We start from the raw sequence: 144,179 nt of genomic DNA, 5'->3' as shown, positions 1-144,179 counted from the left end.
GGGTTAGATCATGGGGTATTTTTATAGAGCAGATTCTGCGGCGATACTTAATATGTCTACTTTTTTAAAATTTATTTAGGTTTTACACTATATTATCCTATTATAAAAAAAAAACATTTTAGTATCTCCATAGTCTGAGTCAGTTTTCTTTTTTAGTTTTTAGCCGATTATCTTAAGAAGGGGCTCATTTTTTGCGGGATGAGAGGACGGTTTTATTGGCACTATTTTGGGGGGCATATGACTTTTTGATCGCTTGCTATTACACTATTTGTGAAGTAAGGTGACAAAAAAATACCTTTTTTTTGAACCATTTTTTTTTTTTTACCGTGTTTATCTGAGGGGTTAGGTCATGGGGTATTTTTATAGAGCAGATTATTACAGACGCAGCGATACCTAATATGTTTACCTTTTTAAATTTATTTTACTTTTACAAAATAATATTTACCTTTTTTTTTTTTTTTTGTTGTTTTTGTTTTAGTGTCTCAAGTCTGAGAACCATATTATTTTTTTTTATGATTGTCAGTGGCTAAATTGGGGAAGGGGAATATAAATTTAGTACTCCATGGAAGTGTGGTACTCCCTGAAGCAACCAATAATGCAGAGGCCCGAATGATCGGGGCACGTGTCACACTGAGTAGTGGTGTCCTTCCGTATCCCCCTCCTTTGACACACTCTGCACTTTTTTGGGGTCCGTCCCTTCTTTCCAGTATGGGGGACCATACTCCAGTTCCCGAGGTAATCCGGCCTGCTCTTTCCCGGTCAGAAAAGATCAGGTCCTTAAGGACTGCCTCATAGAACTGAAGGAATTTCCCTGTGTTTCCAGCGCTCCGGGACAGCACAAAAGAGTTGTACAAGGCAACCTGCACCAAGTAGACCGCAACTTTTTTGTACCATGCCCGAGTTTGCGCATGGCATTATATGGCTTGAGGACTTGATCAGAGAGATCAACTCCTCCCATATACCGATTGTAGTCGACAATACAATCGGGCTTGAGGACCGTTGCCGCGGTACCTCGCACAGGGACAGGGGTGATGCCGTTACTATGAATTGTGGACAGTACAAGGACATTCCTCTTGTCCTTATATCTGACCAGCAACAGGTTTCCACTGGTAAGGGCACGGGTCTCACCCCTGGGAATAGGTACCTGGAGGGGGTGGGTAGGGAGGCCGGGTTGATTTTTCCGCACGGTCCCACAAGCGGACGTGGATCTGGCGGCGAGAGACTGGAACAAGGGGATACTAGTATAAAAGTTATCCACAGACAGGTGGTAACCCTTATCTAGCAGTGGGTGCATAAGGTCCCACACAAGTTTCCCGCTAACACCCAGTGTGGGGGGACATTCTGGGGGTTGAATACGGAAATCTTGCCCCTCGTACACACGAGCTTTGTACAGCTTCACACCATACCTCGCCCGCTTAGAGGGAACATACTGGCGGAAAAGGAGTCTCCCCTTGAAAGCAATGAGAGACTCGTCAACCGTAACCTCCCCAAATTTGGTCCCAAAGTGATCGATGACCGACCTGATTTTGTACAAGCGGTCATAAGCAGGATCACCTTGGGGGGGACATGCTGCATTATCTGCATAATGCAGGCATTTCCGGATGGCCTCAAACCGGGAGCGTGTCATGGCCGTACTGTAAAGTGGGGTCTGGTAGAGGACGTCCCCACTCCAGTAATGCCTGACACTAGGTTTTTTGACTAGGCCCATGTGCAGCACGAGGCCCCAAAACGTCCTCATCTCAGCTGCACTGACCGGAGTCCAGCCATCGGCCCTAGCCAAAATGGAGCACGTGTGTTGAGCAACGAACTGTTGGGTGTACAGGTTAGTTTGCTCCACCATCATATTTACAAAGTGGTCACTGAAAAAAAGACTAAAGTAGTCGTATTCAGTGAAGCCCACTGTGGAAATTTGGATTCCTGGTTGGCCTACAAAATCAGGAATTGCGGGCTCAAAATGCTCTGGGGTACACCATGCAAGTTCACCGGTAGGGGGCTCCGGTGGACTTAACTGTTGGGCTGGAAAACTAGTACGAGCCCCAGTGCTGCTCGTACTAGTGTGGGCCACAGGGTCCCTAGCATGGCGGTCCCCTTGCTCCGCCTGGTGGCGTCTCCACCGCCTTGGGGGCTCATCATCATCGCTAGATGATGAGGAGGATGCAGATGCCAAAAGGAAAGTGGTGTCATCCTCGTCCTCACTGGGACTCTCGGAGGCAAGCTGGGCGTATGCCTCCTCGGCTGAGAACTACCGGCGGGCCATAGGGGAGTGTGTGTGTGTGCGTGCGTGGAAAACTTAATTTGGTGTGTGTGGGGGCACGGGTGTTCGCAGACTTACCCTAAACCTAACGGACAAAAAAACATATATAAATACATTTTAAAAAAGGCCAAGAAATTAGAAAAATAAAAATTCGAACTCGCTGATCAACCATCCGAAGTTGATCAGCGGTGGGGTGTACGATGCTCTAACAGTGGCCGGACGCTAAGAGTGCCGGCCACAGTCAGCGTACGCAGAAAAAAAATAAAAAATAATGCTTTCGCCCCAAAAAAAGTTGTGGTGGGGGGGCAAGCTGCAGCACCCCTGGGGGGGGTCTAGGGTCACAGGGTTGTTGTTTATTTCACTAACTTTCTCTGAATATTCCTGCCTAACCTAACCTGTCCCTAACCTTTCCCTAAATACCTTGGTGAAGGTGAAGGGGGTGCTGGCTCTGATGATCCGTGCAGCGCTCCTTTCTCCTCTACCGCACACAAAAGGAGCAGGAGAGGAGCGCTGCAATAATTTGAATGGCCCGCCCGCCCCTGCAACCAATCAGAGCCGATCCTGAGACGTACCGGTACGTCATGTGTAGTTCCGATCACCGCCGCGAGCAGGCACCCAGGGTGCCTGCTCGCGGCGGTGATCGGAACTACACATAACGTACCCAGGGTGCCTGCTCGCGGCGGTGATCGGAACTACACATGACGTACCGGTACGTCTCAGGATCGACTCTGATTGGTTGCAGGGGCGGGGTGCCTGCTCGCGGCGGTGATGATCGGAACTACACATGACGTACCGGTACGTCATGTGTCCTTAAGTACCGGGACATCATGCCGTACCGGTACGTCATGTGTCCTCAACAGGTTAAAGAGGAGCTGTCACCGGTGACATGTCTCTTTTAGCATCTACTTGCCTCCCCAATGTAATCATTCTGGAGCGTCTATTCTTATGACTGTTTTGCCATTCCTTAATTATTCCTTCTAGAAGTCAATGAAGGTCCAGATGGATGTTACCAGTTAGGGGGAGCTTGTCTCTGCACAGTCTACCATTGGCAGCACTGATTGAATAGTGGCAGCACTGACTGGGCTGGGGGGTGTGGCCAGCAATGGAGAGCAGAGGAGCTTATGTGCACAGAGAGTCTAGGCCCCACCCCTCGGTGCACTGAACCCCTCACATAAAGAATAAATGACTTTTTTTTTCATGGACGCGGCAACGGATTTTGACAAGACAGGTAGCATTTTATTTACCAGATGGCAGCATGTGTGGTTTACAAGGGTTGATCCTGCTGACAGATGCTCTTTAATTTTGAAATCTACAGTGAAAGTAGGTATAATCTATGGCAAACTGATTGTACATCAGTAAGTATTATTAACCTTCAATTAAATCCAGTACCTATCAAACCCCATTATTTACTGATGATGAAATGACAGAACATTTAAAGGGTTAGTTCCTTCTGAAAAACTTTTGTCCAAAAACCCCATTACAGCAAATCAATGTAATAAAGGGGAGTCAGGACGGCCCAGTATTGAGATCATGTGCAAAAAGAAATAAAAAAGGGTCTCCTTGTACCGCGTAGTGGTTGTGCCTGGTTACTGCAGTGCTTTCTGATAATGCATACATATATATAGAGCTGGATAAGAGATATTGATAGACCGTAAAATAGAGAGAGATAGAGAGGACATGGACAGATAAATTAGATAGGAAATAGACAGATATGAGATATTGATAGATACAGTGGGGGAAATAATTATTTGACCCCTCACTGATTTTGTAAGTTTGTCCAATGACAAAGAAATGAAAAGTCTCAGAACAGTATCATTTCAATGGTAGGTTTATTGTAACAGTGGCAGATAGCACATCAAAAGGAAAATCGAAAAAATAACTTTAAATAAAAGATAGCAACTGATTTGCATTTCATTGAGTGAAATAAGTATTTGAACCCCTACCAACCATTAAGAGTTCTGGCTCCCACAGAGTGGTTAGACACTTCTACTCAATTAGTCACCCTCATTAAGGACACCTGTCTTAACTAGTCACCTGTATAAAAGACACCTGTCCACAGAATCAATCAATCAAGCAGACTCCAAACTCTCCAACATGGGAAAGACCAAAGAGCTGTCCAAGGATGTCAGAGACAAAATTGTAGACCTGCACAAGGCTGGAATGGGCTACAAAACCATTAGCAAGAAGCTGGGAGAGAAGGTGACAACTGTTGGTGCGATTGTTCGAAAATGGAAGGAGCACAAAATGACCATCAATCGACCTCGCTCTGGGGCTCCACGCAAGATCTCACCTCGTGGGGTGTCAATGGTTCTGAGAAAGGTAAAAAAGCATCCTAGAACTACACGGGAGGAGTTAGTTAATGACCTCAAATTAGCAGGGACCACAGTCACCAAGAAAACCATTGGAAACACATTACACCGCAATGGATTAAAATCCTGCAGGGCTCGCAAGGTCCCCCTGCTCAGGAAGGCACATGTGCAGGCCCGTCTGTAGTTTGCCAATGAACACCTGAATGATTCAGAGAGTGACTGGGAGAAGGTGCTGTGGTCTGATGAGACCAAAATAGAGCTCTTTGGCATTAACTCAACTCGCTGTGTTTGGAGGAAGAAAAATGCTGCCTATGACCCCCAAAACACCGTCCCCACCGTCAAGCATGGGGGTGGAAACATTTTGCTTTGGGGGTGTTTTTCTGCTAAGGGCACAGGACAACTTATTCGCATAAACGGGAAAATGGACGGAGCCATGTATCGTGAAATCCTGAGCGACAACCTCCTTCCCTCTGCCAGGAAACTGAAAATGGGTCGTGGATGGGTGTTCCAGCACGACAATGACCCAAAACATACAGCAAAGGCAACAAAGGAGTGGCTCAAGAAGAAGCACATTAAGGTCATGGAGTGGCCTAGTCAGTCTCCGGACCTTAATCCAATCGAAAACCTATGGAGGGAGCTCAAGCTCAGAGTTGCACAGAGACAGCCTCGAAACCTTAGGGATTTAGAGATGATCTGCAAAGAGGAGTGGACCAACATTCCTCCTAAAATGTGCGCAAACTTGGTCATCAATTACAAGAAACGTTTGACCTCTGTGCTTGCAAACAAGGGTTTTTCCACCAAGTATTAAGTCTTTTTTTGTTAGAGGGTTCAAATACTTATTTCACTCAATGAAATGCAAATCAGTTGCTATCTTTTATTTAAAGTAATTTTTTCGATTTTCCTTTTGATGTGCTATCTGCCACTGTTACAATAAACCTACCATTGAAATGATACTGTTCTGAGACTTTTCATTTCTTTGTCATTGGACAAACTTACAAAATCAGTGAGGGGTCAAATAATTATTTCCCCCACTGTAAATGGATAGCTATGAGACAGATATGAAATGGATAGATATGAGTGATATATACTAGATAGATATTACAAGATACAAGATAGATTGATATGAAACACAGATGAGATATTGATAGATATGAGACAGATATGAAATGGATAGATATGAGAGAGACATATATTAGATAGACGAGATAGATATGAAATAGTGTACTCTTAATAACTGTATCTAGTTATTTTACAGGTCTCTTTCTTTTCCATACTACAAAAAACATCTATTACCCAGGACACCTGCGTCCTTTGAAGGTTATATGAAAGCCACGCCAGGTGAGGAAATCTGTTGGCTCAGTGCCAACCAAACAAATATACCTATATTGTTGGTAAATGATACTTTAAAGGTTGCAGGTTTGTTGAAACTTGTTTTGGCTAAGCAAGGTCATCATTATGTGAAGTTCTGTGAACGCCTCTTACTGTTCCTCACATGCACATCAGACAGGTTATAAATGTTCTGAAGCCGTGAACAGGACAAGAAGGTGAGCGAGGAGCAGGCTTCAGCAATGAGACATGCAAAGGATTGCTCCGTGCCATCACACAAGTGCCGTGACTTATCTGTCCTTCACACGCAGCGGTTTTCTGTCCGTCATATGCTCTACTACATTTTTAAACGAAACAGACAATAGTGGTGATTTAAAAAACAGGTCACTTACAATACACCCTCATTACAAGTTGTATCCAGGTCCCCACTGCGTCCGTCTGGTAATAGCAGTTGGCAACGAGCAGACAATGTCACATCCGCAGTCAGTCATGTAACTAAGTTATCATAGTATCTTACAGCTCCTGTATTTGGCAAATTGGGACTATAAACTGACAAACATGTGACAAATATGTCCATTTAGCTGTATGTGCTTTAAAAACTCATCATCTGCAGAGAGAATTTTTTTAATTACATCTGTACTAATATTGCAGCCACACATTCAGCAACATTGTACAGAGACTGCCATCAAACACACAGGGGCCAATTCACCTATGAGTGGCTCTTTGCTACCAATACAACAAATTGGGAGACATTTATTAAGACCCTACCCCAGTTTTTGGTCACACAGTCCATTATGCATTATGCTCACACCAATGAGCCTAAATCCATTGAGACTGGGGAGTGGCAGGAATGGGGTCATCAGCCCTAGCAAATTCACTAACATTTACAGCAGGAAACTGGTGTAAACATGAGTGAAATCTACTCCAGTCAGGGGCTGGAGTAGATTTAATCTAGGCATCCGGACTGGCTGAGGATGCGCCTAATTTATGACGAACCCCTGCTCCTCTTTATAAATTAGGCACATCCTCTGGCAGTGCAGGGGTAAAATGCTAGTCTTTGATAAATGACCCCCATAAACTTTAGTCTAGTGCACCTCAAAGAGATAAACAGGACAAAAAGGTGTTGGAAACTAAGTTACATAATGGGTTTAGCTATGAAAGTTTTAAGGGGGTTGTCTTACCTCATGAAGTAGCATTTATGATAATATTATGAGCCACTTCTTAATATATTATTTTTGTCAAAATTGCCTCTGTTTTTTTATTTAACCTATTTTTAGCATCCCTTGGTTTTTTATGGGTTATGGCCACCGCTGCGATCCATCAGCGGTGGCCGTGTTTACGCACAGTCGGATACAGCTCCGGCCCCATTGGTAGCGCGAGCGTAGGCACACATGCGCAGTAGCTCCCTTTCCCGGTCACCTTTATCTTTGCTCCAGAGTATGCGCGTTTTTACGCTGCTAGGGAACCTCCAAACCATGGGAGGAAAGTTTGGCGTGAGGGATCTACGCCAGCGCTGAAAATGGCAGGTGAGACAACCCCTTTAACGGTGCATCAAGAGAAAAGAAGTATTCAGCCAGCACTTCACAGTACAGTACGTAAAGAGTTATATGTAAAAGCACTCGCCTTTATTCCTAAATGAAATCATCCGATTTACAGTAAGTGGCCGATTGTTACTGACCTCTGTCAAAATGTCATCATCTAATTTAGTAAATACTTGAGGTAAAGAAATAATCAAAGCACATTTCAGCTAATAATTGGCTGTAAAAAAAAATCTCAAGTGCCTAAGAGGTAGAAAAATGAGGCTGTCATATCTGATTAAAAAACATTTCTGTTGGGGGTTGATCGATGGGAAGGGAGACTGCAGTTCTCTGCTGCTCCTCAGGCTCTTCGCTCCTGCCTCTTTGTACTGAATGTTTCATTATATTGTCACAGTGGATACAGCTCAGCTTTTTAGTTTTGAACTTAAATTGAAAATCAGAAGGTTAAACCAAACTGTTAACTGTGTCTCTTCAGAACTGACACTTAATACAGGATATAAATCACTGTGGGGGCCTGTTATTCTTTCAGGAATGCAATTACATAGGTTCAAATAAAACATGAAAGAAAGCTACAAGTTTTAAAATGTACTACGTTCTCGAAAGCAGGCAAGAAGGAATGTGAAGCAGTTAAAATATGCTAACATCCACATGTGGTACATGAGAGGATTAGAAGAGCAGGTTTCTGTTATTTACTGACCAGGTACTGAAGTCTCTAAAGGCCCACATACACTTTAGGCTATTGCTGGCCAAACCCGTCAGAACCGGCCGACAGTCTAATGTGTATGGGGAGCCACTGACTGTCCCCGAAAGATGATGTCAGCGGAGAGAAGGATGGGGCACTTAATATTTCAATGCCCACTATTTTGTATTCCCAGGAGATGAGCCACAGTCAGACGTGTCTGACAGAGGCTTTCTCCTCACTCCTCATTGAAAACACATGCATGCTCGGCTGAACTGAGCGTCTATATATAGATAGATGTTGAAGATTGATGTAGTATATATAGATGTTGAAATGCGGAGTTGATTTTCCATAGTAAAAAGGCTGGTACTTAGGGTGGGTTCACACTAGCGTTAGAGATTCCGTTATGGCTTTCCATTATAACGGAATCCATAAGGCGGAAGGACGGATCCGTTCTTCTGCCTATAGACTTGTATTATGATGGAATGCAAGACGGAAGCCTTTAAAAGGCATTCAGTTTGCTTTTTTCCGTCCTAATAGAAGTCTATGGGAATCAAAACCGATCCGTCTGGGTCCCGTTATGCATGACGGAAAACCAAGTCCTGTCGACAGTACTTTGTTTTCCGTCTTGCATAACGGGACCCAGACGGATCCGTTATGCTCTCCCATAGACTTCTATTAGGACGGAAAGCAAACGGAATGCCTTTAAAAGGCTTCTGTTTTGCATTCTGTCTGGGTATTCCGTTATAACCATGTTAAAACAGAAAGCCACAATGGAATCCCTAACGCTAGTGTGAACCCACCCTTACCCCCATGACACAGGACACTTATAATAAAGTTATCTCTGAGTGGGTAGGGTGTCACATTTGGATGTTTCAGTTACAAGGTGTTACAGCCCGACTAAGTTGCACTTGAAGATTGCAATGGTTCAGCGATTTACTGTCTAAACAGATCTCTGGTTTCACAAAATCAATAATGTAAAGCAGTGAATTATTGAAGAACAAAGCAGCATCGCACAATGTATTCTGTACAGGAGTAAATAGCCCCTACGCCACATGAAGTAAATGAACACAAGCACATTGCTTCATCATCTACATCTGTCCACTCTGTCAAACGCGAGCCCAAGCATAGCCAATCCAGAGCCTGCTCGCACCCTTCTGTAGCACGCCGCCAGTTTGTATGAAATGTCGTACAAATGACTCACTAAATGAGAGATTACAAATCAAGTTTATCTAAAATTAAAGAAAGATGTGATTCAGGGCACCGTATAAACCCCCATCATACAGAGCACTGCAGAAGCCGCCATCACACATAGCACTGCAGAAAGAACCATCTTACAAAGCACTGCAGAAAGCACCATCTTACAAAGCACTGCAGAAACTTCCGTCATACAGAGCACTGCAAAAACAGTCATCATACAGAGCACTGCAGAAACCGCCATCATACAGAGCACTGCAGAAACCGCCATCATACAGAGCACTGCAGAAACCGCCATCATACAGAGCACTGCAGAAACCGCCATCATACAGAGCACTGCAGAAACCACTGTCATATGGAGCACTGCAGAAACGGGTATCATACAGAGCACTGCAGAAACCACTGTCATATGGAGCACTGCAGAAACGGGTATCATACAGAGCACTGCAGAAACCACTGTCATATGGAGCACTGCAGAAACCACTGTCATATGGAGCACTGCAGAAACGGCTATCATACAGAGCACTGCAGAAACTGCCATCATACAAAGAACTGCAGAAACCACCATCCTACGGAGCACTGCAGAAACCACCATCCTACGGAGCACTGCAGAAACCAGAATTGGTATATGGTGTGTTAGTAGCATTAGGTTACATTCAGACAGAACTGATATGCACATTTGTGACTTTAGCTGGAGTTTAAAAGCTGGATACAGAGGATGCGATCTGACAGTATGGTTAGGGTAGGACTATAGATATACACCTGCAATGCTGGGACTATCACAGCATGTCAAAAATTTACTTGATTAAGTCAGTTTTTCCATTTCTCATAAGAAACTAAAAAAGCTAGCCAGGGGCGGAATGGGAATGTAAGGTGCCCTTGGAAAAAAACTAAGTGGCCCCATATTGTAGGCGGGTCCAAACTGACAGAAGGCAGGGCAACACAATTAGACGAGGCCAGCAATACAATATTGTGGCAAAATAATGCTCCAATAGCACAAAATACCTTAGCAGAATCTGTCCCTCCGTGGTGGCCAGCGCCAGTGGCCACGTTCCATCCTTCTACTCTAGTTGCCTCAGGATGACAACACAGTTGAATAAAAAAAATAATAATCAGGAGGGTATCTGATTAATGGATCGTCAGATTATTACATACCTGGCACGCGGCTTTAAGTGGGGCCTAGGCCCAGGCATGTTACAGATAATACAAACAGATCCGTTCATGACGGATGCATGCGGTTGTATTATTGTAACGGATCCATTTTTGCAGATCCATGACGGATCCGTCCAAAACGCAAGTGTGAAAGTAGCCTTATTTGTTTTACTGTAAAGCACCCCCCAATGACACAAAAAAGTCAACTTCATAAGTACAAAATACGTTTTGTTCCCAGTTCTAACTAAAGTTGTAGCCTCAGTACCACCTGGTCCACCTCAGTAACTGCACAGTAATTTCCTGTGTGTCAAGACGGAGTAGGAAGCAGAGACGGACAGGGACCCAGTAAGCACAGGAATGGGATCAGCAGCAGACCAGTGAGGGGAGGACACCTTTTATTTTATTGTTCTGCCACTGCGACCCTTTCAAAAAATAAAATAATTATCGACTGGACAAACCATTTCTAATTCTTTATTCAGCTCAGGGGGAGTTGATAAAGATCTACTACGTGGATCATGGGCCAATTATCAAGCAAATTATCAGGGATGACCTTTGTATAAACGCTCGTTCATGATAATCTGCCTTTTTAAAAGGTCCTGGCAATCACCGGATGAACAAGCAAACACTCGTTCATCAGGTGATCGCATCGTTCGCCAGGCACTGAAAATCATCGTTCCTGTGCAGCAGATTATATTGTCTAAACAACGTTCTGTTGCGCTGGACAAATGACTTTCTATGGAGACAAGCGATCGCGATATTGATCACTTTTCCCCATACGGCGGAGGCTATTGCTGCCCTCATCTCCACTGATGATCTGACATATCGGGAGTGTTTATTTAGTTCCTGATAATCTACCAGGACCCTAACTCACTGATTTCCGGCATGGCTGGGAGTTTATAGTGTCTCATGGACTATTGCCTTAGGCTTGAAGAACTTCATAAGATCTATTGATCTCTGAGCATAAAATGTGTGAAGTATGTTAGGACAAGCCTCCGGCGTTTTATTGTTTGATGCATTTGTGCACATAATTACAATTATCTAGGGTGTGTTCACACAATTTTCACAGTGCTTTAAAGTTCCCAAGCCTTAGTTCCTTTTTTTGTACTGCTACTTTCCCTTAATTCCAGTTTTACTGAAATGGTTTTTATCCTCTTTGAAATATTCTTCAGCCTCTACCTTGTTGTACTGAGGTAAGCATATGTCTTTATATGCCTTCCTATAGTCCACAACTGAAAAGCCAGAGGTAGAACATAACTTTTACAGCATCTAACAGCACCTCTGTAGGCCGCTTTGTGTCCTCAGCAATCTGCAAACAGATTTCTGCTGGCAATGGTGAGAGGTCACAAGCAGCACCTGCTATGACATCCAAAAAAATGTATCTACAGTGGTAGATGCCTATACAGCCTCACATAGCATGGAAACACTGCCCTTGACAATGTCAATGGTAATTGGGTCCATCCTTATACAGTCATGGCCAAAAGTTTTGAGAATTACATAAGTATTGGAAATTGGAAAAGTTGCTGCTTAAGTTTTTATAATAGCAATTTGCATATACTACAGAATGTTATGAAGAGTGATCAGATGAATTGCATAGTCCTTCTTTGCCATGAAAATTAACTTAATCCCCAAAAAAACTTTCCACTGCATTTCATTGCTGTCATTAACCCCTTAAGGACTCAGCCCTATTTCACCTTAAGGACTTGGCCATTTTTTGCAAATCTGACCAGTGTCACTTTAAGTGCTCATAACTTTAAAACGCTTTGACTTACCCAGGCCGTTCTGAGATTGTTTTTTCGTCACATATTGTACTTCATGACACTGCTAAAATTGGGTCAAAAAAGTTAATTTTTTTGCATAAAAAAATACAATTTTTACCGAAAATTTTGAAAAATTAGCAAATTTCAAAGTTTCAGTTTCTCTACCTCTGTAATACATAGTAATACCCCCAAAAATTGTGATGACTTTACATTCCCCATATGTCTACTTCATGTTTGTAGCATTTTGGGAATGATATTTTATTTTTTGGGGATGTTACAAGGCTTAGAAGTTTAGAAGCAAATTTTGAAATTTTCAGAAATCTTCAAAATCCCACTTTTTATGGACCAGTTCAGGTTTGAAGTCATATTGTGAGGCTTAGATAATAGAAACCTCCAAAAAATGACCCCATTCTAGAAACTACACCCCTCAAGGTATTCAAAACTGTTTTTTCAAACTTTATTAACCCTTTAGGTCTTCCACAAGAGTTAATGGCAGATGGAGAAACAATTTTGAAATTTCTATTTTTTGGAAAATTTTCCAATATAATAAATTTTTTCCAGGAGTAAAACAAGGGTTAACTGCCAAACAAAACTCAAAATGGGTTGCCCCAATTCTGTAGTTTGCAGAAACACCCCATATGTGGTCGTAAACTACTGTTTGGCCGAACGGGAGCACATAGAAGGAGGGGAACACCATATGGGTTTTGGAAGGCAGATTTTGCAGGACTGGTTTTGTTTATACCATGTCCCATTTGAAGCCCCCTGTTGCACCCCTAGAATAGAAATTTCAAAAAAGTGACTCCATCTAAGAAAGTACACCCCTCAAGGTATTCAAAACTGGGTTTACAAACTTTGTTAACCCTTTAGGTGTTCCACAAGAGTTGATGGCAGATGGAGAAACAATTTTGAAATTTCTATTTTTTGGAAAATTTTACAATATAATCAATTTTTTCCAGGAGTAAAACAAGGGTTAACTGCCAAACAAAACTCAAAATGGGTTGCCCCAATTCTGTAGTTTGCAGAAACACCCCATATGTGGTCGTAAACTACTATTTGGCTAAACGGCAGGACATAGAAGAAGGGGAACGTCATATGGTTTTTGGAAGGCAGATTTTGCTGGACTGGTTTATTTACACCATGTACCCTTTCAAGCCCCCTGATGCACCCCTAGAGTAGAAACTCCACAAAAGTGACCCCATCTAGGAAACTACGGGATCAGGTGGTTGTTGTTTTGGGACTATTTTAGGGGTAAATATGATTTTTGGTTGCTCTATATTACTCTTTTTTGAGGCAATGTAACAAAAAAAAAATCTAAAATTGTTACTACATTCGCTATTTAGTTTTGTGGAACACCTAAAGGGTTAACATAGTTTGTAAAGTAACTTTTGAATACCTTGAGGGGTGTAGTTTCTTAGATGGGGTCACTTTTTTGGAGTTTCTAGTCTAGGCTACATCAGGGGGGGCTTCTAATGGGACATGGTGTCAAAAAAAAAACTGTCCATCAAAATCTGCCTTCCAGAAACCATATGTCGTTCTATGCCCTGCCGTGCGGCTATATAGCCATTTACGACCACATATGGGGTGTTTCTGCAAACTACAGCATCAGGGCCATAAATATTGAGTTTTGTTTGGCTGTTAACCCTTGCTTTATTACCGGCAAAAAGGATTCAAATGGAAATTTTGCCCAAAAATGGGTGTTTTGGCACCGTTTTTATTTTATATTTTTAACACCGTTCATCCGAGGCGTTTGGGCAAAAGTTATTTTTATAGCGACGACTTTTACGCACGCGACGATGCCCAATATGTATGGCTCTCAGACTTTGGAGACACTAAGCAGGCATCCTAAAAACTGCGGCCCTCCAGATGTTGTAAAACTACAATTCCCACCATGCCCTGCTGATGGCTGTAGGTTGTCTGGGCATGCTGGGAGTTATAGTTTTACAACATCTGGAGGGCCGCAGTTTGAGGATGCCTGCACTAAAACTAATATTTTTTTGGGGAAAAAAAAAATGTTTCCGTGTCTCCAAAGTCTGAGAGCCATAGTTTTTTATGTTCTCTAGTGGACTGTTGGGGATTATAAAAATTTAGTACTCCATGGAAGTGTGATACTCCCTGAAGCAATCGATAACGCAGAGGCCCGGATGATCGGGGCAAGTGTCGCACTGAGTGGTGGTGTCCTTCCGTATCCCCCTCCTGCAAAAGAGTTGTACATGGCAACCTGCACCAAGTAGACCGCAACTTTTTTGTACCATGCCCGGGTTTTGCGCATGGCGTTATATGGCTTGAGGACTTGATCCGAGAGATCAACTCCTCCCATATACCGATTGTAGGCGACGATACAATCGGGCTTGAGAACCGTTGCCGCGGTACCTCGCACAGGGACAGGGGTGATGCCGTTACCATGAATTGTGGACAGCATAAGGACATCCCTCTTGTCCTTATACCTGACCAGCAACAGGTTTCCAGTGGTAAGGGCACGGGTCTCACCCCTGGGGATAGGTACCTGGAGGGGGTAGGCAGGGAGGCCGCGTTGATTTTTCCGCACGGTCCCACAAGCGAACGTGGATCTGGCGGCAAGGGACCTGAACAAGGGAATGCTGGTATAAAAGTTGTCCACGTACAAGTGGTAACCCTTATCCAGCAGTGGGTACATAAGGTCCCACACGAGTTTCCCGGTAACACCCAGAGTGGGGGGACATTCTGGGGGTTGAATCCGGGAATCTCGCCCCTCGTACACACGAAATTTGTAAGTGTACCCTGAGGTACTCTCACAAATTTTGTATAGCTTCACGCCATACCTCGCCCGCTTTGTGGGAATATATTGGCGGAAACTGAGTCTCCCCTTGAACGCAACGAGAGACTCATCAACCGCGACCTCCCTTCCAGGTACGTAGGCCTGCTGAAATGTGGCCCCAAAGTGATCGATGACCGGCCGTATCTTATACAGCCGGTCATAGGCAGGATCACCTTGGGGTGGACATGCTGCATTATCGGAATAATGCAGACATTTCCGGATGGCCTCAAACCGGGGACGTGTCATGACCATACTGTACAGTGGGGTCTGGTATAGGACGTCCCCACTCCAGTATTGCCTGACACTGGGTTTTTGGACTAGACCCATATGCAGCACGAGGCCCCAAAATGTCCTCATCTCGGCTGCACTGACCGGCGTCCAGCCACCGGGTCTAGCCAAAAATGAGCCTGGGTTTTGAGCGACGAACTGTTGGGCGTACAGATTTGTCTGCTCCACCATCAGATTCACCAGTGGGTTACTGAAAAAAAAGCTAAAATAGTCTATTTCAGTAAACCCCACTGTGGGAATCTGGATTCCAGGATTGCCAGCAAAATCCGGAATCTCAGGCTCAAAGTCCACTGGGGGACACCAGCTAAGTTCATCGGCAGGGGGCTCCGGTGGACTTATTTGGTGGGCCGGGAAACCAGTACGAACCCCAGGGCGGCTCGTACTAGGGTGGGCCACAGGATCCCTAGCATGTGGGGCCCCTGGCTCCGCCTGGCGGCGTCTCCGCCGCCTTGGCGGCTCATCGTCATCAGATGATGATGAGGAGGATGCGGATGATAAAAGGAACGTGGGGTCATCCTCATCCTCACTGGGGCTCTCAGAGTTGGAGGCAATCTGGGCCATGGGTGTGTGTGCGTGTAGGTGTGCGTGTGTGTAAACCTTTATTATATGTGCGTGTGTGTGGGGGCAACGGGTGTTCGAGTACTAAAAAAGGCAAAAAAAGAAAGGGCAAGTGTTAGGAAAAAAAAAAGTTCAAACTTGCTGATCAGCGGTACAACGCTGATCAGCGGTCGGTGGGGTGCGATGCGCTAACAGTGGACGGACGCTAAAAAGTGACGGCCAGTCAGCGCACGCAGAAAATAAAAAAAAAGTGGTGGTAAGAGGGGTGGTGGTCAGGGGAGGGGGGGGCTGGTGGTGGGGAAGGGGGGTGGGGTGGGGGTCTGGTGGGGGGGGGGAAGTGGCAGGGGGGGATCTGGGGTCTGATGGATAGATCAAAGAAAGTTTGGAAATAAAAGTTTTTTTTTTTTTTTTTTCCTAACTAACTTTCCCCTTCTTTCCCTGCCTAACGGTGCCTCTCCCTCAATGACCCTAACCTACCTGGGTGGCGATGGGTGCAGGAGGGTGATGGATGCCGATTAGGGGGACACAGGAGCTGGTTCTGGACGGTGCTGCACGGTCAGGGTGCTGGACAGGAAGAGGAGGGGAGAGAGGAGCGCAGGAAGTTTGAATCTCGCGCCTCTCTCCCCTGCACCAATCAGCACCCTGGACAGCAGGCATCAGCACCAGGGCCAGCACCGCCTCTTCAAATCCTCGGACTGCGATAGGTGGTGTATAATTACGCCACCGATCGCAGTCTTTTTCCGGTTCATCGGGTCACAGGACACCCGAATGGACCGGAAACGCAGAAAACCGCAGGTCTGAATTGACCTGCGGTTTTCTGCGATCGTCGATGCGGGGGGGTCAAATGACCCCCCCCTGCATTGTTACGGGATGCCGGCTGAATGATTTCAGCCGAAATCCCGTTCCGATTAACCCCTGAGGCGCCGGAATGCCGATTTCAAGTTAGGACGTACCGGTACGCCCTGAGTCCTTAAGGACTCGGGAAATAGGGCGTACCGATACGCCCTGCGTCCTTAAGGGGTTAAAGGACCTGCTAAGATCATTTCAGTAATCGTCTTGTTAACTCAGGTGAGAATGTTGACGAGCACAAGGCTGGAGATCATTATGTCAGGCTGATTGAGTTAAAATGGCAGACTTGACGTGTTAAAAGGAGGGTGATGCTTGAAATCATTGTTCTTCCATTGTTAACCATGGTGACCTGCAAAGAAACGCGTGCAGCCATCATTGCGTTGCATAAAAATGGCTTCACAGGCAAGGATATTGTGGCTACTAAGATTGCCCCTCAATCAACAATTTATAGGATCATCAAGAACTTCAAGGAAAGAGGTTCAATTCTTGTTAAGAAGGCTTCATGGCGTCCAAGAAAGTCCAGCAAGCGCCAGGATCGTCTCCTAAAGAGGATTCAGCTGCGGGATCGGAGTGCCACCAGTGCAGAGCTTGCTCAGGAATGGCAGCAGGCAGGTGTGAGCGCATCTGCACGCACAGTGAGGCAAAGACTTTTGGAAGATGGCCTGGTGTCAAGAAGGGCAGCAAAGAAGCCACTTCTCACCAAAAAAAACTATCAGGGATAGATTGATCTTCTGCAGAAAGTATAGTGAATGGACTGCTGAGGACTGGGGCAAAGTCATATTCTCCGATGAAGCCTCTTTACGAATGTTTGGGGCATCTGGAAAAAGGCTTGTCCGGAGAAGAAAAGGTGAGCGCTACCATCAGTCCTGTGCAGTCCTGTGTCATGCCAGCAGTAAAGCATCCTGAGACCATTCATGTGTGGGGTTGCTTCTCATCCAAGGGAGTGGGCTCACTCACAATTTTGCCCAAAAACACAGCCATGAATAAAGAATGGTACCAAAACACCCTTCAACAGCAACTTCTTCCAACAATCCAACAACAGTTTGGTGAAGAACAATGCATTTTCAAGCACGATGGAGCACCGTGCCATAAGGCAAAAGTGATAACCAAGTGGCTCGGGGACCAAAACATTGACATTTTGGGTCCATGGCCTGGAAACTCCCCAGATCTTAATCCCATTGAGAACTTGTGCTCAATCCTCAAGAGGCGGGTGGACAAACAAAAATCGCCTAATTCTGACACACTCCAAGAAGTGATTATGAAAGAATGGGTTGCTATCAGTCAGGAATTGGCCCAGAAGTTGATTGAGAGCATGCCCAGTCGAATTGCAGAGGTCCTGAAAAAGAAGGGCCAACACTGCAAATACTGACTCTTTGCATAAATGTCATGTAATTGTCGATAAAAGCCTTTGAAACGTATGAAGTGCGTGTAATTATATTTCACTACATCACAGAAACAACTAAAACAAAGATCTAAAAGCAAACTTTGTGAAAACTAATATTTGTGTCATTCTCAAAACTTTTGGCCACGACTGTACACTACTCACAAAAAATTAGGGATATTTGGCTTTCGGGTGAAAATTATGGAAAACATAAAAATTTCCTGCTCCAGTGTATTATATCAGGGAAGTCACGCATTTAAAGGGTTTCTATCACTTCGTATGACATAATTAGCTGTCAGACACTAGCGATCTGCTAGTGTCTGCTCTGGCCAACCATCCTACTATAATCGCTTGTGGGGCAGCAGTTTTGCTAAAAAATGAACTTTTATAAATATGCTAATGAGCCTCTAGGTGCTATGTGGGCGTCATTAGCACCTAGAGGCTCCGTCTACCTTCATAAACAGCCGCCGCCCAGCGCGTCCCTCCAGCCCGCCCATGTCCTCCTCCGTGTGACGCAGCAGACGAATTCTCGCGCATGCGCCGTGCGCGGCTGTATTCGGCGCATGCGCATTGAATGTCTGACAGCTCCCAGCTCAGACATCTCAAATGCGCCGAATACAGCCGCGCACGGCGCATGCGCGAGAATTCGTCCGCTGCGTCACACGGAGGAGGACGTGGGCGGGCTGAAGGGACGCGCTGGGCGGCGGCTGTTTATGAAGGTAGACGGAGCCTCTAGGTGCTAATGACGCCCACATAGCACCTAGAGGCTCATTAGCATATTTATAAAAGTTCGTTTTTTAGCAAAACCGCTGCCCCACAAGCGATTATAGAAGGATGGTTGGCCAGAGCAGACACTAGCAGATCGCTAGTGTCTGACAGCTAATTATGTCATACGAAGTGATAGAAACCCTTTAAGTATAAGCAGTAATGGTGGTTTCCTCATCTCAAACAATTTATTGAAACCAGAGCCAACACCAGTGGTGGGTGCACTGCCACAAAATGTCAGTGTCTTAATAACTTGTAATTGTGGCTCAAGGCCACGTGACAGCTTGACAATGATGTCTCCTACTGTTCAGAAGTCGACTTATTGTCTGCTGAGGCATGGCATCCCACTCTTCTTGAAGGGCAGCCCTCAGGTCATTGAGGTTCTGAGGTACAGAGTTACGAGCCTCTTCATGGCGACTCAACTGATCCCATAGGTTTTCAATGGGATTCAGGTCTGGAGAAAGTTCAGGCCACTCCATCTGAGGTCCTCCGGTCTCTAGCAGCTGTTCCCTAATGATGCCACCTCGATGAGCTGGCGCATTGTCGTCCATGAAGATGAAATTAGGCCTGTGCTGTTCATGCAGAGGCACAATCACTGGATTAATGATGTTCTTATAGTAGTATGCTCTTGTCACTGTACCATTCACACAGTGTAGGAAAGTTCTGTACTGAGTAGACACACCTGCCCACACTGTAACACTACCACCACCAAAGGCTCATCTGGTGACAACAGTGATGCATAGCGCTCTCCTTGACGTCTCCAACATCGTTGGCAAGCATCATTTCTGCTTAGATCGACTTTCATCAGTGAACAGCACTGAGGCCCACTGGTCCAGCGTACATGCTCCCTAGCCCAAGCAAGAGGATGGCACCTGTGCCTGGTGTGGTCAGGTACCCCTGCAGGTCGTCTAGCACACAGATGTAAATGGTTTCGAATGGTCTGACGTGACACTTGGGTGCCTCTCACCTCCCTTAAATGTGCTTGGAGTTGTGTGGCATTCATCATCAGTTTCCGCAGGGCATTATTCACAAATAAGCGGTCATCAGTATGGGATGTGACCAAAGGACATCCACTTCTCTGCCTTTCTGTGACTCCTCTAGTCTCTTTGTATCTCTGATTCAATCTGCTGGTGACACTCTGTGAAACTCTAAGCCCAGTGGCCACTTCCGTCTGAAAACATCTGGCTTGAAGCCTCACAATTGCGAGGTACTGTTGATCAATTGTTAGGTGTTGTCTTGGTCTCATGATGTCAAAATTTGAACAGCATGATGAGGAGCACTGTTTAAATACTAATTTAAACAGGACATTTATTTGGCAAACACCTGTTGTAAATTTTGCCGTTAAGCTCCTTGTTAGAGAACATCAAGTTGTGCAAAAAGAACTCAAACAATGACATGCAAAAGTTTAGAGAAAGTCACTTTAAGTTTCACCTGTAAAGGCTCGAGTGCATTTTAGGTTCATCATGAAATTTCACCCACAAGCCAAATATCCCTAAGTTTTTGTGAGTAGTGTATATGCATGTTTATACACAGTATATATGTGTGTATATATATACACTGCTCAAAAAAATAAAGAGAACACTTAAACAACACAATGTAACTCCAAGTCAATCACACTTCTGTGAAATCAAACTGTCCACTTAGGAAGCAACACTGAGTGACAATCAATTTCACATGCTGTTGTGCAAATGGGATAAACAACAGGTGGAAATTATAGGCAATTAGCAAGACACCCCCAATAAAGGAGTGGTTCTGCAGGTGGTGACCACAGACCACATCTCAGTTCCTATGCTTTCTGGCTGATGTTTTGGTCACTTTTGAATGCTGGCGGTGCTTTCACTCTAGTGGTAGCATGAGACGGAGTCTACAACCCACACAAGTGGCTCAGGTAGTGCAGCTTATCCAGGATGGCACATCAATGCGAGCTGTGGCAAGAAGGTTTGCTGTGTCTGTCAGCGTAGTGTCCAGAGCATGGAGGCACTACCAGGAGACAGGCCAGTACATCAGGAGACGTGGAGGAGGCCGTAGGAGGGCAACAACCCAGCAGCAGGACTGCTACCTCCGCCTTTGTGCAAGGAGAAACAGGAGGAGCACTGCCAGAGCCCTGCAAAATGACCTCCAGCAGGCCACAAATGTGCATGTGTCTGCTCAAACGGTCAGAAACAGACTCCATGAGGGTGATATGAGGGCCCGACGTCCACAGGTGGGGGTTGTGCTTACAGCCCAACACCGTGCAGGTCGTTTGGCATTTGCCAGAGAACACCAAGATTGGAAAATTCGCCACTGGCGCCCTGTGCTCTTCACAGATGAAAGCAGGTTCACACTGAGCACATGTGACAGACGTGACAGAGTCTGGAGACGCCGTGGAGAACGTTCTGCTGCCTGCAACATCCTCCAGCATGACCGGTTTGGCATTGGGTCAGTAATGCTGTGGGTTGGCATTTCTTTGGAGGGCCGCACAGCCCTCCATGTGCTCGCCAGAGGTAGCCTGACTGCCATTAGGTACCGAGATGAGATCCTCAGACCCCTTGTGAGACCATATGCTGGTGCGGTTGGCCCTGGGTTCCTCCTAATGCAAGACAATGCAAGACAATGCTAGACCTCATGTGGCTGGAGTGTGTCAGCAGTTCCTGCAAGACGAAGGCTTGATGCTATGGACTGGCCCGCCCGTTCCCCAGACCTGAATCCAATTGAGCACATCTGGGACATCATGTCTCGCTCTATCCACCAACGTCACGTTGCACCACAGACTGTCCAGGAGTTGGCAGATGCTTTAGTCCAGGTCTGGGAGGAGATCCCTCAGGAGACCGTCCGCCACCTCATCAGGAGCATGCACAGGCGTTGTAGGGAGGTCATACAGGCACGTGGAGGCCACACACACTACTGAGCCTCATTTTGACTTGTTTTAAGGACATTACATCAAAGTTGGATCAGCCTGTAGTGTGTTTTTCCACTTTAATTTTGAGTGTGACTCCAAATCCAGACCTCCATGGGTTGAAAAATTTGATTTCCATTTTTTTATTTTTGTGTGATTTTGTTGTCAGCACATTCAACTATGTAAAGAACAAAGTATTTCAGAAGAATATTTAATAAATTCAGATCTAGGATGTGTTTTTTTTGTGTTCCCTTTATTTTTTTGAGCAGTGTATATAATTCCACATGTGTTAATTCATAATTTTGATGCCTTCAGTGTGAATCTACAATTTTCATAGTGTCACGGGGTTCCGAAGGTGCACTCGGTCCCCCATTGCCCGCAGAACTGTTGCTTAGCTTTTGGAATGAGGTTCTGTGTTTGACCTCATTCCCAGGGCGGCTTTACTAGCTGGGTGGCTCCCTGCTCCTAGTCTGCCTTGAGCGCCGAGCTGATCACTCGGTGCTCGACTGGTTGGTCTGTCGGTCATGTGACGCTGGCCACGTCACATGACCCTCACTCCCCACTATAAATACAGGCAGCCTGCTGGCTACAGGTTGCCTGTTAATTTCTAGGTTCCTGGCTTTTGTTGGACTACTGAATATTTACCTGATCCTGTTCCCTGACGATCCTCTGCCTGCTCCTCCTGTACTGCGCATACATCCTGGTATTGTGACCTCGGCTCCCACCTGACTACTCTCTTAGGACTCCTCTTGTACTTCGCTACTCTCCTGGTATTTGACCCCGGCTTCTCCTGACCATTCTTTGCTTAATCCGTTGTACTGCGTAGCTCTCTTGGTTCTCACCCGGTCCGTTCATGTTCCGTATTTTGTCTTGTCTGTCTTCCCTGCACATATCCTAAGTTAGGGACTGCCGTCCAGTTGTCCCCTGTCATCAGGACTCGTGAGGCAAGTAGGCAGGGCCAGGGGTGAGGGTGGAGCGCAGTGGTCACTACCCTTCCCCCTGTGTGTGTGTGGACGTGACCGTTACAGATTAACAGGCCCAATAACCACTGTATCATGAATCCTCTTACTACCCTGACTGACCATGTCTCTAACTTGACACAGAGGGTGCAGGAGCTAGGAGAGAAACTCCGTTCTTGTGAGTTAGGGCAAGGTTCTTCCACTCCTCTGTCCTCCAGTCCATATTTTGAACCCCAGATCAAGCTCCCAGAACCCTTTTCTGGAGACCGGAAGAGGTTTCTCTCCTTTAAGGAGAATTGCAAACTCTACTTCCGTTTGCGCCCCGTGTCCTCCGGTCCCGAGAGCCAACGCGTGGGGATTATCATTTCTCTACTACAGGGTGATCCCCAGGACTGGGCATTTTCGTTACCTCCTGGGGCCAGTTGTCTAACTTCTGTGGAGGGGTTTTTTCAGGCCCTGGGTACCCTCTATGACGAACCAGACAGGGCCCTGGTAGCCGAGACAGCACTTAGGGCACTGGTTCAGGGCCATCTCCCTGCGGAGGAGTATTGCACCCAATTCAGATGGTGGTGTGTCCCCTCAGGATGGAATGAACCAGCCCTGAAGAGTCAGTTTAGGTCTGGTCTATCTGATAATTTAAAAGATCTATTAGTCAATTACCAAATTCCTGAGACCTTAGAGGAGATGATGACCCTAGTTGTCCGACTTGACAGACGAGTTAGAGAGAGACGACAAGAACGACAGTTCTGTTCTCAGATGGTGGTCCAGCCAGAGGCCTTTTCCAGGGACAACACTGAGGTCTCCACCGAGGACCCCATGCAGGTTGGCATGACCCGGGGTAATCTTCGTCGCAGACGCGGAGAGTGCTTCTACTGTGGAGATCCTGGCCATTGGATCAACAAGTGTCCTAAGAGGGACCTCTCTGACAAGTCTTCTAAGGCAAGACAATCTAAAGACCAGGTACACCCTGATTTTACTAAAGGTAAGCTTTTGGTACCCATAATAATTTCTCTGGGGGTTAATAAGTGGCCGGGTAAGGCCTTTATTGACTCCGGTTCAGCGGCCAGCTTTATTGACTTTGAGTTTGCTTGTAAATTGGGTATTCCAATGTTTGCTTTACCTACACCTATCCATGTCATGGCTATTGATGCTACTCCCCTGATTGGTGGTACGGTGAGGTCATGTACCTCTGAAATTTCTCTGTCCGTGGGTGTGTGCCACTCTGAGAGATGTTCTCTTCTAGTCCTGGAGAACCTACCGGTTGAGGTGGTACTAGGGTTGCCTTGGCTCCGTTTACATAACCCCACAATTGATTGGTCCAAAGGAGAGTTGGTGAAATGGGGACCTAAGTGTGACTCATGCTTGTCCGTGGTCCAGGCTGGGGTTTCAGTAAGGTCTAATACATTACCCTCTGTTATTAAGGATGTGATGTGTTCTCGTCCCTTACTCCAGAGGTTCTACCCCCCCCATAGACCTTATGATTGCGCCATAGAGCTAATTGAGGGTGCCGAATTTCCTAAAGGTCGAATTTATAATCTTTCAGGGCCCGAACGCAAGGCTATGGAAGATTATATTAAGGAGAGCCTTGCTAAAGGGCATATTAGACCTTCAGTCTCTCCTATGGGAGCAGGGTTTTTCTTTGTTAAAAAGAAGGATGGTGGTCTTAGGCCTTGTATTGATTACCGGAGATTAAATAAAATCAATGTCCAAAATAGATTCTCCCATTGATTCCGGATTTATTTAACCAGGTTTTGGGGGCAACCTGGTTTTCCAAGATTGACCTGAAAGGGGCATACAATCTAATCCGAATCAAGGAGGGAGACGAATGAAAGACAGCGTTCAATACTCCGATAGGACACTTTGAATATCAGGTGATGCCTTTTGGACTCAGCAATGCCCCAGCTGTGTTCCAAAACTTAATGAACGATATTCTTAGGGAGTTCTTAGGTAAATTTATTATTGTCTATCTTGACGACATTTTGATATTCTCTCCTGATTTCGAATCTCATGTGTCCCATGTGAAACAAGTATTAGAGGTGTTGAGGGAGAACCAGCTATCCGCTAAGCAAGAGAAATGTGTCTTTGGTGTACAGGAGATACTGTTTCTAGGGCATGTTTTGACTCCTCACGCCTTTAAGATGGATCCTGGTAAGGTTTTAGCAATTAAGGAATGGGTAAGGCCTTCATCCTTAAAGGCTTTACAACGGTTTTTGGGTTTCGCTAATTACTACCGTAAATTTATCATGAATTTTTCTGTAATTGCTAAGCCATTGACCGACCTTACTAAGAAAGGGGCGGATTTGGAGAATTGGTCTACCAAGGCCATTTCTTCATTTGAAACATTAAAAAAGGCATTTAGTAGCGCTCCCATTCTGATCCAGCCTGATCAGGAGAGACCCTTTATCGTGGAGGTGGATGCGTCCGAGGACGGCGCAGGAGCAGTCCTTTCACAAGGTCCTGCTAGCCTCACTAACCTGAGACCGTGTGCCTTCTTCTCTACGAAATTCTCTCCCACGGAGAGAAACTACGACATAGGGAATAGGGAGCTGTTGGCCATTAAATGGGCATTTGAGGAGTGGAGACATTTTTTGGAGGGGGCAAGGCATCGAGTAACTGTTGTCACTGACCATAAAAACCTAATGTTTCTCGAGTCCGCTAAGAGGTTGAATCCCCGACAAGCCCGATGGGCTCTGTTTTTTACCCGTTTTGATTTCTCCATTACGTTCAGGCCGGGAAGTAAAAATGTGAAGGCAGACGCATTATCTCGGAGCTTCCATGCTTTTCAACCCACTGAGACGCCGCCTGAACCCATCCTACCAGCAAACATCTTCTTAGCGGCTCTAACCCAGGATATCTCGGCTCGCATTAAGGCTGAACAACATCTGGCACCGGCATCCACCCCAACAGATAAGTTGTTTGTTCCCGTACAATTTCGTCTCCAGCTGTTGGGTGAGTGTCACGATTCTGCCTTTTGTGGACATCCGGGTATTGAGGGCACTAAGGATCTGGTTTCTAGATCTTATTGGTGGCCCACTCTGACCAGGGATGTCAAGTCCTACGTGTCAGCCTGTGAGGTTTGTGCCAGGGCTAAGACACCTAGGACTCGCCCTGCTGGTAACCTACGACCCCTACCCATTCCCAGTAGACCCTGGTCCCATATCTCGATGGACTTTATAACTGACCTACCGCTGGCGGAGGGTAAGACTGTGGTTTGGGTAGTGGTCGATAGGTTTAGCAAGATGGTTCATTTCATTCCCCTGTCTAAACTTCCAAATGCTAAAACCCTGGCGTCTATTTTTGTGAGAGAGATTGTTCGTTTACATGGCATCCCGGAAAATATTGTTTCGGACAGGGGTGTGCAGTTTGTGTCCAAATTCTGGAGGGCCTTCTGTCAAAGATGTAAAATTTCGTTGTCTTTTTCTTCCGCCTACCATCCTGAGAGTAATGGGCAGACTGAACGCCTTAATCAGTCTGTGGAACAATTCCTGAGGTTGTATGTTGCTGATGACCAGCAATTATGGGTCAAATTCCTTCCGTTGGCTGAATTTGCTCTGAATAACCGTGTCAATTCTTCTGCTGGGGTCTCCCCTTTCTTTTGTAACCATGGTTTTCATCCCCGTTTTCCTTCTGGGTCGTCCGTCTCCTCATCTAACCCTGAAGCTGATAAACTCTCCTCCGAACTGTGCACAGTTTGGGCCCGGGTTCAATCGAACCTAGAAAAGGCTCAAAGTTCTCAAAAACTCAAGGCCGATAGGAGACGTTCAAGGGGGGTGAACTTTCAGGTTGGGGAAAAAGTATGGTTGTCCTCCAAGAATCTCTCAAGGTAGCTTCTAGAAAATTTGCTCCTCGTTTTATTGGTCCATATAAGATCACGGAGGTGATTAACCCGGTATCATTTAGGTTGGAGCTGCCCGAGTCATTCCACATTCATAATGTGTTCCATAAATCTCTACTTAAAAAATATTTTGAACCGGTAGTACCATCGAAAGCCTCGCCTCCGCCGGTTCTTGTTAATGATGCTGTCGAGTATGTCGTGTCTAAAATAGTGGATGTCAGGAAGGTGCGTAACTCCTTGCAGTATCTGATTCACTGGAAGGGGTATGGACCTGAAGAGAGATCTTGGGTACCTGCCAGGGAGGTTCATGCTCCTAGACTGGTTCGTAAATTTCATTTAGAACACCCTGAAAAGCCATCGCCTGAAGTCTTGGGTCCGGTGGCCCCTCGTAAAAGGGGGGGTACTGTCACGGGGTTCCGAAGGTGCACTCGGTCCCCCATTGCCCGCAGAACTGTTGCTTAGCTTTTGGAATGAGGTTCTGTGTTTGACCTCATTCCCAGGGCAGCTTTACTAGCTGGGTGGCTCCCTGCTCCTAGTCTGCCTTGAGCGCCGAGCTGATCACTCGGTGCTCGACTGGTTGGTCTGTCGGTCATGTGACGCTGGCCACGTCACATGACCCTCACTCCCCACTATAAATACAGGCAGCCTGCTGGCTACAGGTTGCCTGTTAATTTCTAGGTTCCTGGCTTTTGTTGGACTACTGAATATTTACCTGATCCTGTTCCCTGACGATCCTCTGCCTGCTCCTCCTGTACTGCGCATACATCCTGGTATTGTGACCTCGGCTCCCACCTGACTACTCTCTTAGGACTCCTCTTGTACTTCGCTACTCTCCTGGTATTTGACCCCGGCTTCTCCTGACCATTATTTGCTTAATCCGTTGTACTGCGTAGCTCTCTTGGTTCTCACCCGGTCCGTTCATGTTCCGTATTTTGTCTTGTCTGTCTTCCCTGCACATATCCTAAGTTAGGGACTGCCGTCCAGTTGTCCCCTGTCATCAGGACTCGTGAGGCAAGTAGGCAGAGCGCAGTGGTCACTACCCTTCCCCCTGTGTGTGTGTGGACGTGACCGTTACACATAGTCATGAAAATAAAGAAAACTCTTTGAATGAGAAGGTGTGTCCAAACTTTTGATCTGTACTGTATATATTGTAGTAAAGCGCAAGGGGCTGTCATTGACGGAAGATATGTGTCACCGAGGTTCCTGGCCTCGGTGAGGTAAGAGCCGGCAATTTTAAGTGTCAGCGGCAGCTAGTGCTGACTGACACTATTGGTTATTTACTGTGGCTGTTCCCCACGTTTCAGGCCGGGTTTCGGTTAGGGATATAAAACCCAGCCAGCAGTCTCAGCTGGGTGTGGATTATCCTCCATTAGACAGTGGAGCCTTGCCAGTCTATGTGTTTGAGCCCGAGAGTTTGGCCAGGATTAAGGCCTGCTATCGTGTTTGAATGAAAGCACATGGATTTCTGTTTCACCCAAGGACTTATGTGTTGCTGCCTGGTGTGAACAAACACCAGACTTAAGGTGACAGTTTTTTTTCTTGAAACTGACTTTTTGTTGTCACTTTACTTATGTGTGAATAAAACACTGAACTGTTTAAGTTAAAGACGTTGTCGTTGCTTCTGTACTGCGTCCGCAAACCTGTCTACTAGAGCAAATCCCCACAATTGGTGGAGGATGCGCGCAATCGCAGTGAGGCAGGCCTGAAGGCCGAAAATTATTTGTTTTTCCCCGACACAAGTGCATGTCCTACATTTAGCCGGCAAGGTTAGGACCCGTGTCCCCTGACAAAATGGAGGCGGTCGTGAAAGCCCTCGTGGAGGCCAACTTGCAGCAGCGGGAGCCTAATGAGCAGCAACAAGAAACTAACCAGCTGGTATTGCAACATGTAATGGCAGGAGCGTCCCAGAACGTCCACGATGCCCGGAAAGCTGTCCGCACGGCGATTCCTAAGATGACCCCCCTCGGATGACGTCGAGACCTATCTGGCGGTCTTCGAAAAGGTGGCAGTGAGGGAAAAGTTACCCCGAGACCAGTGGGCTGAGGTCGTCGCTCCGTTCCTGGAGTCTGGTCCCCAGCAAGTATTTTTTGATCTCCCCGATGATCAAGCGGCTGACTACCCAACAGTAAAAGGTGAGATCCTGGCGAGACTCGGGGTGAATGTATTGGACTCCCACTGCTATGTTGGATCAGCTGTTGGTGGATGTGTTTTGGTGGGCTTTGCCATATCCTCTCCAGCACTGGATCGGCCAGGTGTCTCCGGATAATGCCTTGGAGATGGTCGACCTGGTTGTCACGGAACCATGAACCAGACGTACAACAAGAGATAAGTGAAAATAAGAAGGCTTTATTGAAAATAAAGCTGTAAAGCGAAAGTCCAAACGGATGGTGAAACCGAGCAGAGTCTTTGCGAAGCCAGAGGTCAGGAACCAGAAGGGTAGTCAGACGAAGCCAGGATCAGGAACCAGCAGGGTAGTCAGACGAAGCCAGGATCAGGAACCAGCAGGGTAGTCAGACGAAGCCAGGATCAGGAACCAGCAGGGTAGTCAGACGAAGCCAGGATCAGGAACCAGAAGCAGCAGCAGTCTTAGAAGCATGTGAACACAAGAGGACCAAGCAAGGAACTGAAGCCACAGACCTCCTATATATATGAGCTAGGCATCCAGCTCCTCCCAGGGGAAGGAGGAGCCGCAGGGTGGAAGGCTACAAGAAACCCAGAAACCAAGATGGCCGCCAGCACATGTCAAACGAAGGAGAGCAGCAAGCAGGTAAGACCATGACAGTACCTCCCCCTCAAGGGCCCCTCCTCCGCGGAGCACAAAACGGTTTCTGAGGGAAGCGTGCGTGGAAGGCTCGGAGCAAGGCAGGAGCATGGACATCTGCGGAGGGAACCCAGGAACGCTCCTTTGGACCATAACCACGCCAATGGACCAAAAACTGCAACCGACCGCGGACCAGGCGTGAGTCCAGGATATTGCTCACCTCATATTCCTCACGATTGCCCACTTGGACCGGACGAGGCCGAGGAACCGAGGAAGTGAAACGATTACACACCAGTGGCTTCAACAGGGAGACATGAAACACGTTGGAGATCCGCATGCCAGGAGGAAGCGCAAGGGCATAGGCTACCGGGTTTACCCTGCGAAGCACTCGGAAGGGACCAACAAAGCGAGGCGCCAGCTTGGGAGTGGGCACTCGAAGGTTGAGGTTGTGGGTGGACAACCATACACGGTCTCCGACCTGGTAGGAAGGAGCAGGCGCTCGTCTGCGATCAGCCTGGAGTCTCTGGCGCTGCGCAGAGACCTCAAGGGACTTCTGGATCTGTACCCAAGAAGCACGTAGGACGGAAAGGTGATCCTCCACAGCCGGAATATCCTGGGGAGAGAATACCTCCGGTAACACGGCAGGTTGGAACCCAAAATTGGCCATGAAGGGAGACGTCCCAGAGGAAGAGTTCACCGCCGTGTTCCTGGCAAACTCAGCCCAAGGCAGGAGGTCAACCCAATTGTCTTGGTGATCGGAGACATAGCAACGAAGGAATTGCTCCAAGGCCTGATTGGATCGTTCTGCGGCCCCATTGGACTGAGGGTGGTAGGCCGAGGAGAAGGAGAGATGAATCCCCAACTGGGAGCAAAAGGCGCGCCAGAACCTGGACACAAACTGACTCCCCCGATCCGACACAATCTCCTTAGGCAAACCGTGCAACCGGAAGACCTCCCTGGCAAAAATCGTGGCCAACTCTTGTGCAGAGGGTAACTTCTTGAGAGGAACACAGTGGCACATTTTGGAAAACCGATCCACAATCATGAGAATGACCGTATGGCCTCGGGATGCAGGGAGGTCCACAATGAAATCCATCCCCAGGTGTGACCATGGGCGCTCCCCGGTGGCTATGGGTTGCAGAAGGCCCAACGGAAGGTGCCGAGGGGACTTACTCTGGGCACAAACGGAGCATGCCGCTACATATGCGGCGATGTCGGAACGTAGGGAAGGCCACCAGAACAGACGTGAAACAGCCCAGGACAGCTGATTCTTTCCAGGATGCCCCGCGGTCTTGGAGTTATGGTAGGTTCGCAACAACCGAGTGCGCAACTCCTCAGGCACAAAACATCTGCCGTTGGGTCTCCCAGAGGGAGCACCAGATTGAGCCGCCAAAATCTGCTCACCCAGGGGAGAGGTCAGGCTGGTGCGAATGGCGGCCAGGATCTGATTCGGAGGTATGACCGAAGTCGGAATCGACTCCTCCCTGGACAGCTCGGAGTACTGCCGTGATAAGGCATCCGCCCTGATGTTCTTGGAACCGGGTAGGTAGGAGACCACGTAATTAAAACGTGACAAGAACAGAGCCCATCTGGCCTGACGTGGTGTCAATCTCTTGGCCTCAGAAAGGTAGGTCAGATTCTTGTGGTCCGTCAGGATGAGAACCGGAACCACCGAACCCTCGAGCAAGTGCCTCCATTCTTTAAGGGCCTGCACGATGGCCAATAACTCCCTGTCACCAATCTGATAGTTGCACTCCGCGGAAGACAGTTTCCGGGAGTAAAACCCACAAGGAAGCAGAGGACCCTCTGGTGTTCTACGCTGAGACAGAAGGGCACCTACTCCCGTCTCAGACGCGTCCACCTCGAGGACAAAGGGCAACCCAGGGTTGGGATGCGACAGAATCGGAGCCGACACAAAGGCGGACTTTAGGGCCTCAAAAGCTCGGATGGCCTCGAGCGGCCAGACCTGGGAATTACTGCCCTTCCTGGTCAGATCCGTGAGAGGCTTGGCCAGCATGGAAAAGTCCCTGATGAACTTCCGATAATAATTGGCGAAGCCCAAAAAGCGCTGCAGGGAACGAAGACCACTGGGCTGGGGCCACTGTAAGACAGCCGAAACCTTCTCAGGATCCATGGAGAACCCCTCAGCGGAAATGATGTAACCTAAGAAGGTTACCTGGGATCGGTGAAATTCGCATTTCTCAAACTTACCGAACAGCTTGTTCTCTCGTAACCGTTGCAACACTCGTCTGACATCCAGAATGTGGGCCTCCATGGATTCCGAATATACCAAGATGTCATCCAAATAGACTACCACACACTGCTGCAACAGGTCACGGAAAACATCGTTGATGAATTCCTGAAAGACTGCGGGCGCATTGCACAACCCAAAGGGCATAACCAAGGATTCGTAATGACCGGTCCTGGTGTTAAACGCGGTCTTCCACTCATCGCCCGCCTTGATCCTTACCAGGTTATATGCCGCCCTCAGGTCGAGTTTGGTAAAGACCGTGGCCCCTTTAAGGCGATCGAACAGCTCGGAAATCAAGGGTATCGGGTAAGCGTTCTTGATCGTGATGCGATTGAGACCCCTGTAATCGATGCAAGGCCTCAACTCACCGCCCTTCTTTTTCACAAAGAAAAATCCAGCCCCTGCCGGGGACGAAGATTTGCGAATGTGTCCGCGTGAAAGCGCCTCCCTCACGTACTCCTCCATGGCCTCATTCTCCGCTACCGACAGTGGATAGACTTTGCCACGAGGAGGAACGGCACCAGATTGTAACTCTATGGCACAATCGTATGGGCGGTGCGGAGGTAGGGCAACCGCGCGCACCTTATCGAATACATCCCGGTACTCCTCGTATTCAGGAGGCAACAGAGAGTCCGAGGAAGTACACAGCAACTTGACAGACCCATGGATGCAACTAGCCCCACACTGCGGTGACCACGAGAGGATCTCGACCGATCTCCAATCGAAAGTCGGATTATGCTTCTGGAGCCAGGGGTACCCCAAGACCACCGAGTAGTGTGGAGATGAAATAACCTGGAGGCAGACCGACTCTCTGTGAACGGCACCAATGGCTATCCCCACTGGAAGGGTCTCATGAGTCACGTGTGGCGGCAGAAGGGGTCTGCCGTCTATCGCCTCAAGAGCCAGTGGGGAACCTCGAGCCTGCAGAGGAATGGAATTGGCGGCAGCGAACACACTATCAATGAACAAACCACCAGCACCAGAGTCCACCAACGCCTGGGTCGTCACCGAGCCCCCGACCCAGGAGAGGACAACAGTGATCAGTGGTTTGTCAACACGGGAAACCGGGGACGAGGAGACTCCACCCAAGATCTGCCCCCGACAGGATCTCAGGGTACGAGCGTTTCCCGGACGGTTCGGACATGCCAACCGAAAATGCCCACCGAGACCACAGTACATGCATCGGCCCTCGCGTCTCCGGAGTGCCCTCTCCCCCTCGGACAGGCGAGCAAACCCCAGCTGCATGGGTTCACCCCCAGACAAGTCATCCCCAGGAGGCGTGGGAGGAGAGGGAGGCACGGGTGGGACAGCAAACGTAGGCACCAATCTGTTAGAAGACCTCCGCAGGTTCTCCTTAAAAGAAGGTCTCTCCCTGAGTCTGGTGTCAATCAAAATCAGGAAAGAAATAAGAGACTCGAGCTCAACTGGTAGGTCCTTAGCTGCAACCTCATCCTTCAAGGCATCCGAGAGACCATGAGAGAAAGCAGCGACCAGAGCCTCATTATTCCAGCCCACCTCTGCTGCCAGGGTACGAAACTCAATGGCGTATTCAGCTACGGATCGTGAACCCTGTCTGATGGACATAAGGAGCTTCGCAGCAGAGGCAGCACGAGCCGGCACATCGAATACCTTCCGAAGAGAAGCAACAAAACCGGAAAACTCGGCAACCACCGGATTGTTGTTCTCCCATAAAGGGCTGGCCCAGGCCAAGGCCTTGTCCGAGAGCAGCGAGATCAAGAAGCCCACCTTTGATCTCTCAGTAGGAAAGGCATGTGGCAGCAACTCAAAATAAATGCCCACCTGGTTAAGGAAACCTCGGCACTGAGTTGGCTCTCCCCCAAAGCGCTGTGGAAGAGGGGCAGAACCGGTCATACCCCGAAACACCGCAGGCGCAACAACAGGTGTCGGGGTAGACTCTGGCGCAACAACCGGAGCGGCAGTAGGAGCGAGCCCAGGAGCGACAACCGACCCATCGGCAACGGGAGCGAAATGAGCCGTGCGTTCAAGCAGGGTTTGCAACGCCACAGCGAACCGACCCAACAGGTGATCCTGCTGATCAAGTCTGGCAACCAGCGTGGGTAGCGAGGATGGCCCTGTACCGTCAGAATTCATGGCTTGGTCCTAATGTCACGGAACCATGAACCAGACGTACAACAAGAGATAAGTGAAAATAAGAAGGCTTTATTGAAAATAAAGCTGTAAAGCAAAAGTCCAAACGGATGGTGAAACCGAGCAGAGTCTTTGCGAAGCCAGAGGTCAGGAACCAGAAGGGTAGTCAGACGAAGCCAGGATCAGGAACCAGCAGGGTAGTCAGACGAAGCCAGGATCAGGAACCAGCAGGGTAGTCAGACGAAGCCAGGATCAGGAACCAGCAGGGTAGTCAGACGAAGCCAGGATCAGGAACCAGAAGCAGCAGCAGTCTTAGAAGCATGTGAACACAAGAGGACCAAGCAAGGAACTGAAGCCACAGACCTCCTATATATATGAGCTAGGCATCCAGCTCCTCCCAGGGGAAGGAGGAGCCGCAGGGTGGAAGGCTACAAGAAACCCAGAAACCAAGATGGCCGCCAGCACATGTCAAACGAAGGAGAGCAGCAAGCAGGTAAGACCATGACACTGGTGGAGCGCTATGAGGCCACCAGAAATCTGCAGGGGGGATCTTTTGGGAGGGGGTCAGTTAAACCCTGGAAATCTCCACCCCAAAACAAGCGGCTGGTGCCAGCCAAACCCGCCTGGGACGTATCCCCTGCAGACCCAGCCATGGTGGTCTGCTGGCGGTGTCATGAGCCTGGACATATAAGAGCCGACTGTCCCCATCAGGGTGAACCCATGGATATCAACTATGGCTACCGCCACTCATTGTATGCCAGGAAGCTGTGCGCCATAGGTACCTCCGAGACTGTAGGCAATAGTCACCTGTGCCAGGTGGAAGTAGAGGACACTCTGGCGATAGCACTGCTGGATTCAGGGAGCCTGGTGTCCCTGGTAAGAGCTGCCCTGGTGCGGCCCACCGAGTATACTGGCTGAAAAGTCGCCGTTGTCTGCATTCATGGGGACTTAAAGGACTATCCCACCGCCCTGGTCTCTCCGTCAACGGTGGCCAGCAGGTGGACGCATGAGGTGGCCGTCACCACAAAGTTATCGTATCAGTTAATAATTGGGAGAGACTTCCCCGGTTTCCCAGCACTATGGCCGGATTCGAAAGTTACCGATACCCGGGAGACATGGCCCGGCTCGGGGGGATGCCAGAACCCTGAGTCAGAAGGGCCAGCAGTAGGGGTGACCGCCACTTCAGAGGAAGAGGGGGGGGACAACCCCACTAAGTGTGATGGTGGGCCCTGAGAGTGGTAGATAAATTTCTCTACTTAGGGATATATATCAATAGGGACCCTAGACAGTTCTGTCAATTGAACTTGAGGCCCACCATGGAATACATCACGCGCAAGCTGGAAGCCTGGGAGAATCTTCCGCTGACCTTGGTGGGGAGAATTAATATTATCAAGATGGTGCTACTACCCAAACTTCTGTATATTTATAGAGCAGCCCCAGTGAGGATCCCTAAGTCACATTTTGATATTTTAGATAGATCCTTTTCCCGTTTCTTGTGGCTCCATCGGTCCCCCAGACTAGCGAGAAAGACGCTGAAGGCCTCCTACACTCAGGGGGGCTTGCAGCTACCAGATATGTATATTTATTATATAGCCACGCGCCTAATGTATGCATCTTGGTGGATTAGGGCGGATGCCAATAACCCTGCGGTGGTACTAGAGGCGGCGCTGGCTGGTTCATATGAAGCGCTAACTAATCTGGTATACAGGGGGGGGAAACCCGTAGGACTGGGGATGTACACGGACTCTATGGCAACAGTTAGCGAGGCCTGGGTGAGGTTGTGGAGACACATACGGAAAGCCTGGAGGGTGGCACTTGGTCCCCTTATATCCCACTATGGCGCAACAGGCTTCTCCCAGAGCTCTTGCATCTTCCTGACTTTGAGTTCTGGCCTAGGAAGGGTCTTAAATATCTAACACAACTGTTTCAGGAAGGAACCTTCCGCTCCTTTGAGAGCCTGCGAGCTGAGTTCCAGTTACCCCAGACGAGTTTTTATCGCTTCCTCCAACTGAGACATGCCTGCGAGAAACAATTTAGAGCCCTATCCCTAAATTTAGAATGCGGCCCATTAGAGTCAATAGCGAGGAGGAAAATCCCTTGCAAACCTATCTCCTCCTTTTATGTTGAAATTGTTAAAATGCAAGAATCTCCTATTAAGCGTTCCTTTGCTAAATGGGCTGAGGATATTCCAGAATTGGAGGATTCTCATTTGGAGGAATGGCGTCTGAGATGGAGGTCGTCGGTTATAAGTGCGAGAGATCAGCTCATCCAAGTGAAGTGGATGCACAGAGTGTACTTGACCCCACTGCGTCTCTATCAGATGCGACAATTACCGAATCCGGGTTGTGATAGATGTGGAGAGGCGAGGGGCTCTTTCTTCCATATGGTGTGGTTATGCCCGGTGATAAAGACATACTGGAAGGGAATTTGTAATTTTATCAATGCTAGGTTAGGGCTCCCAGGGATTTGTAATCCTGTAATATGCCTACTAGGGTTGGTTTCTGAAGCCACCCCTTCTAAATACAATAGAATACTGTTAAGACTGTTGATGTTTTATGGGAGGAAAAATATACTTTTGAACTGGAAACCGCCCAAGTGTCCCACAGTGGCCCAATGGGTACTCCTTATAAATAACGACCTGCAAATGTATAAATTGACATATGAGGCGAGGGGATTGTCTGACCGATTTGATGATATTTGGGGCCTTTGGGTCCAAGCTGAAGGCACGACTTGAGTCATTAACGGTGGCAAATGTATCACCCACTGTATGTATGTGTGAGTGTATGGGTGGAGCAAGTTCTAGAAGCCTCTTAGAGACAACAGTGACACTTTGTATTATAGCCATTTATATGTCTTTTATGGTCAAGATATACGTGAATAACGGACTTGCTGATGTGAGTGTTGTATCATGGAAGTTTGTTCTCTCCCTTGTTCTCCCCTCGGGAGTGTTGTATTTTTTATGCAAAATGTTAAATAAACACTATTAAAAAAAAAAAAAAAAAGTGTGATGGTGGGAGACGTGGAGGACTTCCCGCCGGGTCCTGAGCTGGCAGACCTCAATGTCTCTGGGGATAATTTTGGTACAGCACAGCACCAAGACCCGACTCTGTCTTGAGCCTGGGAAAATGTGGTAATAGTTGCGGGTGAGCCGCAACAACCGGGGCTGAGTCTATGTTCCCCCGTTTGTGGTTCAACAGGAGATATTGTACCGGATAAATCAACTACCAACATGTTCTTGGGGGACACCTGGGCCAGCAGAATACGCAGGACCGGATTCAACAGCGGTTCTACTGGCCCAGTTTGTTCAGAGAAGTGGAAGAGTATTGCAAGTCTTGCCCAACCTGCCAGATAACCAGCCACATTTCTGTAGTCCCCTGGTCCCTCTCCCGATTATTGAGATTCCATTCGAGTGGATCGCTATGGATCTCATAGGCCCAGTACCGAAGTCCGCTAGAGGGCACCAACACATCTTGGTCATCATTGACTACGCCACTCGGTACCCGGAGGCGGTGCCACTGCGTCATACAACTCATAGCTAAGGAGTTAATGGAGATGTTTTTCCGAGTGGGTCTGCCTAAAGAGGTTCTGACTGACCAAGGGACCCCTTTTATGTCCAAGGTCATGAGAGAACTCTGTAAGTTGCTCCACATAAAACAGTTGCGGATGTCCGTCTATCACCCGCAAATGGACGGCCTGGTAGAGAGGTTTAATCAAACATTAAAAAATATGTTAAAAAGAGTGGTGTCTAAGGATGGGAGGGACTGGGATCTTCTTCTGCCCTATCTCATGTTCGCAGTGCGAGAGGTGCCCCAGGCCTCTACTGGGTTCTCACCCTTCGAACTGCCATACGGCAGACACCCTCGGTCTGTTGGACGTGGCCAAAAAGGCGTGGGAACAACAACTCACACCGCACAAAAGTGTTGTTTAGTATGTCACCCAGATGCAAGGACGGATGGAAACAGTGTTACCTCTCGTTAGGGAGCATATGAGGGCAGAGCAGCGAGCCCAGAGTAGGGTCTATAATCGGCAGGCTCAGGTCCGGAACTTTAACCCGGGTGATCGGGTATTGGTGCTGGTACCAACCGTAGATAGTAAATTCCTAGCTAGGTGGCAGGGGCCCTACGAGGTACTTGAAAAAATTGGAGAGGTAGATTACAAGGTACATCAGCCAGGGAGGCGAAAGCCGGAGCAGATGTACCATGTGAATCTGCTCAAACCCTGGAAAGATAGGGAAACCTGTACGGAATACAGCCCACGTCTAGGGTTTCTAGGGGAAGCAGATTCAGTCCCTTTGTCTGAAGCAAGGGAAGCAGCTGCCACAGTGAAAATTGCTGACAGCCTTTTCTCTAAACAGGCTCAGGAAGCCATAGAGTTCGTTAGTCGGAACGCGGATGTGTTCTCGGACCTTCCTGGACGCACTTCCATTATCCGACATGACATTATCACTGAGCCTCAGGCAAAAGTCCGGTTAAAACCATACCGTGTACCCGAGGCTCGGCAACAAGCCATTGCGGAGGAAGTGCAGCTAATGCTACAGCTAGGTGTCATTGAGGAGTCAAAAAGTGAATGGGCCAGTCCGATAGTCCTAATACCCAACCCGGATGGGACATTGTGCTTCTGTAACGACTTCCGCAAACTGAATGAGGTGTCCAAGTTTGACGCATATCCCATGCCCGAGTAGATAAGCTTATTCAGAAGTTAGGCCAAGCCCGGTATTTTTCTGTGTTTGACCTCACCAAAGGGTATTGGCAGGTACCCTTGACGGAGGATGCCAAGGAAAAAACGGCTTTCATCACGCCAGAGGGGCTATATCAGTACGAGGTATTACCCTTTGGTCTACATGGCGCTCGCTTTGCGAGTACAGCAGCCCTGTTAACAGACCTTACTAAGGGAAGTAAGTCTGTCATGGTCCAATGGAGTGCCGAGGCTGAAAAGGTGTTCCAAGAATGAAAAGTGGCTCTATGTAAACAGCCGGTCCTAGTCACACCAGACTTCAGAAAGCAGTTTGTCGTCCAGACTGATGCATCTAATGTAGGGCTAGGTGCAGTCCTGTCACATGAGATTGGCGGTGAGGAGCATCCTGTGACATATCTGAGCAGGAAGCTTACTCCCGCTGAGAAAAATTACAGCATTGTCAAACGGGAGTCCTTAGCAATTAAGTGGGCCTTGGTATCTCTTAAGTACTACCTGTTGGGGCGCCACTTTAGGTTGGTCACTGACCACTCTCCACTTACGTGGATATGCCAGCAAAAAGAGAGAAATGCACGAGTGACAAGGTGGCTTCTCACGTTACAAATTTTTTTATTATTCCGTTGAGCACAGAGCAGGGAAGCTGCAAGGAAATGCAGATGCTCAGTAAAGGACACATTGTCTGATAGCTAAAAGTGTCCGAACCCACAGGTTCGAACAGAGGGGGAGGTTATGTGAGTGTGAGACAGTGACAGGCAGAGTGATTGATGGCAGGTATTTTTTCCCCAGAATCCTGTCATATGCAGCTTAAGCTCCAGGGAATGCCCAGTATGTAGTGGAAAGCCCAAGCTTTCCTGAGGGGGCTTTATAGAAAAGCTGGTATAGGGCCTGGAGTTTGGATTAGGGAAGAGTTGGGCGGGTTCCCCAATCTTCAGTCCACTTCTGGTAAGTGTGCTAGCCTGCTGTCTCTGATTAGCTGCACCTGCAGCACTTGCATAAAGAGAACCCGGGAAGAGAGTCTGGCCCTGAGAGCTGGACTATATTGGAACTGATATGCTGGTGCATGGGAGTAGCTTGCTGTGGTGAACTTCAGTGCTGACAGTACCGTATTTAGAACAGTTAGTAAAACTGATTTGTTTTGTGTTTTTGCCTGAAATGTAGGGGACATTTTTTTTGCCGTTGAAACCACAATAAAGTGGAATTTTGTTTGGACTTAGGATCCATTCACACGTCCGTTATAACACTCAGTTTCTGTTCCGATTTAAATCGGAATGTTTTTTCGGATCCATTAATTTCAATTGCCTCTGCAAAAATGCAGACACCAATCATAGTGCTGTCCGAATCACGGAATCCGTTTTCCTATTTTAGAGTATGCGGATCCTGAAAAAAAATTAAGCTTGTCCTACTTTGTCCGTTTTTCGGGTCCGTTGTCCATTCAAGTCAATGGATCCGCATAAATGCGGATGACATGCACAAAACCATCCGAATGTCATCCGATTTTGCGGATCCGTTGACAGGAAAATTGATGGAAAACCCCCCCCAAAAAAAACGGAATAACGCAAACACGGAACGGATTCGGAAGCACTTTAGTAAAAAAACGGAAGGTTGTACTGAAAAAGGGATCCGCAAAAAAAAGGAACGTTTATCTGGAAAGGTAAAAATACTGACGTGTGAATGGACCCTTACTGTGTGTCACTGTCTCTGACTGTCCGCCAGCCAGCCAATCCTGCCTCTATCAGAGCTAGACAGGTAACTTCGTTACACACTTTAACCTCAGTGCAACATTTTTAACTCAGGACAACCGCTAACAAAGGTGTCCATAGCCTTTAAAGGGGTTGTCTCACTTCAGCAAATGGCATTTATTACTTACTAATGTATTGTGATTGTCTCTATTGCCTCCTTTGCTGGCTTGATTCATTTTTCTATCACATTATACACTGCTCATTTCCATGGTTACGACCACCTTGCAATCCAATGGTGGACGTGCTTGCACACTATAGGAAAAAGTGCTGGACTCTCCAGTGGCCAAGACTGTAGGAGTATGTATACACCCCCATGCGCAGCAGCTCCCGTCCCGACCACCCCTTATATCTGTGCTACAGTAGTGGCTGTAACCCCAGAAAAAGCCATGTATAATGAGATGGAAAAATGTATCAAGCCAGCAAAGGAGGCAATATGGAGAATCACAATACATTAGCGAGTGCCTTGTATTGACATTGCCTACATGATAAATGCCATTTGTTTAAATGAGACAACCTCTTTAAGCCACATCTAGACTATGCAGTAAAGGCACCTTTAGATGCGCTGAGCAGTATGAGGACAAGGGATCGCTATTGCAATCGCTCTTCCTCATACAGCTGCATTATTTCTGGGTAGCAGATCGCTGGTTAGACAGAACGATCTGCTGCCCAGAAATAATTATGTAGGTGCCTGCAGGAACAAAATGATCATCTGAGCATTTTGCTCATTCATCGGGTGATCGGCAGCACCTTTACACGGCCAGACTGTTCGGGAACGTTCGCAGGAACGTTTGTTTCCGATAATCTTTCAGAGAATCTGCCCATGTAAATCCACCTTTACTCCACACAAAAGATTAGGAATGGTTAGTCGTGAATTGATTGGGATACTGGAGTGTTAACACAATTAAAAGCATACTTTTTATTGTGCACAAGAGAATTACTATATTTCAATAAATTTAAATGATAGAGATATGAGATATATATATACACAGACAGATAGATGATAGATAAGATAGATAGAATCTGTAATGGAACACTTTTTACAATAATAGACACAATAATTAAATAAATGAAGAATTGTAGGTAGGTGTTGCTCAGGTATGTTTTTACAGGTCTTAAAGACAAGGTCTGTTACAGTTTTATTAGCCGAGTGTTCCTGGAAGATAGTAGATGCAAAGGAACGGTATAACAATTTTTGCTGAACCCTGCCGGATCCAGTAAAAACCTTTGTGTGAAAGTAGCCTTAGCCAGGGCAGAGAGCTGCTGTAAAGAGCTACTCTCAAGGAGTTGGCTAGGCCAAGAATTACTTGGCTGTGCATTGATTTTAATAGGACGTGTAAAATACTAAAAGCAAGCATCGATCATGTTAGCGTTAGGGGGAATCCACATGACAATGGGTCTTGTAAAAAAACAAAAAATGCTGCATGTCTTCCAAAAAATGCAATTACAAATTCTTGTGCGTGATCACTGGTTTTAGAGGGACAGGCAATCAAAGGTTTTGCACAATACAGGTACACCCTGAGCTGCAGCTGGCTACGTGTTGTTACTTGCTTATTGTCTCTTAAGACAGAAAAACACGTAAATAATTTCCTTGTGCACTTAAAATATTTCACATTCAAAACGTTATCTGAAATTCTAGTTTATTTTCCTTCCTCTTTCCCTAAGTCATGCCTGCCAGGACAGCAACTCATTAGCATGACATATGTCCTTTCGAGAATGCCACGCCGAAACCTCACATGGAAACATGACAGAAACACCATTTAAAAGAAAAATATTCCCTGATTATAAGTGAGGATTTATTTTCCATAAAATGTTGTATGAAACATATGGGTATAGTTTACTAAGTGCCTGCAACATGTGACTGGTAGATAACACCACACAGAGAGGGCCTGGCTCACACATTCATTCACAACATCATTTCAGGTGTAAAATCTACCACAAAGGCCACATCCACATCAGTGTTTAGAATTCCGGTATTCTCTTCTGCGAAGGAACAGAATACTGGAATTGCCGGGCATCGCTGGTGCCCACCAAATTCCATTCTGTAATGGGATCAGTCGGGTTTCTGTCATGGATGCCCGACTTATGCCAGAAAAAAATACACCTGCATTTAACCCTTAAAGGGGTTGTCTCAGTGGCGTAACTACAGGGGAAACAGGGGAAGCAGCTGCTTCGGGGCCCGGGCTGACAAGGGGCCCGGCGCCCAGCAGCGTGAGGCACAAAGTTTCCTAATTATCTAATAGTTTTTCAGGCCAGGTCCCTTCACATACAGTGCAGCTCCAATTGGGGGCCTGGCCTGTCCATCACCAAACACCGCCCCCTGTGTGACCAAATGTGAGCAGCAACAGTCTCCAGCACAGCCCGAAGTGACTCCGCCCACTCATGTGACTGATCACGTGCTCCTGACATCATGAAAGGTCCTTTTGCTCACTATGAACTCGCATCTCCTGAGGTAGGACATGTAATTGAAATAGTATATAGCCAGTTCACAGTGAGTTGGTCCCCACCCCCACACCTCAGTGTACAGTCCCCCCCACATCTTAGTGTACAGTCCCCCCCACATCTCAGTGTACAGTCCCCCTCATACCTCAGTGTACAGTCCCCCTCATACCTCAGTGTACAGTCCCCCTCATACCTCAGTGTACAGTCCCCCCCACATCTTAGTGTACAGTCCCCCCCACACCTCAGTGTACAGTCCACCCACATTTCAGTGTACAGTCCCCCCCATACCTCAATGTACAGTCCCCCCACATCTCAGTGTACAGTCCCCCCCATACCTCAGTGTACAGTCCCCCCATACCTCAATGTACAGTCCCCCCACATCTCAGTGTACAGTCCCCCCCATACCTCAGTGTACAGTCCCCCCCCCCCCCCACATCTCAGCGTACAGTCCCCCCCACATCTCAGTTCAAAATAAGTTACTACTAGTGTTGAGCGAACTTCTGTTTTAAGTTCGGCGTCTAAAGTTCGGCTTCCGGTTAGCGAAGAATCCCGATATGGATTCCGAATTCCGTTGTGGTCTGTGGTAGCGGAATCAATAATGGCCAAATATTGATTCCGCTACCACGGACCACAACGGAATTCGGAATCCATATCGGGATTCTCCGCTAACCGGAAGCCGAACTTTAGACGTCGAACTTAAAACAGAAGTTCGCTCAACACTAGTTACTACATGAGTAGGGCTCGCATACTTCTCCCGCGCTGCTGACACTCGCGAACTCCATGATCCCTGTGAAAAAGCACGTTACTCTCCTGTTTCTGATCCACGTGATCTGGGAGTGCCACGTGATGTTGTGACGTCAGTAGGTCCTTGCCAAGTATAGTATTTAGCCATTGCCGTAGGACATGTGAACGGAGCATTTCCAGCACTGATGTAGATACGGGGGTCGCAGAAAACTAGAGCCCCCGCCTTTCCTGTACTGCTTCTGGGGAACTACAAGTCCCAAAATATTAGTTCTTGCGATAGGTGTAAATTCATTAAAACCTGGCTTCCCTTATGTATGGAGACAGTGAGCTGTGGTTATTAGGGGCTCAGACCATTGGGACAGTCGGTGTCAGCCCTGCAGCAATACATAGAATGGGCACCTATCCTACAGCAGGGGTCATACTGTGCTGTACATACAATGTAGTGTGACGTCATATTCACCTCTTCGGTTATATTACACAGGAAAACACAATTCTGCAGCAACCCCCCCCCCCCCCCTTCCCCCAGCCCTTGTCTATGCTGCCCTGGTCTGTGCCCCACTGGCACCTGAGTTGCGAAGTGCGTGTGATGGGGGGCCCTATACAAAAAATAGCTGTGGGGCCCAGTCACTTCTAGTTACGCCCCTGGGTTGTCTCACTTCAGCAAATAACTTTCTCTACATAATAAATGCTAATACAAGCCACTTACTAATGTATGGTTATTATCCATATTGCTTCCTTTGCTGGCTGGATTTATTTTTCCATCACATTATATACTGCTTGTTTCCATGGTTACGACCACCCTGCAATCCATCAGTGCTGGACGTGCTTGCACACTATAGGAAAAAGCACTGGCCTATGTGCGGTCCCACGGTCACGGCCAACAGAGAGGCCAGTGCTTTTTCCTATAATGTGCAAGCACAGCCACTGCTGCTGGATTTCAGGGTGGCTGTAACCATGGATACGAGCATGCATATTGTGATGGAAAAATGAATCTAGCCAGCAAAGCAAGCAATATGGACAATCACAATACATTAGTAAGTGACTTGTATTAACTTTCTCTATGAGACAACCCCTTTAATGACCTTAAAGAGCACATTTTGTGATTTAGTGCATGAGGTTGTTTAACACTTGTAACTTTTTTTATTTGTTGGACAAACAAAATAATTTACCCACCTTTTTTTACATGATACCTAAGGATTTTTATAAAAAAAATAAAAATTGCACATAATTTAATTTGGGGTAAACGGTGCTAAAAAAAAAAAAAGTGCTGAAAAAAAATATTTTTTTAAATATGCAAACTGTCACCAAAATAAATCATTAACATGAGTTCCATATATTTTTGCCGGTCATTTTAATATATAGTATTTATAGTTTCATATAAACAGAAACATATTGGTGACTGTTTGGGTCTATTTATCGGAGTTTATTATTTTCTTTTATTTGTATACTTTTTTTTATTTCTTTTTTTAGCACATGTCGCACAAGGGTAATTAAAGGACCTCTGGGGGACACTGATACTTTTTATTTTATACAATCTTTCCACTGTAACTCGGGCATCCGGGGCCCAGAATAAAGTGGAAAACTGTACAGATACGTAGCTGATCAGGACTGGTAAGACCCGGCAGCTCTGCTATGCCTCAGACCTGGCGATCACGTCATCACCAGGTCCAATAGAGTACGCGGTATAGCCACTTCCTCCATTCACTCATTGGGCGCTACGCACCAAGGAAAAGAGAAGGCAGTAATAATCCTCTTCTGTCTTCTCCTCGGGTTCCAGGGACCCGATCTGCTCCTGCTAGGTTGCAGGAGCTTTAATCCTAAGCCATACATGTATAGTGCTCTGTACCAAGGGCTCAGTTGTAATAATCTAATACAAATAAAAAAAAAATAAACCAACAAATTTTATTTTATAAAACATATAAGAAACGGACATCCAGTAATGAAATGGTTACAGGGAACTATTTAGGACATTTTCCAGGCTCTTGTAGCCAGCCTTAAAATGTAGCGATCTGGAATAGAAATATAATGAGATGTCAAACATGCAACTCATAAAGATTCTTTTTTTTTTTTTACTATTTAGAACTGCATTTTCAGCTTGGTGAAGAACATATGTTGCGAATTGTGTATTTTATGTTTATGAAGTTATTGCTTTATAATATCAGATGACACATCATGTGTGCTTTATGTGCATATGGCATAGACTGTGCCTAATAAAACAGCAGATTTCCAGCGTTGACTTCTATATGATGATGATTAATTCAATGACTGCAACATTAGGTAATACGAAATGGCTTGATTTATGTCAAACATTTATTAAAGTGGAGGATGAAAAGGCTGCCACAGTTTTCTTGGGTTTGACTCACTTTTCATTCTCAGCTGGATAACAAAGCCTCACGAGCAAAATCTTCTGCTCAAAAACATCATATCCCCATGATTCCAGTGCAGCCCCTCTGCTCAATGTAACATCCCCAGCCAGTTACATAGTTTGGTAGTTTACAAATTTTCATTTTTAAGCTGTAACTCTAAATAATAATATTTTTCATCTCCTGTGAGCCCCTGCATCTAGGAGCTATTAGGGGAATCCTAAAATGTTCAGAGAAGATATTGTGTCCGTCTGCCACCTAGGTCGATGTGGCCTTTCCGTATAACCTGAGAAATAGAAGCTCTTTAAGTCTCACCACCAGTACCAGAATAATACTGGTGGCATGTATAATCCATTTTCATAGATACATGTACATGTTCATGGCCACTTCTTAATCCTCAGTTTTACAAAAGCAGAATCAGAAAGAAACCGTATGCATGTCAATTTTCAGTGACCACAAAGGTCATGCACCCACTCCTTTACCCAAAACTCACTGGGTATAATAGCTAGTTACTATGTGTCCACTAAATTGCACAATGGGATTAATAACCATTAAAATTAAATTTCTACAGTTGAAAGTATATCTGGTAATTGGATGGGACTTAATTCTATATGGTAATTGAGTATAAAGTTTCCATTTGCACTATTTCTAAAATCCGTTCCATGCTGTGTTTGACTTGCTTCTCTATTATATGGAAAGATGCTTATATATTGCCCAGCTGCTAGTAAGGCCTGATTGACATGACCATGCTCGGTCCAGAAAACGCAGCCGTGGCTCCCCTGACCTAAATTGACTGTGTATCATAGTGATTTATTATACAGTCAATCTGATTGTGGGCCTGTTGTACTGTGCGCACATGATAATCTAAGGCTACTTTCACATTAGCATTTTTGCGGATCCGTCATGGATCTGCAAAAACGCTTTCATTACAATAATACAACTGCATGCATCCGTCATGAACGGATCTGGTTGTATTATGTCTTCTATAGACATGACGGATCCGTCTTGAACACCATTGAAAGTCAATGGAGGACGGATCAGCTTTCTATTGTGCCAGATTGTGTCAGGCGGACAGCAAAACGCTGCAGGCGGCCTCCAGAGCAGAATAGAGACTGAACGGAGGCAAACTGATGCATTCTGATCCTTTTCCATTCAGAATGCATTAGGGCAAAACTGATCCGTTTTGGACTGCTTGTGAGAGCCCTGAACGGATCTCACAAACGGAAAGCCAAAACGCCAGTGTGAAAGTAGCCTAAGCACAGTACAACAGACTTGTGACCATATAGCAACTTTCATAAATGAATATGATACAGTCAGTTCAGGTCAGGGGAGCCACAGTCAGTCCAGGAGATGTGGCCGACACATAGGCTGTGCTTCCCAGACCAAGCACTGTTGTGTGAATCAGGCCTAAATATCATAGCTCCTGAGTTTGCCATTTTAGATCAAATTAAGAACAGACATTTAAAAAAAAAAAAAATCTTTATGAAGACAAAAGGTCTTGTTGCTCAAAAGAAAGACCTTAATATATCTCTTGTTTTAAGCTTTAGTGTAGTACGGCAAAGTATACCCAGTACTGTCATTCTCAATCACTCCTTATTAATAGAATGAAAGGGAGTAGGTCATCAATTTTGACCATGGTAACCTGCTGACAGTGCTAGACAGGGGCCGGGACAGAACAAACATACCTTTTGTGGAGCTTTTATCATCAGTAGTGTGAATATGAACTTTTATTCTGCCAGATTCTGCTCCTGCAAGTGACCAAGACACAGGGCTTCACTGTAAGTGCTCTCTTCATTGAGCTGCTTCACAACCCTCTCCTCTGAGTGACAAGTGTAACATCCAACCAAGAGAGCGCTACAGCAGTGGGGAAGGACCATGGGGCTCTAGAAAAGGTCTGTCTTGCTTTCCCTGGCCACTAACTATGACAGACTGTTGTCTTTTAAATAATAGCAGTGTCGATTTGAGTTTCTGGTACACGGAGGGCCAGCAATACGCCCTATTTATTATATTAAGAGACATTTGCACACAAGGGATCAAGGCTGCAGTATGGGAACACCAGTCTTGATAAATCTCCCCCATTGGGATATATTTACTACTGAATATGCACAAAAAACATTTTTACATGCCTTGTACCACATTTATTGTTTTGAACACTTTTTCCGGATTATACGACAAAGGGGCATAGCTTCACTGAACGAAGTCTGGTTTCTCGGGATAGCGCTGTCGCTTAAAATGCGCCAACAATTTGGTACATTTTTTAAAGTAAACTAATCTAACGAAAAGTTGGTGTACTGCGTGAAGATGCACCGGATTTCTCACTCATTATCGGTCACTTTAAGATCATCTGTCTAGAGACGAGCGAATAGATTTGTTCTTGAGCAGTGAGGGGCTGTCTCCGCTGTGAGGAGGTTCCTCTCTCCCACTTGATTGACAGGGCTGGTCCTATCAATCTCATGGCTGCAGCACTCCTTAGGATAGCGATGCAAGCGCAGATGCTCTGCTGCTGCTGCTGACGCAGCGCTGCCACCCAGAAGTGTTCGGCTCCGGAGCCTCTTGCTGCTCACGAACGGTTTGATGAGCGAATCGATTCGCTAATATCTATGGCTAACTAATCCTTCACCTGATGTGAACTGCATCCTGTATATTACTCTTCTATGTGCTTTATAATAAGATTTTTTTCTGACTAAATAAATTAGTATATTCATGATATATGGAGGTGTGGCTCTTTTTTAAGTGTGTTCTTTGTTGGGTTTATTTTTATTTTATTTATTTAATTTTATTTAGCCATGCCACTACTGCTTTTAAACTGCATTAGTATATACTTTGCTAATTTATTGAAAAGGAAAAACTAAAATCCCACAATCACACAAGTATTCAGCCCCTATACTCAGGACTTAGTTGAAGCCCCTTTGGCAGTGATTCCAGCCTCTAGTCTTCTTGGAGATAATGCCACAAGGTTTGCACCTGGATTTGAGGATTTTCTGCCATTCTTTACTGCAGATCCTCTCAAGTTCCGTCAGATTGGATGGGGATGTCGGTGGACAGCCATTTTCAGGTCTCTCCAGAGATGTTCGACTGGGCTCAAGTCAGGGCTCTGGCAGGGCCCCCTCAAGAACATTCATAACGTTGTCTCTAAGCCGCTCTTGTGTTGTCTTGGCTGTCTGCTTAGGATCATTGTCTTGTTAGAAGGTGAACCTTCGGCCCAGTCTGAGATCCAGAGAGCTCTGGATCAGGTTTTGAATAAGAATATTTCTGTAATTTGCTCCATTTAGCTTTCTCTCAACCCTGACCTGTCTCCTCATCTCCCCCAGCATGAGGCTGCCACCACCATGCTTCACTATAGGGATGGTGTTTGGCAGGTGATGGGCAGAGTCTGGTTTCCTCCAGACATGACACTTGGAAAACAAGCCCAAAAAAATCTATCTTGGTTCCATCAGACCAGAGAATCTTGTGGCTCACAGTCTGAGGGTCCTTTAGGTGCTTTCATGTGCTTTTCACTGAGGAGAGGCTTCTTTCTGGCCACTCTGCCATAAAGCCCAGATTGGTGGAGGCTGCAGTGATGGTTGACCTTCTGGAAGTTTCTTCCATCTGCACACAGGATCTTTGGAGCTCATCCACAGTGACCATTGGGTTCTTGGTACCATCACTTACCAAGGTCCTTCTCCCCGATTAGTTTGGTGGGGCAGCCAACCAGAAGATTCAAACTTCTTCCATTTAAGAATTATGGAGACCACTTTGCTCTTAAGAACTTTCAGTGCAGCAGAAATGTTTTTGTCCCTTTCTCCAGATTTGTGCCTCCAAACAATCCCATCTCTGAGCTCTACAGGCAGTTCTTTCCTCCTCATGGCTTGGTTTTTTCTCTGATATGTGTTGTCAGCTGTGTAACTTTATATAGACAGGGCTGTGTCTTTCCAATCAATCACCACAGGGGACTCCAATCAAGGTGTAGAAACATCTCAAAGACGATCAAGAGAAATTGGAGGCCCCAGAGCTAAATATCAAATGTCAGCAAAGGGTCTGAATACTTATGTCCTTGAAAAATTTTAGGGGGACATTTATTGTGCTAAGGAGAACTGCCTTAGCTGCCCATGGCAGTCTATTAGATTAATCCTTTCATTTTCCAAAGGAGCTTTGAAAAATGATGCACGGAATCTGATTGGTTGGTATGGGCATTTAAGCCAATTCTCCTTCACATCGGTTTCGGCAAATGCCCCCTTTGTTTTTGTTTTTTTTATAAATCTGCAAAAATTTCTAAAATTCTGTTTTCACTTTCTCGTTATGGGGTATTGAGTTCAGAATGAAAGGGGGGAACTTTTTTTTTTTATTTAGCACAAGGCCACAACATAACAAAATGTGAAAAAGTGAAAGGGCCTGAAGACTTTTCAAATGCATTGTATGTCACAGTACTATTCGCCAAGGATATCAGTAGTAAATGTGTGTTACATTGAGATGTTTGCCATTTTTATTTATTCTTCCCAGCTTGGGGGGCAATTTCCTCCAGGCTGCTCAGTAGAGGCAAGCTAAAGACACTGGCTTCAGGCATGGGTCTAATGAGCCTCCGTACAGACTATGGACTTGATAAGCAATATTTAGCTGAAGTTGTCATCCTCCTCCTCCTCCTTCACAGCCCTGGATAAGAACAGAAGAATACAGCTGCCACAAAGCATTGTGAGGTCTTTCAACATAAACTCCAGCGATATCCTCCCATCACAAGGTCATAAAACTGATTTATTATAAATACATTTCTCATGTGTTTACAGTGGAAATGTTTTAGTCCTGGGTAATTAGCACATTAGCCATCTCTCACAGTGAGTGCTCTCAGGTGTTGAGAGGAGTGACCAGGCAGTTTAAATTAAATGCAAAGCATTTAAAAGACTAATGGCCTCTTTAAGTTAACCCCTTTGCCCTTCAGACAATTTTTTATAGTGCATCCTGATATATGATGCTTAGTGATTTCATTCCTATTATTCATATACTGTATTTAACATAAGTAGTCTGCATTGTGAGACTAAAGGTGCCCATACACCTTCAATAGCATTCATCTGCAAGCTGTTCTCCCCAACTCCTCCATACACATGCATCCTCAGCACTGGCAGCGGCTCATCTCCCTTGACAAAGGGATCCGGCATTGTATTTCACAGTGGAAAGATGCTCTTGGTAAAGTAAACGCTCACAGAGAGACTTTATAAAGCAGTGTTCTTAACTTCTAATATGCACAGGAAGGTGGTATGCAAATGAGCTCTGTCCCTACTGCTACTGCTTTAAGGCAGCTATCCTATAAGTGAATGTTCGACCTTTTAAATAGGTCTTGAAACATGACTCGGGTATTAAATAAGCCAGCATCTCATCTGCAGACAGCTGTTTCGGGGTGATAGCCCCTCATCAGTGCAGAGCAGAGAGAACTGGCTTCACTGGGTGAGAGGCCTAGGTCAAGATTCGGGGGATACTATATCTCAAATGAGATTTGCCTGGCCTGTAAAACTCCTCATAAGAGCAACTCTCAGCAGCATCTACCCTATTAAACTAGACTGGTGGGGTTGATGCTGCTGATTAAAATGTGAAAATCGGTTGCAGTGTTCCTGCGAAAAATAATTTTATACTTAAAGAGGCTCTGTCAGCACAAAAAAAACCTTATTAAACCAGACATACTGCCTGGTTGCTCATGTTGATTAAAATGATACCTTTCTTTTGTCTGTATGCTAAACAGCTGCAGAGATATGCAGCTGTATTTTATTCACATGCAAATGAGCACATTGGAGCATCAGGGGGTGGGGCTGAATCCTTTGAGGCTTGCTTTGTAACATCCCCTGTGCTCTGCACACTCCCCCCTCTATTGACAGGCCTAGACATCAGCATGGTGAGGGCAGAGCTGTATCCTAGAATGTACATATCATATACACTATTTACTGTAGCCATACCACATTGAGATACCCTTAGAAAGCTAATATACATATTACTGCTTTATTCACAGGTACAAGATATGATTATAAAGACAAAAATAATTCTGCTGTAAGTGGTAACACTACAGCTTAGTGCTAAGTGGTCAGCCTTGCATGTAGAGATCCTAAGTTCAAGTCCCAGGATATACTTATATATGCTATTTTCTGTTGCATTTATCTCTCTCTCATTCAACCCATAATAAAAGCATATACTATAATAAATACCATATTTTCCGCTTTATAATTCGCACTGACGGTACTCGCCTCTCCCTGATCTTCTCTGGGCACCAAACTGCATTGTTGTGACTCCATACTGTGTCATGACGTAGTGCACACGCTTTGACTTGATGCTGCACGCAGTCAGTTCACAGTGCAGTGTGGGCTCAGACAAGATCAGGGAGTGCGACTGTAGGAGAGGCCGCCGGATCTAGAGTAGCAAAGGAATAGGAAAGGTAAATCAATGAATTTATTTAATCTCTGATGGGCATCTGATCTGAGGTCTGACATGGGGTGTCTGAAGGGAGCTTTGATGGAGGTCTGATATAATCTGGGGGTCTGATCTGATATGGGAGTCCGATCTGAGGTCTGACATGGGAAGTCTTATCTGATATGGGGATCTGATCTCAGGTTTGATATGGGGGTCTTATCTGAAGTGTGATGAAGATTAGGGTGTAGTTTGGGGGTCTGATATATATTGAGGGTCTGTTCTGAGGTCTGACTAAAACATATTTTTTTCTTATTTTCCTCCTCTAAAACCTAGGTGCCTCTGATCATAGGTGCGTCTTATAGTGAAGAAGTGAAGAATACGGTAATATATAATAATTATAGGTCTTACTATATTGAGAATAGTGTTTTTATGCTTAGAAACCTAAAACCTATCACTGGATTATTCACAGACACAATATATGATTATAAAGAAATCATAGATACATATTAGCTTTCTAAGGATTAAAAACATTTTCACAATATGATAAGGATATCGATTTTTATTATGGGTTAAATTAGGGAGAGAAAAAAAATCTGAAAGTCTCTCCCAAGATTCAAACCTGGGATCTCTACATGCAAGGCTGACCACTTAGCACTAAGCTATAGTATTACCACATAGAGAAGAATGTTTTTTCTATGCTCAGAAAGCTAACACATATTACCATTGTCTTTATAATCATATATTGAGCGTGTGAATAAAGCAGGAATATGTATATTAGCTTTCTAATCATATCTCATTGTGGTAAGGCTACAGTAAGTAGTGTATATGATATGTAAATTCTAGGACACAGCTCTACCCTTAACATGCTGATGTCAATAGCCCTGTCAATAGAGGGGGGAATGCACAGGGGGTGATTTCAGCAGGGATATTTTATACTACCTGTGGATGCATTTCTGAAAACCTCATCCACATATATTGCAGTAGCGATCGTTCATCCTCATGCAAAGGGGATGATGAAAACGAGCAGCAAAAATGACTGGGCAATTGGCAGGAAGAAACATGTAAATGTGCTCTAAGAAGAACATCAATTTGATTACATTAGATACAGAAGTTAGGTCTTCTGGCTCCATGGCAGACTTTAACAGCCAAGCAGCCAAACACATTAGAAATAAGGATAGGACATATTGAATTTTTATGTGCCCCATCCGTTGTTCTTACAGGAGAAAAGATGTCCTGCCAGAAGTCTCTGGCAGTAGATTACTCCCCTCTCTCCACTAGTTTGTCCAACATGGTGTGCGGCCATTCAGCCAACAGCTACTGCGGGTGCATGGCCAGGGTTACTGACACTTATCGAATGTACATTTACTGCTGTAAAAGTTACAGCAAACAGGGCCGTCTTTACCAAGGGGCAAAAGGGGCAGCTGCCCCGGGCCCAGTTGCTCCTGGGGGGCCCAAGGCAGCTGCCTCTTGAGCCCTGCTACCCACTGCCCCGGGTGTCAAGCTGTCAGCTACACAGGGGTGCTGCCGTGCCTGCCTGCACTGAGTCCAGGCATCATGATCGTACTGTGTTAAAGTTGTGTGTGATCACTTCAGGACCTTAATGACATCATCACCATGTGACCAGTAACCTAGCAATTACTGGTCACATGGCTATGAGGTCATCACAGGTCCTACCAGGAGTGTTGCTGTGGAGCTTTTTTGTGTGAACATTACATAAGAAAAAGGTGACAGGGGCTGTTATGTTAATATACTGTAAACTACTGTATAGTGGTGGGCTGTATACTGTGTGGGGGCCTGTATACTGTGGGTGGCCTGTATATTGTGTGGGGGCCTGTATACTGTGTGGTGGGCTGTATACTGTGTGGTGGGCTGTATATTGTGTGGGGGCCTGTATACTGTGGGGGGGGGGCTCTATACTGTTTGGTGGGCTGTATACTGTGTGGTGGGCTGTATACTCTGTGGGGGGGGCTCTCTATACTGTGTGGTGGGCTGTATACTGTGTGGGGGCCTGTATACTGTGGGGGCTCTGTATATTGTGGGGGGGGGGGGCTGTATACTGTGTGGTGGGCTGTATACTGTGTGGTGGGCTGTATACTGTGTGGGGGCCTGTATACTGTGGGGGGGCCTGTATACTGTGGGGGGCTGTATACTGGGGGGGCTGTATACTGTGTGGGGGGCCTGTATAGTGAGGGGGCTGTATACTGTGTGGGGGCTGTATACTGTGTGGGGGCCTGTATACTGTGGGGGGCCTGTATACTGTGGGGGGGCCTGTATACTGTGGGGGGGGGGCTGTATAGTGTGGGGGGCCTGTATAGTGTGGTTGGGCCTGTATAGTGGGGGGGCCTGTATAGTGTGGGGGGCTATACTGCTGTACTGTATACTGTGGGGGTCTGTATACTATATACTGTGGGTGCGGTATAGTGTGGAGTGCTATACTGCTGTACTGTATAGTGTATAGTTTGGGGTGCTGTATACAGTGAGGTGTTGTATACTGTGAGGTGCTGTATACTGTGGGCTGCTATACTGCTCTAATATATACTGTAGGGTACTGTATAGTGTAGGGTGCTATACTGCATACTGTGGGTTGCTGTATACTATAGGGTGCTATACTGTATACTGTGGGTTGCTGTATACTATAGGGTGCTATACTGCATACTGTGGGGTGCTGGGGTGCACTGTAACACTAGGGTGAGCCGAGCCCTGGTCTCCTTCCTGCAGAGCGGTGCCCACTTCCAGCCTGAGCCCAGCTGCCCAGAGCACTGATCCTGACCCGCTGGAGTCTTCAGAACTGGAAGTATTTACAGTCATTCACTGTACTCTACCAGATGTGTGGATTTTTTGTGTGTGTGTTGTGGTGGAGGGCGTGATTGCCTAAGGTGTGGGAAGGCGGGATCCAGGGGGCCCAAGTAAATTTTTGCCCAGGGTCCAATCAATATTAAAGACGGCCCTGACAGCAAATGTTGAAAACCAAACTATCAAATGGTTGAAGCTAATTATAAATATGCTTGTAGAACTATCCAGGTCGTGTACCCAGGTTATTAGCAAGCTCTTCAACAATTGGCTTCTAGAATGTGTATAACTTGCTGTACTCCACCACACACGTGAATACTATTCTACATTTCCTAAATGATTCTGGCCGTTCATCTTGCATTTACATGTTGAATTTTCTTCTTAAACAAACAGTTGGCTACTCCTAAAGTATGGTCCTAAACCCTATAATTAGTGAAGCAAATGGATCGAGTAACCAATAGGATGTGTGCACATAGTTTATATATATAGTTGTGAGGAATATTGCTCGTTCATTCCTAAAATATGGCTTGGCCAAGGTTCTCTGAGGACAGACATGAGAACTGAAGCTTTACACACCTCGAAAGACTCAGGCCCAAATGGCTCTGTAAAACATCCATCCTCTAACTGAAGTTTATTTTCCAGCATAAGCCTGCTCTACTCTCTGTTTTATAGGCGTATTGTTTTTGGAGACGAAGGGACATTTGCGTGTCAATTGTAATACTCAGATGCAGCCATAAATCCATATTTTACTGCTAACTTGTGTTCCCCCTTGCAATAAATATCAGCCAACAATCAAGTCCTGCAGGGAGAGACAATGGCCCATAAAATTATTTAAGTGCTTCTAAAAACAATGTTTCCTGCTTAAAAGATTTAGCTCTTAATAATTCTTCTTGTGATCATTAAAATAAATTGTCTTTGTTACTTGTGAGACGGATCTCGTTAGACATACGTACAAAGAATATATAAAGCATTTCTGATTTTCAAACAATGGTTCTCTTGAGTTCATGCATTCTAACTCCATGATCGCAATGTGGAAATAATGAAGATTTTTTTATGAAGGATAAAAAAAGAAAAAGTTAATACTGAAGAACAAGGTGAAATAAGGATTTCAATTTGGGATGAATCTTCCTGCAGTAGCACAAAAGCAAATTCAACTGGTCACATCAACAGTGCACACTGTTACTGATGTGCAGTAAAGCACCATTGGTCTCTACAATGTTCCTATGCACATTAGCACAGGCTCAGGAGAAGTAAGTAGTTCGCTTGCCCTGCGAACAAGCAAGTAATTTTACCAAACTGCGGCTCAAAACCCGGGGTAAAAGTAAAGGCTTCTTGGCAACGTTCTTGTCCTAAACTACAAAATAAACATACCTCCCATACCTCTATATTTTCTGAAAATGGACACCTGCAAATTGTTAAAATGCCATTCAGCACTTTATACGCACATTTTCTTTTCTTTCTTTTTTTTAATAAAAAATTGCATAAAAGTAAACATGAAAGCCAAGCAGAAAGTTCAAATATACCACTGAGGACTAGATTTACCTGCACATATAGTCATAAAAATCACCAGAATTGGAAAGAACAAAAATCCAGTTTTAAGCTGGAAATTTTTAAAAAGCAACAACCGATAAAATACAAGGATTACACTCCTTGAAAACTTCTGCTTAGATGTGCAGTTTAGGGTGGGTTCACATCGACGTTATGAATTCCGTTATTGCTTTCCGTTATAACAAAATTCGTAAGACGGAATTCAGAATGGAAACTTTCAGAGGCATTCCGTTTTGATCCGTCATAATAGAGTTCTTTGGGCAAGCATAACGGATCTGTCTGGGTTCTGTCGACAGGACTATCTTTTCCATCCTGCATCAAGGAAACCAGACAGAACCGTTATGCTTGCCCAAAGATCTCTATTAGGGTCCATTCACACGTCCGTTGTTTCTTTCCTGATCTGTTCCGTTTTTTGCTGAACAGATCTGGACCCATTCATTTTCAATGGGTCCTGAAAAAAAATCAGACATTGAGCTGTCTGTTTTTTTTCAGGACCCATTGAAAATGAATGGGTCCAGATCTGGTCCAAATCTGTTCAGCAAAAAACGGAACAGATCAGGAAAGAAACAACGGACGTGTGAATAAGGCCTTATGACGGATCAAAACGGAATGCCTCTAAAAGTTTCTGTTCTGAATTCCATTATAACGGAAAGCAATAACGGAATTCATAACGGTGATGTGAACCCGCACTTAGGGGCAAATGTTTGCTTTTGATTACCCTTCAACTTTGAATATGTGTCTTATTTTAGCAAAGACCAGAAATCAGCAGGATTTAAGTTAAATTTGAGGTCTATGGCAAACATTACTGTACCAGAAGTAAAGGAAATGCTTTGTTTGGAATAGATGAATTTAATAAATGATCTACCATCTCTGGTTTAAATGTTGCATTCACTTTTTTTTACACCTTTGGAGAGAAGGAGCAATAGCTCCATTCAGGACTTTGTTAGGACACTTATTTCATTAGGGGGGGAAATAGCTCAAGTCAAGATGATCATGGATCTAATTGACATGTCAAGTGATGCAATAACAAAAAAAAAGGAGAGATGAAAACAACAGAACACATTCATTGTGACTGCTCACCTTAAAAAGGTCATAAGTGGCTGCCAAGAACGGAGCATGAAGGCACAGTCCCTAATTTGCTTTGAACAAAAATGTCTTCATTAAAAAGCTGCTGTTCATTATGACACTTGTCTGACATATTTACATTTTTACACTAATCCCTTATCTCCTAGAGGGGCGATTAACACTCCATAATAAGCCATGTATATAGGTTTATTGTACTGGAACCTAAGCGTTTCATCAGCAGATTTTTTTTATACTGTATGTAACAAATATGTTCTGCTACTTTTAGAAGATTCGGTAAAAGGCAGCAGATTGGGAGTAAGGAGTGCGACTAATATATACAGTATGTACACACACAGTACTGTGCAAAAGTTTTAGGAAGGTGTGGGAAAAATGCTGCAAAGTAAGAATGTTTTCAGAAATAGAAGGGTTAAGGCCCCTTTCACACGGGCGAGTTTTCAGCACGGGTGCAATGCGTGAGGTGAACGCATTGCACCCGCACTGAATCCGGACCCATTCATTTCTATGGGGCTGTGCACACGAGCGGTGATTTTTTACGCATCACTTGTGCGTTGCGTGAAAATCGCAGCAAACTCTATTTTGTGCGTTTTTCACGCAACGCAGGCCCCATAGAAGTGAATGGGGCTGCGTGAAAATCTTAAGCATCCGCAAGCAAGTTTATAATTAACAAAATGCAAAGTGAATAAACAAAAGACAAATCTAAATCCAATCAGTGGAGTGACTGCCCTTTGCCGTCAGCAGCAGATCTTCTAGATACACTTGTACACAGCAAAAAGCAGCAGCGGCGGTGCAGGGACCAGGAGCGGCGCGCCAGGTAAGTATATTCAATGTGAGGGGCCTGGTATATGGGGGACATTTAATAGTCTTAGATAACCCCTTTAACACTTCTATTTTTTTTTTTTATTATTATTCTTACTTTGCAGCATTTTTTCCTTGCTTGCCAAAAACTTTTGCACACTACTGGATTATATACACCATACTAATACGGTGTTGGACCCCCTTTTGCCTTCAGAACTGCCTTAATTCTATGTGGCATTGATTCCACAAGGTGCTGATAGCATTCTTTAGAAATGTTGGCCCATATTGATAGGATAGCATCTTGCAGTTGATGGAGATTTGAGGGATGCACATCCAGGGCACGAAGCTCCCGTTCCACCACATCCCAAAGATGCTCTATTGGGTTGAGATCTGGTGACTGTGGGGCCATTTTAGTACAGTGAACTCATTGTCATGTTCAAGAAACCAATGTGAAATGATTGGAGCTTTGTGACATGGTGCATTATCCTGCTGGAAGTAGCCATCAGAGGATGGACACATGTTCTCATTCTGTTTACGCCAAATTCGGACTCTACCATTTGAATGTCTCAACAGAAATCGAGACTCATCAGACCAGGCAACATTTTTCCAGTCTTCAACAGTCCAATTTTGGTGAGCTCGTGCAAATTGTAGCCTCTTCTTCCTATTTGTAGTGGAGATGAGTGGTACCCGGTGGGGTCTTCTGCTGTTGTAGCCCATCCGCCTCAAGGTTGTGCGTGTTGTGGCTTCACAAATGCTTTGCTGCATACCTCGGTTGTAACGAGTGGTTATTTCAGCCAACGTTGCTCTTCTATCAGCTTGAATCAGTCGGCCCATTCTCCTCTGACCACTAGCATCCACAAGGCATTTTTGCCCACAGGACTGCCACATACTGGATGTTTTTCCCTTTTCACACCATTCTTTGTAAACCCTAGAAATGGTTGTGCGTGAAAATCCCAGTATCTGAGCAGATTGTGAAATACTCAGACCGGCCCGTCTGGCACCAACAACCATGCCACGCTCAAAATTGCTTAAATCACCTTTCTTTCCCATTCTGACATTCAGTTTGGAGTTCAGGAGATTGTCTTGACCAGGAGCAGCCCCCTAAATGCATTGAAGCAACTGCCATGTGATTGGTTGACTAGATAATTGCATTAATCAGAAATAGAACAGGTGTTCGTAATAATTCTTTAGGTGAGTGTATATATATACAGTACAGACCAAAAGTTTGGACACACCTTCTCATTCAAAGAGTTTTCTTTATTTTCAGGACTATGAAAATTGTAGATTCACACTGAAGGCATCAAAACTATGAATTAACACATGTGGAATTATATACATAACAAACAAGTGTGAAACAACTAAAAATATGTCATATTCTAGATTCTTCAAAGTAGCCACCTTTTGCTTTGATTACCGCTTTGCACACTCTTGGCATTCTCTTGATGAGCTTCAAGAGGTAGTCCCCTGAAATGGTTTTCACTTCACAGGTGTGCCCTGTCAGGTTTAATAAGTGGGATTTCTTGCCTTATAAATGGGGTTGGGACCATCAGTTGCGTTGAGGAGAAGTCAGGTGGATACACAGCTGATAGTCCTACTGAATAGACTGTTAGAATTTGTATTATGGCAAGAAAAAAGCAGCTAAGTAAAGAAAAACGAATGGCCATCATTACTTTAAGAAATGAAGGTCAGTCAGTCAGCCGAAAAATTGGGAAAACTTTGAAAGTAAGGGCTATTTGACCATGAAGGAGAGTGATGGGGTGCTGCGCCAGATGACCTGGCCTCCACAGTCACCGGACCTGAACCCAATCGAGATGGTTTGGGGTGAGCTGGACCGCAGAGTGAAGGCAAAAGGGCCAACAAGTGCTAAGCATCTCTGGGAACTCCTTCAAGACTGTTGGAAGACCATTTCAGGTGACTACCTCTTGAAGCTCATCAAGAGAATGCCAAGAGTGTGCAAAGCAGTAATCAAAGTGAAAGGTGGCTACTTTGAAGAACCTAGAATATGACATATTTTCAGTTGTTTCACACTTGTTTGTTATGTATATAATTCCACATGTGTTAATTCATAGTTTTGATGCATTCATAGTCATGAAAATAAAGAAAACTCTTTGAATGAGAAGGTGTGTCCAAACTTTTGGTCTGTACTGTATATATATATATATATATATATATATATGTTTATTTAAACCATAATAAATGCGCCGCTGCATGTACTTTGTGGCTGCAATACAAAATCAAACACAAGACGCAACAACACTCTGCAAACATGGCCCCACATTCATTCATATAGTGAATATAGCATTAGTACAATTTCTAATCCATACATTCGATGTTTGCAGAGACCTGTTGTATCTTGTTTGCTTTTGAACTGCAAACAAACTGGACTGACAGTCAGCATTTCAGTATACAATATCATTAGATTAATTTATAAAGCAAGTCTCCTGGCAGAGTAAAAAATGGGGTTAACACTATAAGAAATTCTGTACTCCTGCAAATTGACGTACCATTCAGGGTTGCCAACCGTCCAGAATTTTATAGACAGACCGTAAAAATTGGCAATTTTTTTCCTGTGTCCATAAAAATAAATAGATGAGTCCATGTTTTTTTGAGGCTGGTGGTGTTTAATTTGATTATTTTGGTGGTAATTATTAGAGATGAGCGAATTTAATATTTTGACATTCGTTATAACGGAAAAGGGATGGATCCGTTTTGCAGCCCATAGACTTCTATTATGACGGAATGAATAACGGAATGCCTCTAAAGGCATTCCATTATGCATTCCGTCATAGAATTGCGTTATGATCCATGGTAACGGAATCCAAAATGCAATTCACCTTTAACCAACAAAGTGTGAATGAATTTCATAAGCGGAAATTCGCTCATCTCTAGTAATTATCATTTAACAGCTCACAGTAAATGCTGGTAATGAGTTCCGATCAGTATACTGAGCTATAGACATGTATTACTTATAATCTTTAGCATTCATTATGGTTTTCCAATTTGTCTGTAAAAAATGTTGGCTGTCCATAATTTTGGCATAAGTCATCAAGAAAAATGAAACATTCTGGTTGGCAACTGTAGTACCATTATGTTCTTGTTTTGGTCATATAACCTCAGTACGACTTAATAGTATGAAATCTGAACTACACATACACGAGAGCTGTGCCCGTGCCATCAGCAGCAGATGCCAGCTGTACAATACAGCCAACATCCTGCTGCAAAAGCTGGAATCAGAGTTCACCCTGATCCTTACTGTTTACCACTGTAGATGACATTGTCAAATCTAAAGAGTATGACAGAGAGGGCTCAATTTGCAGCCCACCAGCACCCTATGATGCGATGGGATCCCATGGGTGTTTATAGTAGCCGGGAGGTTTTCTGTCCTAGTATCTTAACCCCTTAAGGACTCGGCCCTATTTCACCTTCTGGACTTGACCATTTTTTGCAAATCTGACCAGTGTCACTTTAAGATAACTTTAAAACGCTTTGACTTATCCAGGCCATTCTGAGATTGTTTTTTCGTCACATATTGTACTTCATGACACTGGTAAAATGAAGTAAAAAACAAAAACAAAATTTACCCAATTTCTTTTTAAAAATTGCAAATTTCCAAGTTTCAATTTCTCTACTTCTATAATACATAGTAATACCTCCAAAAATAGTTATTACTTTACATTCCCCATATGTCTACTTCATGTTTGGATCATTTTGGGAATGATATTTTATTTTTTGGGGATGTTACAAGGCTTAGAAGTTTAGAAGCAAATCTTGAAATTTTTCAGAAATTTTCAAAAACCCAATTTTTAGGGACCAGTTCAGGTCTGAAGTCACTTTGCGAGGCTTACATAATAGAAACCACCCAAAAATGACCCCATTCTATGAACTACACCCCTCAAGGTATTCAAAACTGATTTTACAAACTTTGTTAACCCTTTAGGTGTTCCACAAGACTTAATGGAAAATAGAGATACAATTTCAAAATTTCACTTTTTTGGCAGATTTTCCATTTTAATAATTTTTTTCCAGTTACAAAGCAAGGGTTAACAGCCAAACCAAACTCAATATTTATGGCCCTGATTCTGTAGTTTACAGAAACACCCCATATGTGGTCGTAAACTACTGTACGGGCACACGGCAGGGCGAAGAAGGAAAGGAATGCCATACAGTTTTTGGAAGGCAGGTTTTGTTGGACTGTTTTTTTTGACACCATCTCCCATTTGAAGCCCCCCTGATGCACCCCTAGAGTAGAAACTCCATAAAAGTGAACCCATCTAAGAAACTACACCCCTCAAGGTATTCAAAACTGATTTTACAAATGTCGTTAACCCTTTAGGTGTTCCACAAGAGTTATTGGCAAATGGAGATGAAATTTTAGAATTTAAATTTTTGGGCAAATTTTCCATTTTAATCCATTTTTCACAGTAACATAGCAAGGGTTAACCACCAAACAAAACTCAATATTTATGGCCCTGATTCTGTAGTTTACAGAAACACCCCATATGTGGTCGTAAACAACTGTACGGGCACACGGCAGGGCGCAGAAGGAATGCATTGGCTGTATGAGTAATACTGTGTGTATTACTTATACAGCTTCCGGCCTGTGAGATCCAGGGGGCTGGATCTCACAGGCTCGTCACCGGAAGGCAGCGCAGATGCCTCAGGAAGGCATCGCGTGACCCCCCCTGTGTCGGTGATCGCCGCAAACCGCAGGTCAATTCAGACCTGCGGTTTGCGGCTTTTACCTGGTGCGGCGGCGGTGGTGCCATCGGGTCCCTATGGGGCTGTGGGGGGGACCCGATGGAACCACCGCCGCCGCACCAGGTAAAAGCTGCAAACCGCAGGTCTGAATTGACCTGCGGTTTGCGGCGATCACCGACACAGGGGGGGTCATGGGACCCCCCCGCGCATTTAACCGAAGTGCCTGCTCAATGATTTGAGCAGGCACCTTGTTCCGATCACCGCCCGCCGGTGATCGGAACAACACATGACATACCGGTACGTCATGGGTCCTTAAGGACTCGGGAACCATGCTGTACCGATACGTCATGGGTACCTAAGGGGTTAAAGAGTTTGTCTCATCTCAGACAATCGGGGCAACACGATTACGCGGCCACCACTCCCATTCACTTCTATGAGCCCGACAGAAATAGCCGAGCCAGTGCTTGGCTATTTTCGGCGGCCACATAGAAAATGTATGGAGGGCGGCTGTGCATGTGCAGTGCGCCCTCCGCCAATTTCGGCGCTCCATTCTCTATATAGCTGTGGGTACCACCTCCTAGCGATATGCCCCCATTGTCTGAGTTGTGAAAAACCCTTTAAGAAAGGACTTATAATCAAGTTGTGCTGTACTTGGCAACGCTAGTAACTGGGGAGTTTCTACATTTTAAATTGAAAAGCTTTCATGAAGCCATATAAATATACTGGAAAAACGTATTGGAACACACCTTAAGCTACGTTCACATTTTTTCGGGGCCTACGTCACAGAGTTTGTCAAGAATAGTGTAGACTTTTTTTTCTCAGCTAAAAAAAACCTTCTCCCGAACGGAAACCTAACAGATCCCATTATAGTCAATGGCTCCTGTTAGGCTCTGTTCCTGTCAGTTATGTGCCGAATCCGATACTTAAATAGCGCTGAAATAAATAGCGCTGATGTGAAAGCGCCCTTAACAATTGAATTCACACATTTCATTCAGTGCCATTGTGACAGGTGTAAAATCTTTCCCCTAGCTCTGCATTCGCCTTTACAGAAGTTTTTAAAAGAATGGTTCATTCTAAAGACCTCACTGATCCAGCGTGGTCCTGTAATAGGATGCCACCGTTCCAACAAGTTAGTTCCTGAAATTTCTTCCCTCCTAGATATTCCACCATGAACTGTGGTATTATTGCAAAGTGGAAGCATTTAGGAACCACAGTAACTCAGCTACAAAGTGCAGCTCATGTAAAATTACAGAGCGGGGTCACCAAGTGCCGAGGCACATAGCGTATAAAAGTCACCAACGCTCTGCAAAATCCAAACCTCCTCTGGCATTAACATCAGCATAGCAACTGTGCTGTGCCAGGAGCTTCATGATATGGGTTTCCATGGTTGAGCACCTGCATGCAAGCCTTACATCCTAAAGCACAATTTGGTTGGAGTAGTGTAAGACATGCCGCCACCGGAATCTGGAGCAGTGGGAACGGGTTTTGCAGTGTTCTCTATCTGGCAGTCTGATGGACGAGTTTGGGTTTGCTGAATACCAGGAGAATGTTATCTGCCTGACCGTAGGGGTGGGCGATATGGCCTAAAATCTATATTGCGATATCATTTTATATTGCGATATATTGTTTTCTATATTGGGGGGGGGGTGTTTAAACTTTTTTTTTTTTTACTTTTTATTTAATAACTTTTAGCCTTCCTAAGGGCTAGAACCCTTGTCATATTCACCCTAATAGAGCTCTATTAGGGTGAATAGGACTTTACACTCTCCCTGCTGCCCTGTGCTTTGTGCACACAACAGCAGGGAGCTGACCATGGCAGCCAGCCTCTCATATGCCCCCCAGCGTCTCATGTGCCCCTTAGCCTCTGATCCGCTCCCCAGCCTCTGATCCGCGCCACCCTCTTGTGCCCCCCCAGCCTCTCATGTGCCCCCCCCCAGCCTCTGATCCGCCCCCCCAGCCTCTCCCTCTTATCAGCCCCCTCTGGTAACTAAACCCACCCCCCCTCCCTCCCCAGTATTAATCATTGGTGGCAGTGGCCACAGGGTCCCCCTCCTTACCCCCATCATTGGTGGCAGTGGGCAGTTCCGATCGGAGTCCCAGCAGTGTAATGCTGGGGCTCCAATCGGTTACCATGGCAGCCAGGAGTCACGCTACTGAAGTCCTGGCTGCGATGGTATGTTAGTGAGCAGCATTATACTCACGTGCGCCGTGGCCGCCGGTCGCTCCTTCTTCTCATAGGTCTGTGCGGCGCATTGCTAATGCTATAAGCATAGCATTAGCAATGCGCCGCACAGACAGAAGAAGGAGCGACCGGCGGCCACAGCGCACGTGAGTATAAGGCTGTTCACTAACATACCATCGCAGCCAGGACTTCAGTAGCGTGACTCCTGGCTGCCATGGTAACCAATTGGAGCCCCAGCATTACACTGCTGGGACTCCGATCGGAACTGCCCACTGCCACCAATGATGGGGGGGGGGGGACACCCTGTGGGATATGGCCGGCACATTCATTGGTGGCGCAGTGGCCACAGTCCCTCCCCAACTCCTCTGTCCTTATGTCCTTACTGGTGTTCAGCGGCAGCCGCGCACAGTGGGGAGGGAGGGACTCCCTCCTTCTCCACTGTGTCGGCTCAGGAGAAAATGGTGCGCGCATAGAGCGCGATCATATCGCGGTCCGGCAATATGGCGAAAATCCATATCGTGGCCCAAAATCATATTGCATATATCGCCCACCCCTACCTGACCGCACCAACTGTTTGGTGGAGGATGGAGAACGCTATGGGTGTGTTTTTCAGGTCGGCCTAGGCCTCGTAGATCCAATAAGATAAATCTTAATACTTCAGCAAACCACAATTATATGCTTCCAACTTTTGTGTGAACAGTTTGGGGAAAGGGCATTTTCTGTTCCAGTGTGACTGACACACTGCACAAAACGGGTCCAAAAAGGCATGGTTGGGTGAGTTTTCTATGGAAGAACTAGACTGGCTGCACAGAGCCCTGACCTCAACTGCATCAAAACACCTTTGGGATGAACTAGAATGGAGACTGTGAGCCAAGACCTCTCGCCCAACATCAGTATCTGACCTCAGAAATACTCTTCTGGATGAATGGGCAAAAATTCCCACAGACACACTCCAAAATCTTAAAGAAAACCTCCCCAGTAGAGGGGATCAACTTCATATTATTGCCTATAGATTTAGAAAGAGATGTCATAAAAGCTCCTGTAAGTGTCCTTTTTCCCATATAGTGAATTTCTCAAATAATACCAAAAAACTAAGCATATTCCTAAGCACATCCATAATAATTAGAGACACTGTACCAGCCTGGAAGCCAGTGAGGAAATTATGCTATAAACCATTTCTAGTATCTCACTATCTTGTCCCTTGGCAACAGCCGGAGTTCACACCAGGTTCCCTTAATAAGTAATTTGCATGCTGGCGTCAACACGGCATTCATTCTGCAAGGGATTTCTGGAAAGTTCACACACAGAGGTATTACACATTTGGGGAATCATGTGATACCTATACTTTAAGCCCGACAAATTTTTTGGCGTACCACAAGATCATGGAGTTTCTCAAGGCTAGACTGATTAACCTCGCATATGACTTTTCTGTAGATGAGTTGGACACCATTCTCTGAAATCCGCAGGAAAAACGATCACTGTCCCGGTTGTACAGCTTCTTGCATTGAGAGGTATCCAAGAAGAACAAAAAAAAATCTTTTAAAAAAAATGGGAAAAAGAAATGGGGATGTTGGCCTTATCCAAGATAGTTCTGCAGGGATGGAAAGTGATAAATGGGGCAATGTCAAGCGAGATGTGCAATTTAGACTCATGCACAAGGGGATTTATGGCTTTCATTCTGAGAGGTAACAAACAACAGGGGCATATAACTTCTTGCCCCCCAAATGTAATGAACCTAATTCTGATCTCACACATGGGATCTGGACTTGTCTGGTCAAAGAAGTTGTGGGAATCACTGTTAGAGACACTTTGTACCCACTTCCATATCACTATACTGTTGATGGCGGAAATACTTTTTTTTTTTATTATTATTCATTGCAACTAATTCCCATGGCAGTTCAAGTGTTAATCTTAAGGGCTGTATATTAAGGCACTTCTTAAAACTAAAAATACCAACCATCTCTGAGATAGTGGAAGATGCTAAGTTATGTCTGGAGGCCGATAGGTGGGAAGTGGAAAGACAACAACGCTCACATACCAAACGTTTCATTGAGAAATTAGGCGATTTTATTTTATTCTCAGTCGGAAGCGAAATCTACCACACTGAGATACCATGTTTCCTCTACTGCCAAATAACCTTCACATATTATGCCTAAGTTCTCATGGTCATTATCCTAGACATCAACCACTTATCTGCCATTTCATAGACCGAGAAATTAGACTGAAATATAGAGTCGGATAGGGTGAGGAACTGAACATGGGGTGGTTTCATCTCAATCTTATTCTGTCTGATTTATCAAGATGAACTAAATAGTACATTTTATCTTTTTTGTATTGTATTTTCCATTGATGGAATTATTTTGAAAAATCTATAAAAGTTTGTTAAAAAAAAAACTAAGTACAAAATTTAAGTTTTGGATAAGAAAATGTCTGAGCATCATAACATTGTAGACAATCTCCAGATTTTATATCTTGGATAAGGATGTTAAAAGGTAAACATAATAATAGGGAAAAAAAACATTAAAACACTCCTGAATTAATCACTTGCCACTCCATTGTCCTCCAAGAAAAGATCAGAAACTCTGGATTACTTTTTGTTATCTCAATGTAGAATTTAGTGGTTTTAAAAATTAGTTGCAAAGGAGGCTGAAGAGATGAGAGTTATGAAGCTGCCATTTAGGTAAATCAGAAACTTTTAAATAAACAAAAAGGGTTTTGAAGGATGCAGTGCCAAACGGGGCCATAAAACATGTTTCGCTATGTGTTTGGCAGGTTATCTTGAGAAACTAATATTACTACCACAAACCAAGTCGTCCTCGTTTCAGAAGAAAAAAAAAAGTAAGAGTTGACACTTTTGAAAAGGCAAATTTCTGAGGATTAGCAAGTCTAGGCCACGGTCTGTAACTTGAGCGAGGAGCTATGAGGAACAGGAAAATTATAATCATGAGAACACCTGCTGAACATTTCTGGTGGTGTAGATAAGTGTTCACACCAATTCCGCATAAGGCAAGTATGCACAAGGGCAAAGTGGAGGGTGCTGCCGGAGACCACCCAGATCAAGGGTAATTAAAAACTTGTTCTCACAACTCGCTCTGAAAGTCCCACTCTTGTATTCATAAAGGATTGCCCCACTCAGACCTCCCGAAACTAGGTAATGATTTAAAATATCAGTACTGCCAATGCAATGTGTTATTTTATGGCATGGGAATGTGGACTTTTTGGCCTCTGCAAAAGCCGTATTTTATTGCTGAGACCTCCCTGTCATTCTTCCGCACACCCTACGATGTTGGTTAGCTGTCAGTGAAAATGTGTAGCCATCATACATCTTTATTTAGACGCATGTAAGAGGAAACCCTATTTTGAAACCAGTTTTTCTATGAGCTTATCGAACAGCTGGTTGATAGGCTTGATATCATTTTGGTTCATGAACAAAACTAAAAAGTAAAAAATAGTAATAAAACAAAAAAAACCAGGTCAAATATCAATGATCAAAGCTGATACAAGTGATGTCAAGAATTGGTGACGATTTTATATAAGCCACAAATAAACACAATTATAGGGCAAAAGACTGGGTGCACATACAGTGCTGCCTATAATTATTCATACCCCTGGCAAATTTTGACTTAAAGTTACTTTTATTTAAGCAGCAAGTAATTTTTTGACGGGAAATGACATAGGTGTCTCCCAAAAGATAATAAGACGATGTACAAGAGGCATTATTGTGGGAAAAAAACATTTCTCAGCTTTTATTTACATTTGAGCAAAAAATACAAGATGTTCCGCACTGTGGAAAATCTCAGAGGACGTGGTCGGAAGCCAAAAGTGACACCTGTGCTGGCAAGGAGGATAGTTAGAGAGGTGAAAAAGAATCCAAGGATCACCACCAAGGCATCCTGGTGAATCTGGGCTCTGCTGGTGGCAATGTCTCAAGGCAGACAACCCAACGTCACTGCAGACTAAGGAGGACGCCACTTCTCCAGATAAGGCACACAAAAGCTCGCTTGGCCTTTGCAAAAGCTCATCTGGACAAAAAAGAAGACTTCTGGTCTTCTGTGTTATGGTCAGATGAAACAAAAATTTTATTGTTTTGTCACAATGAGGTTTCCTTCATTTGCCGTAAAAAAGGAGAAGCCTTCAACTCAAAGAACACCATCCCCACTGTCAAACATGGTGGTGCGAACCTAATGCTTTGGTGGGGGGGGGGGGGGGGGTTCAGCCAATGGACCAGGGAACCTTATCACAGTAAACGGCACCATGAAAAAAGATCAATACATGAGTATTCTCAACGACAACATCAGGCAGTCTGCAGAGAAACTTGGCCTTGGCACCAGTGGACATTTCAGCATGACAATGACCCAAACACACAGCAAAAGTGGTGAAGAAATGGTTAGCAGACAACAACATTAATGTTCTGGAGGGGCCCAGCCAGAGTCCAGACTGGAATCCAATTGAGAATCTGTGGAGGGAGCTAAAGATCAGGGTGATGGCAAGAAGACCCTCCAACCTGAAAGATTTGGAGCTCATTGCTAAAGATGAATGGGCAAAAATACCTGTGGAGACATGCAAAAAGCTGGTCTGCAATTATAGGAAGCGTTTGATTGCTTTAATAGCCAATAAAGGCTTTTCTATTGATTATTGAGAAGGGTATGAATAATTTTGGACTGGACAGTTTTTGCTCAAATGTAAATAAAAGCTGAGAAATGGTTTTACTTCCACAATAATGCCTCTTGTACATCGTCTTATTATCTTTTGGGAGACACCTATGTCATTTCCCGTAAAAAAAAATTACTTGCTGGTTGAATAAAAGTAACTTTAAGTCAAAATTTGCCAGGGGTATGACAAATTATGGGCAGCACTGTATATTAGTTGAGTACGGACATTTTTTCTTTCTTTGCAGAGCCGGACACAACTGACGTGTATGCGAGAGTCTGGCATCTATAGACAGGAAGCAGGCAGTGTTTTTCTGTTTGGCACTATTTGACATCACTTATTATACACAAGGTGTATATGAGTGACACCATAGAAACAGGCCGAACTGGATGGACAAATGTCTTTTTTTCGCCTTATATACTATGTTACTAAACCTACAGGATCAGTTCTAGCTTCAGTTTTCCTCACCACACCAAATGGAAACTGAGCTGGACTGCCGGATATATGAGAAAGGGCATTGATGAGTTATTTACTAAACCAGATTTAAGGAAAGGTACGTACCTGCATTTGAAATAACAGTCCTGGAAAAAAATTGGTCCAGTTCAACAAGACAGTATTTATAGAGCTCAACAGTTACTAGGCATGATGAGCCGGTGATATGTCGTAATCGGTCTGTAACCCTTTGGTGCTCACCAAAGATATCGGTAAATCAGATGTTGTAAATGTTACTTTGGACATGATACAAGTTGCATTGAAACTATCTCGAATGAGGCACCATGTCAATCAATGAAGATTTTAAAAGTAGAAAATCTGTAAGCAGAAATTTCACTGAATGCTAAAAATCCACTCGGATAGATACAAAAATAATCTTATAAAAGCAGCAATCCAATGAAAACAGACAGGGTCACTGTTATACAACCACGGTAGGCAGGAACAGATTTATACACAGGTCAAAGACATTTCCATTTGACTTTGTGGAACTCAAGGTCCTTAACAGCGCAGAAAGTCTCTGTTACAGACAAAGGGAATACATTGCAATAGAGGGGGCTGCACTTCCACAGCCGTAAATCTGTCTGGGTGGATATTTTATTGCATTTTTATAACTGTATAAGAAATTAATGATGTGACAGCAAAATCTCAACCAGCCCTATTCTGTCAGACGGTTATATATCTTTATTTCTATATGAAATATTACCTGATAAGTAAATTTAGAGGCTTGGATCTAATGTTTCTAAGCAGAAGGCACCCGCGATTAAATCCAAAATAATCCCGTAAAAATGAAAGTGTTATACCTTACAGCTAATACTATATTTTTTTATTATGAATGTAAAAACACAAATATAAAGCTTATAAACAGACCTATGAAAAGGCCATGGTCTGGGAAATTATTTTTCACTTCATGTGGGGGAGAAAGATTGCAAATGATACTAGTGAAGAAATATATAGCGATATAAAACTGTCTACAATATGGTGGTGTGACGAATACCACGCCTCGTGCCTGCTCGACGTCACCTACCTCGAGCTCACGAGACGCAGTATGGTCACAGGTTACCAAAGCGAGACGTTACGGCCTTCAGAGGAGCAGGTAAGGTCAGCTTGGTACCGTTTACACAGACACCACAGAGAGGCAACAAGCTGAGAGAGCCTTTTCACTGCCGCAGTGAAACAGCACGTTCTCAGCCCGGGAAATCTGCCACCAGTTTCTCGTTTGATATAAGCCCAGCTTATAACTAGGCCGAAACACGGACGTGGGGATTCGTGATCGAGATACAAGATAGCACAAGATTAAATTATATATTTAATCGCCTTAAGGGCACACTAGATGACACAATATACACAGAGAATATATACAGTGGTCTGAGGTTACAGATACAGGTGATATAGGTACAACAGGGTTAACTAGAGCAAAAGTCAGTTACCGGGTAGATGAAAATTCCTTTGGGTTATGAGGGTAGAATAGTTCTTGGCTGCAGTCACGTGGGGGCAGTGATGTCAGCTGGATCCTGGTCTCCCTAAACACACTGGCACAATGTGACCCCCTTCAGAAAAGACCCCGCCCGCTGGCTTGCATGGGCTTATGACCTGTAGCCGGCCGCTCCCCTCCCCGCCTATGGGTAGGGTCCACTCCTCCTTCTCTGGTGCTGGCAGAAAATGACCCATAAAACCCCTTAGGGCACATAGCCCCAGACCATTATGTCGCAGGAAGATGGTTCCGGGCCCAATTGATCCGCCTGGGTTCTGGCTACAACTAGAGTCCAAACATGGTACCGTTATTTGGTTTCTGTGGGGAGATATGTATATCTCCCCTCCCGGGCATCCTAGCATCAAGCCAGGACCACATGGATGTTTGGCTTTGCCCCAGGATCGCAAAAAGATAACCAAATTATGCCTGGGATGGACAGACGATTCATAATTCCTTATGAAATGTAGGTGCCAACATGTCTGGGAGATATCATTGATCCTGGGCAAGGGCTGAGACCTCCTGCTGGGGGTTTTCCTGCAGGATTAGCTTGCCTCCAACCTGGCTGTTTGAGGTGTGACTTTATCCACCTGGGGCCTCCTTGAAGCCTGGACCTTCTTCCCTTGCTAGCTGACAGCAGATGGCTGAGGGTAAGAACATATTTTGCATGTACATTGACTGTGTACATGCCAAAAGGTGAATCAAATGACAATCAGGGCAGCCAATAAATGATAATCCATATTCCTCACAGATGGTACAGTTATCTGTGCCATGGGCCTCTAGGTCTGGCTTTGAGCGTTTTCTATATGGTTCAAAATAAGACATTAAAACTAAGCAACAAAACATAATGGGGGACATTTACTAAGCAGGTTGTGCCAGAATTATGGCGTAAAATGCGCCAATAAAATTGTGCTTTAATTTCACCAAATATATAATCTGTTTTCTCCAGAATTTTCACCATAAAGAACGCATCATATCCTCCACTCTAGGATGTACTTATCCGACATCTCTACAGCTATGCCTACTAGGTGATAAACCTACTTGGCTTCGATACTCCAACTTTAAGCTATCACAGTTTATACTATTAGCGGCTAGAATACATATAGCTTATAAATGGAGATCACCTGACCTAAGTTATCAAGCGGTATTAGATAGGGTCAACAGGATCTTATTAAATGAAAGATTATCAGCCATCCGGATGGATACTTTCTCCACCTTCGAAAAATTCTGGGAACCTTGGCTTTCATCCTCTCATTCCTCAGACATACGTTACTGTATTACTTTATGATTGGTAGTGACATGCCGAGATGTAGATCATTAACGCACTGCCTGACTTTGTACCCTGTCTTTATTTTATAAGCTACAGATATTGCACTAACTATGCTAAATTGTGTACTGCAATAGGAATGTCAACATGTACTGTTATTTCATTTGAAGTATATTCAAGTTTAATACCTGAACTATTCTGTATTGAAATGTTATACATTTTTTTTATGCTTTCATCAATAAATACCCCATTGAAACATAAAGAACGCATCATGCCAGAAATTAGTTATAAATGTCAAAGTGGGAGGGGCTATCAAACTGGCGCATATTACGCCTCATTTATCATCCTCTTATCGGCAGAAATGGCTCCAATTGTTGCAGACAATTAAGCCAGCCTATGTGGTGGTGTTTTGTGTAAAAAGTCGCATTTATGGCAGAAAGATGTGACTTTTTGTCAAAAAGTAGCATTTATGGGAACAAATGAAAGGTTGGTATAAAAACCGTACAAGTTTATTTTTATCTAATACAAATGAGCTAAACAACAGGGTTTTGTTAGTAAATTGACATTCAACAAGAAAAAAACAATAACAAAAACGTCCCGAGTCTGAGACAAAAGTCGCAAATTATCAGTAAAAAGTCACAAATATGCTTCAAAAGTCGTAAGTTCGGTCTCTCAGGGTTGGCTGAAATGGCGCATTTCAGTTTAAAAAAAGTCACCTTTTAGTGCTATTGGTGTTAAAACGCAAATTGAGAGAAATAGGCAGATAATCAAGGTTATATTTTAAAAAAGTCACATTTTTCATATACGAGGTGAAACAAATCACCACTTTCGATTTGTAATGTTAGTATTTTTTGGGTGCCAATTACGCCATTATTAATAAATGTCCCTGGTTTGAGAATTTGCAGATTCACTAGTCCATAGTAATGATTAGTGCCACGACTATTTACACTTCCAACAAATTTTCATATTATTCTCACACATTCACTAAAACTGAATCTCAATCCTTTTGCCTCGTGTATCCTAATGACCTGTAAATCCCCAAACAATTTTCAAATAGCAAATTTCAAGTTTGCCCATCTCTAGTATGTTGGTCCCTCTTTTTTTTCTTTTTACTTAACACACCCTATTTACTTACAGTAGAGTCCTGACAATCTGTTATCAAATATTTCATATAAAACTGGCCTTACACATAGACCGCTGTCAGCTGAATGCACTCTCTCTCCGGACCCCTCCATACACAGAGCATGGTTGGCAGAGAGCATGCCCATACCCTGAACCAGGAGAGGGAAGAACAAAAGGATTGAGTATCCCACTGCCCGATCCTTACCACCCACGACATCTGGTGTTGGGGGGGCGCCCACATTTATATAACGTATACGGCCAGCTTTATGGTCTGATCTAGGCAAGTAAAACAATATAGAAGCAGCTCATTTGGTTTACAATATATAATACTCAAAGTGAGCGCAATAAGTAACAGATCAGTCTCAGACATTTTTTAATCGTTCCTTACCGATCGTTTGAGCCTTTATCACCACCACAGCTTCTCTTCTGTAGCTGCAGGACTCACAGAACCAGTGGGAAAACTAAAGTCCGTACAAATGTGAGATCAGTCCTTGAGAAAATATAAACTGCTGAACCATTAGGGAATTGTGTATATTAGTTAAAATCACATAACCAAAAATACTCTACGAATATAATTCAGACGTATTATCTAGTAATAAGATCTATATGGTGAATGGTTTTAACATAGAAAGATAAAAATTCTTCTGTTGTTTCCACCACTTAAAGCGCCTTCGCCTCTTCCTCTGTAATTCCACTTTACTGATGAAATGATAGAACTTATAAACCAATACTGCCCTGAGCAGCCTGCACAAGGTGTCAGAAGGGGAAAAAAAGCCATTTTATTGATGTGTTTTTATGGAGATGACAGAAAGGTCTGCACTAGCTTGTTCCACACCCGATCCCATTGGAGACATCACAACGTGGCGGAAATGAAGACATCTTCAATGCACGGTGAGAGAGCATTGAGTAATGATGTGCAACAGGCTGAGAATATTTCAACATTTTACAGTGTTTTTCCAAACCTACAATTTAAATTGTTACACATAAAGGACACTTAGGGCAACGCTGAGCAGTTGTTTTATTTATTTTCCACTCGTCTTTTACAATTCACACAAACATATTCCATTTGTAGGAAATGTCGCAACTCACTCAGGGATTTGTGGGGGAATAGTCCAAAAACATTCGACCCACACCTACTGCTCCACCTATTTCCTGCCACTGGGGAAGGGGAGGTATAAGCTGTGAGTTATCCACTTACTTGCAAGTTATACGTTTAAAGTGATATTCTGATTGTTACAAAAGAAAACTATTTACAGACTTTTCGGTGCGGTGATCAGGGAGCTGCACTAAAGCTTGCAACGCGCTAGTGTGTGGAAAGGGATTGGCTTAGAAGCTGACAATCAAAATTGTCATAACTGTGCCCAATTAGTAAAAAAAAAAATCACCTGTCTACAGTCCAACTGTTCCTGCTTCACTACTCTCTTCCCAGCTGCTTCTGGTCCCCATGGACTAGAAGTGGCTTGGTCCCATGACTGCTGTAGCCATTCACAACTTCATGGGTCGTACGACCCCTGGAAGAAGCCGTCGGGCGAAATATTCGTCGGGGAGTTGCTGGAGGTCACACTGCACAGCGGTCTGTATTATTTCATGTTTCTATGTTTTATATGTTATACTTATTACCTTTGAGTCTAGCCTTGTGCCTCACCCATCTTATTTTGTGGTTTATATAGCTGGGTTGGTTATCCAACATGCTTTAATATGATATGGCCCTTGGGCCTGCCTGCTTTGTAGGCTGACTAGGGAACTTTTTTCCTAGCTATACAAATCATCCTGACTTTCAGGATTAGTGCACTGATGGATATGGGCCCCTCTGATTAGTGGACTTTTACAGGTGTTCTTTGATACGTATAGATCCCTGTATGCTTTGATGTGTGACTTGCCACATGCTGCTATGTGGTATCAGTTTTTAACCGCATCTCTGTGATTGTATCATTATACCTTTTCTTATATGGAATTGAATAAATATATTTATTTACATTTTCGTAGTGTGGCTTTTTGGGTGTGTTTCCGGTTTGTATGGCCACACACTTGGTTTAGAATCATTGGAGTGTTCTGGTAAGAAAGGAAGTAAAAGCACACTTTTTAATTTATTTAAAACTGTAAAAACACTGCAGTCTACATCCTCCTCCATATGTCTACAGGTGCAGCTCTGGTAGGTCTTAAGGATGAATATAAAGAAGTAGCAGCACACTACACGGGCTCAGGACTGGGCACAGCTCTCTTCTCACACACATTTTTCCCCTATAGAGTATTAGAATGAGTTGCATCGTTGTGGTTTGAAATGAAGTGATACATTACTCTTTACTTGCGACACTCGGCCATTCCCCAGCTAAGCATCGCAGGAATGTTGATGTCAATTAATTCATAAATTGTGGAAAATGAGAGGCAAAAAGAGGGAATCCACCATAACTCACGTCTTCACATCATACAATTTAATGTTCTATCTTCTAATTAAAAAATAGCGGCTGAAGAGACTCAGCTAAAAGGGAATCTATCAGAATTTGAAAAAAAATGATACTTACTGTCCCGAACCCCCTTCATGTTAGCACCGCTGCTCCTATCCTCAATGCCACTGCAGCCATGATGTGCATGTAATACCTCATGTGACCGCTCTAACCAATCACTGGCCTCAGCAGTATACGGCACAAGAGTGCTGTGTTTGGCTTCAACAATCACATGCAGTATATTGGCATGTCGCTGCTGCAGTCAGGAAAACAAAGCCTGGCGGGAAGGATGGCGCAGCGGAGCTGGAATAGAGTGTGAGCATACGTTTTTCTTATTCTTAAGACGGGCAAAAACACCTCATTTACCCATTTACAGCACATGCAATTTTTTTGCTCACAATGTTTTTGTTACAGTAGCATTGTGTCTGAGTGTTTTATCGCTGAAGTTTCATCTCTTCAATAGGTAATAAATAAAAATATTTTAAAGTGAGCTACCGCTATGTGTGTCGAGCATTACTGCTATGAAGGCTGATTTCTTGTTTGCACACTGGAGTTCTGCTAAAGGCACCCATGGAGTGAGGCCAAGTTCACGTCACCATTTTGTTTTCCACTCTTCTGATCAGTCAGAAGAACAGAAAAAGCATCAGTTATGATCAGTTTGTGTCACTCCTGTCAGAGATCCGTTATTTCTTTTGCGGGAGAAAGTACGTTTTGCAGGATTTTTTCTCCCATCTAAAATAACAGAACTGACACAAACTGATTACAACTTATGCTAAATTCACATCTCTGTCAAGGAGATCCGGCAGGCCTTTCCGCCACAGAGCAGTCTGCCGGATTCACCGCTGGATTCTGTGGGGATTCGCTCCGGTAGGCAGGTTAGCGGACGCAGTATAGAGGCAACAACAAAGTCTTTGAATTAAACAGTTCAGTGTTTATTCACACATTAAGGCCTCATGCACACAAACGTTGTTTGTTTCCGTGTCCGTTCCATTTTTCTTGTGGATAGGATGCGGACCCATTCATTTCAACGGGTCCGCAAAAAATGCGGACAGCACACTGTTTTATAGCCCAAAACCAAGACCCGGCCTGGAACGTGGTGAGTAGTCACCCACCCAGCACTTTCACTACTCTCAGTATGAGCCGTCCCGGATCAGCTATTACAGCCATACTAAACAGCAACGTGTCAAACAGCTACTGCCGGCTCTTACTTCATTGAGGCCAGGAACCTCAGTGACACATATCTATCATCCACGATCATCCCTTAAACCCTCCTACAACATTCATCGACTTTAATCAGGTCCCGCAGTGATCCGGCCTCTTTCCGACATAAATGCTGGGTTTCAGCCGGACAAAAGACGCTTCATGTAACGTTTTTTTTTGTCCAGCAGGATCTCCTAGATGGAGATGTGAACGAGGAATTATTTTTAGGGCAAACTGATGCTGAGCACAACTGATGCTCAAAATAACATGTTTTTTTATTTTATTCTGATCTTCTGACAGATCAGAAGAACGGAAAACAAAATGGTGATGTGAACTTGGCCTTACAGAGGCAGAATTAGGTGTCACATTTAACAACTAATTGCCCATCTTTGTACTTTCCCTGTATGATACAGTTTCATATCCGACTTGGGCAGATACATCAGCCCAGATAAAAGGGAATATAGCTGTTCATTGTTCATGACATTTGCCGGCTGTGATCTTGTCTAATAAGACCCACCAGCTATGGTGCATAAATGGGAGCGATTACAACAACTATGGGGGACATTTATCAAGAATGCACAGGGAGATTCCTCAATCTCCCTGTGCAGCTGGAGGATAAGCAAAAGTTATGCTGTGAAGCAGGCCTCGGCATAGATTTAGCATTTTAGAGTAAAATCTATGGCAGCCTCCCAGCTATCTTCCTTCCCGCCAGAAAACAGGCTTGGAAGAAGATAAATGTGCCAGCCCTGATGGCCTCCCCCCTCCCATCCTCGTCATACCCCTTTTTCTCGCAACTTCAGAAAAGTTGCGAGAAGGAAACAATTTTGCAAATTATGCTGCAAAAATGGCATGTGACAAACTGCGACTTTTTAACACCACAATAGTGGTGTAAACAGCATGAGAAATGTCCCCCTATAAATAATAATGAAGCAAACAACATTTACTGCATTATATACATAGTGCATTTCTATATAGCTTATGGAGAAGCAGAAGGGTTTAAAAGCAGCTTTTGCAACCATTTTGTGTGTGTGGGTGGGGGCACACTACAAAAGAATAAATGAACAAGGGAAGCAAGCCTAATGTAGTGCCTTGACAGGTCACTAAGAGGTATAATACACAAAACAACCTGACGTAATATGACAAGTTGATCACAGTCAGAGTGGTTTATAGAAGAAATTACCCCAACCCAAGTACAGCGAGTGCTGAAGCATTGCTAGCCCCACCAGAAAAGAGAATTTGGGTTATTTAAGATCAGATTAAAGTCAAGGGAATGTGCAAGCCAGCGGTGGAATGCTTTATTTGACTTCTCTGGGGCGGTAGAGGACTATCTGGGGCTCAATTAGGATTTACAAAACACTGTGACACTCAAGAAGGTGAAATGTCAAGTGGTGGTATTAAAAAAATGTTCACATTAAAGCACATATTTTAACAAGCAGGTAATGAGTTTCTAAACACAAGACCACCAGGTTCCTGCTCCGGCGGCCAATTCACGGGTCACTGGTACAAAGACTCCATGTGAAAAGGACCAACCTGTATGGCTTACCTTGCTAAGGCCAATGAGAGGGCATCTGCTCCCTAAGGTTGTTCAGATGGCCTTTATTCAGGATCTCGTGCACACACACGCTGGGAGGGCTTTTTGTTATACTACTTATACAATCTAGATGTACAAAGGTGTTTTTCTGCCTCTCCAGTAACATTGGATCGAGCGCCTGTAGTATGAAAATGAGATTAAAAACTTTAGGGATTATATATATTTTTTTAAAATAGCATGTCTCCACTCCACTAAAGCCTGCATAGCACATCTATGCCAGGTTCTAACAGAGTGGAGCTGGCGCAGGCAGCTATGAAGAACTCCTTCCTGAGCTTGCACGGCTCTGCTACAAGCCTTACATACCACACCGATGCAGACTCTAGCCGATTAGAGCTAGCAGGCTCAGGCAGGAGCTCTGTGTAGCACATTGCTGCTCCTGCCTGTGTCCACTATTGCATAGCACATCACCACTGGCCGCAAAAGTGACCTCCTCCCCTTGCGTTATGACAAACAGTCACGTGACACAAGAGGAACAGGTTACTGCTGCAGCCAACAATTGACTGCAGCAGCATCAAACAGGAAGTTTACATCCAAGGAGCTCAGAGGAGCAGCCAAGGCTGGGGAGCGAAGGAGCCAGGGGCGGGAAGCAGGTAATTATGCTTCTCTTTTCAGGACTGCCCAGGAGGAGGGCGGAGGGGGGTTGCCTTTAGGGCTCAATGCAGTGTTTGATGCATTTTTTTTTTTTAGCTACAAGTGGATTCATTCAAAAGGAATGACAAACAGAAAGGAAGGACTACTTCTCCTTCCTCCTGGATCCACCTCTGGCTTTGGCTCAAAAGTGCTGCACCAAAACGGATTCCCCTCTAATGGGAAAAACACAAACTATGAAACAGGCCTAAAACTACTAAGATTCAACAAACGAAGACCACTTTTAAAGTAAAAAACTAAATAAATAATTTTTTTCTACATTTCATGATGGTCCAAACCATGAACAACACATAACAAGGCAAACCATCACTCATACAGTTGATTTTATATTTATAGTTGAATTTATATTCATAGTTGATTTTACATTTATAGTATAGTTTATATTTATAGTTGTCAGGTGGCCTTTAATATATTTTACTTTAGGGGGCATCTGATGAATGACAAGACCTTTCAGGGGAGTCATTGTGTATCCATATCAATATACCTCAACCTGCAGTGTATCTGTAAGATGCTGACGAGCTGCTCTAATGGTCTTGGATATTCCATTGTCTAAGGGCTGCTAATCAGAGAGTTAAGCCAGCAATGACAGTTATAATGCGCGTCTGCACAGTCAATAGATCCGCTGCCGGAGAGAAGAGGTTTAAATGCTTTGTCTCTTGCAGTAGCTGGAGATGTCCCTCCTTTTACCGGTGATGCAGTCTCACACTCTCCCAGCTTCCAGATGGTCAAGTGGTCTTTCGAGCAGGCACTTATTAAAAGATTAAGTTGGGGCTGGTATGCTAAATGAAGGACGAAAGGGTTTTTATCGCTTCGGAAGTAATGCTAGTAGTTATCTAAAGCAGTGCGTATCGTATCATACACTTTATCTCCGAGTGTCTTGTTCCTTCCAGTAGTAGGAACGGATTGTTAATAAACTCAGACAAGCCTTAGCCAACATTTTCTCTCTGCCTGGCCAGGGGCCATTCTCCGGCATAAGCATGTAATCATCCCAAATATGTATAATCTGGGGAAACGTACAAGTATTTTCTTGAAATATTGTTTGTAAAGAGCTAATTTATAATAGCGATTGTTTTTGTTAGGGTCTCTCTGAGTGTATGAATAACAAGAACCTGCTGTTCCGCTGCCAGCATATTTAATCAACAGGGCCTTGTGTGGACCATAACTGATATGTCTCGTCGAACAATGGATGCCTTTTTCCCAGTAACCGTACAGCATGATAGAAGAGCAGCCTGCTATTTAATCTGCCATTGTCCCATTTGACAGATATTGTTACTGTCAATGCACCACATCACAACATACATGATATCGGATTTACAAGCCTGTAATGCTCCTTCTTTACATTTATCTGACAGCAGCAGTTATTGAGGACAATAACACAACTATAGCCTCTTTGTTACTTTGTGAATAAATTCTGGTTACATTTCAATATGTTCTAAATAGGTAGGCAAATATCAAAGACAATATGCCTAGACACATCTGCTGGGTGGGGGAGCTCTGCGGGCTGTAAACTATCCTGAAATTATACTCTCCAATAAAAGGACAGAATTTGTGGCCACTTGACTTTTTTAACGCAATAAGGGTCCTCCAGGCTTCACTGCCTATCTACTACAAGGGCATGGAAACAAGGCACCGGAAGCACAATAAGCCTGGATGAGTCCTCCACATAAGACTCTAATTACAAACTTATGTTACTTAAAGGCTGCAGGGTTCATTTCACTAATTTACTATGGCTTATTTCTTAATCTTAACGGGGTTTGCCGAGTGCTTTATATTGATCACCTACCCTCAGTATAGGTCATCAGTATCTGATCCGACCCCCGCTGATCAGCCGATTGAGGTGGTCACGGCACTCCAGTGAGCACCAGAGCCTTCTTGAAACAAACTAGGCCAGTGATGTCATGTTTATTGGTCATGTGGCCTAGGTGGTGCTCATTCTCATTCAAGTGAATGGGGCTGAGCTGCGATACCAAGCACTGTAGCTATCCATTGTACGACCTCTGCAAACAGTTGATTGTCAGAGGTGCCGGGAGTTAGACCCCCGGCCGATCAGTATAAAATACTTGGAAAACCCCTTTAAACTTTTTTTATTTTTTATATATATATATATTTTTGTATAGATACGATTCTGCAAAAAATAAACAGGAAAACACTGACATCAGCCCAAGAATCTGATAATTCAACATTATTGTGGCCCCAAATGTGCTCAACAATTAGAATTTTGTTAAAAATATTTGTAAAATGTGTGTCCACAAAGTGGATTTTATCTGCTGGTTGAGCGGCATGAAATCTGTGGCAAATCCAGAGAAACTCTGCACAACTCTAATGTGGATTTGTAATGTTTTCTGCTGTATGGACAGGGCCAAGTGAGAGGACTATGCAGGAACCTAACCCTGACAATACAGAAGTAGAGGGAGGGGCTGGCAGAGGAAGCAGACGGAGCAAGGGTGCACAGAGTGGCTTGGGCCCGCCCTTAGTGCACTTAACCGCTCATCTGCATATGGATTTAAAGTACTTTTTCTGCAGAATGAAGCAATGGGTCGCTAAAGGGAAAGGTATCTTTATATTAAGCTAAGCTAGACCTACAAGTCATTGAGCAGGTTTAATAGTGAATTTCTTAGTCACAGACTCCTTTTAAAATATTTTGATATTATTTTCCATGATACCAATTAGAAAGTGAACAAAATTTTAAATATTTATTTCACTGCTGAATCCAAATTTTCGCTTTACTTTGCAGTGTATAACCTCTTAATGAATAATGTCGTACTTGTACAGCATTATGCATCTGGAATTGTATGGAATGGGCTGCTGTGGTGATCCCGCTCCATAGAGCAGGCACGCTGCCGCAATGACTGGCGATCGTGCAACTCATTTTAGAATACAACACAAGAACACAAAATTCTGCTTTTAAATTATTATTCCACTTATTGAAGATAAAGATTTATTTACAACCTGTATAACCAATGTGAAAAAGTAATTGCTCCATAAACCTATCAACTGGTTGTGCCACCCATTAGCAGTAACAAAAAAACTGACTCCCTGGTTGGGCAGTGTAGTTGGTGGGATCATTCGTACTAAGGATCCCATGGACGACAGATCAGCTGCAATGCGGCTGAACATCATCTTAAATGTAGGGGCAACTTTAGCTACCTTGCAACCTTTTCGGGGTAGATTTTCAATGACTCTGTATGTGAATCCCTTTAGAACGTGGCATCAGGTGCTGCTTTTCAGAGACTGCTTCACATTGCCAGATGTGGTTAACTGGTTGATATAGTAGCCAATGGGGCAATTACTTTTTCACATATGACCAGACAGGGCTGAAGAGCAATTTTCCTTCAATAAATGAAATATAAAACAGCATTACGTTTATCTAATATTAACCCTTAATAGAACCATGACGTACAGTTACACGATTGTGCTCTGTAAGGAGTATAGAGCGGGTTCATGCGCTGAGCCTTCTTCATACGCACCTGGGCCAGCTGTGCAACATGCCGATCCTGGTCATTTATCCTCTCAGATGCTATGGTCAATTGTGACCACGGCATCAGAGGCAGGGACCCATAGGAACATAGCAAATCTCCCATAGACTACAAAACTTTCTGTGTGCCATTTTGGCAAGTAGGAGAGCCGTTCTGTCTCCATACAATGCTGCCCTTACATAGAAGACAACATACTCTGCTGATTATTTCCTGAAAGCAAACCAAAGGAAAATGAAGTCCAGATAAAAAATTATAACCTGAGAAATTAGACATTCAAAAGTTAGGCCTATAGTGTGCAAGCACGACCACCGCTACTGGATTGCAGGATAGTTGTAGTGGGATAGAAAATTTTATTAAGCCAGCAAAGGAGGCAATATGGACAATGACAATACATTAGTAAGTGCCTTGATTAGGGAAAAAAAAGGTAGTAGCTGCTCTCACCTGAATCAAAAGTGGATGTACAGGCAGTGCCAGGAATAAGGCACTAGTCCAAAGGAAAAAAGTTGCAAAAAAAAAAAATTCAGCCTTTATTGTTCCATGACTTTAAAATCCAAAGTAGCAAAATGTCTATCCGAAACGCGTAGACTTTTTGCTACTTTGAATTTTAAAGTCATGGAACAATAAAGGCTGAATTTTTATTTTTGGAAGCTGGGCTTTTTTAAGTTTTTTCATTTGGATTAGTAAGTGCCTTGTATTAACCTTATCTACATGATAAATCCCATTTACTGAAGTGACACAACCCCTTTAAGGCTTCAAACAACTTGGAGCTTTTGGACAGTCATTTGTATGCATTAAATGTAAAAGCCATTTAAAAAACTAATCTATAATGCCATGTTTGTACATTGATGCCGACTGCATCCACACATTATTATTCAGTGGAAATAATCTTTAGATGTTTTTTGGAATTTGGAAACCTGGCTAGAAGAAATGCATCACCTATCTCTTTTGGTGTACAACACATACCTCATCTTTAAAAATAACCATAACTTCCTGAGGTATTTTAGGACTGTCTAAGAACGTTCACTTTCTGTGCCACAAACTCAAGTGTGCTTCTATATTAAATATATGAAATGATAACTATGGGGTAAGACAGCCAACAACTGGCAGAAAAACGTAACGAGCTTTAAAAGGCAAGAAATCTTTAGTGCTGCAGCTATTGAAAACAATGAAAGTACATTTCAAATATTTGACACCAACTCAATATCACATCAGTCTATATTATATCGGAATAAGAGCTGCAATATTCACATAAGTCATTTATTGGTCAATTTAAATGTTTACTTGTTTTATTTCCATTTTAAATTTTATTTGGTTAAATTACATTTTATTAAATTCCATTTTTTTTAAAATCAGTAATTGGTACAACTTATAAATGACAAGCAAATGAGAAAATATGTTTAATTATTAATTGATTTACAAACAAAATCACTCTTCTCCATGGGGCGGTGTCTAGTATTGCAGCTCAGCTATTCCAGTGAAACTATTTTTTTTGTCCTAATACATCTTAAATAGTAAAGCAACTTCGTAAATCCTATTTTTCTAGGGCTGGGGTGATACTGCTTAAAATTAAAATCTGGATTTTTCGAATGTTAAGGTTGAGTATAAATTTAGATCTTGATTGTCATTTTTTTTTCTTTCTGTTCTCTGGCAGTTCCATAAAGAATGAATGAAGCGTATTCTGCCACAGATGTATAGTCAGGTCCATAAATATTGGGACATCGACACAATTCTAGCATTTGTGCCTCTATACACCACCACAATGGATTTGAAATGAAACAAACAAGATGTGCTTTAACTGCAGACTGTCAGCTTTAATTAGAGGGCATTTACACCCAAATCAGGTAAACAGTGTAGGAATTACAACAGTTTGCATATGTGCCTTCCACTTGTTAAGGCACCAAAAGTAATGGGACAATTGGCTTCTCAGCTGTTCCATGGCCGGGTGTGTGTTATTCCCTCATTATCCCAATTACAATGAGTAGATAAAAGGTCAGAGGTCATTTCCAGTCTGCTATTTGCATTTGGAATCTGTTGCTGTCAACTCTCATGATGAGATCCAAAGAGCTGTCACTATCAGTGAAGCAAGCCATCATTAGGCTGAAAAAACAAAACAAACCCATCAAAGAGATAGCAAAAACATTAGGCGCGGCCAGAACAACTGTTTGCAACATTCTTAAAAAGAAGGAACGCACCGGAGAGCTCAGCAACCCCAAAAGACCAGGAAGACCACGGAAAACAACTGTGGTGGATGACCGAAGAATTCTTTCCCTGGTGAAGAAAACACCCTTCACAACAGTTGGCCAGATCAAGAACACTCTCCAGGAGGTAGGTGTATGTGTGTCAAAGTCAACAATCAAGAGAAGACTTCACCAGACTAAATACAGAGGGTTCACCACAAGATGTAAACCATTGGTGAGCCTCAAAAACAAGAAGGCCAGATTAGAGTTTGCCAAACAACATCTAAAAAAGCCTTCACAGTTCTGGAACAACATCCTATGGACAGATGAGACCAAGATCAACTTGTACCAGAGTGATGGGAAGAGAAGAGTATGGAGAAGGAAAGGAGCTGCTCATGATCCTAAGCATACCGCCTCATCAGTGAAGCATGGTGGTGGTAGTGTCATGGTGTGGGCATGTATGGCTGCCCATGGAACTGGTTCTCTTGTATTTATTGATGATGTGACTGCTGACAAAAGCAGCAGGATGAATTCTGAAGTGTTTCGGGCAATATTATCTGCTCATATTCAGCCAAATGCTTCAGAACTCATTGGACGGCGCTTCACAGTGCAGATGGACAATGACCCAAAGCATACTGCAAAAGCAACTAAAGAGTTTTTTAAGGGAAAGAAGTGGAATTTTATGCAATGGCCAAGTCAATCACCGGACCTGAATCCGATTGAGCATTTCACTTGCTGTAGACAAAACTGAAGGGAAAATGCCCCAAGAACAAGCAGGAACTGAAGACAGTTGCAGTAGAGGCCTGGCAGAGCATCACCAGGGATGGAACCCAGCATCTGGTGATGTCTATGCGTTCCAGACTTCAGGCTGTAATTGACTGCAAAGGATTTGCAACCAAGTATTAAAAAGTGAAAGTTTGATTTATGATTATTATTCTGTCCCATTACTTTTGGTCCCTTAACAAGTGGGAGGCACAGATGCAAACTGTTGTAATTCCTGCACCGTTCACCTGATTTGGATGTAAATGCCCTCAAATTAAAGCTGACAGTCTGCAGGTAAAGCACATCTTGTCCGTTTGATTTCAAATCCATTGTGGTGGTGTATAGAGCCAAAAATCTTAGAATTGTGTTGATGTCCCAATATTTATGGACCTGACTGTACGTTAGAGAAGTCTCTGACTGGTTGTGAGTGGTAATCTCTGTACAAGCAATGGTAGACAGCTTAACTCACTAATATCCCATTAGGTCGTGGTACCAGTTGCATGTGATAATCCAGTGAGGAGAATACAATGGAGATGCTTTGGTAATTTATTGAATTTACCTTGAGCAAAGACACATGGAGGACAGTAGAGGTCAAAACAAATGTTCTCACCAGCTCTGAGTCTGCTGCAGTATGTGATGAGAGAACAGGATGTGATGACACCAAAAGGGAGGAGTAGACAAAGAGCAAGGCAATGGGAATTATATAATACATTCAGGAAACCTATAACAAGAATGACCACAGGATGGAAGCATCACATAACATGGTAATGATATGATAACACAAATATAGCAATTTATCTTAAATGGAAGAAATAAATGCTGAAACAGCACAGAGCGGGTGTGTGTATGCTCGACCTGCCCCTACGGGATCCCCATTCTCTTGATCAATGGGGAGTCTATCAATCGGACCTCACCATTCAGTTAGTTATCATCTATCCTGTGGACAGGGGTCACTTTAACATGCATATCAAGGGGAGAAAAACAGAACTGGATCACACATCCACAATGCTATGCTTAGATCCAATTGAACTCGCTTCTCAGCGCAATAGTAAAGTGTACAGCCCCCTATACTGCATACTGTACAAGAGGCATTAGTGTACATTTTGATCAAAAGGCATAAGCCCACTCACCACGCTAAGGTCGCCTTTTTGAGTGGGACCTACTCTGACAAAAAAAGGCGGCACCAGGACCCAGGAGTCAAACCGCAACCCTGCTGTCCGACAATGCCACATATGGCCCTGGGTCCCACCAACCCACCAGTACACTGTTCACATGGTGCAGTACTGCGTATGGCCTTTGTTTTTGTGGCGCTGTGCTGGTGGGTTGGTGGGACACAGGGCCATGGGTGGCATTGTCAGACAGCAAGGATGCCGTTTGACTTCTGGGTCCTGCCGCCTACTAGGACAGTGCCGCTTTGTCACCGCAGTGTGCTGCGCCTTTTTTGTCAGAGTAGGTCCCACTCAAAGAGGCAACCTTGGCGTGGTGAGTGGGCTTATGCCTTTTGATCAAAATGTACACCATGCAGTATAGGGGGCTGTACACTTTAATATTGCGCTGAGAAGCGAGTTCAATTAGATCTAAGCATAGCATTGTGGATGTGCGATACAGTTTTGTTTTTCTCCCCTTGATATAGGGGTCACTTTAACGTCTAAAGTACCTGAAGTACTATTTTGGCAAAACCACAGTAATTTATATATATTTTTCATTTCTGCATTGCTGCATTCAGTCAACAATATTTATTTTTATTTTTTTCACTGACATACCCATACTATGGGACAAATTATACTTTTAGTAGTATGTTGTCTGATCCTGCAGTTCCTTCCATCTACCTATTTCCTCTAGGGTCTCCCTGTCACGCCCTGCCCTGTGAGTGATCTGAGAAGATCTGTCAGTCTTACTGCACGTGAATCTGACAGATTGCTTTTTTGTGGCTTTGGGCAGGATCACAGGTTCTGCTCATTAGTTAGTTAGTTAGTTAGTGATGCTATTTATACCTGCCTCTCTCTATAGTCCTTGCGGTTTATAGTTTCTCCTTGAGATCTCTGCTCGTATTTGGTGGATCTCCTGCTCCCAGTTCATCTTCAGTTAAGTCCTCCTTCCTTCCCTTCTGTTGACTGTATTGGCTAGGCCTTAGGTAGACGCTGGTTCCTTCATCTTGTGCAAGGAACTGGTTGTCTTTTCGCCTGCTCCCTAGCTGAGGGTTTGTGTCAGTTGCAGCAGGGCTTAGATTGGTGTGCATGAACACTTCTACCATCGAGATTTGCTCATGTTGGTAGCAGTCAGGGAAAGGCTCAGGGATTGTCAGGAGGTGACCTTTCCCTGTTCCCTAGCTGTGGGGCCTAGTCTGCTGTTTTGTTTAATTTTGTTGTGTTTGGTTTGCTTCCCTTACCTTACCTACTGTGACACTCCCTCACTGTATGTAGTCTGATCCTGCAGTCCTTTCCACCTACCTTTTCTTCTAGGGTCTCCCTCACTGTATATAGTCTGATCCTATACAGTGAGGGAGACCCTACAAGAAAAGGTAAATGGAAGGGACTGCAGGATCATACTACAAACAGTGAGAGAGATCCTAGAAGAAAAGGTAGATGGAAGACAGTGAAAGTTCAGACTATATACAGTGAAGGAGACCCTAGAAGAAAAGGTAGATGGAAGGGACGGAAGGATCAGACCACATATAGTGAGATATACCCATACCAGTGCACTAAACAGTGCACCAGTCCACCAGAGCAGCTCTGTTGTTTAATCTGCTTCTGTTTTAAGGTCCCTTTACACGGGACGATGTACAAGCAGATTGTTGGGAAGGAAGCATTCCTTCCTGACAATCTGCTGATCGCTAACGGAGGAGACTTCTGCATTTACATGGCTAATGCCATCGCTCTTCCCCATACAGACTCGTTTCCCAGCAGCAGATTGTGTTTACACAGCATGATGTGCCCCCGGGAAATGAGGATTTTTGTGCTGCACTGACGATTCAATTACCCGATGATTGGGTAATCGGTGGTATATTTACGCCGCCAGCGTTACTATGAACACTTGTTATCGATGATCATTTCAATTCTCGGCCGTCTAAAAGGCCCTTTAAATATGCCAAGTCAGGCTGGTATTTTCTTTCTGGGATGCTTTTCTAGTAAGGCTACTTTCACACTCGCGTTTTGGGCGGATCCGTCATGGTTACAATAATACAACCGCATACATCCGTCATGAACGGATCCGTTTGTATTATCTGTATTATCTAACACAACCAAGACAGATCAGTCTTGAAAGTCAATGGGAGACGGATCAGTTTTCTATTGTGCCAGATTGCGTCATAGAAAACGGATCCGTCCCCAATGACTTACATTGTGTGCCAGGACGGATCTGTTTGGCTCAGTTTCGTCAGACGGACACCAAAACGCTGAAAGCAGCATTTTGGTGTCCACCTCCAAAGCGGAATGGAGACGGATCGGAGGCAAACTGATGCATTCTGAGCAGATACTTTTCCATTCAGAATGCATTAGGGGAAAACTGATCCGTTTTGGACCGCTTGTGAGAGCCCATGACGGATCTCGCAAACGGAAAGCCAAAACGCGAGTGTGAAAGTAGCATTAAAAATAAAGTGTGGAAAATATTTCTTACGCATGGAACAGAGGGCTTTATAAATATGGAGTTAGGCACAAGTGCTATATTTTTCAGTGTATTTACCTGAGATTTATAATAAAGCCAATCTGCTAAGTTACGTTACTTTATCTTTTAGGTCCCTTGGAGAAAACAAGAAATCAGTTTGCACAAATGTAAATTGCCTTTAATTAAATTCCAGGATCCTTTTAGCACAATCCAAAATTACTGGACACGTAAGCGGGCCACGGATGTGTAGACAGTGTGCAAAAAAGTAATGTCGACTGCCTAATTACGAACAACTGAAAACCCTGTTATCTATTAGGTAGCCCTTATCTAGATAAAAGGACAGAATATGGCATGGTATCCTCTTTTGACATGAACCATATAAACCATAGTAAACAAGTAAATCAGCGTTGGGGTGAATTCACACGACCGTAAAAATTTGCGGGACATGCTCCATATTTTTTGCGGGGCAGCGGAACGGAACCGGAACAACAGATGCGTACAGCACACGGTGTGCTGTCCGCAGCTTTTTGCGGCCCCATTGAAATGAATGGGTCCGCACCTGTTCTGCAAAATTGCGGAACAGATGCGGATCCATTTATATGGTCGTGTGAATGCACCCTAAGATTTTTCAACCTAACCATGTGTTACGTGATAAGAATAACTGGCTCGTGAGTATGTGACGTGTATTTCAAGCCTGACACATATGGGAATATTTTTTGACATTTTTTTGCCTTGATTACAGGCAGAAGAGTAAAAGAAGGGGGATTTGGAGTTCTTTATAAAGCCTAAAAATGCAAAAATGGCTCTAAATTCACATGCTGAGACAGTTATTAAGGGAGGGGGATAGAACATCAAAGCACTTCTCAGAAGAACAGTATCTGTTTTTAACGATTTAATATCTCATGGAAATCTTATCTCCAGTAGGACCATGCCGTAAACACATTTCAAGAACACTTACAGAGCAATTTTTCAAGATGAATGTATTTTACCAAGATATAGTGTCCTGTCCTCAGGTTAACTCGATCAAGATTTATAAATTACCTCAGATGTAAGCTTTTCTTCTATCTCCCTAAATGCACAATGTACGATAGGGACTATTTATGCTGCATTTAGTGTTTGCAGCACATTTAATACTCTGAGCAGATAGGTATAGAGGACACAAAAATGAAAAACTATGCTAGTCTTACATACCACAGCATCAGTTAGCTTTTATTTCCAGCTATAGTCCGTTTAATAAAGTGATTATTAATAATATCTGAGGTCAGAGTGGGAAGCTAGCTCAGGGTAGAACGGAGATTAGTCAGAGGTCAGGTTAGACAGTGAAGGGTCAAATCCAGGAAACAGGCAAAATTCGGTACACGGTCAGATGAACATAGAAAGAGCACACCTTTGCAGGACACTAGCAAACTAGAACCTATTGCTCAGGCACCTTCCCATGGTGGAAGGTGCCTAAAGTATCTCAGCGTAGCCAGCCATTGGCTGGAGGAGAATAGCGCGCATTGGCCTTTGAGAGTTGGAGGGAGCATGCGCCCTATGGGCAGGGACAGGCCTAGCTGGCAAGAAGCAGGCCATAGGCTGCGTGGAGGGACAGAGCTCCTATGGTACCACACGGATGTCTGTTTTTGTTTAGTTTTATTTCTGGTGCGGGATGCGTGCCAAATTCTGCTGTCAGAAAACTCAGCGAAAAGCCCCTTAGGCAGGGCTGTATTTCCAGCTCATGTTGCCCTGACCCTGAGCATAAACACACCCCATTAACTCAATGTATGACACTTGGTCCTTAAAGGCACACTGATTTATTTTATATTTTTCCAATTTACCATCGCAGCGAATTAAAATTTTTCTGCAGACATTGCCATATGAGGGCTTGTTTTTGCCAGGACAAGTTGTATTCTTTAACCACCTCCGGACCGCTGTACGCACAGACGCGTCCTGGAGGTGGTTGTTTCATTCCACCTGGACGCGCCAGCGCGTCCTCTCGCGAGACGCGAGATTTCCTGTGAACGCGCGCACACAGGCGCGCGCGTTCACAGGATCGGAAGGTAAGCGAGTGGATCTCCAGCCTGCCAGCGGCGATCGTTCGCTGGCAGGCTGGAGATGTGATTTTTTTAACCCCTAACAGGTATATTAGACGCTGTTTTGATAACAGCGTCTAATATACCTGCTACCTGGTCCTCTGGTGGTCCCCTTTGTTTGGATCGACCACCAGAGGACACAGATAGCTCAGCAATATGTAGCACCAAGCACCACACTACACCCCCCCCCTGTCACTTATTAACCCCTTATTCGCCCCTGATCACCCCATATAGACTCCCTGATCACCCCCCTGTCATTGATCACCCCCCTGTAAAGCTCCATTCAGATGTCCGCATGATTTTTACGGATCCACTGATAGACTGATCGGATCCGCAAAACGCATACGGACGTCTGAATGGAGCCTTACAGGGGCGTGATCAATGACTGTGGTGATCACCCCATATAGACTCCCTGATCACCCCCCTGTCATTGATTACCCCCCTGTAAAGCTCCATTCAGATGTCCGCATGATTTTTACGGATCCACTGATAGATGGATCGGATCCGCAAAATGCATACGGACGTCTGAATGGAGCCTTACAGGGGCGTGATCAATGACTATGGTGATCACCCCATATAGACTCCCTGATCACCCCCCTGTCATTGATCACCCCCCTGTCATTGATCACCCCCCTGTAAAGCTCCATTCAGATGTCCGCATGATTTTTACGGATCCACGGATACATGGATCGGATCCGCAAAACACATACGGACATCTGAATGGAGCCTTATAGGGGGGTGATCAATGACAGGGGGGTGATCACCCCATATAGACTCCCTGATCACCCCCCTGTCATTGATCACCCCCCTGTCATTGATCACCCCCCTGTAAGGCTGCATTCAGACATTTTTTTGGCCCAAGTTAGCGGAATTTATTTTTTTTTTCTTACAAAGTCTCATATTCCACTAACTTGTGTCAAAAAATAAAATCTCACATGAACTCACCATACCCCTCACGGAATCCAAATGCGTAAAAAATTTTAGACATTTATATTCCAGACTTCTTCTCACGCTTTAGGGCCCCTAGAATGCCAGGGCAGTATAAATACCCCACATGTGACCCCATTTTGGAAAGAAGACACCCCAAGGTATTCAGTGAGGGGCATATTGAGTCCATGAAAGATTGAAATTTTTGTCCCAAGTTAGCGGAAAGGGAGACTTTGTGAGAAAAAAATAAATAAAATCAATTTCCGCTAACTTGTGCCAAAAAAAAAAAAATTCTATGAACTCGCCATGCCCCTCATTGAATACCTTGGGGTGTCTTCTTTCCAAAATGGGGTCACATGTGGGGTATTTATACTGCCCTGGCATTTTAGGGGCCCTAAAGCGTGAGAAGAAGTCTGGGATCCAAATGTCTAAAAATGTCCTCATAAAAGGAATGTGGGCCCCTTTGCCCACCTAGGCTGCAAAAAAGTGTCACACATCTGGTATCGCCGTATTCAGGAGAAGTTGGGCAATGTGTTTTGGGGGTGTCATTTTACATATACCCATGCTGGGTGAGAGAAATATATTGGCAAAAGACAACTTTTCCCATTTTTTTATACAAAGTTGGCATTTGACCAAGATATTTATCTCACCCAGCATTGGTATATGTAAAATGACACCCCAAAACACATTCCCCAACTTCTCCTGAGTACGGCGATACCACATGTGTGGCACTTTTTTACAGCCTAGGTGGGCAAAGGGGCCCACATTCCAAAGAGCACCTTTCGGATTTCACAGGTCATTTACCTACTTACCACACATTAGGACCCCTGGAAAATGCCAGGGCAGTATAACTACCCCACAAGTGACCCCATTTTGGAAAGAAGACACCCCAAGGTATTCCGTGAGGGGCATGGCGAGTTCCTAGAATTTTTTATTTTTTGTCACAAGTTAGTGGAAAATAATGATTTTTTTTTTCCTTACAAAGTCTCATATTCCACTAACTTGTGAGAAAAAATAAAAACTTCCATGAACTCACTATGCCCATCAGCGAATACCTTGGGGTGTCTTATTTCCAAAATGGGGTCACTTGTGGTGTAGTTATACTGCCCTGGCATTCTAGGGGCCCAAATGTGTGGTAAGGAGTTTGAAATCAAATTCTGTAAAAAATGGCTGGTGAAATCCGAAAGGTGCTCTTTGGAATATGGGCCCCGTTGCCCACCTAGGCTGCAAAAAAGTGTTACACATCTGGTATCCCCGTATTCAGGAGAAGTTGGGGAATGTGTTTTGGGGTGTCATTTTACATATACCCATGCTGGGTGAGAGAAATATCTTGGCAAAAGACAACTTTTCCCATTTTTTTATACAAAGTTGGCATTTGACCAAGATATTTATCTCACCCAGCATGGGTATATGTAAAATGACACCCCAAAACACATTCCCCAACTTCTCCTGAATACGGAGATACCAGATGTGTGACACTTTTTTGCAGCCTAGGTGGGCAAAGGGGCCCACATTCCAAAGAGCACCTTTCGGATTTCACAGGCCATTTTTTACAGAATTTGATTTCAAACTCCTTACCACACATTTGGGCCCCTAGAATGCCAGGGCAGTATAACTACCCAACAAGTGACCCCATTTTGGAAAGAAGACACCCCAAGGTATTCACTGATGGGCATAGTGAGTTCATAGAACTTTTTATTTTTTGTCACAAGTTAGTGGAATATGAGACTTTGTAAGAAAAAAAAAAAAAAATCATCATTTTCCGCTAACTTGTGACAAAAAATAAAAAGTTCTATGAACTCACTATGCCCATCAGCGAATACCTTAGGGTGTCTACTTTCCGAAATGGGGTCATTTGTGGGGTGTTTGTACTGTCTGGGCATTGTAGAACCTCAGGAAACATGACAGGTGCTCAGAAAGTCAGAGCTGCTTCAAAAAGCGGAAATTCACATTTTTGTACCATAGTTTGTAAACGCTATAACTTTTACCCAAACCATTTTTTTTTTTTACCCAAACATTTTTTTTTTAACAAAGACATGTATAACAATAAATTTTGAGCAAAATTTATATATGGATGTCGTTTTTTTTTGCAAAATTTTACAACTGAAAGTGAAAAATGTAATTTTTTTGCAAAAAAATCAGTAAATTTCGATTAATAACAAAAAAAGTAAAAATGTCAGCAGCAATGAAATACCACCAAATGAAAGCTCTATTAGTGAGAAGAAAAGGAGGTAAAATTCATTTGGGTTGTAAGTTGTATGACCGAGCAATAAACGGTGAAAGTAGTGTAGGTCAGAAGTGTAAAAAGTGGCCTGGTCTTTCAGGGTGTTTAAGCACTGGGGGCTGAGGTGGTTAATAGTACCATTATTTTATTTTCGGTTTTTTGGGAGGTTGCAGAATATAAAAAAAAAAAAAAAAGAAGAGCAATTGATGGCGAGTGTGAATGACATTTTTATTTCTTTCTGCTGATTCATTACAGTAATCCCAATAGTTTTTTGGTTTTCTACTATTGGTGCCTCTGGAATTGAGCAATCCAAGTGTCATTTAAAGGGGTTGTCAGGACTCTAGATATTGATGGCCTATTCCTAGGACAAGTTACCAACTGTTTTCAGCAGCCACCAGCCGGATGCAGACAGCTCCGTCAACTGTGTAATGCCGGGCAGTGACAGGTTTCTGCAGCTCAGCTCCCAGGATAGGTCAATATCTAAAACCTGGAAAACCCTTTTAAAACCCCTGTATGAAATGCATTATGCTGGTAATTGGAAACATTTCAAATAGATTTTGAGAAACAAAGGGCATTTATAAGCCATGAAGATGAATTACTGAATGGACATCTAGTGGTTGCATAAGTAGGAACCTAGGGTAAAGTCTGATGGTGTGAAAAACTTTACACTGGTATTGGGATAAATGTATTGATTTTCCATTGATTATATAGCACCAACATTTTCTGTAATGCTGTACAAACCTTTATGACTCACATCAGCTCCTCTCCCCTATGGGGACTACAATGTAACAACGCCATCACAAACGCTAACTGGCCAATGTTGCTGGGAGCCGATTAAACTATCAGCATGTTTTTAGTGTGACAGAAGAGGATGAAGAACCAGAAATAAACCCACAAAAGGCTATTTTTATATCTGCGTTTTTGCTGGATCCGTCATTGATCAGCAAAAAAGTTTCCGTAATGATAATACAACCGTCTGTATCCGTTATGAATGGATCGGGTTGTATTATCTTTAACATAGCCATGACGGATCCACCTCTAAAACCGCTGTAAGTCAATGGGTGACGGATCCGTTTTTTTTGTGTTAGCAAGATGGATCCGTCATGACTCATGATGTAGGTCAATGGAGACAGATCAGTCTTGCTCCACATACCAGGACGCACTCAAAAACGCTGCTTGCAGCACTTTTGTGTGTGTCATGGTAATGCATCTGACAATGAATGGGGACAAAACTGAAGCTTTTTCTCCCGCTATTGAAATCCTATGATGGATCTCAATAGCGGAAAGGGAAAGTGCAGATGTGAAAGTAGCCTAAGAATGGGGTGAATCAAAAGACTTCACTGGGCCTGTCTAGACTAAAGAATGGGTAATCTGCATTGAAGGCACGAAAATATAGCTAAAGGACAATGTAATACAAAAATTAGTTTTGTAATTAGAAATACATAAAAGGGGTTGTCCAAGTTATATTTATTGATGACCTATCCTCAGGATAGGTCATCAATATCAGATTGGTTGGGGTCCGACACCCGGCACCCCGGCCGATCAGCTGTATGAAGAGAAGGCGCGCGCCGTGCTAGCGCCACCTCCTCTTCACTGTTTACCGTCTCGCCATTGCATCTGCAGCGGTGAGCAGGTGTAATTACACATAACCGTCCCATTAATTTTAATGGGACAGCTCGTTCCCATACACTTGTATAGGAGCGATCCGTCCCATTGAAATGAATGGGACGGCTTGGGTGTAATTACACCTGCTCACCGCTGCAGATGCAACGGCGAGACGGTAAACAGTGAAGAGGAAGCGGCGCTAGCACGACGCACGCCTTCTCTTCAAACAGCTGATCGGCGGGGGTGCCGGGTGTCGAACCCCAACCAATCTGATATTGATGACCTATCCTGAGGATAGGTCATCAATAAATATAACTTGGACAACCCCTTTAAAGTTCATTAAATGTAAAAAAATATATATAAAATTAAAATAAATTACAAAAAGAAAAAAATCCATATTAAGTAGAAACTGCAAGAATATCCAATGTAATTACTCAGCACTGGATTCTCTTCACGCCGAGAAGGACATGTACCCAATCAACAGGGAAGAGATTAATTAGTAAACTAACTTGGTGATGAATTGTAATGTCCTAACAAACGTCCACTGTTACAAAACACTGATGATTCCACAAACAATAAGAGCCTAAGCGCAGCCCGCCGATGACTGAGAAGGGAAAACCAACTAGAAAATAGAAACTTTGATTTTCTTTTTTTTTTTCTTTTTTCCCCGTCGGTCCCAAATACACAATGCATGCCGCTTCCTTCCACATTAACAAGGAGTTGTCTTCCAGATGAAAAATGCCCTTGTAATGATGCACTTAACACTCAACTGTTGTTTGACCTGTCCTGCTAATGTGTTTGTGGAAGAGGTTAATTAACAGTAGATAGCTGGGTCCTTCAAGTTAATTTTTCCAACCAGTTTGCTCATAAAAGGAAAATGTGAGCTATATTGAAGGAAACAATTAGGCTGCACAAATAGTGATCTCATCGAACCACAGCTGACTTTTATCATGTCAAAGAACAACTAAACACAGGAGTAATAAAGAAACAATGTACCAGTGGCCACCACTGAGCCGACTGGCAATAAAGATGAATAACTTCCTACTTGAAGATTACAGATTAAATCTCCTTAATACCAAGGTTGGCTAGGTAAAGACAGCACGAGGGCAATGCCTCAAAAAAAAACATGCTCCATCTGTTTGGACAGAGTTTTATAGACCATTGAGAATGACGTTTAATGTGACACTGGTTAAGCCTGCTATTCTGAATTAGTATAGTTAAAAGCTGGCTTCTTGGTCAGAAACAAAGAACAGAAATAGAAATAACCAAAACAGGTCAGGAAGATTTATATATACAATACATGCAATGCTTGCCTAAAATACAGTACAATACCTACTTCTTTTTACGTGCTGCACTGGCTTATAATAATAATATTTATTTATATAGCGCCACCATATTCCGCAGACAAATTTATAGGGTTCATGTACAAAACAAAAGTAACTGGCTAATATACAACACTAGGAGTCAGGGCCCTGCTCGCAAGAGCTTACAATCTATGAGGAGTTGGGGGTGACACATAAGGTAGTTGATTGTGATAAGTAGGATTTGAGCCATTATTGAACTGACAGGAGTGGTGCCGGCCGATCTGCTCCGGGTTTGGGACTACTAGAGGATCGAGTTTAGGCCAGAAGAGTTGGTTGGGGAGAGGTTTAGTCAGGGAATAGTCAGTTTAGTGTTTTTAAGACTCGTTTGAAGGTGGAGAAGTTGTGAATTGACCTAATATTCCGGGGTAGAGTATTCCAGAGAGTAGGTGCAGCTTGAGAAAAGTCTTTAAGAGGTAAGAATTATGGGGGTTATTAATCTTAGGTCGCTAACAGAACGTAGAGCATGAGTAGGGTGGTAGATGGAGATGAGGGAGCAGATGTATGGAGGTGCAGCACTGTGGAGAGCTTTGTGGGTGAGGGTGAGAAGTTTGAACTGTATTATGTTGTGGATGGGCAACCAGTGAAGTGACTGGCACAGACTAGTAGCATCAGTGTAGCGGTTGGATGGATAGATGAGCCTGGCTGCAGCATTTAGGACAGACTAAAGGGGGAGAGTTTAGTGAGAGGGAGACCGATTAGTAATGCATTGCAGTAGTCAAGACGAGAATGACAACACATGATCGAATAATTACAATTCCTCACAGACATTTCTATTCATATTCTGTATGTAGATACAGATTTTTTTTTTTGTTTCACATTGGTTGATTCATCCACAGACACACAAAGTGGATTTTGCCTTCAGGATAAACTGTGGTTTTAACAGTAAAAAGGTGAACTTGATGGACTTTATTCAACCCACTATCTTTCTAACAAAGATTTAATTTCTACATGGAAGGCAACTTCAGACCCCACTAGATGCCTTCTTAACAACTTCCCGACTGCCACATGACCATATATGCGAAGAAAAAAAATATATATGTCAGAAGTAGGGTCTTTAAATAAGGCGACCACAGCCACCGGGTGGCACCCAGAACCACACAGTCTGTGTTTGGCAATAACGCCAACCTCAGACATTTTAACCCTCAAATGCTGTGCTCAATTATGTCCATGACCCCTGAGAGACATTCCCCTCTGATATTCCCAGGGCTCGAACAGCTCCCCTGCGCAGTGATTGGGGGAGCTGTTCTCTATGGTAGCCTCGGTTCCACTGAATGACTACCACAGCAATAGTTCCACGGAGCCCTGCCTGTGACAGGGCTCAACAGGAACATAGTGAATCTCTCAGACAGCAATGGTAATTAATTGCAGTCTATGGGAGAAGCGTTCTGTCTGATGATTGCATGTTTAAGTCCCCTAGGTGGACTTTAAAACAAGTGGGGGAAAAGTCAAACATTTTCAAAAAAAATAAAATATACAGTTGCAAGAAAAAGTCTGTGAACCCTTTGGAATTATATGGATTTCTGCACAAATTGGTCATAAAATGTGATCTGATCTTCATCTAAGTCACACCAATAGACAATCACAGTCTGCTTAAACTAATAACACACAAAGAATTATATGTTACCATGTTTTTATTGAACCCACCATGTAAACATTCACAGTGCAGGTGGAAAAAGTATGTGAACCCTTGGATTTAATAACTGGTTGAACCTCCTTTGGCAGCAATAGCTTCAACCAAACGTTTCCTGTAGTTGCAGATCAGACGTGCACAACTTCAGAATATGGTGATGCAAATTTTCATTTATATTCTATCAGTTTTTTATAAAGTATTAAAACAGAAGAAAAACTATGAAAATATAGTATCGCTGTAATCATATTGAACCGCAGAATGGAGTGAACATAATAGTTTTACCGCATAGGGAACAGCATAAAAATGAAATCCATAAAACAGTAGCAGAATTGTTATTTTTTTTTGCAATTTCACCCCATTTGGATTTTTTTTTTCTAGCTTCCCATTACATTGTATGCAATATTAAAAAGTGCCATTACAAACTACAACTTGTCCAACAAAAAAAACAAAAACATATGTCTATGTAAATGAAAAAAGAAAGCTCCGGGAAGGAGGGGAGTAAAAAAACAAAAAAAAAAAAAAAAAACTAAATCGGAAAATCATTCGGTAATAAAGTGGTTAGGAACACTGGGTGTCGTTTAATGAATGTAAAAGTCTTTGGAAAACACATTTATACCTTCTGAAATCTTTAAAGCTGTCAACCAGTTACTTATTCTCTGTGTGAAGAATACTGAACTGCAGATTAATATAGGGATTGGAGAATGTGTAAATCTACAGTGAAGTCGTCTTCTTCAGTGAGCAAATGGGCATGGTTACCCCGTCATGCCCTTCAGCACCAACATATGCAAATACAATGGGTTTCACGGCTGACTCAGAAAAGGTAAAACATACAACTCAAGCCAATCTAAAGGGACAGAACATCAACTCCATTCAATGGAATGTCACATGCAGATGACATAGACATGCAAGATAAAGACACGCATAAGAACATGGGTAACATGGCTGCAATATCGAGCCACACTTCTCTCCAAGAAGGTCACTGGTACTTTGAGTATTAAGATGTCTATTACAGCATTAGTGGTTCCTTCTGCTCTGTGTCTCTTACTTACATTAATAGCAGTCATTCCTGTACATGTCCATTTCAAGAGGATGCCTGTATTCGGTGGAGCCTGGCCATGGGATCCCTATGCAGAAGATTACCACTAATTGCTGGGCCACACCTGTACTTACTATCTGAAACTATAGAAAGTACTGGTGTGGTCCGGCAATTAGACATAATCCGCATGTGGATCTACCTATGTATGGGCAGCCTCACAAGTTGAGGGACACTCAGTTTAGTCACACACCCGATAGTAAGAGACCACCTCCCATATCCCCAAAAGTGTTGAGTGGTGTACGGACAGAATCCGCTTACTCCCACCTGTGAGACGCAATACCATCATCTAGAGAGCAGACCCTTTTACAAGAGGGTCAAGCACCAAACAGACCTAATTAAAAGCTAATTAGAAGAGACCCTCCATTAGCAGGCCATGTTTCATGCAAATCCATTATCACCTAAGTTCTGTCTCTTCGGAAGCTTTAAATTCCTCGTCATTGCCTCCAGGGAGTGAAAAACATGGTGCTAATTTGTTGTTCCAAGTATCAGAACTTCAGGAATAGTCCCGCTCTTATGTTCTGGATTATTTCACATTCCTGTAAATTAGTCTTATCCGTTCTGAGAACAATTTAAGAGAAGAAATCTCTTTTGGCATCCTGCGTATAAAATAACGAGCCTATGGACAGAAGGAACAGTTCAGCTAATCAGCAATAAATAACCCGAAGTCTCCCTTGAAGAGAAAGTATTACCGGGTTCTACTTGATTATTAATAACATTTCTAAAAGTCAACCTTTATATTTTACCAGCATTTCCCAAAGGAGCAAAACAGTTGTCCCTTTTATTCCTTTGTAAGAGAACTTGACTGAAGATCTCCAAACTTGTTTAAGGATAAGGTAAGTAAATGATACTATTGTTCGCCTGCAAAGAAAAAGGCAGTTTATCTAAGGGGAAAAAGAGAGAAAGAAAGAGAGGTAAAGTCACCCCAACACAGCTCAAATGAACTGAAATGGATCAAAGTAAATGGAGACATCTAAAAGCTTTTGTAAGTTGAAAGCGGCTATCTGTTGCAGGTCTTGCCTCATTAACTGCTGATAGAGACACAGGCTTTGGCCTTCTGAAATACCTAACACCCTGTGTCTATAACAAGATGAACTCTGGGGTAGAGCTTCTTACTATTCCTTTCCTGTGTTTTTTTTTTTTTTTTTTTTCCTTTTTGTGCGTAGAAGCCTTGACCTCAACCTCTGTTTCTCCTCCCTACCAGAGAGACGCAGCTCAGATAGCCTGCCAAAACTCCAGCACAGGTCTTGGAAATGAACACAAGTTCAAAGACAACAAAGGGATAGCAACGTCACTTTTCTTGGGTTTGGCATGTTGAACGCTCTTTTCACAGGCGTAAGTGAAGACTGGGGCTCTTAAAGATTACAGCACAGAAACCTGTTTCCAGCGGGAGCGGCAACAGGATTTTACAGCCAAGTACAGTGCCGGTTTAAAGTGAGCATACAGTATACCCCTCATATACATAGGGGGACATTTATTAAGACCAGCTAATTATACACTGCCGGAGGATGCGCCAAAGTTATGTAGAGGCGCAGGCTGTCGCATGCTGTCGCTGGCCATGCGACGTTATACACCATGCCAGCTCCCTTGCGGAAAATGAAGAATGAGAAGGCCGGCCCACCCTCTTCCCCGCCCACACCACGCCCCCTTTTTACACCACTTCGGAAAAGTGCAGTAAGCAGGGTAAAGCCATATATTTTGTCGCAAAAAAACTTTTTGACAAAATCTGCAACCTAATTACGCCAAAAACTGCCACTAATCAGATAATAAATGATCGCCACAGAGTTTACTTACAGGGCATCCCTGCCACAATTATTGCATTTAGCAAAGACGACCTTTTTGTATCTTCAAATGAGGAATAATGGTACAATACATACAACATGGCGCCAGAGATTTCCAGTGATGGAAAAGGAGTGGCAGCACAAGACCCTCATTTGATGAAAGCGGTAGGGGTCCTACCTGCAACTGAGTCTTTATGACATGATAGTAAATGATTTGGGCTAGTCCTCCCCTTTAAGTTGCATTGTTTTAAGGGCTGAGCATCTATCACTCTTTATCTGCTAATGGTCGGGATGCACTCTGCAAGAAAATAGGTTTTATGGGACTATATTACTCATTATCTGTAGCATAGTCCATCAATATCAGATTAATGTGGGTCCGACTCCAGGCACCTCCACTGCTCACTCTGGCAAGCAAAGTGGACGTGAGTGGATCCGGCCCGCTATGAACAGGCACAGCACTGTACTTTTAGTAATAACCTCCCTTGATCTCAGTCTCATTCAAAAGAATGGGACTGACCTGCAATACTAGGCACCGGAAAATGGATTTCTGGAAAATGGTTGATTTCTGGAAACAGGATTTATTCTGATAGCCAGATTTAATGAGAAGTGTAGTGGCGCATGCGCAGCCGCTGCTCCTGAAGCCTGTGCCCGGCACAGGGGCCCAGATTGTCAGGGCCTAGATGTCCAGTCCTGTCAATGAATAGGCAGGTGGGTGCTTCATCACCTGTGGGGACCGCCCGTCACAGGTGAAGAGCTCTTGCTAATGAGATGAACTGCTCATCCCTAGTTACATGCATTACTCCATGTTGTTTTTTTACTCCCCAAATTCTTCTACATGCCCGTCCTTTTCCTCTTACATTTCCCTGGGTTTCTCTCCCTCTCTCTTAAGCAGGCTGCATGTGTGTTTCTAAAGACTCCATCTGGCCTAGCTTTTGAGAACAGCAATAATTACAAGCCGATGATGGATATGGAAAAAAAGACCCACTGAGCGAGCTCATAAAGGGATACGGGCTGGGACAGCAGGGAAATTACAGACTAAAAAGCATTTTAACTCAAACATTTAGAGTTCTTAATCACAGTCTTTAAATGTTGATAAACACTGATGTATTTTATAGACCAGCGCTCGACAAGAATACCGGGTTCTGGGTGTTTTTTTTCTTTCATTCAGAAGACTTTTTTTTCGAGAATCTATGCACAATTTAAAAAAATGATTAATAAAATATTTTATGTAGTAAACAATGGAGGGGGCAACTGCTATCAGCCCGGAGAAAAGAAGCAAATGAAATATAATTTTTATTATTTTGGAGGAATCTAAATCTTCAAAAAGTCTTAGCTCTAATGCTATCCTGATGAGAATATACCGTATTTTTCGCTTTATAAGACGCACCTGATGATAAGACGCACCTAGATTTTTGAGGAGGAAAATAAGAAAAAAAAAATTTGAACCAAAAGGTGTGCTTTTGGAGGGGTTTTGAACTAATGGTGTGCTTTTGAACTAATGGTGGTCTGTGGATGACGCACTGTTATGGGGGGACCTGTGGGTGACGCACTGTTATGGGGGACCTGTGGGTGACGCACTGTTATGGGGGGACCTGTGGGTGACGCACTTTTATGGGGGACCTGTGGGTGACGCACTGTTATGGGGGGACCTGTGGGTGACGCACTGTTATGGGGGGACCTGTGGGTGACGCACTGTTATGGGGGGACCTGTGGGTGACGCACTGTTATGGGGGGACTTGTGGGTGACGCACTGTTATGGGGGGACCTGTGGGTGACGCACTGTTATGGGGGGACCTGTGGGTGACGCACTGTTATGGGGGACCTTTGGGTGATGCACTACTACGGGGGATGTAGCATCATATATAGCATCTTATGTAATGGGGGTCACTATTCACAGAGGGACAATATACTGTGACACATATGATACTGTGACCAGCATAAGATGATCTTATGCTGGTCACAGTATCATGTGTCACAGTATATTGTCCCTGTGTGAATAGTGACCCCCATTACACCTCAGGGCACACAGTAGACTTTATATGTAAAATCTTTTAATGGCTCTGCTTTCTTCTAGACCAGTACTCACTATAAAAGCAGCAGTCCGGCCAGCACGTGACGTCACTCACTCAGTCAGTCACGCTCCTGCCAGCTTCATTAATGAAGTGGGAGGAGCATGACCGAGTGAGTGACGTCACGCGCCAGCAGGACCGCTGCTTTCATAGTGAGTACTGGTATAGAAGAAAGCAGAGTGTAATGAAGCCGTTTTCATATGTAAAGTCTATAATCTTCAAGCAGTGTCTCTGCTTTAAACTAGGGCAATCCTCTGTAGTGCAACTCACTATGAAAGCGGCAGCGTAACCTCGCGATTCTCACTCATTCACACTCCTCCCACTTCCTTCCCATGAATGAGTGAGAATCGCGAGGTTACGCTGCCGCTTTCATAGTGAGTTGCACTACAGAGGATTGCACTAGTTTAAAGCAGAGACACTGCTTGAAGATTATAGACTTTACATGTGATAATTACCGTGAGCGGGGTCCGATGTATTACAGTACAGTGACTGCATCGGGCCCCGCCGCGAGTGTTGCCAGCCTCTGTCCCCTCCTCCCACCCCTCTGATACATTGCGGCTAGCGATGTATCAGCGTCACCAAAGTAAACATGGCAGTGTTCGCTTTATAAGACGCACTGCCATTTTCCTTTATAAGTGCGTCTTATAAAGCGAAAAATACGGTACATCATCTTCATTAATGGTTTTAGGTTTAGGCCTCATGCACACGACCGTATTTTGTTTCCTTGTCTGTTCCGTTTTTTTTGCTGATAGGATGCAGACCCATTCATTTCAATGAGTCCGCAAAAAATGCGGACAGCACACCATTTGCTGTCCGCATCAGTATGTCCGCTCCGTAGCCCCGCAAAAAAAATAGTGCATGTCCTATTTTTTTCTAGTTTGCGGACAAGGATAGGCATTATTACAATGGATCCGCAAAAATAACAGATCCGCAAAAAAATAAAAAATAACGGATGCCATAAAGACATCATCTGTTTTTAATTTTTTTGCTGATCCGCAATTTGCAGACCGCAAAACACACACGGTAGTGTGCATGATGCCTTACCTTAGGATTGTTGTTCAGATTTGCAGAATTATGGTTCACGTCCTTCCGGATTTACTAAGCACATTAAAAGAGATTAAGGGGGGAGATTCTACAATGATCTAATCCTAAAATATCTTTGGTTAATTTTGAGAACAAATGTGGTTTCCATAACACTTTAATTATTAACGGATGGCCTGGTGTTGATGCGCCACTTCTTTCAGCACAAAAATGGCTTGACTACTACATATCACAATCAACTACCTTATGTGTCACCCCCACTTCCTCATAGATTGTAAGCCCTTGCGAGCAAGATCTCAGTTGTATATTAGCCAGTTACATTGTGATGTCTTTTGTTTTGTACATGAACCCTCTGAATTGTAAAGCGCTGTGGAATATGGTGGCGCTATATAAATATTATTATGCACAATAGTCTCAGGGGTTTGACTTTGGGTTTATGTACATATCTGACTTCAGTAGACTTTTAAACATCCCTTTTCTCGCTATGCACTTATATTTTGTAGCATATAGCTGTAACAATGGGCCTAGTATGTTTTCTGCTTCTCTGGGTCTAATTATGTGATGAGGATGTTCTTCTTGTATTACTGATTAAGTGCTCCCTGCATATCATTGATGCCCACTCAAATTTTATTAGGTAAATGTCAGTAAAACGCATTGTGAAGCCTTGTAATTGATTTGTAGGCTGCGAGTGCACAAATAAATATAAAACATATTGATGTCAAAGAGATTAGATAATATCTTGGTGATGGTTGTTCATGCACTTGCCGGTGATATAACTCTGCTCACTTGGCACAAAGGCTATTCATCTCTACAACTAAAGGCTGCCGCAGTGCATTAGAGCATAAGGCTAAACAGCGCACCTCCATCAATCAGCTTTGCTCTAGACAGGGGAAGACATTTTTGGTCTCGCCAGAGGCAATGTCGAATGAGTTCTCCCACTTTTATAGCTCACTTTACAATCTTCAACCACAGAAGACTATAGTATATGGACAGGCTCGGATGCCAGATATAAACGCTCTTTTAGAGACACTGCATTTGTCCTCCATGACCAAAGACAACTGCCTTTGGGAAGACTCCCTAACTGTACCCCCTTGAGATTAAATCAATTCTCGCCTCTTCACTAAATGGAAAGGCTCCTGGTCCAGATGGCTACCTGATAACCGATTTCTTCCCGCCCTCACTGCTCCATTGACCAATTATTTAAATTGGCTTTTTGACAGGTTGCACTCCAGCGAAGCAATCTTTACAGACCTATATTTGTGTATTACATAAGGAAGATATCTTATTTCTTTCCAAACCTTCAGAGCCATTCCCGGCTATTATTTCACCTTATCCATGATAAATATGACCAAGTGCGAGGTTCTAGGATTTAATATCCAAGCCCACCTGCAGGCTACTCTCACCGCTCATTCCCATTTTTCTGGTCTAGTAGCCATATTAAGTATTTGGGGCTTAAGCTCTCCAAGACTGTTGATGATATATACAAAGTCAATTATCTCCCCCTGCTTCCATATACCTCCCACCCACATTCTTCTCTCAAATTAGACGCATCTTTTCCCACTTTTTATCGAAGAACCCTAAACTCGGAATTGCCGATCATTTCTCAATTGGTCTCTTTAGGCAGCCTTGGTCTCCCGGATGTTGCTTTACCGCCACGCAGTACACTTGCGTAACTATATGGAATTACTTTCTTCACAGCCGATCAAACTTGGAATGCAAATTGCATCCTCCCTCCTTAAACAAATTGATTTTGCCATCCTCTGGCTCCCTAAACGTCCTATTAAACACTGGACCCCTTCTCGCCCCTTCAATGCTAGAACGTATTGTTTCTCCAGACGTGTCACAGGAAAACTCACTCAAACTCATCAACAGATGGTACCGCTCCTCAGATGTGGTAGCTGTTTCCCTCATCCCCTAATGTATGCAGGGGGTGTGGACGCCGTCCAGGATCCTTTCTCCATATCTGGTGGGAATGCCCAAATATAATAACAGTCAAAAACAACATAAGCGCAATATGTGCAAAGGGTCCGTCACTCTCCCGCCCCAGCTAGTACTCCTTAACTTACTAGAAGCTACTTGCCATCTGTCGAAGAATTATTTTCCAGCCCTTCTCATTATGGCAGCCAAGCTTTTAATCCTACTACATTGGCTGAACCTTTCATCCCCAACACATCAGACATCAGGATGGACAAAATTCAACAGATCTTTCGTCTGGAGGAACTCTCCACTTAAGGGAGTCTTGGACACACACTAAGGGGGGGATTTATCAAATCAGAACCGTCAGTCTTGTGGCTTAAAAAAGTTGTAAGTCATGGCAATGGCACCATTTTCTACAACATTTGGTATTCATCGCCACTTTTCAAAGTGGTCTATTTTTAAGGCTACTTTCACACTAGCGTTTTTTGCGGATCCATCATAGATCTGCAAAAACGCTTCCGTTACAATAATACAACTCCACGCATCCGCCATGAACGGATTCGGTTGTATTAGGTCTTCTATAGCCATGACGGATCCGTCTTGAACACCACTGAAAGTCAATGGGGGACGGATCCGTTTTCTATTGTGCCAGATTGTGTCAGAGAAAACGTTTCTGTCCCCATTGACTTACATTGTGTGCCAGGACGGATCAGTTTGGCTCTGCTTCCTCAGGCAGACAGCAAAACGCTGCAGGCAGCCTCCAGAGCGGAATGGAGACGGATCGGAGGCAAACTGATGCATTCTGAGCGGATCCTTTTCCATTCAGAATGCATTAGGGCAAAACTGATCCGTTTTGGACTGCTTGTGAGAGCCCATGATGGATCTCACAAATGGAAAGCCAAAATGCTAGTGTGAAAGTAGCCTAAGAGCTAAAGGTGAGATTAGACCTGGATTATGAAACATTTACTGTGTCACAACCGACGCCAGGCAATCCCCTGGCGTACATTTACAAATATAGGTGTAAATCACATTGCACTTACGATATATATATATTTCTAGTTATTTGGAATCCCTGGATCAAGCATATAGAGCGACCAGCACAAAGTCACATGGAGGTGATGGTACCCCACCTCGCTCGTCTGTCTCACCAGCATGGTATAAATATTGCTCTAGATGTATACACTTACCTAAACCACTTGATTGAGATTGCTTTCAGCTGTGCAGGGTATGAGCCATGTTGTAACTATTTGTTTGTTCTCTTTAAATAAAGATTGGATAAAAAAAAGAAATCCCCGCCTATAATGACCCTGTACAAGCAATAATATTTGTGCACCTGGTTTACACGCATGAACTAGCAACAAATGTGATTCACATAGCTCTATATGGGCTTGTTTTTTGTGAGACAAGTCACACTTTTTCATGGTACCATTTTTTTATATATCATAAGATGTAGTAGAAGTTGGAAAAAAATCTAAATGTGGTAGAATTGGAATAAAACTGCAATATGGGTTTCCGATTTATGACTTTCCCTAAGCAGTAAAAAAAAAGACCTGGTATCATCATTCTGTGGGTCAGTACGATTACCGTGATATCACATTTTTAAATTTTTCTTTGGTTTTAATACTTTAAAAAAATAAAAACATTGAAAAAAAAAATATGCATCTATGGAGCTCATGTTTACTTTTTATAAAAAAAATTGGGAGGTGAAGTGACCAAAAAATGGCAAATCGGCCTTTCTGATTTACTTTCCATTACACTGTTCACCATGCAAGATAAAGGCCCCTTTCACCCGGACGAGAATTCCGCCCGGGTGCAATGCGTGAGGTGAACGCATTGCACCCGCACTGAATCAGGACCCATTCACTTCAATAGGGCTGTGTACATGAGCTGGGATTTTCACGCATCACTCGTGCGTTGCGTGAAAATCTCAGCAAGCTCTATATTGTGCGTTTTTCACGCAACGCAGGCCCTTATAGAAGTGAATGGGGGTGCGTGAAAATCGCAAGCAAATGCGGATGCGATTTTCACGCATAGTTGCTAGGAGACGATCGGGATGGGACTCGATCTTTATTATTTTCCCTTAAAACATGGTTATAAAGGGAAAATAATAGCATTCTTAATACAGAATGCTTAGTAAAATGTCCATTGAGGGGTTAAAAATAGTAAACAAATTTAACTCACCCCATCCACTTGATCGCGTAGCGGATCTCCTCTTTCTACTTTCTTCGGGGCCTGGCTAAAGGACCTTTGATGATGTCACTGCGCTCATCACATGGTCCATCACCATGTTATGGACCATGTGATGAGCGCAGTGACGTAATCAAAGGTCCTTTAGCCAGGTCCTGAAGAAAGTATAAAGAAGAGGAGATCCGCTACGCGATCAAGTGGATGGAGTGAGTTAAATTTGTTTACTATTTTTAACCCCTCAATGGACATTTTACTAAGCATTCTGTATTCAGAATGCTATTATTTTCCCTTATAACCATGGTATAAGGGAAAATAATAAAATCTACACAACACCGATCCCAAACCCGAACTTCTGTGAAGAAGTCCAGGTTCGGGTCTGGCTACCAAACATGCCGATTTTTCTCAAGCGCGTGCAAAACGCATTAAAACGGTTTTAACTCGAGCGGTAAAAAAGGTGCATTTTCCCGCATCTTGTCCGGCCCTCACACTCGACGCCCGTGTGAAAGAGGCCAAATACTTTTTTTTTTACCAATGATCTTTTTCTTTTTAATGTTTATGTTCAGAAGGCCTCAGGTTGCCTTACATTCCTAACAGCTTGCATGATCTTGTCACGGAGAAGCCATTCGGTCACCAGGAGCACATGATCACGGACTCTGCCACACGGTGTCTACTGTGTAAAACAGGTATGTCACCCACTCAGCTCCAGAATGGGGTCCATCTATAAAGACCTGACATTCACCAGAAATGTATGGCAGATGTCAGGAAGGGGTTAAGGATTACTTACCTTTTTTCTTATTATTCTAAGGAATACAAAGGACTATGCTGCTCACACAGTCCAACAACAACTTTTTATTAATTTTTTTTAAATCATTGACCATGAGACAAGAGTTTAACGACTTTTCATTTAGGCTGATGACTAATAAAAAGGGTCACATATAAGAAAATCATAAGATGTCCAACCCGCCTTTCCAGATATGACCCTTACACACAACCCATGACATTTATTAACACAGCCATCTCTTTTTACCATACAGGCCGGAATTGTTCCCAACAAAAGAAGCATGAATCGTTGAGAACCATATATTAAAATGCAAGACAATTTGGCTAGTTTTTCATTAGGTCGCTGAGTGAAAAGAGTACGCTCGTCTTTTTCCCAAGGTGCTCGGATAACCAAGATGTATATGAGCCCACGCAGTCCTTTCTGGCACAAATAAACCGACCACCAGGAGGATTGTACCTTCCCCGGCCTTTTTATACTGTCACTTGTGTCTTTTGTTTACATAGGAATCTAGAATGACTTGATATATTCTTTTGCACACTCCCCCTCATCATTACCTTTAGCCTTGCTCACTCCTCTCCCCCACCAGGCAGCTCTCAGTAACCTTTTCATGGTACACTGGCTGCCAAACCAAGATACTGTCCAGAAGAAACCCCAATCTTATCCAAATACAAGCTGCTGATAAATTGCTCTAAACAAAGGGCTCGGCTCAGAGGCAGGTCTCAGTTTTACACCATAAGGGTCACCAATATGGGTTTAAATTAAAGAAAACCTTTTAAACCTTTCACTTAATTCCGCAGTATCTGTTAAGATTCAAATAATGATCCTTTTGATCGCTGGTATGGTTAGAACAATGTATGTATTTTCAGCTACCGAATAGAGAAAAAATTCTAGTACCTTAGGCAATACAATTGCATCACTCTTGCTATGGACTCTGCAATTCTCTGACAATTATATTGCAAGTAATGAAAGACTTTAGAAATCTCACATTTCTTGCTGACCGGTTGTTATTTTGTCACCATTGGTGCCCAGAATATGACAAAAAATGCTAAATGATTGGGATTAAAGGGGTTCTTTCATTAAAAAAATAAAATAAAAATTACCACCAATCCAGAAGTGGGGGCATCACTGCAGGACTTCCATGATCACTAGAGGGGGGGTGTCACGCCCCCAATTCCTTCTCACGACAGCAGTAGAGTTTGAATGGAGCGAGGAGATGCATGCAAGTCCATTCAATGTCCATAGGACTGATGGAGATCACTAAGCACTGTACTTCGCTTCTTCTGAATGGACCGGCAGCGCACATGGAATTGGGCATATGGAAAGAGGCTGTCACAAGACAACTTCTTTAATGACATGATTCCGTGGTATAAAAAGCCCCGTAAAATTGAATATTGTATAGATAATGCAGCTAATACTTTACTTTGTCCCTTTATTCAGTGGCCAGAATTCTTACTTTTCTCATTAATCTCATATTTTTCACGTCTCAGAAATATCCAACAGTCTTCATGTAATTGTTAGGTAAATGTTCTTTATCAAACTGATTCATGTCTGGAGAACCACATTGAGATAACACAAACATCTTCTTGGTCCATTAAAAAAAAATATAATTCCGATGAAACCCAAAAATGAAGTAGAGGATGGTTTTCTAAAAAAGGATTGCGTAACTATTTTTATAGAGATTTCACTGTATATAGGCAGTTTCATAATAATTACTTTTTCACTACACAAGCAGATTTATTTGAGGAGCATGGACCTGACATAATAGAGGAATGACCTCTAAAATACCGTGCCTTTTAGCCATGTCCACTTCACAGTTGGCACACCCAAACATAGCTGCTGCGGAGGTAACCACTTCTTGGTTTTCTTTGAAATTATGCCAAATGCAAGCCATAAGTTCACATTGAAGGGCCAATAAATGTACCATGTTTTACTTTTTGGTCTTTCAGGTCTAGTATCATTAACTAGAGATTCTGCTTAGCCAAATCTGAACGAGACATTCAACAAATATCAGAATAAGCAGTCTTTTTTTTTCTCTCTCTTTTACAGGTGTACTGCTGCTTCCAAGTTTTTTGTGCCAAGAAGATTATAAAGTGGGACACTGCTGTGATGTGACCTACATGTGATATTGTTTGGAAGGGTTTAATGAAAATTGCAGTGTCATAGCAGCACACCAGCAGAATAAGGGAGGAAAGATCAGGTCAAAGAGTGGGGAACGAGAAGTTCTCTTCTCACCTATGCTGTGTTTACTATATTCCTTTGTGTTTCAGAACGTGTATTTCCTTGCATCAGTCCTTGCTCATGAAAAGCTTGCAATTTATTTGCTTCCTGTACATGGTGCCTATGCTCTGCTTAAGGATCTGATTTTCCAGAAAACTGGCAATAAAGGATTATTTTCTATTTAAAGAGGCTTGTATGATTTAGAGGACCACATTCACAACTAAAGCTGCTGTACTCTAGATGCAAAGATAAGACTGATTATAATTTGATGAGCTCTCGTTATGAGGATGGATAACTGATCTGACAACTACCTCAAACTATCACCAGTGGTTGCCCTTCTTGTCAGTCCATGTCCCCAATAGGGCTCACAATTCAATTTCCCAAACACACTACTATATCAGTAGGTGTATAGAGTGTGGAAGGAAACCAAAGTACCCAAAGTAAAACCACACAAAATTCATGCAGATCTTGTAATTGCTTGAAAACAACAGTGGTAACCCGCTGAGCCCCTGTAATGCCCTAACTATGAACATTACACGGCCACTGTTAGAACCATTCGAAGTCAATGGGGCTATTCACATGGCTGTGTTTTAGGATGTGTCCTATTGTTGGCCATTTTCACAGCAAGACAGACCCTACTAAAATCAATGGGATCCTTTTTGATGGCCGTTCAGACAGGAGTGCACCCATCTAACGGCTGTTAAAAACAGGTACACCAAAAGCCATTGTAGGTTTTAAAAAAATAAAAATAAATACCTTATCCCCCTGCACACACAGGGACACTCACTCCTCATTGCAGGCTTTAGGACCTGACTGTCACAGATGTTCCCGTGGCAGGTACCAGGAGATCGGAGAGACTGGCAACTCGTTGGTTAAATTGACAAGTTTACTGTGGATCTTATTGTGTCTGTGTTTTGGTGAATTCCACACCCCTTGCTTCAGGTGTTGCTTGTTGGTAATTTACATTTCCCATAAGTAGCCGCTTCTCACTCTTGGAGGTGCGGTTTATAGATTTTCTTCCTGCCTTCTAACTAGCTGGCCTTCTAACTAGCTGGGCCTGAGAGAGAGACTTCCATTTGCCCATCTGGGGAGGAATGGGTTGTCTCTGGTCCTAACCTCATTCCAGGGCCTTATAGGGATATAAGGGCCTAGGTATACAGCATATGAATATTCCTACCTTCAAGGTCTATTTATATTGATAGGTAGTTAGGGCCCGGATTAGGGTTATTTAGGAGGTGACCTGTTCCTTCCCTAGTTTCCAGGCCCAGTTACTGCTCCCCTTCCCTCCTGTGTTTAGTGTGGAGTTTTTCCCCCACACTGATCGTGACATTATAAACCGCTGAATAAACGTCATTTTGTTGTCTGTATCAGTTCAGCCATGGATGTTATCGCTGCACTGACCGGACAGCTACAGAGGCAATCTCTGGAGGTGGATGACCACTGCACGACCGTCTCACAGATGCAGAGACCACTGATGGCTAATCCTAGTAGTGGTTACCTGACCTGTCCTGAACCTAAAGTTTTTCTCCTGGATAGATTCTTGGGGGAGTGATAATTTTAATTGGTTCAGGGAAGCATGCAAATAGTACTTTAAGTTGCGTCCACACTCATCTGGGGACGGGAGCCAGAGAGTGGGTGTGATTATTTTGTTGCTTAAAGGGGACGCCCAGTCTTGGGCTTTTTCTCTGCCGACCAGATCACAGTCTCTCCGATCAGTACTGCATTTTGCGGAGCTTTAGGTCTCATCTATGATGACCCGGACTGAACCTCCCTGGCCTCCTACTCGGCCTGAGTCAGGGACAGCGTTCGGCAGAGATCTATTTTTCCGAATTTAGGATGTGGGCTACGGATACTGAGTGGAACGATCCAGCTCTCCGTTGCCAGTTTTGTCAGGGTGTATCTGAGAGGCTGAAGGACGCTTTGGCCTTTCATGAGAATCCTGAGTCTTTGGAAGCTGCTATGTCTTTGGCTGTACGTATTGATAGACGCCTGAGAGAGGAATCTAAGGGCCCACTCTCTCAGGACGTTGTATTACATAACGTACCGTATTCCTTTGACTCTTTGGGTGAAGAGACTCCTGAGCTTATACCTGGGGATGAACCCATGCAATTAGGGGGATCGACTCCGGGTTCTGCATGCAAAAGTAGGAGTTCCAAGCAGGGAGTATGTTTTTTATTGCGGTCAAAAGGGACATTTTGTCAATATATGTCCAAGCATTCAGCAGCAAAAAAAAACAAAAAAGGGCGTCTAAATCCTATCGGAGGTGTGAGTGGGGAGTCAGAGAATGTGCATTTGTCCTTTGCTGGTAGTACTCGAGTTTTCCTGACTGCCGAGGTGGCACTAGAGTCAAAAACTATGGGAATTGAAGTATTTATCGACAGCGGGGCCGGGGCGAACCTGATTGATGCTCAGTTTGTCCCCATGCACGGGTTATCACCAAGTACATAAAAGAAAGACATTCCTGTATTTGCTATTGATTCTTCCCCTCTTACTCAGAGGTGCTTGTTGCAAGTTTTGCATGATATCAGATTAACCCCTTAGGGACGCATGACGTACCGGTACGGCATGTTTCCCGAGTCCTTAAGGACCCATGCGTCATGGGTTTAAACCGCGACACGGTGGGGGTTAATCGGAACAGGATGCCCGCTGAAATCATTCAGTGGGCATCCTGTCACAACGCCGGGGGGGGGCGTTACTGTACGGCAGCATGAAGCGCACGGCGTCATAGCAACCAATGACGCCGTACGCTCCTGCTGTCAGCAGGAATCCCGTCCAGGTTACCACGGACTGCTCTCGGCCGCAGAACACGGCCGTGTGCATGAGGCCTAGTACTGTGTGAATTACTCATACAGCTTCCAAGGGGGGTGAGATCCAGCTCCGGGGGACCCCCCCCTCCCCCGATCACCGAAAACCGCAGGTCAATTCAGACCTGCGGTTTGTGGCTTTACCTGCGGTTGCGGCGGTGCCATCGGGTCCCCATGCGGATGTGGGAGGGACCCGATGGCATGGAAGGCGTCTAAGGAAGGCGCAATGCCTTCCGGTTAAGAGCCTGTGAGATCCAGCCCCCTGGATCTCACAGCCCCCGGAAGCTGTATAAGTATAACACACAGTATTAGGCCTCATGCACACGGCCGTGAGCAGTCTGTGGTAACCCGGACAGGATTCCTGCTGACAGCAGGAGCACACGCGTCATTGGTTGCTATGACGCCGTGCGCTTCATGCCGCCGCTGCCGTACAGTAACACACTCGTATAGCTCATACGAGTGTATTACTGTACGGCAGCATGAAGCGCACGGCGTCATAAAAACCAATGACGCCGTGCGCTCCTGTTGTCAGCAGGAATCCCGGCCGGGTTACCACGGACCGCTCTCGGCCGCGGAACACGGCCGTGTGCACTCGGCCTTACTCATACAGCCAATGCATTCCAATACAGAAGTATTGGAATGCATTGTAAAGGAATATACCCCCCAAAGTTCCAGTCCCAAAGTGGGACAAAAAATAAAGTGAAAAAAAAAAGTTGAAAAAGTTTTCCCCCCAAAAATTTTTAAGTTTCAAGTAAAAATAAACAAAAACGTAATTTCCCCCAAATAAAGTTAAAAAAAATTGGTAAAAAATAGGGGGGGGGGGGGGGAGTATACATATTAGGTATCGCTGCGTCCGTATCGACCGGCTCTATAAACATATCACATGACCTAACCCCTCAGATGAACACCGTAAAAAATAAAAAATAAAAACTGTGCTAAATAAACCATTTTTTTGTCACCTTACATCACAAAAAGTACAACAGCAAGCGATCAAAAAGGCGTTTGCCCACCAAAATAGTACCAATCTAACCATCACCTCATCCCGCAAAAAATGAGCCCCTACCTGAGACAATCGCCCAAAAAATAAAAAATAAATATGGCTCAGAATATGGAGACACTAAAACATCATATTTTTTTTTTTTTTTAAAAAGCTGTTATTGTGTAAAACTTACATAAATAAAAAAATATATACATATTTGGTATCGCCGCGTTCGTATCGACCGACTCTCTAAAAATATCACATGACCTAACCTCTCAGATAAACACAGAAAAAAAAAAAAAACTGTGCTAAATAAACCATTTTTTGTCACCTTACATCATAAAAAGTGTAATAGCAAGCGATCAAAAAGTCACACGTACCCCAAAATAGTGCCAATAAAACCGTCATCTCATCCCGGAAAAATCATACCCTACCCAAGGTAATCGCCCAAAAACTTAAAAAATTATGGCTCTCAGACTTTGGAAACACTAAAACATGATTTTTTTTGCTTCAAAAATGAAATCATTGTGTAAGGCTACTTTCACACTTGCGTTGTTCTTTTCCGGCATAGAGTTCCGTCACAGGGGCTCTATACCGGAAAAGAACTGATCAGGTATGTCCCCATGCATTCTGAATGGAGAGTAATCCGTTCAGTTTGCATCAGGATGTCTTCAGTTCAGTCGTTTTGACTGATCAGGCAAAAGAGAAAACCGTAGCATGCTACGGTTTTATCTCCGGCTAAAAAAACTGAAGACTTGCCTGAATGCCGGATCAGGCATTTTTTCCCATAGGAATGTATTAGTGCCGGATCCGGCATTCAGAATACCGGAATGCCGGATCCGTCCTTCCGGTATGCGCATGCGCAGACTGAAAAAAAGGTGAAAAAATAAATGCCGGATCCGTTTTTGCCGGATGACACCGGAAAGACGGATCCGGCATTTCAATGCATTTTTTCGACTGATCAGGCATTTTTAAGACTGATCAGGATCCTGATCAGTCTTAGGGCTCTTTCACACTTGCGTTATTGTCTTCCGGCATAGAGTTCCGTCGTCGGGACTCTATGCCGGAAGAATACTGATCAGGATTATCCTAATGCATTCTGAATGGAGAGTAATCCGTTCAGGATGCATCAGGATGTCTTCAGTTCCGGTACGGAACGTTTTTTGGCCGGAGAAAATACCGCAGCATGCTGCGCTTTTTGCTCCGGCCAAAAATCCTGAAGACTTGCCGCAAGGCCGGATCCGGGATCAATGCCCATTGAAAGGCATTGATCCGGATCCGGCCTTAAGCTAAACGTCGTTTCGGCGCATTGCCGGAGCCGACGTTTAGCTTTTTCTGAATAGTTACCATGGCTACCGGGACGCTAAAGTCCTGACAGCCATGGTAAGTGTAGCGGGGAGCAGGGGAGCAGCATACTTACCGTCCGTGCGGCTCCCCGGGCGCTCCAGAGTGACGTCAGGGCGCCCCAAGCGCATGGATCACGTGATCACATGGATCACGTCATCCATGCGCATGGGGCGCTCTGACGTCATTCTGGAGCGCCCGGGGAGCCGCACGGACTGTAAGTATACCGCTCCCCCGCTCCCCGCTACTACTATGGCAACCAGGACTTTAATAGCGTCCTGGGTGCCATAGTAACACTGAAAGCATTTGGAAGACGGTTCCGTCTTCAAATGCTTTCAGTACACTTGCGTTGTTACGGATCCGGCAGGCACCTCCGGCAACGGAAGTGCATGCCGGATCCCAACAACGCAAGTGTGAAAGAGGCCTTACTAATGCCATCAGTTAGCATACATTTTGCCTGATCCGGCAGGCAGTTCCGGCGACGGAACTGCTTGCCGGATCTCTCTGCCGCAAGTGTGAAAGTAGCCTAAAACTTACATAAATAAATAAAAAGTACACATATTAGGTATCGACGCATCCGTGACAACCTGGTCTATAAAAATATCACATGATCTAACCTGTCAGATGAATGTTGTAAATAAAAAATAAAAACTGTGCCAAAACAGCTATTTCTTGTTAACTTGCCTCACAAAAAGTGTAAATATAGAGCAACCAAAAATCATATGTACCCTAAACTAGTACCAACAATACTGCCACCCTATCCCATAGTTTCTAAAAAGGGGACACTTTTTTGGAGTTTCTACTCTAGGCGTGCATCAGGGGCGCTTCAAAAGGGACATGGTGTCAAAAAAACAGTCCAGCAAAATCTGCCTTCCAAAAACCGTATGGCATTCCTTTCCTTCTGCGCCCTGCCGTGTGCCCGTACAGCTGTTTACGACCACATATGGGGCGTTTCTGTAAAATACAGAATCAGGGCCATAAATATTGAGTTTTGTTTGGCTGTTAACCCTTGCTTTGTTACTGGGAAAAATTTATTAAAATGTAAAATTTGCCCAAAAATTTTAATTCAGAAATTTCATCTCCATTTGCCAATAACTCTTGTGGAACACCTAAAGGGTTAACGACGTTTGTAAAATCTGTTTTGAATACCTTGAGGGGTGTAGTTTCTTAGATGGGGTGGTCAGTTTTATGGAGTTTCTACTCTAGGGTTGCATCAGGGGGGCTTCAAATGGGACATGGTGTCAAAAAAAACAGTCCAGCAAAACATGCCTTCCAAAAACCGTATGGCATTCCTTTCCTTCTGCGCCCTGCCGTGTGCCCGTACAGCGGTTTACGACCACATATGGGGTGTTTCTGTAAACTACAGAATCAGGGCCATAAATATTGAGTTTGGTTTGGCTGTTAACCCTTGCTTTGTAACTGGAAAAAAATTATTAAAATGGAAAATCTGCCACAAAAGTGAAATTTTGAAATTGTATCTCTATTTTCCATTAATTCTTGGGGAACACCTAAAGGGTTAACGACGTTTGTAAAAATCAGTTTTGAATACCTTGAGGGGTGTAGTTTATAGAATGGGGTCCTTCTATTATGTAAGCCTCACAAAGTGACTTCAGACCTGAACTGGTCCCTAAAATTTGGTTTTTGAAAATTTCGGAAAAATGTCAAGATTTGCTTCTAAACTTCTAAGCCTTGTAACTAGAGATGAGCGAACTTCTGTTTTAAGTTCGGCGTCTAAAGTTCGGCTTCCGGTTAGCGGAGGATCCCGATATGGATTCCGAATTCCGTTGTGGTCCGTGGTAGCAGAATCAATAATGGCCATTATTGATTCCGCTACCACGGACCACAACGGAATTCGAAATCCATATCGGGATCCTCCACTAACCGGAAGCCGAACTATAGACGCCGAACTTAAAACAGAAGTTCGCTCATCTCTACTTGTAACATCCCCAAAAAATAAAATATCATTCCCAAAATGATCCAAACATGAAGTAGACATATGGGGAATGTAAAGTAATAACTATTTTTGGAGGTATTACTATGTATTATAGAAGTAGAGAAATTGAAACTTGGAAATTTGCTAATTTTTAAAAATTTTTGGTAATTTGGTATATTTTTATGCAAAAAAATTAACTTTTTTGACCCAATTTTAGCAGTGTCATGAAGTACAATATGTGACGAAAAACAATCTCAGAACGGACTGGGTAAGTAAAAGCGTTTTAAAGTTATCAGCACTTAAAGTGACACTGGTCAGATTTGCAAAAAATGGCCAAGTCTTTAAGGTGAAATAGGGCAGCGTCCTTAAAGGGTTAAGAGTGGGCGACTTTCATCAATAAGTTCTCATGTTTTGTCTTGGAAGGTCTCGCTGCACCTATGGCTCTGGGTTTACCGTGGCTTGCCAAGCATAATCCAACTATCGATTGCCAAGCTAGGCAGATTCTGGATTGGGGGGACTATTGCATTGATATTTGTCTCAATACATCCTTTTCTGTGGCTACTACTAAAGCTGTACCCTCTTTTATAGTTTGCCGATGTGTTTTCTGAAAGTGGATATCAGGATTTACCTTCCCATCGGGAATATGATTGCCCTGTCAATCTAATTCCCGGGGCTACATTGCCTAAATCTAGGTTGTATAATCTTTCTGAACCTGAAAGGCAGGCCATGAGAGAATATATTGCCGAGAGTTTGAAGAAACGGCACATAAGACCTTCCAAGTCTCCAGTGGCTGGAGGGTTCTTTTTTGTAAAAAGAAAAAAAGATGGAGGTCTTCGGCCAGGTCTGGATTTTCGTGAACTCAATCAGATTACTATCCGTGATCCTTACCCTCTTCCTTTAATTCCCCATTTGTTTAACCAGATTATTGGTGCCAAGGTGTTCTCCAATTTGGACTTAAGGGGAGCATATAATCTGTTTAGGATCAAGGAAGGGGATGAATGAAAGACTGCTTTTAATACTCCGGAGGGGCACTTTGAGAACCTGGTCATGCCTTTTGGGTTGACCAATGCCCCGGTGGTCTTCCAACATTTTGTGAATGACATCTTTCATCACCTGGTGGGGAGGTTTGTGATCGTGTATTTGGATGACATTCTTATTTATTCTCCTGACATGGAAACACATCAGAATCATGTGAGACAGGTGTTACAGATTCTAAGGGATAATAAATTGTTTGCAAAATTAGAGAAATGTGTTTTTGCGGTACACGAGGTGCAGTTCTTGGGCTACCTGCTGTCATCTTCGGGTTTTCGAATAGATCCTGAGAAAGTCCGTGCTGTATTGGACTGGGATCAGCCCGGAAATCTGAAGGCTCTTATGCGGTTTTTAGGATTCATCAACTGATACCAAAAATGTATTAAGAATTATTCGACAATAGTAAAACCCTTAATGGACATGACTAAGACTCTGTATGGCCTGATTCGGCATTGCAAGCCTTTTCTGCGATTAAGGAATGCCTCTCTTCTTCTCCTATATTGGAGCAGCCAGATGTGTCACAACCGTTTATTGTGGAAGTGGACGCATCCGAGGTGGGGGTAGGAGCAGTTTTGTCACAGGGCCCATCACCTGGTAAATGGCGTCCATGTGCATTTTTCTCAAAAAAACTATCCCCCATTGAGAAAAATTATGATGTGGGTAACAGAGTTGCTGGCCATTAAATTGGCTTTTGAGGAATGGCGTCATTGGTTGGAGGGGGCGATTCATCCGATCACGGTATTCACTGATCACAAAAATCTGGCTTATCTGGAGTTAGCGACAAGACAAGCCAGATGGGCCCTGTTTTTCACCAGATTTAATTTCACTGTCACCTATCGTCCTAGGATTAAGAATGTCAAGGAGGTGGTGATTTTGGAAATCCGAGTCCCATACTATCTAAAGGGGTGGTGATATCCGCCCTCTACCCTGACCTTGAGGTGAAGGTTTTAGAGGCTCAGGGAGACGTACCGGACTCGTGTCCCTCTGGGAAACTATTTGTGTCACCAGAATTGCGTCACAAGGTGTTGGAGGAACATCATTGTACGGTTCTTACAGCACATACTGGGAATAGGTCCACTGCTAACCTCATATCTCGTAGATTCTGGTGGCCGGGGTGGCATAAGTGTGTGACGGACTATGTATCAGCCTGTACTACCTGTGCACGTGCCAAGGTGACACATACTTGACCTTCTGGATCTTTACTTCCATTACCCATTCCGTCCAGACCATGGACTTTATCACTGATCTACCTAATTCTTTAAGAAAGACAGTTATTCTGGTGGTAGTTGATCGCTTTAGTAAAATGGTACATTTTATTGCATTACCAGGCCTACCTGATGCTAAAATCCTTGCACAGGTATTTGTTGACAACATTGTGAAACTTCATGGCATTCCCTCTGACGTGGTCTCAGATTGTGGGACTCAGTTTGTTTCCAGATTCTGGAAGGCGTTCTGTACTCGGAATTCAACTGTCCTTTTCTTCGGTTTTTCATCCTCACTCGAACTGACAGACGTAGCGCACTAATCAGAGTCTGGAGACTTACTTGAGATGTTTTGTATCTGAGAACCAGGAGGAAAATTCAAAATAACTTGAAAAATATGGGCAACAAATATAAACGTGTGGCTGAAATGTATGAATGGTCCGGACCTAAGTGTGGGTGATTCTGTGTGGTTGTCCACAAGAAACATTAGGTTGAAGGTACCTTCATGGAAGTTGGGTCCAAAGTTTATCGGCCTATATAAGATCATGGGCATTATTAACCCTGTAGCTTTTCGTCTTGAGTTTCCACAGGCCCTGAAAATTCATAATGTGTTCCATAGGTCTTTGTTGAAAAAATATGTGGACCTTTATAGGTGACATCATCACGCTAGGAGCGTAGGTCATGCTGCCTCCAGTGAGGAGCAAGTGTTCCATCGTGTGCAATGAGTCTGTCGACACTAACAGGGCAAGGGGTAATTATATATACTGGGGGCAGAAATACATATAATGAAAGGCACTAAGGGGTCGTTATTTATACTGAGGGGGCACTATACAGGGCCATTATTTATACTGGAGGGTACTTATAGGGCCATTACTCATATTAGGGGACACTATGGGGTCATTATTAATACTGGTGGCACTACAGGGGCTTTTGGAGGCACTATAGGAGGTGGGGGCAGAAAAAATACTGAGGGCACTGCAGGGGTTGAGATGTAAAAAAAAAATAAAAATAAAGAAAGAAATAATGAGCTGCATCCATTTTTAAGGTCCATTTTAATGGCAATATGGATGCAAAATAGCCATTAAAAAAAAAAGGATACAAGTACAGAAAATGGAGGAGCACAATGATGCAAAATGGCCATGACAAAAATGACAGCGTGTCTGTTTTTGATAGCCAGCGTGTGAATGAAGCCTAACTTCCTCCTTTTATTGACTTCTTAAAGTACTGGCAGCATATTTTCCATCCAGCTTCCCAAAAGCAGCTACATTTACAAACAATTTGGAGTCTGCCCTCTTGTTAGCAGATATGCCTGTTAAGACTTGATTTTGCAGAGCGGTCAATACAAGAGCCATCTGCTTAACATAACTTGTTCCTTAACAAAAAGGCCACTTAATCCGGTCTCCATGCTCAAGCCACCAGATTAGTCGAGTAGATAATTAAATGTAGCATCTCAGCAATAACAGGTGGACGCTTTCAAAACAAAACTGGTAGAATGTTTTTCTTTTGTGATAATTAAATCATATATATTACCATTAAATATAATCAAAAGCAAGTGGTTGACTAATAACATTTCCTGTGACCTACAGGCATGACGAAGATCAGAGATTTCTAAAAATCTTGCAGATATTGTAATTTTTTTTCTCAGCAATTTACTTTAATTGACATCAGATGTTTAAGTGTAGCATTTTTTGTGGCGATAATTGGAAAGAAAAATTGAATGCAATGTTGTTTAGGACTGGCTTGCCTATTTAATATTTAGTTTCGTCTATTATTTTAACTTCAAAATATCATCTTACAGAATCCCTTATCCAACACCCCTCCTGGGTTTCCGTATGTCAGATAATACATCTTATCTGCGCCTCTTTAGCTATACAATTATGTACACTGAGTCATTGTTCCCACTTGTATGTGAAGAATGTATGCCTTCTCTGTTGCAGTACTTTTGTGCTATGCATTGCTGTTTTATGGATCAGCAAAGTATAATTTTATGAGAAATAAATGTTACATTTATGTAATGTAAAAAGTGAAACTTTACCTACAATATTGGAAGCTTATGGAAACAGGGGCTGTGGTGTCAGTAGCCAAAGTTTTGACTCTGACTCCTACATATTTTATCATACTCTATCTCCTTCAAAATAGTGAATAATTAGTAATAACTAAATTTACTATAGTAAAATGGTGACATCAACTTTCTCTCACCATCATGTAAGTAATCTGGCTACTTAGATAGAACTTAAAACATATTTATTGGAATACAATTTCTGAAAAAAGAACTTTTAAAAATTCCTTTAAATATACAAAGCACTGCATTTAATAACTGGAAAAGACTGTTATATACTCAATAATTAAAAAATAAATCTATAAATTTGTACTCTGAAAAAGTATTGCTTCAGTCAGATTCCCTTCAAATCCGATCTAATTATTTTGAGAGCAGAGAACAACCTCACTGCACTAAACCTGGGTTGGTGGCGAGCGCAGCATTTCTGACAATTTCAGGATACGAAGGAATAGCTTGTTGCATTGTTAGTCTTGATGAACAAACTGCTCTAATTCTTTTAGTTCAAGTGAAGAATTAATTATACAATATTAATAAAAGATTTGTTTTACGCCTGAGTCACGGTTGGTACATTTTGATTAACTAAAAGTATGTTCACATCATGTTTTATGCCTCCGTTTCACGTATTCGTTACAAAAAAAAGATACAAAAACGCAATACACCGAGTTCCGGAAAAAAATACCAAATACTTTTTTTTTTTTTTTTACAAAGAACTCGAAGGTAAACAGATGCCACTGTATGGCATCAGTCTAAGGAATTTGTATATGTTAAACGGATAGGAAAACCGTGATGTGAACCCAGCCTAGTATTCCACTCAAAACTAGCTTAGACTAGCTCTGACTCTACAGCACGATGGAAACAAAATAATGAGAAAAAAAGAATCACTCTTCAAGCCAAAGCTGTTTTGGATGTGCATGACAACTAGCAGGGAAGCTATTTCTGATAAGCAGAATAGTGAGTACAGCTCTGGAGTATAATACAGGATGTAACTCAGGATAAGTAATGTATGTACACAGTGACTGCACCAGCAGAATAGTGAGTACAGCTCTGGAGTATAATACAGGATGTAACTCAGGATCAGTACAGGATAAGTAATGTATGTACACAGTGACTCCACCAGCAGAATAGTGAGTGCAGCTCTGGAGTATAATACAGGACGTAACTCAGGATCAGTACAGGATAAGTAATGTATGTACACAGTGACTGCACCAGCAGAATAGTGAGTGCAGCTCTGGAGTATAATACAGGATGTAACTCAGGATCAGTACAGGATAAGTAATGTATGTACACAGTGACTACACCAGCAGAATAGTGAGTGCAGCTCTGGGGTATAATACAGGATGTAACTCAGGATCAGTACAGGATAAGTAATGTATGTACACAGTGACTGCACCAGCAGAATAGTGAGTGCAGCTCTGGAGTATAATACAGGATGTAACTCAGGATCAGTACAGGATAAGTAATGTATGTACACAGTGACTCCACCAGCAGAATAGTGAGTGCAGCTCTGGAGTATAATACAGGATGTAACTCAGGATCAGTACAGGATAAGTAATGTATGTACACAGTGACTGCACCAGCAGAATAGTGAGTGCAGCTCTGGGGCATAATACAGGATGTAACTCAGGATCAGTACAGGATAAGTAATGTATGTACACAGTGACTGCACTAGCAGAATAGTGAGTGCAGCTCTGGGGTATAATACAGGATGTAACTCAGGATCAGTACAGGATAAGTAATGTATGTACACAGTGACTGCACCAGGAGAATAGCGAGTACAGCTCTGGAGTATAATACAGGATGTAACTCAGGATCAGTACAGGATAAGTAATGTAATGTATGTACACAGTGACTACACCAGCAGAATAGTGAGCGCAGCTCTGGAGTAGAATACTGCATGTAACTCCGGATCAGTACAGGAGAAGTATTTTAATGTGTGATGTATACAAGAATAGATTTAAATTGTGTATCATCACCCAAACACGCCAATTTCAGCAACCATTTATTGTGTATGGTGACTTCCTTATTCTCTCTAAGGGTCATTCACACATCCGTAGTGTATTGCGGATCCGCAATACACCCGTCCGGCACCCCCATAGAAATGCCTATTGTTGTCCACAATTGCGGACAAGAATAGAACATGTTCTATTTTTTTCGGGAGCCGCGGACTGGAAGATCGGCGGCGCGCTCCGGAAATGCGGGTGCGGAGAGCACATAGTGTGCTCTCCGCATCCATTCCGTCCCCATAGAGAATGAATAGGTCCGCACCTGTTCCGCAATTTGCGGAACGGATGCGGACCCATTATTACGGATTTGTGAATGGAGCCTAACAGATGATGTTGCAAGAGAAGGATTGGGCAAGATGGATTTCAAGTGGCTGATCCTTTTGTGGGAAGATAAGACACTGCCAGGGGAGTCTGGCAGAGACTTTCTGCTCTCTCCTATTAATTACATACATATGACCACTCAAAGAGCTTTCACATGTATGCTAACTGTGGCTAACTTTAGACAAAATTTTGTTTTATTCTTTTTTTATTTGTTTTATTCAACTTTTTTCTTGCCTTTAAAAGTGTTGACAAAGGTTGCTTTTTATGCCAGTGTGTTTTCAGCTCAGCAAGCATGCACTAATTTTCAGTAGCAGTTTAATTGCCTTTAATTAAATGCCCTCTTTAAAAATGCTCAGAGTGCGGTTTTTATACTCGGACAGGTCATTTCAGTTAACTTGGAAACATGCTAATGAGATTGATTAAAAGGCGCTTTGTGATGGGTTGCTGAAATAACAGTTTTATAGAAAATCTTTTTATGAGATTTTCCCGCACTGTAGCTGACGTCTAGAAAGCTATTTTAACACTTGTGTTCCCCACATATAACCCTACAGTAGCTCCCCATTGAAGGAAATGTAGACCTTATGGCTCGCCACAAAGGCGGAACTGTAAACATCAAAATCAGTCATGTGCCATTATCTTTATGGAGAAAGTACAGTCACAAGCATGCCAGACTCTGCTACTCAGCCTTGTACTAAATTCATTTTGTCTTAAACTGGGTTATCACATGACTAATGTAAAAAATGATAATCAGACGTCATATAGGACATGACAGTCTCTTTCTACCAAAGCTAGAACCAGCCCTGTACCTCACATGGATCCAGAGATCTCCATATTCATTTCTCTGCTAGATTTATATTAAGCTGGTAGCTTTTCTTCTGAAGCTCAGGGGGCGTGCCCATGCTCGCCCTATCACATCTCAGGAGGCAGTTAAAGGATGAAACAGAGCATGTGCGACCATCTCAGTGAGCAGGACAAAGAAATAATAAGAAAAAAATAACAACCGGTGGCGCTATACAGATACATTTTATTGAATAGCTCAGTGGCTATGCAAAGTTTTTAATTACATGCAATTACAAAAGCATTCGGATCCAGGTGCTGGTTTGAAAACTGTAGAATACTTTTTGTAGGACAACCCCTTATATAAAAGCTGTGATAACGAAAATTAATTCCCTGTGCTATTTTTTTGTGCATCTAAGGCCTCATGCACACGACTGTGCCGTTTTTTGCGGTCCGAAAACCGCGGATCATGTGACGGACCATGTGATGAACGGAGTGACGTCATCAAAGGTCCTATTCCTCACAAAAGAAGACAGAAGAGATGCCGGCTGCGCGAACAAGTGGATTAAGGGGAGTTAAATTTTTTTTTTTTTTTTTTTTTTTAACCCCTCCAGCGCTATTGTACTATGCATTCTGTATTCAGAATGCTATTATTTTCCCTTATAACCATGTTATAAAGGGAAAATAATAATGATCGGGTGCCCATCCCGATCGTCACCTAGCAACCGTGCGTGAAAATCGCACCACATCCGCACTTGCTTGCGGATGCTTGCGATTTTCATGCAACCCCATTAATTTCTATGGGGCCTGCGTTACGTGAAAAACGCACAAAGAGGAACATGCTGCGATTTTCACGCAACGCACAAGTGATGCGTGAAAATCACTGCTCATGTGCACAGCCCCATAGAAATTAATGGGTCCGGATTCAGTGCGGATGCAATGCGTTCACCTCACGCATTGCACCAGCGCGGAAATCTCGCCCGTGTGAAAGGGGCCTAATAGGCAATCTTTTGATTGCTTCTAAAATACAATGCACTATCCCTATAGTGCAGTGCATTTTAATGACAGTGCTATACTGAGAGAGGCAGCTCAAGGCAGGCTTGGGGCCTACACCAGATCCCAGCATGCCTATACACACACATCGGCACCCCACAATCGCATTTGCGGGGTGCCAATGGGAGACAGAGGGACTCTGCTCCCTCTGTCACTGCTTACATGGGGCGGGCCCCATTGCTCCTGCCGGTCCGGGCTGTTAGAGCAGGAGAGTGGCCGAGCCCCCACCCTCCACTGCAGGGGAGACCTAAGGCCCCTCAGTGACCACCTTCTTTACGGCGGTTGAGGAAAAAAATTGACATAAGCAAAATGCCGTTGGTTAATCGGTCTGATGGTCGGTTTTTTTTTTTTACTGATTTATCACCCATCCCTAGGAACAAATCAATATTTTTGCAGAGAAGTGGCCAAAAATATGGCAGATCTGGTCTTTTGATGCAAAAAATAGCATAGATAATTCATTTTTGCCATCACAGCTTTTATTAAGATGAAATTAATTTAGTAGAAGGCTCAGTAGCAGAGTTGAGGCTCTGCACTGGCATGCTTGCAGATTCCTGGATCCACTAGTGGTTTTCCTAACCTCTTTTGATCTTTAAGACTTTGCTTAGGAAATGACATTCTCCCTGCCTGTACTCCAAGATACATTAAGCAGAGTGAGTGCTGTGCACTGTCACTACTTCCTTTACATGGCATTGAAAGGCAACTAATGAGAGAGGCATTTAACGACAGGTTGTTTGCATGTTAACCCCTACTGAGCTGTAGAGCCCAGGGCTATGCATGGCCTAAACAAAACAGTTTCAAGTAACAGACCAATTTGACGATTTAGGAAGCCAATGTCTCTTAATATATACAGAAGTGCACTTCTTCATAAAAAGCATACTGGTTAGCATTATTACCTGTGCATTTACAGGGGGCACTTGCTCCCACTAAAAATATATTGGTAGGTTAATTGACTGCCCACTGAATCCTAGGATACATTTGTTTACGTACTTGACCAGGAAATTAGATTGTAAGCTCCACTGTGACAGGCATTGAGGAGAATGGTTTCAATAATAATGCAGCAACATGGAATATGTAGGCAGTAAATAAAAACTGAAAGCATAAGCATAACCCACAATAAAGGGGCGGCGTAAAAGCAATAGAATAGAATCAATTGCCCTTCTGAATTCCTAAAAAAAAAATAATAATAATAAAATAAATGTCCTCTCTATGCACCTTACTATACTATACACTGCGTGCAGAATTATTAGGCAAATGAGTATTTTGACCACATCATCCTCTTTATGCATGTTGTCTTACTCCAAGCTGTATAGGCTCGAAAGCCTACTACCAATTAAGCATATTAGGTGATGTGCATCTCTGTAATGAGAAGGGGTGTGGTCTAATGACATCAACACCCTATATTAGGTGTGCATAATTATTAGGCAACTTCCTTTCCTTTGGCAAAATGGGTCAAAAGAAGGACTTGACAGGCTCAGAAAAGTCAAAAATAGTGAGATATCTTGCAGAGGGATGCAGCACTCTTAAAATTGCAAAGCTTCTGAAGCGTGTTTATCGAACAATCAAGCGTTTCATTCAAAATAGTCAACAGGGTCGCAAGAAGCGTGTGGAAAAACCAAGGCGCAAAATAACTGCCCATGAACTGAGAAAAGTCAAGCGTGCAGCTGCCAAGATGCCACTTGCCACCAGTTTGGCCATATTTCAGAGCTGCAACATCACTGGAGTGCCCAAAAGCACAAGGTGTGCAATACTCAGAGACATGGCCAAGGTAAGAAAGGCTGAAAGACGACCACCACTGAACAAGACACACAAGCTGAAACGTCAAGTCTGGGCCAAGAAATATCTCAAGACTGATTTTTCTAAGGTTTTATGGACTGATGAAATGAGAGTGAGTCTTGATGGGCCAGATGGATGGGCCCGTGGCTGGATTGGTAAAGGGCAGAGAGCTCCAGTCCGACTCAGACGCCAGCAAGGTGGAGGTGGAGTACTGGTTTGGGCTGGTATCATCAAAGATGAGCTTGTGGGGCCTTTTCGGGTGGAGGATGGAGTCAAGCTCAACTCCCAGTCCTACTGCCAGTTTCTGGAAGACACATTCTTCAAGCAGTGGTACAGGAAGAAGTCTGCATCCTTCAAGAAAAACATGATTTTCATGCAGGACAATGCTCCATCACACGCGTCCAAGTACTCCACAGCGTGGCTGGTAAGAAAGGGTATAAAAGAAGAAAATCTAATGACATGGCCTCCTTGTTCACCTGATCTGAACCCCATTGAGAACCTGTGGTCCATCATCAAATGTGAGATTTACAAAGAGGGAAAACAGTACACCTCTCTGAACAGTGTCTGGGAGGCTGTGGTTGCTGCTGCACGCAATGTTGATGGTGAACAGATCAAAACACTGACAGAATCCATGGATGGCAGGCTTTTGAGTGTCCTTGCAAAGAAAGGTGGCTATATTGGTCACTGATTTGTTTTTGTTTTGTTTTTGAATGTCAGAAATGTATATTTGTGAATGTTGAGATGTTATATTGGTTTCACTGGTAAAAATAAATAATTGAAATGGGTATATATTTGTTTTTTGTTAAGTTGCCTAATAATTATGCACAGTAATAGTCACCTGGACACACAGATATCCCCCTAAAATAGCTAAAACTAAAAACAAACTAAAAACTACTTCCAAAAATATTCAGCTTTGATATTAATGAGTTTTTTGGGTTCATTGAGAACATGGTTGTTGTTCAATAATAAAATTAATCCTCAAAAATACAACTTGCCTAATAATTCTGCACTCCCTGTATGTCTTCTGCATTCATAGTGACTTATGTTTAACCTATGTGTACAGCTTATTGTGATCTAACCGCTAAGATGAGATTATCCAAATTGCATAAACCCTTTTTAAGGGGTCTTCCCTGAACAATAAATCCCCTATCCATATTAAAGTGTTTGATTGGAAGGCATCAGATTGCTGGGGCTCCCGCCGACCATGACAACAGGGGTCCTATGTTCCAGCATTTGAATTAGTACAGAGCTCATATCTTCGCCAGTTCCATAGAGTTGAAAGGAGCGTCAGGAGACATGTGCGACTGACATGTAAAGGGAATCTGTCACCCAGGTTGTGGACTAGTAATACATGCATAGTACTTCAGATGAAGACTCCACATGACTATTTTTTATTTTTCTACTGACTCTGGTTTTCCCGCTGTCAGCACTCAAAGCTGCAATGAAATCCACAGTCCGGACTAACAGGGGAGGACTCAAGTGCGCATGCTTGGCAGTCCTCACAATTTATTTTAATAAAGCTCTGAGTACTAACAGCAGGGAAATGGGGGCAGTAGGAAAAATAATAGTGATGCGGACTCTATACCAGCAGTACTACTCATGTATTACTGTAAGAAATGGCCTAAAATAGGGGTGACACATTCCCTTTAATTCAAATGACGTAATGCGGGACCCCAGCAATTAGACTCCTGCCTATCAGACCTATGGTGGGAAACAGTTTTAAGGCCCAGATGCACAAAGTTAAGTAAATTTCATACATGCAATTTTTATAAAAAGTTTTAATGTCATTTTTATGTATGTCTCATTTCATTATTCTGAAAAGATAAAGGATTGCAGTGAACTACACAGGATTTCCTACAGAGAGCACAGTAATGTATTTGCTGCTATCTAGACATTGTATGAATTGTGTGCAATGTATTTTTCTTGTCTATCTGTAGTCATGTGTGTTGCTGTAAAGGATTTTTATATGATGTGTTACATTACTACATAATGTTGCAAGTCTCTGATTTCCTGCCCTGCAGAATTTGCCCAAGATCTGTGGGAAAATAAAAGGGACCAAGTCTAAGGATGGAACTTCAGCTCTCTTGTTTGTATAGTCCTGCCTTGGACCTGCTTATTTTCCTCTCTCTCACCCTGACAGAGCCCCTGGCCACATTCAGGCAATAATGAGAATAGCCACAGAATGTCTTGCACTTTATCTTGCTGTGGAAAAAGCACCTTTTGAACTGCCATCTGCAGATTGTGTTGATGCACTGACTTGTTAACTGTACCATGCTGTGAAGGAAATGGCATGATTTAGATCAAGTGCTCTGGACGGCTGTTCATAAAAAACACTTGAGCCAAGCTGTTGCAGCTCAGGATGTGCCCTGGGGAGAGGGGTTTCGTTTGGGGTCATGCTCTTGCCTTGTATGAGGGTAGCTGTAGAGCTCTGAAATCATGGTATTTGACTGGAGCAGGAGGGAGGGGGGAGAGAGACATTATGAAACCATAGAAGCAAAACTGCCAAATTAACTTCTCACCCTTTCAATCACACTCAAGAGGATAAAAGGCCGAACATTTCTGCTCAGAAACAGGCTCAGTTTACACCAAACAAGTTATTTTTCTAATTTATCAGCCTGGACGACTATCCATCCCAACTAACAAGTATCAAGTCAACTTTAGCTACTGCATGATTCCTACTTATAAGCTTTCCACAATGCAAATAAACAAAAGAATTAAAACAAGCCCTTCTCCCCCAATACTTAAACTTGTTAAAAATACAAAGTCATGTAAGATGTCTCTTCCAGAATCTTCAATTTTGTTACATTACCATTATCACTGGAAACAAATCATACAGAACTCAGTGAACCAGTGGGCCATAAGGGGTACATCAAAACATTATAATACATATTACAGGGTGGGCCATTTATATGGATACACCTTAATAAAATGGGAAGGGTTGGTGATATTAACTTCCTGTTTGTGGCACATTAGTATATGGGAGGGGGGAAACTTTTCAAGATGGGTGGTGACCATGGCGGCCATTTTGAATCCAACTTTTGTTTTTTCAATAGGAAGAGGGTCATGTGACACATCAAACTTATTGGGAATTTTACAAGAAAAACAATGGCTTGGTTTTAACGTAACTTTATTCTTTCACGAGTTATTTACAAGTTTCTGACCACTTATAAAATGTGTTCAATGTGCTGCCCATTGTGTTGGATTGTCAATGCAACCCTCTTCTCCCACTCTTCACACACTGATAGCAACACCGCAGGAGAAATGCTAGCACAGGCTTCCAGTATCCGTAGTTTCAGGTGCTGCACATCTCGTATCATCAAACTTGTAAATAACTCATGAAAGAATAAAGTTACGTTAAAACCAAGCGATTGTTTTTCTTGTGAAATTCCCAATAAGTTTGATGTGTCACATGACCCTCTTCCTATTGAAAAAACAAAAGTTGGATTCAAAATGGTCGACTTCCAAATGGCCGCCATGGTCAACACCCATCTTGAAAAGTTTCCCCCCTCACATATACTAATGTGCCACAAACAGGAAGTTAATATCACCAACCATTCCCATTTTATTAAGGTGTATCCATATAAATGGCCCACCCTGTATACATTTATAAATATATTAAATATGACATCCAGTAGGCTGTAAGGATCAGTACTGCCCAATAATCCCAAAGCTTGTAACTTTTAAAATATTGTGAGCCTAACTTAAGGGGGTTGGCTCATCTCAGACATTAATGGCAGTTCTCTAGGATATGACATCAATGCCAGATAGGAGCAGGTCCTAGAGGTAGTACTCGCCTCTATCTCCGGAACACAGCCCCGGAAATGAAGGCATGCTCTCTATTCACTGCTATGGGAGATCCCAAAGAGTTACCTGAGACATTAAGGCCTCTTTCACACGGGCAAGATTTCCGCGCGGGTGCAATGCGTGAGGTGAACGTATTGCACCCGCACTGAATCCGGATCCATTCATTTATATGGGGCTGTGCACATGAGCGGTGATTTTCACGCATCACTTGTGCGTTGCGTGAAAATCGCAGCATGCTCTATTTTGTGCGTTTTTCACGCAACGCAGGCCCCATAGAAGTGAATGGGGCTGCGTGAAAATCGCAAGCATCCGCAAGCAAGTGCGGATGCGATGCGATTTTCACGCATGGTTGCTAGGTGACGATTGGGATAGGGACCCGATCTTTATTATTTTACCATTATAACCATGTTATAAGGGAAAATAATAGCATTCTCAATACAGAATGCTTAGTAAAATGTGGATTGAGGGATTAAAAAAAAATAATATTAACTCACCTCCTCCTCTTGATCGCGTAGCTGCCGATCTCTTCTTACTTCTTTAATCATGCCGGCTAAAGGACCTGTGGTGACGTCACATCACATGGTCCATCACCGTGGTGATGGGCCATGTGATTGGACCACGTGATGAGCTCTGTGACGTTACCACAGGTCCTGAAGAAAGAGCAGAGATTAGCAGCTATGGAGAAGGTGAGTTAAAAAAAAAAAAAATTAACCCTCAATTGACCTTCTACTAAGTATTCTGTATTAAAGAATTCCATTATTTTCCCTTATAACCATGTTATAAGGGAAAATAATAAAATCTACACTACAACTAACCCAAACCTGAACTTCATTAAAAAAGTTCGGGTCTGAGTACCACATTCCGTTTTTTCTCACGCGCGTGCAAAACGAATTGCACTCGCGCGTAAAAAACTGAACCACGCAACGCAATCGCAGTCAAAACTGACTGAAATTGTGTGCTCACTCGCACGATTTCCCCGCCACGCACCCGCATCCTATCCGGCCCCAATCCGTAACGCCCGTGTGAAAGAGGCCTTAGGGTATGTTCAGACTGAGGATTTTGGGTGCGTGTTTCAGAGCGGATTCGGTGCCGAAAACCAGGCCAAAATTGTGCTTAAACTGCCTTCCATTGTTTTGAACCACAGTTTGCTGTGCATGTTTCAAGACTGCGCCAAGAATGCACATGTCTATTCTTGGAGCGGTTACCACACTGACCCCTTGCAAAGCCGCTGCTCATGGTTTAGCTCCATTCAATGCTCTGTGCTGCTGTGGGATACGTGGCCAATTTTGTCGCAGACCAGGGTGGATAAAAATCAATGATTTTTTAGAGAAAAGCTGGTTAAGAGCTCATTTGCATTTCTTCCCTCCTAGAATTCCAGAGGAGCACGTATGGCCTAAAAGTCTCCTCACACTGATTAAGGTGCTCTCTCCCTAAGGAGAGTTAGTTTCCCCCTTTGTCCATTCACAATGTCATGCTCTTCCAGAGGTTTTTGTAAGATTATTGGGCAGTTTCTCTGCCTACAAGATATTATCATAGATGCTTGGTTTACTTTTGCAGTTCTCAAAACTGAATTTGACTCAGCAGAGATCACATGCCTCTTCTTCACAGCAAAAATGTTATAACATGAACAGAGTTGAGAAAAAGACCTTAATCCTAACTTCTACAAACCTATGAATACAGAATTTAACTTAATCAAACTAATATGAAAAGTTGTTATTCTAAAAATCTTCATCTACTTGCATATTATAAGTTATACCAGCAATAATTAGCCTTTAAGTAGAAAACTATGATTTAAATCAAGCCTTACTGACTAGTGATTTAAATCAAAACCTCCCTATCACAGACAAAATCCTCCATCTGAATATACCCTAAAAGTGATGTCCTATCCTTGGCATAGGCCATCAGTAGGTTTGGGTCCATCTCCCAGCACACCTGTCATTCAGCTATTTTTTAAGAAGCCACAGCACTCCACTGTGAATTGTATCCCCTTAGGCACTGCTCCGTAGTTTATGGTAGAAGTTGTGTATAGCATTACAGTTAAGTCCGACTCACTTGAAGGGAGGAAGCTGTAGTACGTTGTAATACCAGGCACAGACATTACTAGAAGTAATGGTAAGAAATGATGGGGGCATGGCATTCAGCAGCTGATCAGTGGGGTTGATGGGAGTTAGATCGAAAATAATCTAATATTGATGGACTTATTTAAAGAGGACCTTTCACCGATTATTACACTATGAACTAACTATACAGACATGTAGAGCTGCGCCTGGGGATCTCACTGCACTTACTATTATCCCTGGGCGCCGCTCCATTATCCCGCTATGTCCTCCGGTATCTCCGTTCCCTAAGTTATGGTAGGCGGAGTCTGCCCTTGTTCTTCTGTAGCGCTGGCCAATCGCATTGCAGAGCTCACAGCCTGGGAGAAAATAACCTACCAGGCTGTGAGCTCTGTGCTGCGATTGGCCAGCGCTAGAGCAGAACAAGGGCAGACTCCGCCTACCATAACTTAGTGACTGAAATCTCTGCCCACTATAACTTAGTGAGCGGAGATACCGGAGGGCATAGCAGGAGACCGGAGCGGCGCCCAGGGATAATAGTAAGTGCAGTGAGATCCCCGGGCGCCGCTCTCCATGTCTGTATAGTTAGTTCATAGGGTAATAATCGGTGAAAGGTCCTCTTTAAGTATGGGCCATCAATTTTAAGGGCTTAGATAACCCGTTAATATCATGTCAGCATACTAACTGCACTACTCAAGCTAGCTAGAGTTTTGACACTGATGTGGATGGTTATTTGGATGCATACAAATTAGTTAAAGGGAACCTTTCATCAACACTATCTTGCCTTCCTAGGAAAAAAAATATGCCAATCACTGACAGGTGGGCGGTTGTGACTAACTACATTTTCTTAGACAGCATGTGACTTCTCAGACATAGGATGCAATGATTATACAGTAAGTTCTCGGCAGCCAACTACTATAATTTTCACTCATGAGTGACAGACCAATGAAATCTGCATGTGTCATTACTTTATACTGTCCCACTGAGGGCAGCATAAGGTTGATGCCGGGTGCCCTTTAAAAAAGTGGTATTTACAGCACGGGTTAGCCACCTTCTTCATTCCAGCCGTGGCGAAACTGCAACTCCATTCAGTTCTATGGGAGTGCTGAATACAGCCATGCAAAAGGTTCAAACATCAACTGTGTGTATACAGTTGCAAGAAAAAGTCTGTGAACCCTTTGGAATTATATAGATTTCTGCACAAATTGGTCATAAAATGTGATCTGATCTTCATGTAAGTCACAACAATAGACAATCACAGTCTGCTTAAACTAATAACACACAAAGAATTAAATGCTACCATGTTTTTATTGAACACACCATGTAAACATTCACAGTGCAGGTGGAAAAAGTATGTGAACCCTTGGATTTAATAACTGGTTGAACCTCCTTTGGCAGCAATAACTTCAACCAAACGTTTCCTGTAGTTGCAGATCAGAAGTGCACAACGGTCAGGAGTAATTCTTGACCATTCCTCGTTACAGAACTGTTTCAGTTCAGCAATATTCTTGGGATGTCTGGTGAGAATCGCTTTCTTGAGGTCATGCCACAACATCACAATCGGGTTGAGGTCAGGACTCTGACTGGGCCACTCCAGAAGGCGTATTTTCTTCTGTTTAAGCCATTCTGTTGTTGATTTACTTCTATGCTTTGGGTCGTGGTCCTGTTGCAACACCTATCTTCTGTTGAGCTTCAGCTAGTGGACAGATGGCCTTAAGTTTTTCTGCAAAATGTCTTGATGAACTTGGAAATTCATTTTTCCTTCGATGATAGCAATCCGTCCAGGCCCTGACGCAGCAAAGCAGCCCCAAACCGTAATGCCCCCACCACCATACTTCACAGTTGGGATGAGGTTTTGATGTTGGTGTGCTGTGCCTCTTTTTCTCCACACATAGTGTTGTGTGTTTCTTCCAAACAACTCAACTTTGGTTTCATCTGTCCACAGAATATTTTGCCAGTAATGCTGTGGAACATCCAGGGCTCTTGTGCAAACTGTAAACGTGCAGGGATGTTTTTTTGGGACAACAGTGGCTTCCTCTGTGGTATCCTCCCATGAAATCCATTCTTGTTTAGTATTTTACGTATCGTAGATTCGCTAACAGGGATGTTAGCATATGCCAGAGACTTTGGTAAGTCTTTAGCTGACACTCTAGGATTCTTCTTCACCTCATTGAGCAGTCTGCGCTGTGCTCTTGCAGTCATCTTTACAGGACAGCCACTCCTAGGGAGAGTAGCAGCAGTGCTGAACTTTCTCCATTTATAGACAATTTGTCTTGCCATGGACTGATGAACAGCAAGGCTTTTGGAGATACTTTTATAACCCTTTCCAGCTTTATGCAAGTCAACAATTCTTAATCGTAGGTCTTCTGAGAGCTCTTTTGTGCGAGGAATCATTTACATCAGGCAATGCTTCTTGTGAAAAGCAAACCCAGAACTGGTGTGTGTTTTTTATAGGGCAGGGCAGCTGTGACCTACACCTCCAATCTCATCTCATTGATTGGACTCCAGTTGGCTGACACCTCACTCCAATTAGCTCTTGGAGATGTCATTAGTCTAGCGGTTCACATACTTTTTCCACCTGCACTTTGAATGTTTACATGGTGTGTTCAATAAAAACATGGTAACATTTAATTCTTTGTGTGTTATTAGTTTAAGCAGACTGTGATTGTCTATTGCTGTGACTTAGATGAAGATCAGATCACATTTTATGACCAATTTGTGCAGAAATCCATATAATTCCAAAGGGTTCACATACTTTTTCTTGCAACTGTGTATATATATATATATATATATATATATATATATACATACATATATAGTATATATATAAGGCCAGCGGCAGACTGGCAACTAAAACTGGAAACTAAAAGTGGACCCATGTTGTAGGTGGGTCCAAATTGTCCGCAGACAGGGAGACACAAGTAGGCAGGGTTAGCAATACCATAGCACAAAATACCGTCCCAGCAGAACGGTATAACTCAGAGCAGCATAATAAACTGTCCAAAAGCTGTCCCTCTGTGGTGGCCATCAATAGCTGTTATTTTACGCATCTCACCTCCTAAGAGAGAGAGGAGGGCTTAGGCGGTCCTCTGGGTATCGGCCCACCGGGAAATTTCCTTGTATGGTCTATGACCAGTCTGCCCCTGAACAAGGCTCTATTCACTGGGAGAAGTGTTTATACCTGTTTACTCCATCTATGGATTGAACTCTCTACATCTCTAATATCCTTTTGGTAGCTCTTCCAATTACAATATTGCCTTGCTACATTGCGAATTTATTGTATTACAAAGATCGGCCTAGAATATGTGGATACCAGTCTGAGTCACATGGGACGCTACTGGAATTACATCATCAACCCACGTGAGCCAAGGCAGTAACCATATCACAGTCACCAGACAGGTTGCCAGTCATGTGACCGCATCCTGGCAGTTTCGGAAACTATCCTGCTAGAAAGAAGACACTCTGCTGAGCGGTGAATACCCGGCTGCAAGTAACGGCAGTTTGGGACCTTGTCGGCACCACCACGTGGGACGCCACGGCTGACACGATACCCTCCTGCCGAAATTACTTTCCACCAATACAATATTAACCATTGAGTGTATGTGTACAGGGGATGAACTAGCAATTACTACACTATATTGTATATACACAGCCGAAGCGATCATGAAAAATCATCACTGAGTTCTTACCTTTGGACATGAATTAAGTATTTTTGGGACATTCATAGTTACCTCAAAATAGGACACGTTATGGATAAAGTATCCTAATCCAACACCATAACCATTGAAGGACCGAATAGTGGAAGTGTTGTCAGACCTCCCCCTTTATAGCATTTATATTGTTTAATCTCAAAACTGGACACAAATCACTTATTCTGACAATATGCACTACTCACTACTGATGATTGTCCTGCTGCTATATTTATTAGGGGGCCAGATATAGGAGGTGGCCACCACTCAGATTTTATAATTATACTTTTATACTAATATTGATACTGCCTTCTGCCTGGAACTAGCTGTAGAATGCCGATTCGCAATATCCTTTTATTTTTACAACAATTACTTCTGATTGGGTGAATCAGGTGAACCTAGAGCACCTATTTACATTGGAGTAGCTAGGTGAGCCACCAATACCTTTTGATTTGTCAAGGCTCTATTCACGTTGGTAAAATAGATCTGATCCATAGGGGTTCAATTGCCCAATGGGCTCTATTTGGCTAGAAAATAAAACAAAAACCTGACAGGAACCTGACAGAAATATTGACTCAAGTCAATGGGGTATATGTTGTGATCCATTTACAAAGCAAATATGGATCAGTTATGGGTCCTGTAAGAACGCTCACACTAAAGTGATAAAAAAAAAAGATTTTCCAAATCCCTAATATGCAGTAAAGACGTAAAGAATGTTTCCGCTGTCAAAGAATAGAAACAAGACACTTAGGTTTGATTCATTTCCTTTAGAAGATTTTACAAAAGTCGAATTTGCTTAAAAGATTCTAGGACGCCTTGAAACATTGTGGAATAATCTGGATGACTCAACACACATGAATGATTGGAAGGTGATGTGCAGATCACTATCAGCTAAAAAAAATTCCACAAATGAGCACATTTAAGGATGTAACCAGACTTACTCTTGAAAAAAAAATTCCAACTATTGTTTTTTCTATTGTTACGTTTAACATACCATTCTGCATTACTTCCCGAAAATGGGACTCTCCCAAAATGCTGCCGGTTTCTGTAACTCCCTATGTCTGTGGTATGTAAATTGTATAATGTACATTTTTGCTAAGTCTAAGAAAAGATTAGTAGCTTTAATGGTGTCAATTAGTGAAATAAGCCAAGACTATGAATTCCTAAGCAAGAGTTTTAATAACATTTTCAAATGAAAAGCAGATACGTAGTTAAGTGTTCTTAACGAAAAAGGGGGAAAAAAAGATATACGACGAGTTCTGGCTTTAATTTATATAGTATTCTACATCTGGAATGTTTTATAATTAAAACTAACTGTTCAGCTACAACTTCCACCTGTCAAATGATGAAAAGATGAACACACTAATAGGTTATTAAATATCTTAGCATGATATACTTTGCTCTGCTTTTGTGGGCAGAAACCAGCTTTCAGACAGAAGGCTAAAAGGTCTTTCATTATTACTAATAACACACTTTCATTAGTAACATGAAACCTTCATTAAACTGGCCGGGGCCTTTTGAAATTATTGCTAGTTTTAGAGGAGAAGGGTTCGCTGTGTATTTTTCCAAAATGAACACTAGGGTGTGTACATTTTATACAACAGAGCGGGAAAAAGAACACAGACATTTCTACTCCACATGCTACAATGGAGGAACAGTAAATGTGTTTACTTATTTTCCTCACTTATATAGCGCTGACATATTCTGCAGCGCTGTACAGACAATATTATTGCTTGCTGTGCCCAATGGGGCTCACAACCTAAGTTCCCTATGATGTCTTTACAGTGTGGGAGGAAACAGAAGGAAGAGGCTGTGTCAGCAAAACTGGAGTGACTCGGTGCCACCATATATTAAATGGTTGTGAATTAATTTCAAGTGACATTTACTTATGCAGTCTGACCCATCTACTTTTAGAAGAAAAAAAAACACTGCACAGATTGCCAAAGTGGTGTGACATAAGACGCAATATTTTGTGCCAAAATGTCACGATAATATCCAGTTGCAAAGTAATACATCGAATTGATGGAACAAACTTAGACAACGAGTGTCTGGCCATGCACCAAATTTATCATCCAGCTTCAGCCACTATGACATTTTTTTTTTACAGTGCATAGGCCTATGAAAGTTATTTTGGATAATGATAGGCCCGTGTAGGGCAAAGCAGAAGACTACAGTAGGAATGAAGGTGCGCTGGTCTGATTGTCTATATGCCACAGAAGAAGGTTTTGTAGTAATCTATCTGAACAGTGTCCAAGAGTGACAGAAAAGCCTTGTAAACCTTTACAGATACATGTGTCTCATAAAATGTTTTCTTCTTCTGTCTTTAAATTTGACCAGTATTGTAGCTGTGGTGATCACGCTGTGTTAAAGTGGTTGCCTCCCAAAGACAAGCCCTGTCCATATGTCCTATTAGAACATATAGAAGTCAGAGGGGGCCCTCATTCTGGCGGACTCCAGCCATTCTTGTATTATATGGACTGCCATTTATCTGGTACTACTACATGTACACCTCGTGTCTTCAGGCTGCGGTTCTCCTGGCAAAATCAGCCGTTTGATGGGGGTGCCGGGAGTGGCTCCGCTGCTGCATTCAGAAAGGGGTTGTCACTTATGCAATTGCCCCTGAAATGTCTCTGATGCTGCCGTCTACACTGAACTGCTTGTGCTTATTTAAACCGTGTCCACACACATTACTGTCCCCAGTGCATATCTACCGCCATCACCAGATCCTTTACTCCCATCCATAAAACTCAAGCTGCTGAAAAGAAAAATGCCAAGTTCAAAAGCCAAGTGCATCCATGCCTGTTTTCCTGCTGCTGTAAATGCTTGCATGACAGTTTACTGCCGCATTTTCTTTATTTGCTTACAAAAAATGAGAGAGGTTTGTAAGACAGATGTATAGGGCACAAAGGTTCACTAATGTATACAATTATTTAAAGATGTTGCTCCACACGAGTGGCTCACGCACTGCGGGCTCATACTTTACATTCACATGTTCCAGATGATGGTATGATCACTATTCTAACAGCCCATCTCTCTTGTGGAGATATATGGGTTAGGTCCATTACACATCACATTAGGGAGATCAATTCTCCTGAACATCTTTTTAGAACATAAGGCAGATTGGATGGCGGCACAAGGGAGAGGCGAAAACATTCCTGCTTCTTTTCTTTACCTAGTGCCGTTAATGGATCCTTTTTGTGATATCAAAATACATGCAGGAGAACGAATCTCCTGAATGTGATATGTAAGGGGCCCAAATAAGATTTAAAACATGTGTTTCACTTGCATTCAACAGTGAAGCAAAACAATAAGTTCCAAAACTACAAATGTAAGGACATATATTACATATAACACACAAAATAGCTTAAAAGGAAACTGTAGTTTTGTCAATGCTAACCTGCTGAGTCAGCTGACAACTCCACAAACATACTTTTTGGGGAGTTTTTATGATCAGGAGTAGTGAGAATATGAATCTCTATTCTGCTTCTTAGGTGCAATGGAGGTGGAGCTTCACCGTGAACTGCACTCTACAAGGAGCTACTTCACAGACCCTCCCCTCTGGGTGACAGCTGCAATGGTCACCGAGAGCTGAGAAGAGGGGCCGTGAAGCAGCTCAATGCAGAGAGCACTTCACAGTGAAGATCTGCCTCCAGTGCACTTAAAATGAGGCATTTGGTAGAATAAAACTTCATATACTAACTTCTCCTGATAATAAAAGGTCCACAAAAAGTATCTTTTCCCTGCTGTCTCCAGCACTTGCCTAGTGCTGTCAACAGTTCAGCATGGTCAAAACTGCTGTAGGTGTGGGTCCAAAATCTCAAGTCACAGCAATACTACTGGAATCAACAGTTACAGACTATTTAGACAAATAGAAGTTAGGCTCTGTTCACATCGTGTTTTATGAACACCTTTTTATGAACGTATCTAAAGACCCCAATTTACCCAACAGAGGTTAAGTGTCCTTCTGGTCTCCACTGGACACCATATGTTGGAATTTCTCTTATTGCATAGCAAAGCATAGACGACTATATTTTTCAATGTAAAGGTCTTCAGTAAATAAATGAACATCTGTCAGCATGATCTGCCCTAGTAAACCAGGCATACCGCCTGGTAGGATTGATCATGCTGAGCGCAAGGATTCCTGTCCTGCTGGAATCCAATGGGTCATTTGTGAGAAATACTTTTATGACGTTTATGCTAATGAGGTGCCAGAAGCATTGCTTCTTCTCTGCCGTAGTCTCTCCCTCTCTCCTAGTGATTGACAGGACTAGACATCATCACATACCGCTGCCTGGTCCGGGAATCTCATGCATGGCCAGGGAGGGTTCGGTTAGCACAGTTCGGATCTCCAGACTGGGAACAGCCTAATGAGATCTATTGCACATGTGGAGATTAAACTCTTGCAGGCACATATGCAAGATTTCAGGGCCAGGCATTGGGACAGTGGTGATGTCTAGCCCTG

Source organism: Bufo bufo, chromosome 11 (genome assembly GCF_905171765.1).
Source record: "Bufo bufo chromosome 11, aBufBuf1.1, whole genome shotgun sequence".
NCBI classification, from domain to species: domain Eukaryota; kingdom Metazoa; phylum Chordata; class Amphibia; order Anura; family Bufonidae; genus Bufo; species Bufo bufo.
The sequence above is the reverse complement of the archived record's forward strand: the minus strand, read 5'-3'. Positions refer to the sequence as shown.